Source organism: Halichoerus grypus, chromosome 2, assembly GCF_964656455.1.
Source record: "Halichoerus grypus chromosome 2, mHalGry1.hap1.1, whole genome shotgun sequence".
In the NCBI taxonomy this organism is placed as follows: Eukaryota; Metazoa; Chordata; class Mammalia; order Carnivora; family Phocidae; genus Halichoerus; species Halichoerus grypus.
In genome coordinates this window covers 37,341,207-37,485,385 of record NC_135713.1, presented here as the reverse complement: position 1 = coordinate 37,485,385, position 144,179 = coordinate 37,341,207, and positions in this window count along the sequence as shown.

The window sequence follows — 144,179 nt, the reverse complement described above, 5'->3', positions numbered from 1 at the left end:
TTTTTTTTACTGATAATAGCATCATTTTTCTTTATTCTTCTTGTATGCAATTTGAGATATTACTTAAATTTCAGCTTATAAAATAAAAAATATTAAAAACATATCTATTTAGAAAAAATAAGTATTTGTAAAACAAAAGTCCTTTTTTCCCCCAACCAACTCTAATTTTGACTTATTTTTTACTTTACCATACTATCCACTTACCATTGTTTAACACCATAACTTTATTAAAAAGTATTTTAGAGTATGAAAAACTTTTTCCTCCCCTGGATTTCTGTGATGTTTATTTTTATTACCACCATGATTGGTTGTGTGTACCTGTTTCATTTCTTTATAGATCATTCATGGTGGACTCTGATTTATATATTGTTAAAAATCTCCTCTCCAATGCATTGCCCTCCATAGTTTCTCATCAGTGTTGTCACCTTAATGTCTGCTGAGGTCAGCCATTCCTTCAAGATTTAAAGGAGATTGTCTCAGCCTTCTTTCTCTTAGTTCATGGAGGGCCGGCCCTTCCCAAAATATCTATGAATTCAAATGACTTAGATTCTCTGAGTCACTTCTGGTTCCAGTTAATGTCCCCCCCTGAACTTTTGATCTCTCACATTTCTCTTCCTATTTATTTCTGTTTTGTGTGTGTGTGTGTGTGTGTGTGTGTATTTCCCAGTGAGAGAATTTAGTTTATTTCCCTTGATTCCCTGGCATTCCCTTTCCTCCACTACATATACAGAGCATATTCACTTTTTAAAATTTTTTTGAAGTTTTGGAGCAGCAACAGGTTATTCCACAATTTATAACTCAAAATCCTGTTGCTAAAATCCCTTCTTTCAACTCTAGGGAATTCTTTATTTCCCCCCACCCCTTCACCCTTCTTTATTGGCTCTAGATTTTGAAAGCAAAGGCCCCTCACTTCTTGTTTCAACCTGCTTAACCTCACCCTCCCAAAACATTATAATTTCCTTATTCTCTACTTTTATTCTTAAATGACTCACCTTTCTGCATATAAATAGTAATGTAAACAATAAATTATGCATTATGAGTTTGAGCAAGATTGATAGTGTTTTTTTGGGGGGGTTACTTTTTTTAAGTTCATTTAATTAACAATATAGTGTATTGTTAGTTTCAGAGGTAGAGTTCAGTGATTCATCAGTTGCATACAATACCCAGTGCTCATTCCATCACGTGCCCTCCTTCATGCCCACAACCCAGTTACCCCATCCCCCCCCACCTCTCCTCCAGCAAGCCTCAGTTTCTTTCCTATGCTTAAGAAGTCTCTTATGGTTTGTCTCCCTCTCTGGTTTCATCTTGTTTTATTCTTCCCAGGTTTGTTTGTTTGTTTGTTTGTTTTACTAACCAGAATCATGCTGTACATATTGTTCTTTGATGTGCTTGTTGGAGATGTTCTCAGCCTAGCACACTCCTTTTATCCATTCTGTATTCCACAGAAATAGTTAGATGTTTGGGTTGCTTCATTCTGCTGTTAGAATTATGCCCACTTTTGTGTACAAACTTGAGCACAGGGGCTGGAATTTGAGGGGAAGAGTGTCAATTTAAGCCCTTGGCAATCTGAGGTGAAGGCGTGTTGACTTGGCATTTAGCAGGTGGCAGGCCGTGCATGCTGACTCAGGCAGGAGGGTGGCTGGACTGTGAATTTGGGACCCACAGGCTGATGGCATTGTGTGTGACAGGGACGTGGCTGGTTTTGCTTTTAATTTTTGTTTTTCTGGGAAACTCGATCTCTCCCTCTATTCTAAATGAAAGCCTTGCTGGATAGAGTATTCTTGGCTGTAGATTTTTTTCCTTTTAGCAGTTGGAATTTATCATGCCACTTTCTTCTGGCCTGCAGAGTTTCTGCTGAAAAACCCACTGATAGCCATATGGGGTTTCCCTTGTATGTACCTGCTTTCCTTTCTCTTGCTGCTTTATCTCTTTATCACTACTTTTGGCCATCTTATTTACTTTGTGTCTTGGTGCAGACCTCTTTGGGTTGGTTGTGTTGGGGGCTCTCTGTGCCTCCTGGATCTGGATTTCTCTTTCCTTCCCCAGATTCAGGAATTTTTCAGCTATTATTTCTTCAGACAAATCTTCTGCCCCTTTTCTCACTTTTCTCCTTCTGGGATCCCTATCATGTGACTGTTATGCCTGATAGTGTTGCTGAGTTCCCTGGGTCTATTTTCATTTTGCATATTTTTCCCCCTCTCATCAGCTCAGCTTGATTGCTTTCCATGACTCTGTCCTCCAGGTGGCTGATTCTTTCTTCTACTTCCTCTTGCTTGCTCTTTATTCCAGATGGTCTATTTTTATTTCCATTTAGTGAGTCCAATAGCTCTAATTGTTTCTTTTTTACATCTTCTATCTCTTGGTGGAGGGTCTCATGGAGGTCCGTCACTCCTTCCTCAATTCTAGCGAGTATCTTTATGAGCATTACTTTAAATTTGCTATCAGATATATTACTTATCTCTGTTTTGCTTAGGTCTCCTGCTCTGATTTTGTCCTATTCTTTGATTTGGGACATATTCCTCTGTTTCCTCATTCTGTCTCTTGTGTTGTCTGTTTCTCTGTGTTAGGAAAGTCAGCTACATCTCCTGCACTTGAAAGTAGTGGCTTTATGAAGAAGAAGTCCTGCAGTGCAATGTCTGTTCCCCAGAACCTGGTGCTTCAGGGGGTGTCTCCTACGTGTGTTGCCCCAGGGGTGTCCTACCATTGTGGCTGGGATGTGTTTGCCTTCAGTCCTGTTGTCTGCGATGGTTCTCTGCCTGTTGTGGACAGAGTCTGGTGCCCGTGGTGTTAGTGGGCTGGTCTGGGGCAGCCGTGGGCTTGAGTTGAGTCAGACCAGGTGTTTGCCAGAGATGCAGTAGCACCAAACTGCAGGCGCTCTCCCTGTGTCGTCCCCTGAGAAGCTTTTGTTGGTGGGTGGGATCTGCAGTCAGACCCACTGCCTGCCCCCAGCCCACTGCTGGGGTCACAGTCAGATGGGTGTGTGGTTATCTTCCCCTCTCCCTGGGGCAGGACTCACTTTGAGTGGTGCTGACCCTTGTCTGGGCTGGGCGCACACTGCCAGGCTTGTGCACCGCTTTGATGGGATCTTGCCAAGAGTGATCGGAGGGGGTGGATCTGCTTCTCTGTGGCCTCTTGTCTACACCGGGCTGTGGAGAGTCTGTTCTGCCAGTTTTCGGGCTGCTTTCTGGGTTATTTATGCCGCTGTGGGTGCTCTCTAGGTGGCCACTAGGCAAGAGGTGAGCCCAGGGACGTCCTACTCCACCATCTTCCCAGCAGCCTCTGCTCAAGATTGACAGTGTTTTTAATTGCAATCTTTTTTCTTTTACTGCCCATTTCCATATACAAGAGACTTATTTATGAAATTTATACTATTATAAAAATTCATTTATGCTTTATTGGTAATTATAAATACATAATTCATTGTAAAATATAATTTTATAATTTATTTAAAAATTACATGTTTTTGCACACTCTAAAATGAATTATGCCAACTTTTCTTTGGCAAGCAGAGTATTTTTTTAAATATAGCTTTAAATGAACTACCTTTGTGATATAGATGAAAGTATAGAATTTAATACTTTGATGCATTTTAACATCACCAAGAAAACCTTCTAAAATATGCCTTGAACAGATCCTATACTAATGTTATGTCTGAAAGAGTTAACTGGAGGGTCCTTTATAGGTCCTTGAGATTAAAGTTTGGATCATAAAATTTAAATTTGAAATGGGTTGAAATGATGAATGGTATTTAAATGATATGTGGACTTTGTTTTTTCTTATTTTTATAATTATTATAGCTTTTAAAATTAGTTTCGTGTTGTGTATTATCCAATTATATATCTTCTAAAATATTAAGTGCTATAAGAAATGGTAAACAATAGAACATCTACTTCTCATCATGAAGGTTACAATTTGTTTCAGGTGATGTGACTAATATGCCTGTTATAAAATTGATTCAATATAAAATATATTATGTCTAATGAATCTAATCATGTTCTAAATTGCAGGTAGGGATTTCAAGTAATACAGTCAAAGAAGGCTGCTTTAGTGAAGAAAAAGTAGGCCATCGAAAAATGAAATAGGGTTTGTGGGAGAGCAGTTGAAATGAGTAAATTCATGACTTTGGTATAATCTGGGGACAGTCAGGCTAGCTTGGGAAAGAAAGAAGTGACCTGTCTCTGTTATTCCTGTCAGACACTGAGGCTCTGCTTTTTGAAGACCTAAGGCTTTATATACTCAGAGTGCATTTATTCTGTACTTTCAGTAAGAAAATTTAATACAATTACATTTTTTCTTGTAAGCTTTATTTTAAAATTATACAAAACTTTCATGATTCTTTTATGGAATACACACACATACATACACGTGCATACACACTATACACACTGGTTCCTTGGATTTCTACGACACACTAAAATGCTGATTTTAAAATTATTTTGTTATGATAACTCAAGTGATACATTGACAAATATTTTTGTTTGAGTATTTTTATTCCTTACCAGGAAATGAATTTATTTTCTTCCAGGGACTTTAATCTACATTTTGAAGGAAGTAATAATATACCTGGTTTGGAAAATGTTTTCTCACAAAAGATATTGTGTCAATATGCATATTTATTATTAAAAACTCTGGCCAGTTTTACAGCTGTATCATTACTTTCACATGTAAGACTGTGTATACATTGTACTAAAGAGCAGAGTGGCCAAGTGGTTAGGTACATATCTTTGGAGAAACCCACAACTTATTAACTATAGAACATATTGAACTTAAGATGTCTATTATTGAAATGATTCAAGTAGTCAGTTGGATACATTCTTCTAGAGTTTAGAAGGAAAGTCTGGGCTGGGGATATAAATCTGTGAGTATTTTGCCAATAGATGACAGAATTATGAGCTTGGATCAGATCACTAGAGGAGTAAGTTTAGAATTAAGGACTGAACCTTGATCATTCTAACATTGAAAGGTTGGGAAGAGTAAGAGAAATACTGAGGAGGAATAGAAGGCAAAGAAGACTGAGTGAAGAAGATATATCAAAGAGGAAGGAGATGTCAACCCTCCTAAATATTGTTAATAAGTACACAAGAAGAATGACTAGTGATCATTAGATTTAATATTGGAAGATTATTGGTCACTTTGGCAAAAGCAATTTTGGGAGGATGTTATTGGCAAAAATTTGATTGGATTGAACTCAAGAGTGAGTGGGTGATAGTGAGTATATATAAATACTTCAAGGCAATACAATTCTCTTTATTAAAGCAAACAACAGCAGCAACAACAAAATACTGCAAAAATTACCCTAAGAGCAAATTTCCAAAATATTGCAGTTAAGTATCAGGAATGATATAAGGCTACTGTCTCAGCATTGGTGTCTGATATTGTCTTCTGGTTTTAGGAAAACAATAAAAAAGAAAGGAAATAATTAGAGAAATATTGGGGAAGAAGATATAACTTTATCTCATATGGCTATAATCCTGAAAACCTAAGAGGTTCTAGTGAAAATTTACAAAAATTAACGAGTTAATTAGGTGAGTGACTTTGATACAAGATAAGTATAAAAAATAAATATCTTTTCTATATTCTAGTAATTAACACTCAAAAATGTATATGGAAAAAATTTTGCTCATAGTGAATTTAAAAAATTATAAAGCATATAGGAGTAATTTTAATTAAAAAATTATGGTATCTCTAATAAAGAAAAGTTTAAAAAGACCAAAATACATCTAAAAAATGGAAAGAGAGGCCATGATTTTGGAAGGGAAGACATCATAAAAATGACAGTTCTCCAAATATTTTTCTATAAAGTCAATGCATTCAATTTTTAATTGGGATCTTTTTTTTTCAAGCTCATGTTAAGAAATTTTCTAATAATAGTCAATTAAGAGAAAGCACAGCTATGGTGTGTTTGCTTTACCAGTTAATGCTATGAAACTACTATAATGATTCAATTTGATATTACCATTGCTTCTAGGAATACAGGAGCATGTGGAAACTGCTCCCACTTTAAGTGAAAATGTAACTGGTAGTGAAATAAAGCAAGAAAATTTAGTATTTTCCTTTAAAATCTAAGGGTAAAGGAGCTGTTCAAAACCAAGTCTTGAAGCACTAATGTTATAAAACAACTATCTATCTATCTATATATAGTTGAAACATATGAAATATATAAATGAAGTATATGAAATATATATATATTATAAACTTTTGTAGGATAAAGGATAACATTAACAGATCTCATACAAAGCTAATATATTTGAAAGAAAAGAATTTGTAACATGTTGTGAACTTCTGTAATAAACAAATAGCTCATAAATTAGAAAGAAAAGGCAAAAATTTCATATATAAGCAAAGGGAATAAAGAGGGATTTTACAAAAGAGCAAATCCAAACAGCCAACAAACATGAAAAGCTATTCAAGTACAATAGCAGTCAGGGAAACACATTAAAGAAAGAAGAAGATATCAATTTATAGACAGTTTAGGAGAAATTAGAGTGTCATTGGTACAGATGTGAGGAAACAGTATTCTCATCAATTGCTACAAGATGTGTGAGTTGTTAGTGATTTTTTTTTTTTTTAAGAGCAGTTTGTTGGCATTTATTGCAATTAATCATGTGAATATTTTTTGGCCTGTCAGTCTCACTCCTGGGAATCTATAACTCAAAAATAAAACCTGTTAGAATTCATTCAGAAATATGAAAGGGTATGTATGGTAACCTTGTTTGTAGGAGCAAAAGTAGAACACATGAACACAAACATCAAAAATAAAAATAAAAAGATTTAATAATATCCACAACATTCACACTGTGAAATAAAATATTGCCATTAAAGAGAATGACTTGCAAATATGTCAGCTCATTTGGAGAATTTTCATTACATATTGTTGAATGAGGAAACAACTCAAGAAACATGTACACAATAAGGCCCCATTTTTATAAAACTGACAAGAACGTTGCTGTGTATGTGTGTGTTTGTTATTAAATAAACATAGAGAAAAATTATGAAGATTGTTAAAACAGGATTACAGAGAGGGCTATGGGTAAAGAATGGCTGTGGTTTTTTTTTTGTTTTGTTTTTGTTTTTGTTTTTGTTTTTTGTCTTGGAGGAAAAGAGTGAGAGAGTCAGAAGCGCAACAGTATGTGTAATATGATCATATTAACCCAGTTTTGTAAAATTGTCTGGAGATGAATATATAAGAATTTTTTAAATAAAAAAAATATGCTGTACCAGTTTAATTGATGCAGTTTGAGAAAGCTCAGTTTTAAGGTACATTTTGCTTCTAATCCTTTAAGAATTTTGTAACCCCACCTTTTTTTTTTCCTTATGAATCTGCTTGATTATGAAGGAAAAAAGGTAATATTAAACGTGGTTTTGTGGAATTAATCATGTTGAATTGCTTTGATTTGAGAATATTGTATTTTCTGACCATTTGCTAAATTCAACATTGGGATTCCTTTGGCACTCTCTGAGCATAACAGGTTTCAGAATTCAGACTAACCAGAAGGCTGAAGCTGTTATTACTAAATTAGTATGTTGTTGGTCTTCTATTACAGACAAATGTTTGGGAATAAATAATTTATATAAATAGTTTTATAAATAGTTTTATAAACAGTTTTTTCTTTTACTTTCATCTAGAATACCACTAAAACTTGGGACAGTCGACTAGTTCCAAGATTGTATTATCAGAAAACCTGGATTTTAATCTCCCTTTTACTACTAACCAGCTATGAATCTGATTCTAACTCTCCTTCTACTAACTCTCCTTCTACTACTCCTTCTCCTTCTTCTACTCCTATCTCCTTCTACTATTGCTAATATTTAAGCTACATAATTTCGCAGAGTTTGGGGGTTATGGAATCTTTCAAAAGGAAGAGAAGTCTTGTGTAATTAATTATTACTAGAATAGTCATCAAAATTAGCCACAAAAATAGAAATAGAAAATGCATTTTTATACAATAAAAGAGGGACATTTATTTTCCTTTTTTTTAAAAGAAGGACATTTATTTTCAGCTGTCAATATTATACTAGCAAAGGTGATTTTTATATATTTTAGAGAAAAAGTATAATCTACATCAATATTTTATAATGTATTTTATATAAAGCACAATTTCTGTGGGGTATTAACTAGATATTTATGGCAGAGAAAACGTGGTTTGTAATCAAATATGTTTATAGTAAACCCTAAGTAAATCCAGATTCAATAGGTGTCTTTTTTGTAGGAATTCTTTGAATTTTTCTTATGTTTATATTTTCTGTAACATTCTCAGAGAGGGAATAGAGAATATACTACTTCACAAAAGTGTTTCATGACCAAGTTTTTTTCCTCCAAGAATTCCTAGGTTTTTTGAATGACATATGAGGGAATGTTAAGCAAGATGCCATATTTTCAAAGTAAAATTTAAAGTAAATACAAACAAACTGCCACTATCAACAAAAACAAAATTAAGAAGAAAAGACTGAAATAGAGTCACAGACTGCTTCCTTATTTAAGAATAATTATTTCTGCAAAGCTACCCATTTAAAATAATACCAGCTTCTTTACCAAAAACATCAGCTGAATAGTTTCTTAAACTTCCACACAAAGATAAGTTAAAAACAAATAGTAGTAGTTTAATATTTTTTTTCTAAATCTATGCTGTGAAAGAAAATATTTCATAAATAAATCTAGATATTTAAAATTCATTGATAATTTATACATTTTCTTTGCTATCCAGAGGTGTTTAATTTCACAGATGTCATAATTTATACCTCATTATAATCCAGGGTTTCACATAAAATTATAATAATGGAGAACTAATTATTATAAAGATAATTCAAGATTTAGAAAATAGAATTTTAAAAATGTACATTATGCTTATAATTTCAAAAATATTACTGCTGGGTGCTGTGATTATTTTTTAAGGAAATTAAGATAACATACCCATATTTTAAGTGGAGTTGGGGGGAAAGTAAGGCCAGACTGAGAAATTTGGCTAATTTTCTATACTCAGAAATATTATATGGAGTGGATATTTTTGGCTAGAGGAAAAGGTACATACAAACACTTGGGACCACGACTTTTCCTTTAAAGCACTGCTTTAAAATCATTTTCGAAAAAAAATTCATAGATCAACCCAAAGTCTTTCTTCCTTATTTTGAAAAGTGCCTTTCAAAGATAATAAGGATCATAATATTGAAATATAAAAAGCTAGTGCATACATGCTGGTAAATTTACCTCTTGGAGATGTAATCACCCTCTCATTTGGCATTTTCATTTCTCCCTTTCTGTCTTCAATTGTCAGTGTATCTTTATATCTTGTACTGTTCTAAAGGCACGGCGGGTGCTCACAAAGTCATGAATAGCAGTAATAAGAAAACTAATAACATAGAACAGATTTTTCTATAGGTTAAGCCGTGAAAAGGAATATTGAGATTAATCAGAAATCAAATGTATCAGAATTATGAAGCTTTCAGTTTGGAAAGAGAAGAAATAAAACAAAACTGTAGTACTTGAGTTATCTCATTTAACACCATTGTGTTGAGAGGTTCAAGACTGGAGAAAGCTTCTCAGAGGATGATGGTTGAAGCTGGCTTTTTAATGTAGTCTGTACTTAAGTCAAGACATGGCATTGGGCCCCTTTGATAGTATACCAGGTACTGATGGAAAATCTTGACATATTTTTGCTACATTCTAAAGAGAAAAAACATTATACCATCAAACATACACTGTAGCAGAACTGTGTTCACAGTGGCATTACAGATTAACATTTTCATTTCCAGGTTTGTAAGTATATTGAAAGTAGATGTTTTATAAAGGCTTTATGGAGGCAAAGATTTTTTGTTATGCACTTAACTATTAAATCAAATTTTCAAATATGTCAAATTATATACTCTGAAAGGTAAAGTAACTTACAAAGTATTCTCCTCATAGATAATTCCTTTTAATGCAGCCATTGGTTTAAATTAGGAAAGTTCATGGTTTTTCGTTGTTGTTGTTTTAAAGATTTTATTTATTTATTTATTTGTGAGAGAGAGAGAGAGAGCACAAGCATGGGGAGTGGCAGGCAGAGGGAGAAGCAGGCTCCCTGCCAAGCAAGGGGCCAGATGTGGGACTTGATCCCAGGACCCTGGGATCATGACCTGAGCTGAAGGAAGACGCTTAACCGACTGAGCCACCTAGGCGTCCCAGATCATGGGTTTTGAATGCCTTATAAATTTAGGTATCTTGTGCTATCATATCTAAAATGCCATGCAACAATGTAACTTTAGATGTCTCTTTGATTTTACAGAGTAAATATTATCATGTTGTGTACGCTGTGGGACATTCAGTAAATCCATGAAAAATTAATAGAAGAAAGAAAACAAAGAATAAGGCAAACAACACCAAAAATGATTGCATCAATAAAATCTGAATAGTCCTATAAAAATGTAGGAGACAGTAAGATAGCTTTGAATACGGGATTTAAAATCAATTCAACAATGGAAACTAAATATACAGGAATTAGTACTATCTCTATTTTTATTTCAAATAATAAAATGGATTGTGTAGCAAATCTGTAAGAAGTCATATTTCCATTATAATTTATTCTGGTAAAAAATTCATAGTTGTCAACGTACTCAAGGTCTACTTTTTTAAATATATAAAACTTTTCTTAGTCTCTTCTTTATTATTCAAGTAGGTTACTATGGAATCATAGATTTCTGACACTTTATTATCAAAACACATCTTTTGATACTATAAGGAAAATACATATTTTCAGCAAAAAATAAAGTTTTAAGGTAAAATTAAAATTTTCTAGTAGAAATTATTTAAAACATATTATTTAAACTTTAATTTGGTTTGTTTTTAGAATGAAATGACAACATTATAGTGTTTGACTCTAAAATGCAAAATTCTTGATATGCAAATGTATATAATATTATGATAGATAACATTACCCAGATACACACACACAGCTTTTTTTCTGTACTTAATTACAGAAAAGTTAAGTATACTACTTTAATTAAACATTTATGGCAACTTAAAATAGTTATAAGCAAATGACATTGGTCTTATGTGGATGAAGTAAACCACTCTGTTGAACAAATAAAAATAGTTAAGAAAAATGTTCCATGAGATAAAAACTATAACAAATCAAAGAACTGGATAAATAAAAGGTGTATTTGATTTAGTTAATTACTTCCAAATAGCTAATAGTCATTAAAAAATTTGAACATTGCTTGACTCAAATGAATAATCTATAATTATAGCTGATGACTTCAAAACCCATCTCTCAAAAATTGATAGAACAACTAGACACAAAATTAGCAAGTCTAAAGAAGAACTCAAAAAGCCAATTAGCCATTAGGATTTAATGAGCATTTACAGAACACTCCACTCCAAGACATCAGAATACACTTTTTTTTTCAATTTCCCACAAAACTTATACCAAGGTAAATCATATCATAGGACATAAAAGACACCTAAAGAGTTGAACTTATTGTGTACCCTGACCACATGGAATCAAACTAGAAATCAATAATTTTTTTTTTTAAAGATTTTATTTATTTATTTGAGAGAGAGAGAATGAGAGAGAGCAAGCACATGAGAGGGGGGAGGGTCAGAGGGAGAAGCAGACTCCCCGCCGAGCAGGGAGCCCAATGCGGGACTCGATCCAGGGACTCCAGGATCATGACCTGAGCCGAAGGCAGTCGCTTAACCAACTGAGCCACCCAGGCGCCCTAGAAATCAATAATTTAAAGATAAGAAGATCATCTCCTAATATTTGGAATCTAAACAACACACTTGTAGAGAATCTTTGGGTCAGAGAGGAAGTCTCAAGAGAAAGTAAAAAAAAAAAAAATACATGGAGCTGAAAGAAAATGAAAATATAACATACCAAAATTTGTGGGGGGCACAGTTAAAGCAGAGTTGAGAGGGAAACGTATAGTACCAAATGCTTACATTACAAAAAGAGGAAAAGTATCAGGTCAGTCCTATAAGCTCCTGGCTTAAGAGACTAGAAAGCAAAGAGGAAAATAAAATCAAAGCAGTCAGGAAGAAGGAAATAATACAGGTAAGAGCAGAAATCAATGGAATTGAAAATAGAGAAAATAAATGAAGCAAAAGCTAATTCTCTGAAAGATCAATAACATTGATAAAACTGACAAAGGAAAGAGAGAAGACACAAATGATCGGTAACAGGTAAGAAACAGGGGTTACCACTACAGAAGGCAGAGGGTAAAAAAATAAGAAGAAGAAGAAGAAGAAAATACTATGAATAACCCTACAATCATAAATTTGATAAATTAGAAGAAATGGACCAATTCCTCAACAAACACAAACTACCGTAACTCAAGCAAGAAAGATAAATAATTTGAATAGTCCGATAGCAAGTAAGTATCTCCAGTCCAGGTAGTTCCACTGAAGAATTCTACCAAATGCTTAAAGAATTAAAACCAATTTTGCACAATCTTTTCCAGGAAGTAGAAGGAAAAGGGACACTTTCTAAATCATTTTATAAGGCCAGAATTTACTCTGATTCCAAATTGAGACCAAGACGGTATAAAAAATATAGATTGATATGCCTCATGAATACATGTGCAAAATTCTTAACAAAATGTTAGCAAATGAAACTCAGCAATATATGCAGATGATTATATACTATGGTCAAGTAGACTTTATTCCAAGAATGCAAATGTGGCTCGGTATGCAAAAGTCCATCAATGTAATTGTTTGACAAAATTCAACATCAATTATGATTTAAAAATAAAAAAAATCTTAGAAAAATAGGAATAAGGAAGAACTTCTTCAGGTTGGTTTTTAAAAATTTCCGAAAGCCTACAGCTTGAATGCTTTCTCTCTAATAAACAGGCAAAGAAGTCTTCCACTACTTTTATTTAATAAGTGTTGGAAGTTTTATAAGGCAAAAAAAAAAAAAAAAGAAAAGGAAACGGAAAAGTATGCAGTTTGGAAAGGTGGAATAAAACTGTCTCAATTTGTCAATGAAACAAATTCTAGGTTGAAAAATCCTAAGGAATCTACAAAAACACTCCTAGGACTAATAAGTGAATTCAGCAAGTTTGGGAGATACAAGTTAAATATACAAAAATCAACTGTTCTTCTTTATGCTAGCAGTGAACGCTGACAATAAAAATATCATTTACAATCACTCAAATATATGGAATATTTAGGTGTACATCTAAGCAAGTTTATTCAGGACTTGTATGCTAAAAACTGCAAAATGCTAATGAAAGAAATATAAGATTTGGATGAATGGAGAGACTTGTTGTATCCATGGATTGGAAGACAACATGATAAAGATGTCAGTTCTCACCAAACGGATCTATATACTTAATGCAATTCCTCTCAAAATCCCAGCAAGTTTTTTTTATATATAGACATAGTTAAGATTTTTTTAAATGTACATAGAAATACAAAGGAATTAGAATAGCAAAATTGTTTTAGAAAGAAAAAATAAAGTTAAAGGACTTGGTCTATTAAATTTCAAGACATTATATAGCTACAGTAATCCAGACTGTGGTTTTGACAGAGGAATAGACACATAGATCATTGGAACAGAATAAAGAACCCAGAACTAGAACCACATAAATATTCCCAAAGGACATTTTCCCAAAGCTGCAAAAGCAATTCAATGAATCACTCTGTGCAGTTGGCTAAGATAAAAAATAATGACAACACCAAACCATGACCAAGATGTGGAGATCCTGTGTCACTCAGACATTATTACTGGTGAGATTGTAAAATTGTACAGCCACCCTGGAAAACAGTTTTGTAGTTTCTTTAAAAAACTGAACGTGTAACTACCACATGGCCTACCTGTTGCACTCTTGAGCATTTATCCTAGGGAAATTAAAGCTTATGCTCACATAAAAACCTGTTCGTAAATTATAGCAGCTTTATTCATAAAGCTGGAAAACAACTCAGATGTCCTTAGATAAGTGAGTGGTGCATACATACCACAGAATACTACTTATGAATAAAAAGGAATGAACAACTGATACACATCACAACATAGATGAATCTCCTGAGAATCATGCTGAGTGAAAAGAAACTAATTCCAAAAGCTTACATTCTCACTGATCCTATTTATATAACACTATCGAAATGACCAAAATTATTTAAATGAACATTTCTATAGAGTTTTACAGTGGTTACCAGGTGATAATGAGGGTGTGGGTAAGAGTGAAGTGAGTGTGGCATGGCAACGTAAGAGATTTTTGTGGTGATGAAAATATTGTCTATCTTGACTGTATCATTGCCATTATCCTAAAGTATAAATGAATGAATAAATTAATGAATGATTTAAAAAATGAATAAAGCAATACTAGGATAAGTGGGCAACAAAAAATGAAATTAGAACCCTACTCCAATCTTTGAAAAAAAAATTCATTATGAATAGATCCATGATTCATACATTTTAAAGGTATATATGATCTAGATTAAGAAAATATAGGCCAAATTTTTAATAATCACACAATGAAAATAGCCTTTCCAACTAATACATGATATAAAATCCATAGGGTAATAACTCTTATCAAAAATAATACACAAAGTTGAAATTAGAAAGTGATGAACTGAAAAGAAAACATATTCAATGTAAAATGAAAGGTAAATTCCTTACTTTAAAAATACTCATTCAAAATACCTTTTATTATAAAAAAAAAGTTGCAGAAAAATATGCAGATCCAAGGAACAATGAGATTTTATTCAGATTGAGGTGGCCTTTTAATATGCTCTGGGAATATAAACAGATGCAGTGCTTCTGGAGAAAAATTTATACTGTCCATCAAAGTTCAAAATGTATATATCTATCAACCTCAGTAGTATGAATTTAACTAGAGTATATACCTACAGAAATTCACTGATTTATAACAAGTAATTTGCTGCATCACAGTTTGTAACATCAACATTACAAATAATTGAGAACTAGTTTAATTAAGCACGATACATTCATAAAAAACATGATGCCATTGTATTTAACAGTGATAACTGTTATGTGTAAATAAACAAACAAAAACAAAAAAACATGTAGTATGGCAAAGTGCAGAAAAATATGTATCCTAAATTTCCCTTTGTATAATTCTTTTAAAAAGGAACATATACGTGGGCACATATATGTAATTATATGCATTTTTTACATTAAAAATTACATGAAAGTGATGTTTGGAGTGTTTGGGACAATGGAAGACTTTCATCTATTTAAAATACTTGATTATTCTAATCTTAACATGTACTACATTTATTTATTTAATTTACTTATTCTGAAAAAAAGCCACAGACATATGCAAAATAGAATAATAACCTGTCCTGCAACCCATCACTCAGGTTAAAAAATCAAAAATTTGTCCTTTTTCTCCCATCTGAGCCTCTGGCCACACCTGACACTTCCCCCTTACCCCGACACTCCCCCCCCCACCAAGTACCATTATATTGATTGTATATATATTGATGGTAATAGAACATATTTTAGTTTTCTTCTTTTTATTTTTAATGTATTTTAAAAATATAGTTAAATCTAGGAGGAGCCTGTCTGGTTCAGTAGGTACAGCATCTGACTCTTGATTTTGGGGTCCTGAGTTCAAGCCCCACGTTGGGTGTAGAGATTACTTAAAATAGGTATATGTAATAAATATATAAATATATATATTTATAAATATATATGTACTGTATAGAACCAGATTATTAGTGACATGAAGGATCAATTATAGGGGGCCAATAATGAATGCAAGGGATCAATAGGGAAAACCCTGTAGTGCTCTATCTGAAGGATCATGAACATAGAGGCCACGTCATTGGGCTGCATTTCTTTCTAATCCTATAATAATCCTTTTTATTCCTCCATTCTTTCAACAAATCCCATTCTTATCTCATCAAGTAGTTAAGGAAAAAAAAACCAAAAATATTTTTCAACTTGTTATATTTTATATTTATAGAAATTGTGTTAAGAAAGTCACAGAACTAGAAATTTCCACAGGAAAAATAATATGCTTTATTAAGCTTCCCACTTTTAAACAAAAAAAGAAGTCATGCTTATGTAAGGCTTAGTTTTCTCAATCTAGATCAAAAGCTTATTGCTTTTTAAAGAAGTAAAACAAACCAAAACAAAACAGGGAGCATAGAGAAAGGCAGAATATTCTGTGTTGTGAATGCCCTAAATTTCAAATTCGTGTGTTGAACTATTCAGAGAATTCTCTAGGCTTTTTGCCATCATAGGGCAAAGGTTAAACTGAATATAAATGTAGATACAAATAGCGATACAGATAACAGATAAACATACTGTATAAATTTCCTAGGGCTGCCAAAACAAAGCAACTAAATTCTAAGCCCCATATGATAATGACATGGATATTTATGCTATTGTCAGTGCTTATTCCTTAATAAATCCTGGTTGAATAAATGAATCAATAGCTGACCCACTAAGAGTAACTTAGTGAAGTTATTTTTCTATAATGTGTGGCTTATTTACTAACTTCATTTAGAGATTTAAGATAAATATTTAGGAGCTACTTTCTATCTAAACTAAATAATATCTTAGAGTCTTATGGTGCTTTAATCATTCTAGTTATCATTGGAATCCATACTTGTACACGTAAATCCTATTTTTGTCTTCTCAATTGGAAAGCCGATACACAACCAAAAAAAGGCATAAAGGCTATTATTGATTTACAAAGCCGCATGTTTTTAAATTGCTGGTTTGTAAAAATAATAAAACAAATCTCTGAAGCAGACATTACAAATAAACCACAATCCAAAGTAAGCATTGTATTAAAATATTTATTGGAAAATTGTTATATATAGGTATAGCTAAACAAAATTCTATAGCAACTACTGTAACCTTTTCCTTAATGAAGTATTAGGTTATAGCTGTATTGTAACTCTAAATCAATAATCTTATAAATTAAATATAGAATGACAGTATTAAATTAATAGCACTACCATAGATACACGAATCTCCCAACTTGGTAGAATGGCTTTCCATGTTTTCATTATGTTATATATTAAATATATTAAGTGTTTGTATACATATATATAAAACTGATCCTCAATTTTCTGAGTTTACTAGGCCCATGTTGTAGTGGAGAGCATTTCCTCTCCTTCTATGAATGCTTTCTGGCCAATGGAATCATGACAGCACTTGGACTTGACAAAGTCCATGCGTTGGCCCTATGAAAGAAGGATGAAGCAGACCTGTCAAAATGCCATAAACAAAATCCCACATCAGAGATAAGCTTGCAATTAATTACACTTCAGTAAGTCAGAAAAACAGGGGAATTTAGGCTGATTTTGAAAAAAGCCATTCTTTCTTTGTAAAAAGTAAACAATCTTTCAAATGGGATTTGAAAACAATTGTTTTATATAAAACTATGTCATAAGCACCACCTGTCACCAAAGCTCACTCACGAAATATATGTTTCATCTTTACCGTGTTGATTAACTAAAGCAGTAATACCCACACTTCACACAAATAAAACTGTAAAGTGATGTTTAAGTACTTGGTTTCAAGTCTGTCTCTAAAATGTTTTGTTTTGTATACCATAAAGAAATTTTCAGAAACTTATGCTTGCTATCTTATCTAAGGAAATTTATTTAAATATCCATGTGCAATAATGAAATATGCATATTCAAGTCAATAAAAAAGCACTTTTGCTTCAGCAAATGGGTTTGTACCACCTAGAACTGAAACTGTTCTCTTATAAATCTACTTCATTAATGCAAAAGTAATTATATAATTTATATGTCATATTTTTTATTTCTCTCAGCCAAACATAATTACAGACTATAAAATAACCTGTATGCCATGAGGAAATTATTTCTAACTGCTGGATGTTCTATTCTGCTATGGTGACCAACAAGTCCAATTTGTCTATGACTAAGGGGTTTCCCTGGTTGTGGGACTTTCAGTGCTAAACCCAGGACAGTCCCAGAAATTGAGATGGCTGGTCACCCAGTGTCAACATGTAGGGAATTTTATCTTAAGATAGGAAAACAAACCAAACCAAAACCAAGAACCTCAGTATCAACAATAAAAATCATGTCCTAGAACCAGTACTCCTTCAGTCTTAACTTCATCCTGCTAGAGAAAGCCTGAATTCAGATCAAAGAAAAATATAACATTGTCTCTGGCTAAAATGCTCACTGTTCCCAACAAACATAAGGCTGCTAATGACATTAGTAACATTCACTTTGGTCTCTAAGACCAGTAAATTCTGCCTATTAAGAATCTCTTGAATCTCATGAATCTGTCCTATTCTCCACATTTTCTATTGCCATTGCCTTTATTTATGTCTTCATTATTGCTCATCTAGACCTTTGAAATTGTCCTATGCTTTACTTTTTTACCCTCCAATTTGCATACCAGTTAGAATGGTTCTTAAATTAATTATAAACAAATCTGATAATGGTATTATCACATCATATCAAAGTTATTACCATAAATTATCATATATTGTGTAAATACAACACAATTTATCCATTCATCTATAGCAGGGCATATAGGTTATTCCCTGGTAGTTTGTTTTTTGCTCTTTCAGTAAGTAATATTGTGCATATCTCTTTGAACACACATGGGAAAAATCTCTGGGTTCAGTATTTTTCATTAAATGTTTTCGGCATAATGCAGTTTTAAATGCAGCTGTAAGAAATAATGTAGAAAGACCCTATTTTTCCTATACTCAGTTTCTCCCAATGATAACATTTTGTAAAATTATATTACAGAATTGCATGGGTTAAGCGTGGCATACAAACTTCCTAGGTAGATATTGATGATGAGATAGTACTAAAAAATAAGTAGACAAGTCATTTCTCCTCACTGATCTATGTAAGTGAGGATCAGAGAATAACTGAATACAGAATTAATATTTTGTAATTTAGATAATAGGCATGAATGTAGCAAATGTGTGGACATCAAGTGTAACAGCATTCCCCACACGTAGGGGGAAAGGGGTAAAGACCCCAGTAAAAGAATTGACTGTGAGTATAGATCAGAGGTAAATCAATATCACTGAAGAAGCAATATAAGAGGTGAGTTGGAATGGGAGAAAACACCTGAAATTGTTTCATTAAATCTTGCAAGATGTTTGAGGTTTATTCTGAGAGCAACTGGAACCATTATTATTATTATTATTGTTATTTTTTTTAAGATTTTATTTGACAGAGTGAGACAGCGAGAGAGGGAACACAAGCAGGGGGAGTGGGAGAGGGAGAAGCAGGCTTCCCACTGAGCAGGGAGCCCAATGCGGGGCTTGATCCCCGGATCCTGGGATCATGACCTGAGCTGAAGGCAGACGCTTAACGACTGAGCCACCCAGGCGCCTCGACTGGAACAATTATTGAGTTTTTAAAAAGAGAGTAGCATAATCTAATTTACCTTTAGGAACATTAAATCTGCTTGTCATGTTGAGAATATACTGGGGTGAGGGAAAATACCAGAAGAAAGGAGATTGTTTAGTAGACTACTGCAAAGCTCCATGAAATAGATGATGTTGTTTTGGATTAGAGTAGAGGTCATGGTAGTATTAAGAAGTGATTGGAATCTGGATATATTCTGAAGCCAGAGTGAAGGATTTGTTGATAGTTTTGTTATTGGAAGTGAAAGAAAGAAAGGAATCAAGTATGGCTCAAAAATATTTAGCCGGGGCCCGTTGGAGCCAGAGGTTTCCTTTTATGAAATCAGGAGAGATTGCTGAAGGAGCAGGCTTGCCGGGAACCGTAATCAAAGGTTTGGTTTGGACATGTTTAGTTTGAGATACTTCATAGACATCTAAATTAAAATATAGAACGCTGTAGAGGAGGGCCCGATAAAAATTTGGGAGTGATCAGCCACAAAATTAGAGACATCACCTGGGGGAGTATATAAAGAAAGAACAGGTCTGGTCACATCAGTTAGTAGAGGCGGTGGTAGCAGGGGGAAAAAAGGTGGAAAAACAAAGCGAAATAAAAGCAAAGCTTTCAAGAAGAACTATGTTAGCTTCTGGACTGTAAAAAGCAGAAAATAATAGTCTCTTCAGAAGTTCCTTTAAAGAGTGCATTAGATCAAACCAGTTACTATCTTTGGATTATTGGGCTGTTTTCAGATTTGAGGGAAATTGTATGATTGACAGGAAGAGATTAGGGTACTTTGACTTTTCCCAGATTGCATTCAGTGAGATCTTCCTCAAAGGAATTATCAAGAAAGAATCTATCCCTGGAAAAAGAGGGATGGATGCTTGGGTGGGCAAAAATTTAATATTTGCATTACAGTTTCATATTTTACAATTACTATTATCCAAACACCATTATGTAGTCTACAAGGCCCTCCTAAACCAGACTGTCTTCCTTGACAAGATTTTTCTCATGTAATTCTGGCCCTTCACATGATGGTCTTGCCACCCTAGCCTTTTCAGGTTTCTTCTTTTATGTTTCAAGCATTTTTTTTTTTTTTGTATCCACCTTTTGAATTTCAGGGCTCAACTAAATTACCATCTTTCTCTGTAAATCCTATTTAAAGCAACTAGCCCCCTGCCCACAGTTTCTCTTTTATTATGCTTCTGTTTCTTTTGTAGCATTTAGAAATGATGTGGTTTATTCCTGCCAGTCATCCCTGTCAAAATATGAGCTGCTAGAAGGTATGGATTTTATCTCTCTAGTTCACTGATCTATCTAGAACCTAGACATTATCTGTTACATAAGAGTTGCTTAATAAATTCAGGTCGAGTACATTAAATTGCCACTTCACCTGAACTAAAGACCTAGTTTCTTATCCTGCTTTTCCAACATGTCTCAAACTGTAGCTTCCAAATCATTTGTATCAAAATCTGGGGGTGTTGATTAAAAGTACAGACTCTTTGATCTCATTCTAGATTGACAAACTGAGATTCTAGGATTGGACCATAGCAACATACATTTAAACTAGAGTACAATAATTCTTGGTGAATTTAAAGTTCGTAACTATAGTTATTTAAAATATATTTATTGAATACTTGAGATATTAAGGGTATTACATTAATCCTTTATGAGAATACAAAAATTAGAGGGAATACTCACTATATCAAATAGCTCACAGTTGATTGCCAGTACCAAATGACAAAAATAATGTGAATATAATTGCTGAAAATAGATTTAATGTGCACCTGTTATAGAACTATAAAATTATTTATTTTCAAATTCATATATGATATCATGTGCTCTGGGTTGAACTACATTTTAGACTTCTCAAGAAAGTTAATACATGAAGTAGCCCTGACATATAGTTAGTGCTCAATAATTAGATCTTAAATATAAAGACTATCATTAAAGTAAAATTAAAGAGGTAAAATTAATTTTAAAAATATAGTTTATTTACATAAATATATTTAAAATACTGTCATTTCATTCTATAACTATTACTAAACTATTATTATTAATGAAATATTTTATATCAGTTCTTTTACACTCTATTATTTTTTCCTTTTATGTAAGGCTTTGGAGTCTAATGTGATTTTTCACACTTCCAGCACATCTCAATTTGGATTAACTACATTTCAAGTGCTCAATAGACATATGTAGCTATCACATTAGATAGTACAGCTCTAGAACCTCACCTCTCATTTTACAATATTCTAATGCTAGTCTTTTTCTATCATAAGTTACTTTTGGGTAGCACAGGTTATAAAAAAAAAATCAATAGAACCTAGATTGAACGAAGCATTAAGCTAGAAGTGTTTTTTTATCCAATACCATAACATCCGAAAGTAGGCATTATAAAAGTTTGTAATCCTCTTTTATAAGAAAAATATGGAAATTATCTTGCTTTAATTTTTTTTGGGGGGGATTGTCATTTATTTTTTTCTCTTTGCTTGCTTCTATTTTCTTTTTTTTAATTTAACTTCAATTAATTAACATACAGTATACTATTAATTTCAGAGGTAGAGGTCAGTGATTCATCAGTCTTAAATAATACCCAGTGTTCATTACATCATGTGCCCTCCGTAAAGTCTATCACCCAGGTACACCATCCTCCCACCCCTCTCTCCTCCAACAACCCTCAGTTTGTTTCCTATGGTTAAGAGTCTCTTATGGTCTGTCTCCCTCTCTGATTTCATCTTGTTTTATTTTTCCCTCCCTTTCCCTATGATCCCCTGTTTACTTTTCATATATGATGTCACATTGCTCTTGAGCCATTCTCTCTCATTGACACTGACATCAGAAACACAGATATATGTTTGAATGCAGAAATGCAAATATGCACAACATATAACCGAAACCTGACGTTTAAAAAACCAGTTGAGTATTTTCTCATTCAAAATATTTCCTTTCCAGTTAGCCCAAAGTTAACTCAATTTCTTCAGGATTTATTTTTAGACAGCCTTATTCTTTTCCCCTGAGATCATTCAAGGCTGCTGGTAGCTTTTATGCCCCATGATGAAGAAAGGAAACTGCTCCCTTTGTGCCATTTTTTGGTCTACACTGTATTCACTACTTAAGTGTCTTTAGCTAAGTTATTGGAGTGTGGTGGAGACCCATAATCTCCCCTTGCTTCCTTGTTTCTTGCCTTGCCTTTTGCTGGTACTCAGATATTGTTAGGGCCAGTGTAGCTCCTGTTCGAACATCATCTTAATAGTCAAGCCTCACCCCTCTCCATGGCATTTCTTCTTATGAACTTAGTGGAAATGCCCCATAACTTCCTCAGCACTCTGGGGCATGCAAGAAACTCAGGATTCCACACATGACACCCCAAAGCAAGGAAGGGCTGCTGCACTATTTCAGACCCACCTGCCCAGGAAACTTTATCAGTCACTTCTCTGCTATTTAGATGTCATCTTAAATAATGTTCTAATAAACATGAGCTTTTGCTGTGAAAGAATAAAATGAGGGAAAAATGAGAAGGGAGAATACATAAGACAGCATTTAAAAAATATGATCCCAGTGCAAGATTAACTGGACAATTATAAGAATTGGTAGACACAAGTCCCATGGGCAAAGGGAGAATGTTTTTGCAAGGTCATTAAGAATACATTTTAAAAATTATTTTAAAACAATCATTTCATGTTACTTAATTCTTTTTTCCAAGTGTAATTGTATTTTGGATGATTGAATAACATTTTAAGAAAAAATAACATCAAAAAGAGAGATGGAGAAAGAGAGATGGAGAAAGAGAGAGAAAGGGAGAAATCAAGAGCAAATGTTTTTTTTTTTTGACACATGCTCTTAAAGGTCTTATCAACCTCAAGTCATTTTGGACTTTAGTAATACCCCTAACATTTTTCTTAAAATGAAGATATTCATCCACTTAAAATTATCTTTTAGTGCTGGGGGACAAAAATAAATCAATCCTTAGCTGTAATGATTTAAAGTCTTTGAACTTTTCAAACTGAATCAAATGTCATTTGACTTACCTTCCGTCTTATAGCTATTATTCTAACACAGTTCACTTTAATGACACTCTTTCCACAGAATCATCATCTGTTTTTGACCCTTTTAACTTAGAACTTACTCAGTCTTGCCAGAAAATTATTTCCCCTTTTCCAAACGATCATTTCTAGAACTAGTATTTTTCTCTCTTTGGAAGACTGACTGAAGGTTGTTTCCCTCCAACTCTTAACAGTTTTAACTTTGTTATTACAACCCCAAGCATATCAGGTATATAGACCAGTTTTCTGATATTTTTATATACAGAAAAATCTTTTCAGTGCTTTAAATATTTTTTAATATATGAATGGACAGAATTACCATTATTTTACTACATTTTATTTGTCCTGTTTTATGTATTTAATCCATTTTTACTAGCCATTCTTTTTTTCCAGCTTTAATGAGATAAAATTGACAAATAAAATTATAAGATATTTAAAGTATACAACATGATGATTTTATACACATATATATTGTGGAAGGATTCCCTCCATTGAGTTAATTAACACACCCATCACCTCACATACTTATCTTGTGTGTGTGTGTGTGTGTGTGTGTGTGTGTGTGAATATATTTAAGTTCCACTCTCATAGCAAATTTTACATATTTTTAAATACAGAAAAATATTCATGATCAACTAATCCTAAAATAAGGCAGAGATGTCTCTATAGGCTCCCATTTAGGCTATTTAAATAAATCATTTCACTGTAATGTAGAACATTGCCAAACATAGAGCTGTTTCATAAAGTTCATATAGTTAAATATATTTTGTTTGGTATGAGTTATCACTTGAACCACAAAAACCTCAATTGTAAAGAAGAGTGGTTAAAAAATATACACATACACACCCCATTAGAACTAGTAGAACATTCTGTAAACAAAATGCCGAATAACCTGTTGATAATGCAGTTTCACCATACGAAATTGATTTTAAAAATGAGAGCAGTGTTGTTCTTCTGTTTGCACAAAAGAAAAAAGATGGAGACTATATATATAAGTAAGGCAGATCATTTGCACATATTAGACCTGTGAAGAGCTATCTCATTACTTGGTAACATCTGTTTGAGAAGGGAGAAAAAAACAGGATTTCAAGTGAAATTTTTCCACTTGTTTTATAAAATTGACACATGAAAACATATTGAAATTTATATAGTATTACTTACAAATAATTCCACTTTTCTTCATTAATGAATTTCCATGCCATATCCAAGTTTAGACTTAACTCTGCCTCTAACCTTCTCCAGAAGTTTTTGGCAAGCATATGCAAATTAATTATTCATCTTTAGCTTCATTATCACTTTTTTGGATCTTTGACACCTATTGGACTAAATAATCCAAATTATTTCTTTGCTTAATCATACTTTGACATATAGTTTATTACAGTATCTGTCCAAATTATGTAAGTGTCAGCATGTAGGTACAATTACTGCTTATATTTTTATATGGTTAATTCTAGAACATGAAGAGGATACTATCTCAGACACTTAATAGTTGAAGGTGAAACATTGACAGAAAATGTACTCCTAATTTTAAGACTGTTCCAGCTCATCAGATTCTAAATGAGGTATTTACTGTCTAAGATTACTATAACATCCTTATCATTCTTAAAAGCGTGGAAATTTTAGTGGTGTGAAGTTAAAGATTAATTTTTAAATTAAAATTATGAGGTGATTAATATCAATATGTATGATTTTAAAGGTATTATATATTAATGTATGATCTTACAAAGTTTTTATTCTCATCATCTTTAAGCCCTGATTCATCATCTACTCTTTTCTCTACACTTGAATCTCCTGCAAAAATCCTTTGACCATTTTCAATAAAGAGATCAATCTGATGAGCGTAGAGCTCCTATGACCCCTGAGTAAATAATTGCTTTTATCTTTCTTTATAATTTTTCCTTTTTTAAATAATTTTTCTAATAAATGTTTTGTCACTCTTCTTAGCCTCCTTAACCTTCATACAGACTTGAACGACATTAAAGTTAGTCATTTTGGTGGTAATGTCCCCTGTCTATAATTCTATGGTCTCAGAGACATTGACATATTTGAGAATGAAATATTTTTTTAATTTCAGTGTTCTCACACTGTTACTATAAAATATTATGTATTTTCAACTACGTTTTCCAAATGAGTGTACATTAATTACTTTTTTAACTATAGTGGTCTCTTTCCCTTTGCTTAAACATATGTGATTATTTTTTGAATATTCCTCTGTCATTTCCCTATTTTAGTTAGATTCCCCACATGCTGATACAATGAACAGGTGAGGATTTTTTTTTTAAACACTTTCTTTTAACAATGTAAAATTCCCTCTTGATGTAATCTCACACTATTATCTCAACTCAAATTGATAGTTTTAATTGTTCTTGATATTTTGATGATTAGAGATCACAGTGCACAAATATAGCATTAACCATGTTGTTGAGATAATTCTCATTACATACACAAAGAAAAGATATATGGATTTAATTTGATCTTTGCTTTTAAACATTTGATTTAAGCATTTTGTGAGTGCATGCAGAATTGCTGCCCAATTCCCCTTCAATGTGCTATGAAAGCCTTGAGAAAAGTGGTCATCTGTTGCTTCGATCTTAAAGGTGGAGAGCTGTTTTGCCTACAGTCACATCCCTTCCACATAATATGCATTCAGTAACTCCATCAACAAGTGGAATAAAGTTTCAGTTTTCTTGGTCCAACACAGCATAACTCTGAAGGACCATTTGATTTCCAGATCTTCTTATAGGGTTGGCCAATTCTTTCATTGGGTCTGTATTTCACTTTGACTTCTTTCTTTGTCCATTACTGTGTTTCTTCCCTGGCACAGCTGCAACACAACTGTAAAGCCCAATTTCATGGTTTTGGTACACAAAGTGCCAGAGTATGTTTCACTGGAACAGCATAAAAAGGAGTGAAGACCACGTTCATATTAACTTTTCTGCATGTTTCTCTTCTTGGAACAATCTCAACTTTAGGCTTATTAGACACAGATCTGTATTGAAGAGGCTACCCAGACAGATGGTGTATTTGAGTGGCATATCTAAATACCAGAAGAGTGAGACAGTAGAATCTAATACATAATCTTTGCAAAGCCACCTTACAAATACAAAAAGTTGGTTCTTCAGAGTGACCTAATTCAACTTCAGTTACTACCAGCCACCACCAGATCTATAGTATTTTACAGTCTTATAATGAAAAATTAGCATTCAAGGGCTTTTCCTTTCCAGGTTTCTATGGCAACCTCTGTGCCACATACTCATTAGAAAGAAGTTCTGTTTAATTGATCTACTAATGTATTGCTTAATAGTAACTGTTAAGCAGTCTTTTGTTTCCAGGTCATATTTAGGGTTCACATATTTGCATAAAAGCATTTCGTTAGCTGAAACCAATCATTACTAGTAATTTTCTTTCTTTAGTTTAAAATAACTAAACCCTCATTGAGATTTTCTGAATAGCAAATATTTATATCTTGGAGAATAGGCTTTCTGTATGAGCTTAGCTTGCTTTGTTTCTGTGTGCAGCAAGAAAATTACAGAGCTTGAAAATGTTAATCAGTGAAGACAAAAAGAAGGTGTCTTTTTCTCCAGTTGAAATGCAAATTTACAGTGACGCTAACTATAGGCCATATCCAATATTTGATGACAAAGTTGTAATGGATAAATATAATTTAGAATGCACAGTAGTTATCCACTGCATAACTTCCACTAATTAGAATTTTCATATGTTTCAATCAACTCAATTGAGACCCTCTTTTCTGAGCTTTTCTCGTATTTCAAGCCCATCCAAAGGACCAAGCTCAAGAATGTACTTATCATAGGCTTTAAGTTAGCCTAGAATAAACACTAATACATATAACTTAGTCCCTAAATTAATCAGGGGTTTGGGGCAGGATAGGGAGCTAACATCTATTCAAATAGAGCCTGAAGTATATTTATTAGAATATAGCACCAAGTATATTCTAGACTAGGAATTTGAAATATGTTAAGCCACTCAGTTATCAGAAATATTATTTCCATTGTAGAGATAAAGAAGGTAAGTTTTTAAAAAATTCTGAATCATCTAATTGGTTTGTTCAATAAATATCAATTGGACACATACAATGTGCCAATAGGCATTAAAATTAAACTACTAAAGAAGACAAGCAAGGATTTATACTCATGAAATGTACATACTAGCTCACATTACATTACAAAAAAAATCCTTAAGCAAATACCTGAATGCTGTCATGTGCTAGGTAGGTACTGGGCAATGTGACACCATATCATAATGTGATGTCCAACATCATTATGCTAATTAATTGTGGAGCCCAGTTTTATACTCAAGTCTTTGATTCCAAATCCTATTCTCTTTACATTGTGATCTCTGGGGTAGAATGTTTATTTTATCTAAAAAAAAAGAGACATTGCCAACTCTGATCCATCTCAACTACTATTTTATATTTTTAAGATTTTTAAATTTATTTTAGAGAGAGAGTGGGAGGGGCAGAGGAAGAGGGAGAGAGAGAGTCCTCAGCAAACTCTGCTCTGAGCATGGATCTCACCACCCTGAGATCATGACCTGAGCTGAAACCAAGAGTCAGACCCTTAACCAACTGGACCTTCCAGGTACTCCTCAGCTACTATTGATGTTAGTAGTAGTTCCTGTTCTTCCAGAGTTCTCACTTGCCATAGTCATATTCCCACCATCCTTTAGGAGGAGAATTATTTCCCACACCATCAATTCTATTGTGCAGAGTTACCTGAGATAGTAATTACAATATTAAACAAATAGTTACCCAGAGGAAAGAAAGAGTGGATGAAGGGAGAAGTAGTTTAGAACATGAACATTTGGGATTCATTACCTCTGAGACCAAATGCTTGTTCTTTAGTTGTGCAAACTAGGACAAGTTGCTCTATTTCTCTGATCTGTAAAATGGCAGTAATCAATACTATTTATTACAGTGCCTGGAATATAATGAGCATTGCACAATTAAATTTGTTGGTTTTTTCTTTTATTATTTTTGCCATTATACTTAAGATACTGATGAGCAGTAGAGTAGATATAGAAGGGGATTCTATATCTCCAATTTTTCTTGGGAAAATATCAAATACAAAGAAATATCAAATCATGTATTTATAAGGACACAAATTACGGAATAAGTTTTAACACGTGAGTAATATAGTTATGTATCACATTAAGTTTGGGTAACAAAGGAGAAGAGAGCAAAATTGGATGGGTTAGACAGGAACAAGGGTATCGGAATGACTCAAGGGGAGCTGAAGAGTGACAGTTGTTATTAACTTGCTTCTTTTAAATTTTGAGTCTGGCAAGAGGAGTGAAATTTTTGTTCTATCAGTTGAGGTAATGACAGAAGAGAACATAAAATATCTTATAGGTATCATGGGAGCTATTTTAAGAGTAGTAGACCACTCTGCATGATGGAATCATTGAAGAGGTGAATACAGGAAATACCTGTGGTAAAAAATTCTGGATCACTGTGTAGGTAGTGTTCTAAACACTGCCCAAACAAAAAACCATGTCCAATATGCTGTCAGTTTTGTTTCTACAGTCTTGTATCTGGAGTCTGTGTCCAATTATTCATAGAACTGAAATAGAAAAAGTACCGTTACTTCTCTATTTCAGGCTCATAATATCAATACCCTGGTCTATGGTAACTGCCTCTTTCTTGGAAGTTCTGACTTTACTTGATCTCCATTTCAAAACATCTGTGAGGGATTTCAAAATTGTGTTTTTTTTCTTTTTGAGAATTGTGATTGGGGAAAATTCTATTTTTCATTAAAAGTTCAATTCTATTACCAACAAGGTATTTTTTTCCAAAATAAATTTTGATTTTCTAATTTTTTAAAGATTTTATTTATTTATTTGACAGAGAAAGACAGCGAGAGAGGGAACACAAGCAGAGGGAGTGGGAGAGGGAGAAGCAGGCTTCCTGCGGAGCAGGGAGCCCGATGCGGGGCTTGATTCCAGGACCCTGGGATCATGACCTGAGCTGAAGGCAGATGCTTAACGACTGAGCCACCCAGGTGCCCCTGATTTTCTAATTTTTAAATGTAATGCATGTTAATAATATATTCAGCAGGTATAAAGAAACAAAAAAATACACTGGGTGTTATACGCAACTAATGAATCGAACACTACATCAAAAACTAATGATGTACTATATGTTGGCTAACTGAACATAATAATAAAAAATAAAAATAAAAAATAAATGAGTAATAAAAAATAAGTACACCACATCTAATTCTATCCTTCAGATATAAATAAAATTAATAGCTTAAAATATATTCTTTAGACTAGCATATGCTGATACACATCTTGAATACAATTATATGTTCAATAGAACTATTTTTAAATGGAATGAGATATAAATGCATGATGTTTCATAATCTGCTTTTTCTCTTAACTATACACAAGGGACATATTTGCAAGTCAATAAATATACATCATTATTTAATAGTTGCATATTCATTCAATGGATATTCAATGATTATGACCTCTGTGCTATGCTCCAGTGAGCAAATAGTGAGCAAATTAAACAGTGTTCTTGTCTTCATATAAATTTGCCATGCATATAAATTGGCATCCTTATTTCCTACATGAAACACACACTATTGGATTTGTTCAAATTACTTCAATTCTGCCCTCATGGAGTTTATAGAGTCTGGGAGAGGCAGGCATAATTACACAAGCATTAATTACAGTTCTCTTAGATTCTATAGAGAAAAAAATATAGGGTACTCTGAGAATATGAAACTGAGGGGTTTGAGCTCCCCTGGTGTGGGTTTACTCTGAAAGCTGAAGAATGAATAGCAGTTAGGTACAGAGTTGGTGATGATGGTCTGCAGGTGGAGGACAGAGAAAGTGTGAGAACAGTACTAGCACAGTCATCTCATGATTTTTCCAGAATTTTTACTTAAGATTTGTGAAATCAGAGAGAGGAGAGGCACCACCATTGAACTCATACGTTAGTCACAGACTCCCTGGTGTTTAATTTGCTCCCCACTCTTCTTTCCTCCAGATTCTTTCTGTTCCAACTTTGCCTTTCTTCACAAAGACCTGATTTTATTATATAACTTTCCCAAGAATGTTCACCATCCTGGAACATTTAGGATAGTCTCTAACTCTGATTTTCTCATGGGGAAAGTGGTAAATTCAATTAATTAAAGAGACTATGTCTTGACTTTGATAATTAGGTTGGTGTTATTAAAGAATCATTTTTGAACCCTTAAAGAATATTACTCATTTGTTTTAAAATTATACTGAAGAAAATAAAAACTAAAAAAAGAAAAAACAAATTGAAAAAAATTAATTAAAAAAACGTGCTAAACAAATAAAAGAATAACACCAAAGAAACCTTTTTGTAAAAGTGTATTTAATTATCCTGTTAAGAGATAATGAATCTTAGATTAGCTCAAAAAGATGATATCAAAGTTTATGGTATTTACAAACAAAGTGATGCAAAATAATAAAAAAAATTTAAAAGGAATGATACCTGAAGATGTCTGGGGCAAAAAGGGAGGAATCGCCATATTTGTATTGAATGGAAACAGAGTCATTCCACATCAATAGAGAAAATGCATAATGAAAAGTATAACTGTCTCTCTCTCTCTATGTGTGTGTATATATATATATATATATATATATATATATTTTTTTTTTTTTTTAACAGGAAAGGAGAAAGAGAGAGAGAGAGGGGAGGGGAGGGGCAAAAGGAAAAGGAGAGAGAGAATCTCCTTCCCTTCCAAATCATAAATTTAAAAAAGAAAGAGAAACCCTAATAGTAAATACTGGCTGTGTAACTATATTAAGTCACAAATACTGTTAAAATTTGAAACCAGATAAAAATGAAAACATAATATATATGATGATATGTATATAAGGATTTCACATTAAATTCCTTAATATAAAGTACTATCTTTAAAATTGATATTTAAAAACCAATAGTCTAATGTAAAAGTGGACTATATGTGCATACTTGCTTCTAGGTAAGACAGTTTATTTGAAATACATCTGTTTACCTTCTAGCCTTTCTAAATATTTCTCTGTGCTCATAGAGGTATGAGCTCATACAGATATGTTTCTGATATTGAATTGAGACTATATGTCTTTCTCCACTAGACCATTACTTTCTCTAGTTTGGGGTCTGCACTTTAATCATCATTTAATTTTTTTTTTTTTAAGATCTTATTTATTTATTTGAGAGAGAGAGAGAATGAGAGACAGAGAGCACGAGCGGGAAGAGGGTCAGAGGGAGAAGCAGACCCCCCGCTGAGCAGGGAGCCCGATGTGGGACTCGATCCCGGGACTCCAGGATCATGACCTGAGCTGAAGGCAGTCGCTTAACCAACTGAGCCACCCAGGCGCCCGAATCATCATTTAATTTGAATGGCCTAGCCTGGTATTTGCTCTGTTACTGTAAAGAAAAGAGAGAGATGAAAAAGATGTGAGGAAAAGAGAGAAATGGAAAAGATGAGATTGTGATGGGAAGTTATTGATCATCATTCTTTTTAACTTTAAATGGCTTTTTGAATAGAACACAAGGGAGCTCAAAATAAAAATTAAGTATGCAGAAGTGATTTCAGATGTGCTCCTGTCTTCTCTTTTTCTTCTCACTAATATATTTTTCTTCTCTATATTTCTTCTCACTATATGTTTTTAGGCCCAATGCCTAATTTACCATACATATCAATTAGCTTCCTTTTTCACTGGTAGAAATGTACTCTTGGTTTTGGTCAAATTACATCAATTTCTGGAAATAAATGTATTTTTACATTTAAATTCAAATTATTATTGACTTGGTGATGCTTGCTTCAAAAAGAAATTGAAGTAGACCTTTTAAATGTCTATCTTCCAATTTGTCCCTAATAGAATGATCTTTATTCCTTGAGTTGAATCATATAGCCACTCAAAACTCCCAGATACTTATCTACCACATTTAAAAAACATTATTTTTGTAACTTCCCTATTCTAAAAAAAAGGAAATATCCTTTACATATAGTTCAACATACTTTCCAGTAAAAGTATGCTAAAAAATAAAGTGTGTAACATGTTTCAATCTGATTGAATATATAAAAGCTTTTCCAAAAATAAGTTTTTAAAAAAATCCTTCGGAAAATTATTAGACCTTCACATAAGCTTACTATTTTAATTTTTGCTTTTAGTTTTTTTTTGTTTGTTTATCAAAGCTTTATTTTAAGACTGCCCTTTAAAATATTCTTTAAAATTTTAACTAGTTCCCTAGAGTGGCCTTGGAACATGAATTATTTTATAAAAGTATATAGTTGGTTCCATTTCAAATTATTAAAATTAGATATTCTATATTTAATATTAGATATCACATACACATATACAATATATACATATACATATACAGATATACAATATACGTCTAAATACTGCATAGCAATTATTTGCTGTACTTTTTTCTTTTGAAAGAACATCTAGCATATATACTTAGGATGTCAATATATTTATATATATGTTTATCCCTCCCTAAAAGTACAATGGATCTTTTTTTTATGTTTTACATTTTTAAGCATTCATTGTTCCTAGGAAATATTTATCTGGCTTGATTTATTTAAATGCAATTTATAACATATGGAAAAGGAGTGCAAACAAGAAGTTTAATTTAGATTATTTTTTTCATATTCAAAGAGTGAAATTCCTACTATTATATGGTAATATGAGTATTGCAATAAATTATCCTATTTAACAGTTGGAAAAAATCTACATAACCTCTGATTTTTCTACTTTTACTTTATGTTTGAAGACCTCACTATTCAGAGAAGACCAGGTAAAAACTCAAGTTCTTACAGGAGAATTTAATATAACTCTAACACATGCTAGTTGTAAAAATTTATAGCAATGGAAAAGAGTATCAACCAAAAGCAAACTTCCTCTTCTCTGTGTCCCTCCATTCTATTCTTCCCATTTAACCACTTTGAATAATGATTTTTGTATTTTTCTTAAGGCATATCCGGTTTAAAACTGAGCCTTCTCTGTTCCTTAAGCTATAGATAAGAATTCTTAGAATTCTTAATGTTATAGCCTGGTTAAAGACAGACTTTAAAATGTGGTTAATGGAAAATGCCAGAATTTATGATCTAATGATGTCCTCTTTCTCTGGGCTTCTGTGCCTCTACCTCTCTGAGCCTGATTTTTCACATCACAAGTTGTATTATTGTCTATATAGAACCCATTGGAAGGTCTGAACTAATGAGAAATAGGTTTTGACTAATGATTTAGAAGGATTATTCTGGCTGGTAGATGAAGAGATTGAAGGAACAAAGGCAGAAACAAGGAGATCGGTTAGGAGGCTCTCCCAACAATCCAGTTGAGATATAATGGAGAGTGTCAGCAGGGAGGTGCTAAGACACTGAATTTCTTCTGAAGTTAATCCCAAAAGATGCTACTGGTGAATTGGTTGTGGAGTGTGTGAGAAAGACAAGAGTCAGGGATGATTTCAAGGAATTCGACCTAAGCTACTAAAGGATAGGAATGCCAGTTACTAGGGTGGGGAAGACTATAGAGGAAACAGATTTGGGGTGAAATTAGGAATATGTGAAATTTGGTTTGGGACAAATGAGATCTCAAATGTTTGTTAAATATTTATCTTAATTTTCTCTTGCTAAGATGCCAAATAAATATTTGTATTAGTTTCCTACTGCTGTCATAACAAATGACCATAGGGTTTTTTTTGGCTGAAAACAGCACACCTTTATCTCACAGTTTTCATGGTGCCAAAGTCTAGGCACAATGTGACTCAGCTGGCTCTTCTTTCCTGGGTCTCACTAAACCAAAAACAGAGTCAGCAGGCAGCGCTGTTTTGGAAGGTCTGAGGAGTCATTCACTTCTAAGCTTATTTCAAGTTGTTGGCAAAATTCAGTTCCCTGTGGTTGTGGGATTGAGGTCTCTATTTCTCTGCTGGCAGTGAGCTGAGGACCACTCTTTGCTCCTAAAGCCCTCTCTGATGTTTGCATTTGGCCCACTACATCAGAACCAGAAATGACATGTTATATCCTTCTCATGCTTGCAAGTTCTCAGACTGCTCCTTCTGCTGCGTAGCTCTGCACCTAGCCAGGAAAAAGTTCTCTGCTGTTAAGGGTCCATGTGAGTAGATTTGACCTATGTGGATAATCCAGGACTTATCTTAGGATCTGCAATTTTAATTACATCTTTAGAATCCCTTTTGTCATGTAATGTAACATATTTATAGAGTTGGAAGATGAAGATATTGACATATTTCAGGAAGAGGTCATTCTGCCCACCATAACATCCAAATGGATACTTTTAGTAAGCAATCAGACATATCATGTATGATATCCCTGGGAAAGAAAGATCCAGAGCAAGCATAAAAAAATAGAGAGGAGAATCATCAGCCTATAGATGGTACATCAAGTCATTAAAAGTGTGGGGGGGGCGGGCGTGAGTAGGAAAGAGAAGAGGTCTAAAGAATGAACACAGGATTACTCCACTGCTGAGGAAGTTGAGAACCAGCAAGAAACTGCAAATGAGAAAATGTAGAATATATGGGCAGAGAGGCAGGTAAGAGAGTGCATGAAAAATGTCCCTCTTCTGATTGTTTCTGTATTATCATTGAATTAGCAAAACACAAGCTGAAAGGAAGGATAAGAAAGGAGGTGTTAGAGATTAAAAAAGAGAGGAGAAGGAATACAGTAGACAATTATATAGAGTAGAAGTATAAATGGATTCAGAAAAAGTGGTTTAATTGCTTAAAATTATTGAATCAGTTGAAGATATTTAACCAGAGTTAATGTTTTATATTCCTTGAAATTTTTTATATTTTCAAGAGGGTGTTTGCATAAATGCCTTGCTTTCCCCCCTCTACATTTTAGCTTATTTATACTTGGATAGTGCTCCCAGGGCTCCTCTGAATGATGATACAAAGTATGTCCCTTCCAACTACTTCCTTCCTTCCTTCAAATTTTGCTCAAACATCAACTCCTACCTACAACAACCATCCTCCCCATCCCTCTTGATTTCTGCTGTAGTGTCCCTTATTTTCGTAGCACTTGCTCTCTGACGTACCGATTTAATTATTTATTTAATTTATTATTCATTGCCTACCCACCCACCTCCATAATATAAACTGTACAAGGGCAGAGATCTTTGGTCACTAATGTATCCAAAATTCCTTGAATAATGCTGGACACTTGGAAGACAGTGGATACACACATGTTGAAGGAAGAAGTAAATTTTGAGTTGCCTGTGAATCTTTTAAGATAAGCTTGGATTATGGAACTTGGAGATATATTTAGATATGTAACACTGAAGTGCATGAAAGTAATTTTGATTTTTCTGGACTTTTACAAGTCATCAATGTTGTTACTGAAACCATTTGGATTGATGCAAAAATATTCAATGTAGAAAATAAGAGTCTGAGCATAAATGTGGAAAATAAGATAAAGTCTAAGAATGATTTCAGAATTCTGGAGACTACCAGTATTCATGTATGGGAAGTGGAAGAGAAACCTAGTGACATCACATCAGAGTTGTGGTTAAGCCAGTATGTTATATTTCAAAAGGATATTGACGTAGCAGAAAAGTTCCAACAGAGGGTAAGCAGGACAATGAGAGTCTAGAAACAAGTTCAATAAAATGGAGATGTTAAGCCTGAATGAAATAAACTTATTTCAAGAAGACAATACACCAGTTTAAAATTTTATTGAATGGAGCACTGGGTGTTATACACAAACAATGAATCGTGGAACACTACATCAAAAACTAATGATGTAATGTATGGTGATTAACATAATATAATAAAATTAAATTAAAAAAATAAAATTATAGGTAGAATTCCCATTAAAACTAATTGGTGCTGATTCATAGGATTCAGATATGGAGTTAAAAAAGACTTTGTAGCAATTGAAGAATGCCCAACTAAGGAAGTAGTTTCCAAATTTCAGTGTCCACTATAACTAGCTGATAATAATTAGTGACAAATTATGGGCCAAGTCAGGGTATTTTTTGATTGGGTTAGAGTTTGCACTAAATAACCCCTAAGATCCTTGGCACATTATAGTTTGACACCTCTGTAACACAAAATTTAGCTTTATGAAATCAGTCAACATATCCTAATTTTAAATCAAAACAAAAACAATGCCTTAAGATAGAGCAATATACATTTCTTCATAAGTAAACTTTATTTTCTTATTTTTTATGCTTCTTTATGCATGTTTATTTTTACATTTGAATTTTTTTCGTGAGATATTTTCAGCCATAACATAAAAAACTGCATAATCATGAGAAGTGGAATTATATAAATACAAACTGAGTGTTGCTTTCCCTCCATGAATTTGTAAAGTTAGAAATGTGAATAAAATTCACTTTAGCAAATTTATTTATTTATTTATTTTTTTAAAGATTTTATTTATTTATTTGACAGAGAGAGACACAGCGAGAGAGGGAACACAAGCAGGGGGAGTGGGAGAGGGAGAAGCAGGCTTCCCGCGGAGCAGGGAGCCCGATGCGGGGCTCCATCCCAGGACCCTGAGATCATGACCTGAGCTGAAGGCAGACGCTTAACGACTGAGCCACCCAGATGCCCCTCACTTTAGCAAATTTATTAAGTTGGGAAAATATTTCACTCTTCAGTCATGCATGCAATTTTCATAAAAATTCACCTCTTTGAAACAGCACCCATATGATTGTTATTAGCCGCGTTAACCATGATATTTACCCCCTACTATCATTTTCTGATAGCCTTGCAGAAGTGGCCCATGTGATTCAAATTCTGGGTTTTGAACCTCTATTTTGGTAAGAATCTCTTGTAGAATTACTAATGCTCCTAAAATCCAGACAAAATAAGATGTCACTAAACCCCCTGCAGTTTGGCTGTGGTAACTTTGTTTTACCCTGCATTCTTATACCAGTTAGCCAAGAAGTTAAAACTTGATCATTAACCTTCCTTATGAAATTGTTAGAAAGAATTATTAGAATCTGGTCCTGGAAAAGTGTCAAATGTGAACATTTAATTCTAATGATTTTAAGATCTAATCTTTGCCCATAAAGTAAATTCATCACTTGAAACATTAAGTTCTCCTAAGCACTGCAGAAGGTAAAGCTTTGTAAAAATCTGGGTGACTTTCCCTTTAATAAAATGCATGTTTCTGTTATATCTCTTACAAAAGCTATACTAGGTGTATTTTGTTTCTTTTTTAAAGAAGATTTTATTTATTTGAGAGAGAGAGAGAGAGAAGGAGAGCACAAAGGGAGAGTGGGAGGGAGAAGCAGACTACCCACTGAGCAGGGAGCCCCACCGCAGGGCTGGATCCCAGGACCCTGAGATCATGAACTGAGCGGAAGGCAGACGTTTAACCGACTGAGCCACCCAGGCACCCTTTTTTTTTTCTTTCTTTTCTTAAAAACATCAGCCATAGGCAACTGAGTGATGAGGAATATCTGGGCATTTTCCCTTCTTATCTCATTGAGGAAAAACTTTTGAGTCTTCCTGTACGGGGCATTGTGGTGAGCACTGGGGATTCAAAGATGATTGCATGAGGAATTGAACTTCTGTAATAACCTTAGTTATTGAGTCCCACATCCTCCCTCTACATCATTCCACCTGCCTTTACTAAATGACAAACAAGCAGAAGATAAATCTACCTGCCTCAATCATGCTTAGTGTTCCAAAATAGTTAAAATGCAAATTTTAGGGAAAAAAAAAGAATTTTTGTAAAAGAAAAAGTGGGTGGGGGGTAGAGTGGCATGATGGGAGATACCAGGGATATAGACATCAGCAAAGCCCTAGTCCTAGGTCTATAAGTGCAGAGTAAAAACCCTCTGCTGACTTCAAGATAAACTGCAAAGAGAAGATTGCTGGCACCTTTATCTTTCTGTTACAAACTGCCTTAAATCATTTTGGAAACAGGTAGAACACAAATAATGGCAATATGATATTGATATTTTGTAAATGTATATACAGTATGTGTATATATATATGTGGTGTTAAGTAGTAATATTTCATTTTTAGTATTGCACTTAAAACATCAAATTCTGCTTGTCACTCATTCCAGAAGTATCATTTTTATGTGGCTCAAACTATCTGTGGCTACTGAGTTCACCTGAGCATTCAATATTGGTTATTAAATTAATACATCTTACTTCATCTGGAATAATTTTTTTAATTCACTTTTAAAAAATTTTTTTTATTATGTTATGTTAATCACCATACATTACATCATTAGTTTTTGATGTAGTGTTCCATGATTTATTGTTTGTGTATAACACCCAGTGCTCCATGCAGAACGTGCCCTCTTTAATACCCATCACCGGGCTAACCCATCCCCCACCCTCCTCCCCTCCAGAACCCTCAGTTTGTTTCTCAGAGTCCATAGTCTCTCATGGTTCATCTCCCCCTCCGATTTTCCCCCCTTCATTTTTCCTTTTAATTCACTTCTTAAAGCACATGGTGCAATAACAAGGATTGAAATAAAAGATTTTTCATTTTATTGTCACATGAGATGATCTGTTTAAAATTTGGAGGCGTTTAGTCTATTACAACGTCTGTTACAGTGAAGCAATATATTATGGTAAGAATCATCACTTGTAACCTTGCTTTTTAAACTAACCTAGGAAATATTGTTTAAGGTACAAAATAAGGTACATTAAACAGTGCCATTCCATTCATTACAGGTTGGATATAAATTGGGTGGCAGTCATTTGAAATACTTCTGATATAGCTTTAGCTCCTTTCCGTTTTCCTTTCTAATATTGTGCATGTCTGGAGAGCTGGCAGAAGCCAATTGTGTAGCCTGAGCGAGCTTAATGATGCCCTGGTTTGCTTTCCCTATCTCCCAGCTTTTGCAGAGCTTCAGCCCCCTTTAGAAGCACAATTCAATAAGCGCTGCTGTTTTGAAACAGTGCCATTTAATGAACTACTTAGAAACCCTTTCCTATTGCTTGTTTTTATCTGTTCTTTTCTTAACCATCGCACTCCCATTGTGAGATAAAAGTGAAATATATTCAATAGCTACAGCTGGAAGAAAAGCTCTGCCAAGTGGGTTCTGGATGTGCTTGCTGGTACTTTTAGAATGTTTGGACAGAGAGGCTGTAACCTGATCAACAGTAAGCACTACCTCGGTCACAGTTTCGCCGCCGCTGCTGGCACTAAGATATTGATTCTCTGCTTCCATGTCTCTTTGATGTCACCTTAGAGCATCGATGTGGAAGAAAATATATATCGACAGATTTTGCCAGACATATAATGCAAGGTGTTGCTCTTGGTGGCAAGTGTAGAAATCGGGTTTTCTTTTTTTTCTTTCCACAATATTCTTCAGTTATAGGTTTATGTCAATTATATTTTTTGTTTTCAAGTTTTATTTAAATTCCAGTTAATTAACCTAGAATGTAATACTAGTTTCAGGTGTACAATATAGTGATTCAGTACTTCCATACGCCTTCATTTTAGTGTTGGAAAGTAACCTGTCCTCTGATGCTCTATGGTTGTTTTTAATGTTCTTCAAGTTCTATGGAGAATTTATATAGATTCTGTAATCTGCATAGGATTAACCCTTTCCTAGTAAGAAGTTTAATGCCTCAAAATCCCCAGGACTCTAAGGTTGGATGTTTTTTCACTCTTTACTAAGAAATCAAGGAGAAATTTTACTGCCATGAATGTTTCCATGTTCTTTTTTTTTTTCATTGCATGCATTTTATTTTTTGTTTCCATGTTCTTTAAGAGAAATCATAATGTATTTGACCAAAGCTCCTGAAAAGTTTGAGCTCATTCTCTAGTTCATCTCACATGGGAGCCCATTTCTGTTGAAATGCATTAGAATTTTGGGCATTTTATGTTAATGGAATTATTTTTACTGCCTCCTTCATGCATTTTATGGCCAAACACACAACTATAATTTGATATTTCTCACAAAAGTATGTTGTCAGGAGATCCTGAGGATTTATTTATGAGCTACTTTCCACAGATGGGTTAAATCTTACTGCTACACTCTAACTTTCAGGATGCATTCATTCAGGACATGTCACAACCTTTGTTAATCAAAATTGCATTAGATATCTTTTTGCAAAACAGAAGAGTGAATGTTATCCTTTTATTAGAACAAGCTACGTTCTTATGAGATTTATATTTTCTTTGGTCAACATTTAAAGTCGTGTTGAAGACCAAGAAATCTATAGAGAAGATCAGGCAATATAAACAAACTTGATTATTTTTATAAAACTAATTGGCTTCCATCTTGTCCTGACTGGAACTTGCACCCTGATAAATACTGAGTTGCTAATCTAGTGAGCATGTGCTTTAAAAGATCCCTCTGAAGCAGCATGGCTTTTCACTTCTTTTTTGTCTATGACGTATTTAGTTCAATTAAATTTTTGGCTTCTAAGGACATGCTCGAAAGAGACTGCATGACTTTCAGCTCTATCTCACAACTGTTTGTCCAACATTCAATCATAGGCAAGCTTTCTAAATTATTTGTTTGACTATGTATTCCATAGTTGTGGCATTTTCTGCTAAAGTGATTCAGTATTTACCAATGTCTTCCTCTTTAAATAGAGATACCGTGTTTGAAGCAGCTGAATTAGATTTGAGTTGTCTCATGAAAGGGAAAAATTAAATGATCTGTCGACAAAAGTAACTTGTGACATAGCATTATAATAGAAATATGTGAGTTGTAAACACTGGAGAGAAAATAAATCTCACAATGAACTGCATTCCTTGAATCCCCAAGAGGGGATTATATCATAATACCTTAGGTTTTTAGTTTCCTATCTGAGGACTCATATTAAGAAATTGAATAATTTGCTGGAGAGTAAAATTTTAGAGAATTATGTTAGGCCTTATGGTCCTAGATACCAATAGACAAAGTATTGGAAATACTGTTTCTAACTGTGCTTCTTACTTGTTTTTAATTAAGATTATATTACCACCACCTGATTAGTTTTTGAAAACTAATGTGCTGAGGAAATTCGCTGACTTTGTAAAGTCTTCACTTTCTTTCCAGCAAGGAAAATATGCTTATGAGCAGTTTAACTGAAATTTATAATTCATGATTGAGTAGACCTTGGGGGTAGATTTTTTGAGATGTTCAACAATAGTAATGAATAAATTAATGATAATTAATCCTATAGATTTTCTAAGTACAGAATGAATTTGAATTTGGTGGTCAAAAAGTTAACAGCGACTCCTGGGAGAAAATTTTGTTTTCTTATTTGAAAAAAAAAAAAAAGCTATGTATTTTATTTTTTTATTTTTATTTTTTTTAAAGATTTTTTATTTATTTATCTGAGAGAGAGAATGGGAGACAGAGAGCATGAGAGGGGGAGGATCAGAGGGAGAAGCAGACTCCCCGCTGAGCAGGGAGTCCGATGTGGGACTCGATCCCGGGACTCGATCCCGGGACTCCAGGATCATGACCTGAGCCGAAGGCAGTTGCTTAACCAACTGAGCCACCCAGGCGCCCCTGTATTTTATTTTTCATTGAAACAGAATACTAGGTACATGTAGATGATGAAATAAAGATATGGTTGATCTGATTTTATAAACCATAATTATGTAATCATAGCTACAAAAAAATGTAATCATAGCTACAAAAAAAATGAAAGCAAAGAGTGAGCTTTGATTATCCTTGGGCAAAATAATTCTTCTCCAACATCCTTATTTTCAAGGACATAAAGAGCACCCTGGTGCGAGCTCAACAGAATTATATTCCATACTCTAAGAAATGTGTCAATAGATGTTTCCTGGAGAGCTTCATTAGTTGTCTTTCATGAGGTTGTTTATATGTATGTGTCTTGTGAACTATTTGACGATATCGTAACATATAACAAGGACTTATTTTTATTCGTTTGGGTGATCTTGATCCTTAGCTTTTACAGTGACTGGACACTGGACACTTGTCACACAATTAAAATTATAGTGTTTTTAGTTGTTTACATTATTTGATAAGAAACGGGGTGCCTGGGTGGCTCAGTCGTTAAGCGCCTGCCTTCGGCTCAGGTCATGATCCCAGGGCCTGGGATCGAGTCCCACATCGGGCTCCCTGCTCCACTGGAAGCCTCCTTCTCCCTCTCCCACACCTTCTTCTTGTGTTCCCTCTCTCGCTTGTCTGTCAAAAAATAAATAAAACCTTTAAAAAAAATAAAGAAAAATTAAAATAACTAATAAAGAAAAAATCTAAAATTACTGTAGAATTATGGAATATAAAGTTGAGCTATAAGATGAAGAAATACAGTTTAATACGCATGCAACATGTTAAATATCTTATAAATTAATATAAAATGATCAAGATAAAAGGGAAGAAAGAAGTTTAAATTCTGAAGTGACTATGAGATTTTCCAAACCATAGGTTGTAGACATATATCTGTTTATTACAAAGTAGAATTCAGTGTAAGAAAAAAAAAGTTTCTTGCACACTGACATATAACAGATTATTTCTTCTGCAAAAGGTTGAAAAGAAGTGAACAATAGCTGGCCAAGAATCATGAATATTACTTTTGATTTTGTCATAGGTCAACTTAATCAAATAGGTAAATTTATGAAATTCAGTGATGTAAAAGTGAATATACATCAATATCAAAGGAGAAATTCTAATCTAAAAGAAGCTAATAACTTAATGTCTACTTCATACATAGACTTTATAAGTAAAGTTTAGATGTATAATTGAAGGGTTTCATTTTGATCTGGGTAAAAATATATATCAGAAAATAATATAAGACAAGTAACTTAAGGTTACATATGTTTTTAGGAAAAAAGTTCAAACTGATTGGACAAGCCAATTACGAAAGAGTGACTTTTCTCCTTGTCTTCTTATTTAAATAGGCCAATACCCAGATTTGTGACCAAAAAAAAAAAAAAAATGGTTGATATCATATTATTCCAGATGTTAATTGTTTCAAAACAATCTGATAAAAGGTTTTGGGAACCTCAGGAAGACTAAATTTTAATGCTAATTTTCATTTAAACATTTTAAATCTTCTGTCTATTAAGGAAGAAACATTTTGTAGCCAATTAAAAACAAGCCCAAGAAATTAGAAATTCTAAGCTTTTAACCCTCTGTATTTGGTCTTCTCTGTGACCTTTGAGTGGTAAGGAAAAGCATAAGCCTTATACTTGTGATATTGAAGACATACTGTGAATTTTTGTAATTGTTTAATTGGATGTACTGGAATACTTGAAAATTGAAACTTTCTGAAATATATATTTTTTAAAAGTCAGCTCTATTAAAGTATAATTTATATGCCATATTTTGCCCTGTTTAGGTACATCATTCTATGAGTTTTTGCAAATGCATGCAGTCATATGCCCATATTTCTATCACCTCAAGTAATTAGCTCATGCCCTTACCCTTAGATCCCAGGCACAATTAATCTATTTTCTGAACTTATAAATTTGCCTTTTCCAGAATGTCATGTAAATGGAAACATGTAATACGTAACCATTTGGGTCTGGACTTTTTCACTTAGTTCAGTATATTTGAGATATATCCAACTTGTTGCACTTCCAATAGTTGGTTTGCCTTTATTACTGAGTAGTATCATATCATATGGATGTTCAACATATGTGGTTTTAGTAAACATGTGTGTTTTATTCCCAAAGAGACTTTAATATAAAATACTGCTGTTTAGGAAAATAGCATGATACTAGAAAGTTTTTATTTTTTTCACATTGTATGTTTTAAGGCCTTTAGAAATAAAAAAAATTACATATATTCACCCTTTAAAAACATGAACATCAGTACTTTTGTAGAAAAGCTGTATAGTAAATAGAAAGTGTACAAGCTTTCTAATCAACATCAAAATTCTCTTTGAGTATGCTTAACTTTGAGTCCATCAGAAATGACTTTGGCTTGGCCACTGCCAGTGAAATAAGTAATCTAATTAGGGAGAAGCTGATTCAGCACAGATAACTCCAGAAAAGACTGTCCAAGACCTTTATGTACCCTTGAAGGCATCATAAGTAAAATTTCTTGGCTCCGGCCTCTATGTTTGTTTCCAGTACCAGTGCTCTTGAGTCTTCTCTTTGGCATCTCTCCATTTTGCAGACTTGTTAAAGTCTCTGGCTCAAAATATTTTTTCCAGCTTCTTACTGTGTTTACACTTGAACTCCTAAACACAGCTACCACTTAAATATTGTTAAAAGAACAGTGATCTATCATGGCCTTTTTATACATGAAAGCTTTGAAAAATACTCCTGAGCTTGATTTTCCCTGTGTAGTCTATTGTGGGAATACCAAGCTGAAGACTGCAGATTCAAAATTAAATTCTCCAGCTACGTTTTTCATAGCTAAAGGGACTCTGCTTACTTAGTTCAGCTCTCTGCCAGCGTCCCTTATGTGTAAACATACAGTACAAACATAAGTCCTCCTCCTATGACAACCTTACAGTTTAAAAGAAGGATTTCCTGCCTACTTACATTATTATTACTATTTATTCGAATTTTATGTGGCATCGACCTTAATCTGCTAAGAGTGTTTCTTTCTTTTTTTTTTTTACATTGTATTAATTACTGTAAATGCTTGTTTATGTCATGGATAATAGAGGATATCTATCACCCAATTTGTTGTGCCCCACTCCATCAAAGATAACAACATTGTTCAATTTCCAATTAATCCTGAAAGGCAAGTTACCTTTAGACAGAATCATTGAAGTTATGGAGTTAATGACACAATGGGTTTAGAATGAGCAGGGGAGAAAAAAGAAGAATTTTTAGAATTTCTCAGTGGTTCATAACCTATAGCAATTGATAAATCATGTAATCCCCTGAAGCCCAAGAAATAAACCACTAGGAGGATAATGATTTTAATAGACTTTTCCATGCTCTAATTTCTTTTAAATATAGTATCTAACCTTCTTATCTATATGGAGATTGACCAGTTATATAGTAAAGTTACTGGAATCAGTGAACAACTTGCTAAATTTTAATTTAAAAAAAAGTACTTACTCCAAAGAAGACATATAGATGGCCAACAGACACATGAAAAGATGCTCAACAGTCTCATCTACAGGGAAATACAAATCAAAACTACAGTGTGATATCACTTCAAACCTGTCAGAATGGCTAAAATCAACAATACAAGAAACAACATGTTTTGGTGAGGATGTGGAGAAAGGGCAACCCTCTTGCACTATTGGTGGGTGCAGCCACTCTGGAAAACAGTATGGAGGTTCGTCAAAAGATTAAAAACAGAACTACCCTATGATCCAACAATTGCACTACTAGGTATCTACCCAAAGAATACAAAAATACCAATTCAAAGGGATACATGCACCCTGATGTTTATAGCAGCATTATCTACAATAGCCAAATTATGGAAACAGCCCAAATGTCCATTGACTGAAGAATGGATAAGAAGACGTGGTTCATATATATAATGAATATTAGTCAGCCATAAAAGAATGAAATCTTGTGATTGGCAATAACATGGATGGAGCTAGAGAGTATTATGCTAAGCTAAATAAGTCAGTCAGAGAAAGACGAATACCATATGATTTCACTCATATGTGGAATTTAAGAAACAAAACAATTGAGCAAAGGGAAAGAAAAAAGAGAAAGGCAAACCAAGAAACAGACTCTTAACTATAGAGGACAAACTGATGGTTAACCAGAGGAGAGGTGGGTGATGAGTTAAACAGGTGACGGGGATTGAGGAGTGCACTTGTTGTGATGAGCACTAGGTGGTGTTTAGAAGTATTGAATCACTATATTGTACACCTGAAACTAATATTACTCTGTGTGTTAACTAACTGGAATTTAAATAAAAACTTTAAAAAAGTACTTGCATCTCATTTCCACCATAAGAGCAGGAGGTTTTCTTGATGTTTGGAAAATTTCCTAATTATACCACTGTGGTTTATTGCAACTCCTACTTCCATGGATGACATTCTGATTAAGTCAATATTTATTCTAGCTGAATTAGTAGTAACTTCTTTTAATTCCAAGACTGGTGGGCATAATGAAAGGTAAGGGTGCCTCTAGAAGAGAAGCAATAGAGGACAGTTGATTGCATTCATGGCAGTCTACTTAGAGTGTTACAAACTGTCCATCAAAATGGGACAATGGCAATATGTAATCTGGTTTTTGTTCATGGCTTAGCCTTGGCTCAGTAAGGTATTTCTAAAGTATTTCTGTGCATTTCTTAAGTGAAGCAAAATACACAGGTATGTGTGTTATGTTAAATACTTTAGTGAATTTAGGGAATAAAATAACACCACATTTCCAAATATTCCTTAAAAAGAGAAGAGAGAAAGATAACAATAATTTCAAGGGAAGTAGTTAATTTTGTGTTTTTTTCATACATTAGAAAAAAACTCAACAAAAACTATATATTTACATATAATTTAACACCTTTATATAGCCACAAAATTAAATAGCCTTTTAAAGAATATTTTGCAAATTTAAAATAAAACTCAATGGTTTAAAAACAACATGTGAGTATTTTTATCTAAAATATTCAGGTTGATAATTGATATTGGTGAGTTCATTATGACATTGTTCAGTCTGTCAAGAAGATTGGATATTTTATTTACACATTAACTATAGAGACGCTTATATACACGTACATAACTAGAGAAATTTTCCAAGAGGAGATGAAGAAAGTCATTTTGTAAATAAGCTGATTCAGCATATTTGCATAAAGTGTTTGACAAATTGCTGGCAGAATAAAGAGCAGAGGAATGTAAATTTAGATCTAAATAAGGCTTCCATAAATACACCAAGAGAGAAATCAAATGAGAAAACATAGTTGATATGCACAGGGCTATGCATATGCTAATAAAACTTTAGGAACTACTTGGATAATACACAGAGCACATCAACAGTGTTGGTATGTCATGCAGAATGCTTTAACTATAATAGCAACACTTTATGTGTACAAAAATTGTGCATAGGTATTTTGGTCATATTCTTAATTATTTATATAAACATTCACTGCATTATTTTTTAAAGTAAGATTATTACATGGCTTATTTTATTTTTTCTCTGTAAAGTCTATTAATTTAAAGTAAATTTATAGTTACTTTAAACAAGAAAATTACTTTAACATTAAGTACTTTGTTACTTATTCTCTTCATTTCATATAGTTAAAAAATAATAGATGGCATTTATTAGGGAAAAAGTCATAATTAATGAAATATTAACATTATTGATTATTTAACTTTACTACTTAAAATTAGGTATTGTAGCTCAAAGTAAGGCAATAACATGATCTGGTTTATTGTTATTCAAGCTGTGTTCTTTAAAACATTAACAGGTGTTTCTTTAATTAATTTCAGCATTTTTCTCCCAACACTTATTTTTAATCCATAGTAAACATTATATTGCATCCAGATCTTGGTTTCTAATAGTATTATCCAAATAAAGGAACAAGAGTTCCTTGGAGAAATGGCCAATTCTGAGACTGAGATAATACATTCCAAAAATGAACCTAGATTGTCTTGTGGTGACAAAAAGAAAATTGCTAAACACACACACACACACACACACACACACACAAATAATATCAGAGGAAGAGAGCTCCTGATAGCCAAAGGTAGAAAAATTTGAGAACAAAATAAAGTAATATTGGTTTACAATCTTAAATATAAAATAAATATTCATGATTCCATATTAATATAAAGAAAAGAGTGAATAGACAGTTTAGAAATCCCAATTCTTTGTCGTAGGTAAAAAAATAAATTCCACTGGAAGAAGTTAAAAGCAAAAATAATAAAACTGTTACAAGGAAATTTAAGTAATACTAGGGTGGGAACTATCTTCCAAAACACAAACACATCTTAAAAATGATAAAGAAAAATATTTATTTCTTCATATAAAAATAAAGAAAAACTAACAACAGATGAAAAATGCAATACTCTAAGCAAAGAGATAAGCAACAAAGGGAGGTAATAAAAAGAGATAATTTTTGTGACATATTCAGTATGCAAATAATTAAGAGCTCAAAATAGAAAACTGACAACTTAATATAGAAGTACACAAAGTGTATGCCAAGTCCGTGTTCAGCCTCACTATGATTTTAAATAAATGAATTTTACAATACAATGTAAAATCATTTTGCACCATCAGATTAACACACACACAAACCGACAAATTATGAGAATAGAGTGCAGAGCAATAGCGACTTATATAATATTACAGCAATCGTAAGCTGATTTAGGCTTTTAAAAGTACAATTTGGCAGTATTCTTCGTGATTTTAAATAAACACATGTTTCTGAGGCAAATAAACCCCTTCTAGGAATTTACCTTAAGAAATATTATATTTGGTGAGTGTGGGGTACCTGGGTGGCTCAGTCAGTTAAACATCTGCCTTCAGCTCAGGTCATGATCCCAGGGTTCTGGGACTGAGCCCCAGGTCCAGCTCCCTGCTCAGTGGGGAACCTGCTTCTCCCTCTTCCTCTATCCCTCTCCCTGCTCGTTCTCTCTCTCTCTCTCTTAAATAAATAAAATCTTTTTAAAAAAGAAATATAGTTGAACTCGATACATCTTCAAGAATAGTCAGTGCCTCATTCTTACAACCAAAATAAATAAATAAATAAAACATTACTTTGTTCATCAACGGGAATAAAATAGAGCACATAATGGGAGACCCACCCCCTTTAGAGAATACTTTGTAGCTCATAAAGTATGGTGTATATTATATGATATGGAAAGAACTCTTTTATTAGGTAAAAAAAAGTTGCAGAAAAATTATTTTAAGTGCAAGAAACAAAATTGTTAAGAATGGTTACCTTTGTGGAGGGGCATGGAATTGTGCAGGTGAACAGTTTACAAAAATCTCTATTGAATTTCCTATTTCTTTAGATCTGGAATTTGTTCTGTGTTGCATATGTAATTGATAAGGCAATGACATAAGACATAAATTATTATATATTTTTTCATACCTGGTTCTCTTATTTTTATCTGTATAACAGTATTATAAGGTTAAATAATTATGTAGTGGATATTCAATTTTTGTTTTTAATGATCCTATTTAGATGAGCATAAGAAAGATAACAGCTTACATGGTATTTCTCTTCCTGGTAAAGAAAAGCATAGACTGTATCTGTCAACTGAATTCAGAAGATGAAAATAGTTTTACTTTAAAATAAATAATAGTACTATACCAATTTTATATTAATCATGATTTATTCGGAACAATATTTTCATTTCTAAAAATGATACTGTAGTTTCTAAAAGCTTATCAAAATTACTTGAATATTTTTGTGCATTTTAAATAAACTGCTTCTATTACAATCCCATATTAATCTATATCACTCTTAATAAGAATCACACATCCAAACAAATAAAATTTGCATACATATTAAAGTAATTTTGCCACTCAAGGCCTAGATAATTATTTAAGTTTCTTATCTCAAGATGTCATGAAAAAATAGGAATTTTTAAAGCCAATGACCCTCTGTTATTCTAAGTGTATAAACTGATATTATGAAAAGTTTACAGTAAAGGGGCACCTGGGTGGCTCAGTGGGTTAAACTCTTGATTTCAGCTCAGGTCATGATCTCAGGGTCATGGAATCAAGTCCCACATTGGGCTCTGCATTCAACAGAGAGCCTGCTTGAGATTTTCCCCTCCTTCTCCCTTTGCCCCGCCCCCACTCATTTTCTCTCTCTCTCTCTCTCTCTCTCTCACTCTCTCTCTCTCTCCCTCTCTCTCAAATAAATAAATAAATCTTAAACAAAAATAAAGAAAGAAAAACTTATGGTAAAGAACTTTGGAATGGGTAAAAAGTATCAAGTCCCCAGACACTCCCTTAACTCTTTTACATAGCTCACTGTGTATTTTATCTTTAACTGTTATGAAAATCCAAGGAAATAACCTTACATTAAAGATTAAATTGTAATGAATCAGAAAAACAAACATATTTATCAAACTAGTGAACACCAAAATAACATGGGTATAGAGCTCCCCTAAATAGACTCTGACAGAAGAACAGAAACATCTATAAGTTGCACTGGGTATTATATGCAAACAATGAATCATGGAACACTACATCAAAAACTAATGATGTAATGTATGGTGATTAACATAACATAATAAAATTTAAAAAAAAAGAAACATCTATAAGTTAATCACCTGCCATTAATGTCTGTGCCTTTCTACATTTAGAGGTCTTGTTAATGTTTTTAAATAAAATATGAATGTATATGTATGATATGGATTATCCATCATTACTGTAGAGTCTTGTTAATATATAGCAAGGAAGAAAGCAAATAATAAACACACATAAAGAAAAGAGACTTATAAAAGACATAAGTTACACCTTTCATGTTTATATTTTGATTTATTGACACCTCTGAAGAATTGGCAGTGACCACTGCATTAAAAACACCCCTTGAAATTAAAAGCATAATGACAAAGACTAATAGATTTCATTCCTGTTTGATCTCTGCACTGACATCATATTTAGCTTGGTAATTTTAGCAAGGGACATTGAATCAATAACTCAATGATCTCAGCTTTGTTGATGTATAATCTTATCTTAACATTATCTATAAAGCATTTATCAGGAACAATTTATAATATGGATGTTTGAATATGATGGGTTTGGGTACAATATCTATTGAAATGATAAACAGCAATTAGTTCATGTATCTCTGTTAAGTAATGTTAAAAGTAAACTCCTAAATGGATACTGCAGAATCATTCAACACCATACGCAGAGCACAACACTTCATCATATTTTTGGCAGTCACAACATCAGGGTGACTCAAATTGAGGGGAAGTCAGCCACACATCTTTCCAAACTTTTGTTTGTTTGTTTTTTACTAAAATGTAGTATTGAGTTTTTCTTAAAAAGAAAAAAAAAGAATGAAAAGAATAATAATAAGCAGAAGCACTGTATTCTTGTAATACTCTTAAACAAATTATGTTCTAATTCTAGTTTAGACAACTTACATTACAGATATATACGTGACTTCCAAATTCTAAATACATAACATTTTCCCATTAGTTTATACCATCATTATAAAGATATGTTTTAACCTTTGATTTTTCAAATATCAATGCTTTTTATGCTTTTTAACACTCTTTCTATAGACTTATTATCCCTCAAACCAGTCATAAATGCTGCACACTTTATATACTTTTTCTAAATGTTTACTTTTTACATATTTATCTTTGTGTTGTAGCTTACAATATTTTTTCTGCTTAAAGAGTAAAAAAGCAGAATTGGACATTTTAAAATTATAAATGTAAATTGTAAATGTATTTATATTGTGAATTTCCTTCAAAGGTAAATGTGTTTGATAATTTGTTGGGTAAAATTAATATTTTTACTCTTGGTACATAAACAAGGTAAAAACAGACAAACTTTTATTTCCTATTTGCTATTTCTAGAAAATGAGTAAATTAGGTGGCAACTTAAAAAAGTCTTTATAATAAGAAGAGGGTTTGAAAAGGTTGCTAGAAAACTGGATAAAATAAGAAAAACAGAGGGCTGGGTCCATGATAGAAGTAGAGTCCTTAATATTATATGATAAATGGAGAACTGATCCAAAGCCATATAAGGATGGGACACACTTTCCAAAGAGATAGAATTAACTCATGTACTGTGTATTTAATACAAGTTAAAGAGTGAGAATTTGAGTCATCACTGTAGTCTGACAAAGACTTTACACCTATCCATTTGTGTCTTCTGCCCCAGCCTACTCCTGTACCCACTAGGGTTCAGATGATCATATCAGTAGTGGGAAAACAGTGTCAGACAGAGCAGAGATAGATGCAGAAAGTCACCTACACTGTATCTGAGCAAACAGGAAAACAACTGCAATGTTATTCTACAAATTACCTTCAATAATTAAAAATGAAAAGAAGAATCATTACATAAACTATCAAAAAGAGCTCAACCCAGAATATAATATACCTTAGAAAAGAAATTTCCCACAACTCTTTCAGCTATAGAACAACGATATAAGAACATGTTCTTTTTTTAAGGCAAAACAAAGATGAAAAACATAGAAAAAGAATATAGAACCTAAAAATAACAAATGCTGGAATTAAAAAAACATGGGAAGCACAAAGAAAAGGAGAGAACTTGACAGAATATAGCACAGAAATACAAGGAGATAGACAGTATGAAATAGAGCAAAGAAGGATAGAGAACAAAGAAAAGATTGCAGAACTATGTGGTTTATATATGCTATACTGAACATTGCTTATGTAAGCTAAACTACTACTACCAATAAAAACAATAAAAGCAATAATTATAGTGATAATAATAATAATAGCCTTAGTGAATTTTAGGATAAAAAGGGTAGAAATAAAATGCTGGACAAATAGAGCACATAAGATGGTTAATGACAGTTAAAGGGTCCCAGATTCCTTATTTTGACTGGAAGACCTATTAAGAATATAAATGTATACTTTAAAAAAATTAAGTGTGTATAATCTAATGTCAATGATACAAATGAAAAAAGTGAGCTATTATGTGTATAATTTCTTTTTTTTTAAGATTTTTTATTTATTTATTTGACAGAGAGAGACACAGTGAGAGAGGGAACACAAGCAGGGGGAGCAAGAGAGGGAGAAGCAGGCTTCCCACTGAGCAGGGAGCCCTATGTGGGGCTCGATTCCAGGACCGTGGGATCATGACCCCCGCCGAAGGCAGACGCTTAACGACTGAGCCACCCAGGTGCCCCTGTATATAAGTTCTAAAACAGTGGAGGTGTGTGGGGAGGAAGGATGAATTACTAATTTAAATTTTAAGGAAAAAAAAACCCTCCAACATAATCAAAATAAGGAAAGAAATAAGAAGACAGAAAATAAAAGCATAAACAAGTTAGATAAATACAGTACAAAAGATACGTTAGTAAAAAAAAAAGCTCAAGTCTATCAGTGATCATTGTAAATATAATTGGAGCAAACTTGCAGTTAAAATATGGAGAGTGTGACATGAGATTTTTTAAAAACATCAACAAAATCCAACTCTATTTCATTTACATGAGATATGTGCAAAACCTGAGAATTAGGAAAAATGGAAAGTAAACTGATGAAAACAGTATACCAAGTAAACACCAAAGGAAACCTGTAATATAGGTAATGGGACACAGTGCATCATTGTGATTAGAGAGAGTCATGGAAACAGATGGAAAGGAGCTCTTTGAAATTCTAATTTACATGCACCTAATAAGATTGTTTCAAAATATATAAAGCAAAAATTTGTAGATCTACAAGGAGAAATTGAAAAGTGATTGAAAATCAGAGTGTGAGATTTCAACATACTTAAAAATGTCAAAAATTTAATAACATAATTAAAAAGCCAATAACTAAAGGATGCACATTTATCCTGACAACATTTATAAAATGGAATATTTATAAAATTATTTAGGTATTTTTTTTAAAGATTTTATTTATTTGACAGAGAGAGAGATAGCGAGAGCAGAAACACAAGCAGGGGGCGTGGGAGACGGAGAAGCAGGCTTCCCAATGCGGGGCTCAATCCGAGGACCCTGGGACCATGACCCCAGCCGAAGGCAGACGCTTAACGACTGAGCCACCCAGGCACCCCTATAATTATTTATGTATTAAGCCAAAAATGAAGCTTCAGTAATCCCAAAGAAGTCATAAAATACAGTCTATGTATTCTAACACAGAACTTTTTGTCCTCAGTAACAACTTTTTATGTCCACATTCAAAAATTATGGAATATTCTTCTAAATAAATTCATGCATCAAAGAGGAAATCATAATGAAAATTGCAAATACTTATTAATATAGATAATAGTTAAAATACCACATATCATGACTGCAAGGTTAACATAAATATTATTAAAGGGCGATATTTTTACATTAAGAAATGAACAAGAATGAAAATAGTGAACGAAGCATTCATCTCATGAAATTAGTAAAAACACAACAGAATATTTCTCATGAAAATAAACAGGGGAAGTCAGTAAGGATAAAAGAAATTAAGAAAAAAAACTGCAGAAGAATTTTTTTGTGAAAATGCAAATGAAATAGGTAAATTTGCAGAGAGATTATTAATGAAAAAATAGAACATGAGTAATAACATTAGGGAAAATGTAAGCTAAGTGCTCATATGACAGAACTTAACACATGAATAGGAAGCTACCATGAGACTATTTATGCCAATGGACTCAGAAACAGACTAAATGGTCAAATTTCAATAAAAACTTAACTAATGCAAACTAACGTAAGAAAAAAATCTAAATATTTCTATAAATTAAAGAAAGAGAACTAGATGTTAAAATGTATGCCACAAATAAAGCAACATAAAAGTGAGGATTTTACAAAAAATTATGACTCCATAATTTTAAGATTCTAATTTCAGAGAAAAGAAAAGTAAGGAATAAACCCGGATTCATTTATAGGGCCACTGTAAAATTGATCTAAAATCAAACCAATGTAAAAAAATAAAATTATAAGCCAACCTCACTCATGAAAATAGGTGCAAACATTTTAAACACTATATTAGCAAAGCTATTCCAGCAATGTATACTAAATACATATTAGGGCATATTGTGATTATTAGAGGAATGGAAAATTTTAGAATATCAATTATTATAATTAAAATATGAGATATTGAAAGAGAAAAAATATATAAATATCTTGAAAGTTGCAGGAAAAAAGCATGCAGTGGAATTCAACTTTATTTATGTTAAAAAAATCTGGTAAAATAAGAATAAAATGATAATTTCTCAAACAGATAAAATGATTCAAGGCATTTTATTTGAGTTTCTGATCAAGACTAAGAAACATGCTTATTTGTTGTCAATAACAATTTCTAATTCTATACATTTGGAAATTATAGAACTTAGTCCTAAATAATCTTGTTACATCAAAGAGAAACTCATAATGAAAATTGTAGATGGTTATTAGTATAGACAGTACTGAAAACCACATGCTTCTTGATGTCTGAGTCAGTATAGGAAGACAAGGAAAAAATGTTCTGTTTGTAAAAGAGTAATTCAAACTGATTATGAAGATGATATAATTGACTGCGTAGAGAATACTAAAAACCTCACGAACATCTTTTTACAAACATTAAGAAAATTTAGCAGGATGACAGGATTTAAGAAAACTGATAAAAATCAATTCCCTTTTGTACATTATCTCTAAACAATTAAGAAAAATTAAGAGCAACAGGGAGTAAAATATCAATTACCTAGAAATAAATTTCACAAACTTTAAAAGAACTCTAGGTAAAAAAAAAAAAAAAGAGAGAGCGAAAACTTTATTAATACACATTAAGGGAAACCCACATAAACAGGAAAACTTACCATGAACATAAAGAGGAACTCTATAGAGTAAATGTGATAATTCTGTAAAAATTAAACTTAAGCTTCAGAATAATTGCAATACAAATCCCAATAGGGCTTTTGAGTGGAACTCAATGAGCTGATTCAAAACTTATGTGGAAACCAAAGATCCAATAGTTAAGATTTCCTTGGGTGGAGGAAGATAAGGTGAGGAAAATGTCCAACCAGATATCAACTTCTTATAAACAGTTATTAAAACAAAGTATGTATTGGCACAGGAGGAGATAAATTAACAAGTAGACAATAACAGAAAACTCAGAAACAAGGTTAGAGACGATGGACTCTGAAAAACAAACTGAGGGTTCTAGAGGGGAGGGGGGTGGGAGGATGGGTTAGCCTGGTGATGGGTATTAAAGAGGGCACACTCTGCATGGAGCACTGGGTGTTATGCACAAACAATGAATCATGGAACACTACATCAAAAACTAATGATGTAATGTATGGTGATTAACATAACAATAAAAACTTTAAAAAAAGAAAATATTTTTTTCAAAAAGTTGACAACTACTTATTTAGAGAAAAAATAGTTGTCTATTTTATACCCCAGAACAATAAATTGACTTCAAATTTATCTATGACTTAAAGAAAAAAATTTTTAAAAATGGGAAATAAAAGTAGCAGAAATTTTGAAAAACTATTTAAAGGTTTCTTCAAACCAAAATGTATAACCTTGAAATAAAGTGCAGGTTGTACCATATTAAAAGAATGATTTTATTTATCTTAAAAAACAACATAAAAATTTTAATAAGCTGCACATTGCAAATACTTCAATTCCTTATACACTTTCTTTGCTTTGTATTTCTTTAAAAAAACAATTACTGTCTTCTTAGTGTGTATATGTGTGTGTTTTAAGTTTTTGTTTAAATTATAGTTAACATATCATGTAATATTGGTTTCAGGGGTAGAATTTAGTGATTCATCACTTACATATACCACCGAGTGCTCATCACAACAAGTGCCCTCCTTAATACCCATCACCCGTTTAACCCAATCCCTGGCCACCTCCCTTCCATCAACCCTCAGTTTTTTCTCTATTGTTAAGATTCTTCTATGGTTTGCCTCCCTCTCTTTCCCCCGCTTCCCCTATACTCTTCTGTTTGGTTTCTTAAATTACACATATGAGTGAAATCATATGGTATTTGTCTTTCTCTGACTGACTTGTTTAGCTTAGTATAATACACTGTAGCTCCATCCACATCATTGCAAATGGCAATATTTTATTCCTTTTGATGGCTGAGTAATATTCCATTGTATATATATACCACAACTTCTTTATCCATTCATCAATCAATGGACATTTGAGCTCTTTCCATAATTTGGCTATTGTAGATAATGCTGCTATAAACATCGGGTGCATGTGTCCCTTTGATCAGTACTTTTGTATCCTTTGGTTAAATACCTAGTAGTGCAATTGCTATGTCATAGGGTAGTTCTATTTTTAACTTTTTGAGGAACCTCCATATTGCGTTCTAGAGAGGCTGCACCAGTTTGCATTCCCACCAACAGTGTAAGATGGTTCCCCTTTCTCCACATCTTCACCAACATCTGTTGTTTCCTGTATTTTTAATTTTAACCATTCTTACATTGTAGTTTTTATTTGTATTTCCCTGATGATGAGTGATGTTGAGCATCTTTTCATTTGTCTATTAGCCATTTGTATGTCTTCTTTGGAAAAATGTCTATTCATGTCTTGTGCCCATTTTTTTAACTGGATTATTTGTCTTTTGGGTGTTGAGTTTGATAAATTCTTTGTATTTTTTGGATACTAACCCTTTACCGTATATGTCATTTGCAAGTATCTTCTCTCATTCCATAGGCTGCCTTTCAGTTTTGTTGATTGTTTCCTTCACTGTGCAGAAGGTTTTTATCTTGATGAAGTCCCAATAGTTCACTTTTGCTTTTGTTTCCCTTGCTTCTGGAAACGTGTCTAGTAAGAAGTTGATATGGCTGAGGTCAAAGAGGTTACTGCCTGTGTTCTCTAGGATTTTGATGTTTTCCTGTCTTATTAGGTCTTTCATTCATTTTTAGTTTATTTTTGTGAATGGTGTAAGAAGGTGGAACAGTTTCATTCTTCTGCATGTGGCTGTCCAGTTTTCCCAGCACCACTTATCAAAGAGACTTTTTTCCATTGGTTATTCTTTCCTGCTTTGTCAAAGATTAGTTGACCATAGAGTTGTGGGTCCATTTCTGGGTTTTCTGTTCTGTTCCATGGATTTATGTGTCTGTTTTTGTGCCAGTACCATACTGTCTTGAGGACTACAGCTTTCAATTACTATCTAATTACTCTTAGTTCATGCATTTATTTTGTCTATTGTCTATATTTCTCCACTAAATCTAAGATCTATGAAGGAAGTGTTTTTGCCTGTTTAGTTTTATACTGTTCTAATAATGAGAAGAGTGGCAAGTAGTACAAGATCAATAAATATTTGTTGGATGATTACATTAATGATCAACACAAGGAATAAAAAGACAAACAACAGAAAAAATTACCAAAAAAAAAATAGTATTTTATAGAAGATGAAAAGTACAAGGTATATAAGTCAAATAGAAAAATGTTCAAATTTATTAACAATCAGAGAAATGTGAATTAGGCTTACAATGATATAACACTTTATACCTCATATATTTGTTAAATTTACATATAATTTAGTGTATTATTACAAATATTGATGAGGAGGTGTGTCAAAGGGAATCCTATAAGTAAGTATAACCTTTTGAAAAATAATTGGGCACATTCCTGAAAAGTTGAACAGACAGCCATACACTTTACTAATGAGCAATTCCATTTCAAGGCATGTGCCATAGACAATGTCTTGCAAAAGTGTAATAAACAAAGTGCTAATAGTCATAATAACATTGTTCATAATAAAACAACAATGGAAAAAAAGTCAAGTGTCCATTGAAAAGAGAATTCATACATTAGTTTTGTTGTATTCACAGAGTGTCATACTAGACAACTGTTAGAATAATTATGGAGTAGCAGCTATATACAACATTAATCATATAAACAAAATATTGAAAGAAAAAAACAAATTTCAGAAGCCAGTTGCATTAGGATTCTCCAGAGAAACAGAACCAATAGGATGGATATATATATTTTTGCAAGAGAAATATCCTTTTTTGTAACATTTTAAATATGTTATATATTAACAATGTCATATTTAAAGGAAGATTAATTATGAGGAATCGGCTCACACAATTATGGAGGCTGGCAAGTCCAAAACCGCAGAGCCCATGTCCCTGTTTGGGTCTGAAGGCCCAGAGCTACTGTAGAACCAGGGAGAGCCGATGTGCCACTTGGAGGCTATCAGGCAGGAGAATTCTGTCTTACTCAGGGAAAGTCTTTTTTCTTTCAGTCTTTTTTTCTATTCAGACCTTCAGTTGACTGCATGAGGCCCATTCAAATTAGGGAAGGCAATCTCCTTCATTCAGTCTACAGATTTAAGTGTTAATCTCATCCAAAAACACTCTCACAGAAACAACCAGAATAATGTTTGACTAATATCTGTGTATCTTGTGGCCCCCAGGCAAGTTGACACATCAAATTATCCATCACACCGGTATCTGGTAAAACTCCTTTTTTATAAAACTCAAAAAATATTAACCATTAAATTCATTAGAAAAACTTTTATATGTCCTAAAAGTAAAAATGTAAAATCACAGCAGTAGTCAGCATCAACAGTAAGGGGATTGATGCTCAGACGGATATGAAAGAAACACATTGTGATCCATATATGGGGAGTGGGAAGGAGGGGAGTTACAAGCAGGGAAAATAGCACTGTGCAAAATCAACAAATTTTACATTAATTTTTAAAGTATGACATTGGTACAAAGATAGATAAGGAGACTAATAGAGAAAAATGAGAAAGAATTTCATAACCTTCAAATTACAGACATTTTATATATATGTATGTTTATAAAAATGTATATACATATATATGAAATATATAAACTCTCATGAATTTTATACTTATTAAATATTCCCGGAGAGGGCGCCTGGGTGGCTCAGTTGGTTAAGCGACTGCCTTCGGCTCAGGTCATGATCCTGGAGTCCCTGGATCGAGTCCCGCATCGGGCTCCCTGCTCAGCAAGGAGCCTGCTTCTCCCTCTGACCCTCCCCCCTCTCATGTGCTCTCTCTCTCTCATTCTCTCTGTCTCAAATAAATAAATAAAATCTTTAAAAAAAAAAAAAAAAAAAATATTCCCGGAGAAATAGAGTAAAATAAGACAACATTTGTTCCTTTTATGATGTTTATAATCTATCAGAACTGCAAACAAATAAACATGATTTAATCAATATTAGGAGGGAAATAAATTGTTACATGTAATCATATTCAGGAGTAATTAAGTAATGGCATCACACAGTTTGGGAGGCATTTATAGTTAATACTGAAAATTAAGTACAAAAAGCTAGGTGTAGTCACTTAGGTAATTAAATATAAAAGGGTATAACGCCAAAAAAAGGATATTTCTTTTGAAAAAATTATTTCACTTGTTTTTTTTTCTAGAGATCATGATAAAGAATATATTATTTACAATGTAACCATCTTTGGACTAATATGAGGTCCCATTCCAGTATTAATGTTGGAATAACAAGCATGAAGCCCAAACCGTACAGTTTTGTTTCCCAAAAGTCACAATTGTAACTATGTAGGGACAAAACTGTTTTATCATTGATTACTTAATGGCTTTGATGTCAGACTGTATTCGGTACAAAACAACTATAATCTCTATCAATTTGCTATCTGCTGTTAAAATACTGTTGTGCAGGACATGGATTCAATATTTAAACTGTGTAAGAAAACATATTCCAAGAAATAATGAGACACAGAAAGTTATAGAAATAGCAAAAATATTTAAGGGGGTGTAAATTAAAGACAAAAGAAAATATTTCCCTATGTATAAGCCATCTTGTAGTTATACATGCATAAAAAGTGACTCTAGACCCTGCTAATTTAAAGTATTGGAGTTGTTTGGTGATTTATTGCCACTTAAAATCTGGCTCCTCATTGATTCAGTAAGGTATTTTTTGATCTGCTCTTTTGTTATATTCACTTAAAATGCATAGTATTAATACAAGTGTTCCATGACTTATTTACCATTTGAAATACATAAAAATGGACTTGGCCTCAGGGTACCTTGTGCAAAAGTCATATCCATTTTTATGTAAAATAAAATGGCAAGCACAGATCAAAGAGTGCTCTAATTCAATGAGCGTATGTATGTGAAGGTACAGATGCACACAGACATGTTCAAGTGTCAGTCAGCTTTTGCTTAGTGCGTACATATGACAATGCGTATTGTGGAGAGTTTATTGCACACAGACATGTTCAAGTGTCAGTCAGCTTTTGCTTAGTGCGTACATATGACAATGCGTATTGTGGAGAGTTTATTACAGACAGCAGTTGTGAACCAAAAGAAAGCTGGTATTTATGTATCTATTTGCTGTTAATTATTTTCAAAAAACTGTGTAGTCCTTAATATATTCCAGGTGCTATTATCTTGTATGAACTTTAGGTTGGTACTTACTATCTGTATCTTCATTTGAAAGAGGAAACAGACACAGAGAGATTAAGTAACTTTCCCAGTGTTGGACAGTGTCAGGAGTGAAATTTGAATCAAATCCTTCTGACTTGGAACTTGCACTGTGAACCATGGTATGCATTGTTACAGGTATTATTGTTATAATAATGGTTATTGGTAAGTTATGCTATAATAATACATATTATTCCTCTTTATTAAAATAACTCTTGAAAACAAGAAAAAAGCATGCACAATTCCAGCACTGCAGGTAAATACTATTAGCGTTTTACTTTGTGGCTTCCAAATTTTTATATGTAATAAAATCTAATTATATTAATTTATAACTTTAAAGTTGGCATTATAATCTATCCAGATTTTGTTACCTGTCTTTCTCAGTAAATATTTACCATCACATCAAATCCAGACCCACATCATCCTTTTAATAACTGTCAAGTATAATAGTATGGATACATATTATAATATTTTCTAACCCACATTGTTAGACATTGGGTTGATTCTTATTTTTAACTATTATAAACAATGTTTTCAAAGCTGCAGTAGTAAAATCATATTTTGAAAACTTATTCCCTGCTCATCTTTTTGTGCATAGAGCCCAAATTACTAATTTTACAAATGGTCAGACACATATAAGGGCATGTGCTTCTTCTAACAGCCTAAGCCTAGACCTAATTTGTTGCATGACTACATTTCCAGTCTTCTTTACTTAGTTATTTTAACATTCTTATCATATCTAAACTGCAGGGATCAACATCTACAAAGAAAATACTGTGTGTTTCAGTGCTGAGGGCCTTAGAGAATGCTAACACATATTAGATAAGTCCCTACATTAAATGAGATATTTAAAAAAATAACTACATGGAAAGATAATTAATGATATAGTATATTGAATTATAAGTCACTATTGGTAAAGACTATACCCCTTCCAGTAAAACACAGTGTAGTTCTTTGCCTGTAGCAGTTATCCATTAAATGCTTTGATCTAGATAATAAATTAAAACATACATTGCCACAAATACATTTAAAATAAGTAGTATTAAACATTACTGGTGTTTACACAAAAAGAAAAATCACAGTTTTTGTTAAATGTCTCAAATGTCAAGCCAAGAAACTCAACTGAACTATTTTGAGCAGATGAAACCAGCCATAATATTCAGGATAAGTCCACTAAATGATTGCCTAGACACAGGGTTTATTATAATTGTGAAATGTCTGACTGTACCAGATCCAACCAAAACTTTTAAAGGAATCAAACAAACAGCACATGGAAAGGCACAGAGCAGAAACAATCAACAAGAAAGACACATGGATTCCAGAGTCAAGACGGTTGTCTGGGAGGATGGCAGTCCTTCAGGTAGTACGTGAGGAAACAAGTTACACCCAAAGAGTAAGTGAAGGCTCCTCCTCTCTTTATCAGAGCATGTACTGGTTCAATAGGTCACCCTAATGGCTTTAAATATAGGGGTTCTTCATTGCTGTAACATTTATTACCCAAGTCCTTGCCATTTTGATGAATAGAAGCAAACTATTTATTAATGAACCAAACCCTTCAGAAAATTAATTCCCATGGAAACATGTCTCCTAGCTAATAATAGCATTTATGCAGACGCATAATGTTCATTTTTTGTTCATTCTTTTGATGATTATTATTATAAACATGCAACAATATATCCAATGATATCCAAAATTGCCATGTATACTCTAACCACTCATAGATTTTTGTTTAAGTTTTTATTTAAATTCTACCTAGTTAACATATAGTGTATTATTGGTTCAGAAGTAGAATGTAGTGATTCATCACTTAAATATAACATCCAGTGCTCACCACTCATACATTTTTTTTCCACAGTTCTATACCGCTCTTCTGAATCCCAGATTCTGGTATCTAATGCCTCTTTTGCATCTCTTCTTAGATTTATCACAGAAATTCCAAACTCATGATTTTTTTTCTCCCAAATCAACGCTTCCTCTATTTTTGCCAATCAATCTTAGTGATTAAACCATAATCAACACAATGGCTTATGTCAGAAATCTAGGGGTCCTATTTGGTACTCTCCTCTTTCAGGCCCCACATCCTATCCATCAGAAAGCATTGCCTAATTCCTAAAATGCTTCAAATTTATATACATATTTCCATTACCACCACCATGCTACTCCGTGTTACTATGATCTCTCCCCAGAAATCTGCACTAGGCTTGTAATGGATGTCCTCACAGCCACTCTAAATACCTCTACCCAAAACTTTCTGAGCACAGAGTGACACACTGACAACACAAGTCTGATTGTATGAACCCTAGCCTCTCACCACTAGGTTTTCAAAAGCTACAATTGCGCTGGGATAACGTATCAACACCTAATGTGAACAACAAAACTCCTCATCTGTCAAACTTACTCTTTTCCCTATTCTTCATCTTCTTGATGTTGCAGTACATGGGCCTTCTTGCACTTCTTACTAATAACCATGCTGTTTACTGCTTCAGAGCCTTCCCCACAAAATATCCACCCAATATATTCAGCACATACATAGTTCCTCTTCCAGCCTAACCTTTAATTTACCTTTTCAGAGAAGAATTTTCTGATTTTTTTTAGTATTCGTTAAGTCCCTCCTTTATGGGTAATCTCTTACTTCCCCATTTATTTTTTACTGATAAAACTTACTATACCTTATAGTCATATAATTTTTGTATAATGCATTAGTTAGAAATGTTTTGCCTGCTTAGAATATATTCTAAAAGTAAATTAAAACATAAGAACATTTAGAGTTTGCTAACAAGAGTCTGGAAGTGGTTGATCCTAAGTGTAATTTGGTAACTCAGTGATATCAAGGCTCTGGATCAGCATTTCTGCATCCCCTTAGTCCTCTGAATTTCCAAGATGGAAGCCACAATTGAAAACACTACGGCTACACATCAGTTAACCCTACGATAAGAAAGAAAATGACATTCTTCTGACAAGGCTTTCTCCTTACCAGGGAAGAAAATAGCTCCCAGAACGTTTTCCCCTATATCTCCTTGGTAGGAACTGGTCTCCTATCCATCCCTAGGCTAATCAAACGCAAAGAGGAATGAGAACACTATGATTGGCTTAATTCCAAACATGGAATTAAGAATTTAGGGAGTTCTAAAATTGTCTATTTGGGCTTAGACAACTCTCTTGTCATTCTACAACTGCACAATTTCCCCATGAAAACTTGCATAGGAGGAGGGGGAGGAATTGACATATGAAGAGACAATGAGAGATAATTACTTAGCATATTAAATCTGAGAAAATGGCCATGAATTAAATAAGTGAAAATTGTAGAAAGGAACTTGGAATTATTTGATCAACTCCTAGTTCAGTAATCATTCTGTAGCATTCATGGCAATTGTGTATTCTCTGCTTGAAGATTTTCGGAGATGAAATCTTGTTATTCTCCATATCACTTGTCTTTGTACTGAACTGTTTTAAAATTATTACCTTATATTTTTCCACAAGATGTAATGGAATTTGCCTTAACTACTTCTTTTGTGATAAAATTTCTAGAGCACTTCTTCTTGATACCTCAGGGTTTTTGTTTTTCTCTTTGTTTTTGGTGTTTTCTAGTCAATTAATGCCTATCTTAGAAAAACGTGATTTCTGTAATGCACACAAAAAGGAATCACCTCTTCTTTTTTTTTTTTTTTTTAAAGATCCCATTTATTTATTTGACAGAGAGAGACACAACGAGAGAGGGAACACAAGCAGGGGGAGTGGGAGAGGGAGAAGCAGGCCTCCCGCGGAGCAGGGAGCCCGATGCGGGGCTCGATCCCAGGACCCTGAGATCATGACCTGAGCTGAAGGCAGACGCTTAACAACTGAGCCACCCAGGCGCCCCAGGAATCACCTCTTCTATTCTGAAACTTTTGTATATGAAGCTTCACTCTTAAATCTACATTAGTTGCACTTTTTTTATTTCAGTAGGCATTTTACACTATTAACTTATATTTAACTTGTATTCAACCAATTACTTAGCCATCTTTTATATAAACTACTTGTAAGCCAGGTTTGGGGACTATATTTTTGTTGTTGGTTTTGTTTTGTTTATTTTTAGTAAATGTTCTTATATTTATATAGTTAATGTATGTTGAAATGATAGTTTATTAACCTCTTACCTTTCTTTTACAATACTTAAGACAATTTTCTCACAATTAACATTTGGCTGTTTCTGAGATTTGTAAGACTCTCAAGATCTTTTTAGACACAAAATCTATCATCAAGGATGATTGCAATCCAGTTTTGAGTAAAATCTGATAAACAGTACCTTTTTAAACACTATAGAAATCACTGGTTAGATTGTTAACAAGGTAAGGGCAGTGTTTTGTGGTAAGTCACCTGAAACCACTCTTCCGGGTGAGAGTGACTCATCAGTACCTAATGGGCACTGCTTTTTAATAAGCGTCGAATCCACAAGTCTATACTATTAGTCACCTAACATTTTCTCCATTTTTCCATAAGTAAAAGCAATATCATGAAATACTGGATCACTTGCCTTGCTGAGATGAAAATCATGCATTTTAAATCATTCCTTGGATGTGGAAGATTAGTAAAATTACTATAAATAAAAATAGGATGAGATTTGGCTGGACTTGATGTTTATGAATTCCTCTGAGACACACTTTATTAATTCTTCCAGAGATTAGTGGCAGATAACCTTAGCAATTTATAGAATTTACCTTTTTAACAATGAGAGAGAGAGATTCTATCTCAGTTCTCCTGCTATAGTTCCAAGATATTACCATTCTCAAAAGTTATGATAATGGCTTCACAGTCACATATTCAAATTCTTTCAGAAGTCTAGAGTTTGAGTGCCTGACTATGGCAATGCCATCCCAGCAGAAATTTATTTAAGGTACTTGCTTCATCTCTTGTAAAAGAAACCAAAACATGTTGACAAAATCTCCCCCCTTTTAACAAGAGTGGAAATGTTTCTCTCTGCAAAAAAACCTTTCAATTGTAACTAAAAGTAACATCTAGGGGTGCCTGGGTGGTGCAGTCGGTTAAGCCTCAGACTCTTGGTTTCAGCTCAGGGCATGATCTCAGGATTCTGAGATGAGCCCCTCATGGAGCTCTGTGCTCAGCGTGGAGTCCACTTAAGACTCTCCCTTTCTCATCTGCCCCTTCACCCTCACCCCTTAAAATAAATAAATAAATAAATAAATAAATAAATAAATAATAAATAAATAAATAAATAAATAAATAAATAAATCATCTTTAAAAAAAACAAAAATAACATCTATTTCTTTCTACCCCACACCCAGGAAATATATGCAAATCTAGATTGTCAGACTTTTTTAAATGAAACATTCAAAAAAACATTGGCCCATCACATTAAAGTGCAAAGACATTGTTAAACTATGAACCTATTAATACTTCTTTGTCCTTGATTTAGGGAAATATAGAAAAGACCTGGAAATAAGGTAGAAACATAATAACATATTTTGAAAAACAGATAATAAAAAATGTAGTGAATCTTTAGTTCCTCATTATGATTATTTTGGGGTGATAATTAAGCTCCAAATAGATGGGTGAAAAGGAAAACTAGGATCAAAGGATGTATTCCTAACTCTACTACTCAAGCATAAAGCCAAACGCGTCACTCCAAGACCTTATTCACTTATCTTCAAAATGAGAGGTCTATTAAAAAAAAAAAATCTGAGCTCCCTCTCATCTCTGAAATTTGATAATTCTAAATTTCAGCTCTCCACATTTATTTTCCTGATCTGTTTTTTGGATTGTATTGACCATCTGTATTTAAAAAAATAAAAAGTAGCTGGTTAAATATCATGTATAAAAACATCAATACATCCTGTTCCTGACTTCTTTTTTTTTCCTCTGTGTTTGACCACTACATATCTGAACTGATAAACTGAATTTAATCTGTGGTGCCTAACACATTCTTGCAATGACTAATCTTTATCAATCACCAAAGTTTGTTGTGCTAACTTTGAAATAGCTGTTGATAATGTAGTTATTTCATCCAATTGTAACAAGAAGAATTTAATGAGTGTTTGAAGTGTGTGTGATTATGCTATTTGAAAATTATACATTTTCCAAGATAAGGATTAAACACAAATCAAAGGAAGTCAATATTTCATTATGAATGGAAGTGATTATATGTAATCGGCAAACTTTGAAGCTTTCTACACTAGCGTACTGAATAATCAACACTGTTGTTTTGTTATTATCAGTAGGATTGCACTTTTGTAGCTTTTGAAATGCCTGCTGTTTGCATAGTTGAAGGTAAAGAGGAAAGTTTGTTTTCCCACTAACAGTTCATTGATTGTTTGCTTTTCATTGAGAGTTTGTGACACTTTATCTCCCTGGCAGCTGGACTTTTTACCTGTCTTATATGGAGTGGTTTCATTAGAACCTAATTGATTTTGCAGTTGATGAACTCAGTGCTAGTATGTGTTGTCTCTTATAAACTATTTTCTACATGGACCTTCTTTCTTCTAGTGATACAAGAATAATTGACCCAGTATTTAAATAACAATGTACTAAAATAGTAAAAAATTACTTCGATCCAGTTCCAATGTGGTATTTATTTCTTATCTAAAGCAAAGATATTTCCTTTATCATTCCTTGCCTTGTTTTATCTCACAAAGGTTGATTATTAAAAAGTGATGAAAGTTTATGTAATTCATTTTAGATGTCAAACAATGGCTTTGCAAAATGGGAGACAATCATAGCATGAAATCTAAAAATAGTCTTATGAACATTGATGAGTTGTCATGTTTTTCATAGGTAAAGCACAATGTTCATTTCTATGTTATCTCTTACCTCTAAATATTTTGTGTGTGTGTGTGTGTGTCTGTGTGTGTCTGTGTGTGTTTGTTTTTTATGTCTGGACTTTTCCATGGTGAGTTTTCAGCATTTAGACAATATTTTTGGCTCTTTTCCTTATAAAAAATGTTTTTAAAGTCAAAATTACAATTTGATATACGTGGTAGCTCTTTTATCAAACTCAGTATACCCACTGCCCTATTGTATGAAAAATACAGCGTGTTTGACTTTCCATAAGAAAACTCCAAGACTTAATGAGCTAAAGAAAGCCCTAAGTGAAATCCACTGGCCTATTATTTTGTTGTCCATGGGATTTAATAACCATGTGGAAAGCATTGTTCAGCGTATTAGAGGGTGGCCCCTTCAGGTAAAATCTTAAATGTACCAGCAAAGCAAAATGGGGACCTCCTCTCTCTATTCAGTTTTAATCTCTTTCTTTCAGGGGCACGAAATTCATAACCTCAAGTTGATTAAATTAAAAATTCAATTAAATACATATTTTTAAGTGGACACACTTGCTTTGAACAGAATAGCATCTTCTGAATTATAAACAGTTTTCAGAAGAAATATACACCAGATATAGCCATTGCCATTTTCTGAGAAGTTATTTAGCATGTTTTAAATCAGAAAATTTAATATGCACTCCAAAGATCAAAGGACCAATAGTTAAAAGCTAAATAAGAATATCTTTGTGTAATTTTCTATTATTCTGTTATATTGAGGATAAAAGACTATCCAGAATATTGTGTCCAAAAGTATCCTTTTATCATTTCTATATTTTTAAACTTTTCCTGTGCACTAATAATTCTCTAACATTTGACCCTTATTTATTTTAAATCAAATATTCTTTCATAAAATTCTGCATTATAGGAAAACATGTTGCGCTTCTAACATCAAGAATTATGTTAAAACTAGCTGAGCATTGTTTTTATCTTGGCATCTGAAGTAAATATATATCTAGAAGAAAAAAAGTACAAAAACTTTAAGAGGTCCTAAAGCTATATTTTAGCATTTTAGAGATGAAGCAGCCTTTAGTAAGATATTATATTAAATTTGAAACTGCTTGTGGAGGTTGTGTTTTTTAAAGATGTAAATTGAATGTGGTATTTCCATAATTAAGTATAAAACAAATTAACAAATAAAAAGTGTTAACATTGAACTTGTCTTAGGGATATGTTCCCAGAGCTAATAACATAAATTAAACTAAGGCTTTCAGGTATTTGGATAAGCAGACAGCATTCTGAAATATATCCTCAATCACTTCCATCTGGGAGATGGGAAGCTCCAGCTTTCATCATATCCTGTCAAATGGTTTGGTTTATTGAAAAGTCTAAATTAGATACTACAAAACCAACACCCAGAAATGCAGAGAATTTGTCATGAGATGATAAAAATTTACAGTTGGTGTTTGAATTTTTTAAGGACAAGAGTTATCTCCTGTATTTGATGTTTGAATTTTTTTTTTAAACATTGTATTTATTTATTTGACAGAGAGAGACACAGCGAGAAAGGGAACACAAGCAGGGGGAGTGGGAGAGGGAGAAGCAGGCCTCCTGCCGAGCAGGAAGCCCGATGCGGGGCTCGATCCCAGGACCCTGAGATCATGACCTGAGCCGAAGGCAAATGCTTAACGACTGAGCCACCCAGGCTCCCCGATGTTTGAATTTTTTTAAGAACAAGAGTTATCTCCTATATTTGAATTCTTAGCGCTTAGTATATTACTTAGCACTTGCTCTGTGGTCAGTAGTCAGTATGTACTTATCGTGTTTTTATTGAATTAGTAGCTGATTCCCATAAAGCAATACTAAGCAGGCTAGAAAGAAGAGATGGAGTCCATTACATTTCTTTGAACTTGTGGCTGATTTATTAAGTACACTTTGTTATACGTTAAGATTTGGCTAAGTCACCAATGCATATTTCTGTATTTATTCTACACGCTGAGAGCCATAAATGGTTATTACATATCTGAATAATAACAAGGAAGTATTTCTTTTTTTTAAATTTTATTATGTTATGTTAGTCACCATACAACACATCATTAGTTTTTGATGTGGTGATCCACGATCCATTATTTTCGTGTAACACCCAGTGCTCCATGCAGTACATGCCCTCCTTAATACCCACCACCGGGCTAACCCATCCACCCCCCAAAACCCTGTTTGTTTCTCAGAGTCCATAGTCTCTCATGGTTCATCTCTCCCTCTGATTCCCCCACCCCTTCATTTTTCCCTTCCTTCTCCTAATGTCCTCCATGCTATTCCTTATGTTCCACAAATAAGTGAAAATTAAGGAAGTATTTCTGCTAAATTTTTAGTTACAGAGAGATCTATATTATCTTGTGGGCTGGTTCTCAGTGACATCAAGTGCACTCATACACCTGTCTTATAAAAAGGAGCTGGGGTGCCTGGGTGGCACAGTGGGTTAAGCATCAGACTCTCGGTTTTGGCTCAGGTCATGATTTCAGGGTGGTGAGATCAAACCCCACATCAAGCCCCACATCAGGCTCCATACTCTGTATGGAGTCTGCTTGAGATTCTCTCTGTCTCCCTCTCCTTCTGCACACCCTGATCATGCTCTCTCTCCCTAAAATAAATAAATAAATCTTTAAAAAAAAAAGAAAAAAAAAAGGAACTGACAGTCAAAGAGTGTGCCACTCACTTAATATTTTGGTTCATGATCATCTGGACATCCTAAAAAGAGATGATCTATGACATTTTCTCACTTCATGCACAGGCAATAAACATGTCTTTTTGCCTAGGAAGAAAGGAGCACTATAAAGGTTGCTCACACACAGGTTATTTGAAAGAGATTGAAGAACAGTTTTATAATTAATATTTATGGTTTTTAATTCTTATGCTTATAATAGATAAAATAATCACCTTAGCAACTAGCAAACTGAAAAATAAGTGAAAAATGTAATTTGTTACCATAACTTTTAAATGTCCTCTTTCAACATTATTTCTACCAACAATGCCTGCTGGGATCATAAATTCAACATAGAATTTCTTTTTTATTCTCTTGTCATTTCTTTTCACATATTCTCAAAGCAGATGATTTTTTTAATTCCTTTTAAAGAAATATTTTAACAGGGTCTTCTCTATCTTAAAGACATTTTTACCAAAATTTCTTGGTTATTTAATAAGCAGAAAATACGATGTATTATTTTTAGCTTTGTTAAATATTATTGGTATTAAAGAATTTTGGTTATTAATTCACATCTCCAAAATATGGGTTTATTTATTTATTTATTTTATTTTATTTTATTTTTTTAAGATTATTTATTTATTTATTTGACAGAGAGACACAGCGAGAGAGGGAACACAAGCAGGGGGAGTGGGAGAGGGAGAAGCAGGCTCCCGGCTGAGCAGGAAGCCCGATGCAGGGCTCGATCCCAGGACCCTGGGATCATGACCTGAGCCGAAGGCAGACGCTTAACGACTGAGCCACCCAGGCGCCAAAATATGGGTTTATTTAAACAAAAGTTAAGTAATCATGCATTATACTTTACTTATGAAAATCAATGTAGGGGCACCTGGTGGTTCAGTTGGTTAAATATGGGACTCTTGATTTCAGCTCAGGTCATGATCTCAAGGTCCTGGGATTGAGCCCCATGTTGGGCTCTGCACTCAGCAGGGAGTCTGCTTGAGGATTCTCTCCTTCTCCCTCAGCCTCTCCCAGCACTCACACATGTGCTGTCTTTCTCTCTCTCTCTCCTTTTCTCTCTCTCTCTCTCAAATAAATAAATAAATCTTAAAAAAAAGAAAATGAATGCATGTGTTCCATGCATATAATAAAAGCTAATTAAAAACTTACATGTATGCAAAGAACATATTTTCTCTCTCCTCTCTTTTTCTGTCTTTCTCTTTCTCCTATAAAGACTTCATTTCATCCTGGGATGCAAACTAAGAATTATTACACCCAGAAACTTACGGAATTTATCTCAATATTTTAGATATAGTGAGTACTAACTCAAAATGTTTGTTGATTAGAACTATACAGAATATGTCTAAGTCTTTCTTGTGCTTATATTTTCAGTGAACAATAAATAAACTATGTAGAGAATATTATATATATTTTGTATACATTGGAATACCTTGGATATACATGTGTAGTAAAAAGTACACCCACAATGAGAACTTGTGTGCATATGAACTAATCCACACATTGGAGGGATAGAGACAATCAACAGATTTCAGGTTGCACAAGAGAATATACATATACATATATATATATATATATATATATATATATATATATATATAAAGATTTCTTTATTCATTTGAGAGAGAGAGAGAGAGACCATGAGCAGGGGAGGGGCAGATGGAGAGGGAGAGGGAGAGAATCTAAAGCAGACTCCCAGCTGAGCATGGAGCCTAAAGCAAGGCTTGATCTCATGATGCTGAGATCATGGCTGAGATAAAATCAAAGAGTCGGTGCTTAACCAACTGAGCCACCCAGGCACCCCAGCACAGGAGAATATTTTTAATGAACACTTCTATAACACTTTCCATACTCTAAATCATAGTTATATAAGGATAAAATTTAATTAGTGCTAGATAATTCTTTGGACCCTCACAAATGCAGTATGATAAAAATGTCACCTTCAACTTTCTCTATATTTATGTGTGAGAAATACCTAAAAAAACAGAAATAAGAAATATATATTTAAATGAGAAATTTCTTCTATGAATTGTCTCTCTAAAACAAAAAATAAGATATAGCGACTGGGATAGTAACAATGGAAGCATTGTGATCAACGTGTAGAATCCGAGTACTCTTGCTTGGTCTTTAATAAGATCTGAAATACTGATGCCAGAGCTTCACCATTACATGTGGCAGGACAGCACAGTAATCAAGAGGAGAAAATTCTTCAGGAGACACATATGAGTTCAAACGAGATTTATTTTAAATAGTGTGACACTTGGATTCCATTTCTTTTAACATTTTTGCTACAAAATTGTGGGGGATTTTTGAAGAAAGTAAAGTCAATATCAGATTCCCGAACTCTCAACTTTTATTTTTTCAAAAATTTTTTCATATTCTCTTAGAGGTTTACTCTCTGGAGGGATTTTTTTCCCCCTGAAAGAATGCACACTCATCTGGAAGAGATTTTAGTAAACACATTGACTCACCCCTTCAGTTATCAGAGAAGGATAGAGTTTAGAAAGATTGGTGAATTTTAAGAATGATGCAGCAAGGTAGTCAAATACCTCAAAATAGAATAATTACCTACATCTTACCTTCATTTTTTCCCATAATTCTAAACATATATCCTAAGAGTTATTAGACATTCAAATTTTTATGAAAAGTTAAAATAAAGGTTTTATTTAAACTAATTACCTCTTTGCCTTTTCATCTTACTTTTAACTTTTCCTTCTTGTTTAACTACTTATCAAACTCTGTCAACTGAGGCATCAGTGTCTAGAGGCTCTCTTTCTAAAGTTAGAACAGTTTTGACATCAGAATTTACATAAACTTCTGTGGAACATTTCTTAAATGTATTAGTTTTGTTCAGAATTTAGGTGAGATTTTTAAGTACCAATTAAATTTTTTGAAAATTAAAACAACGTTTCATAATAGGATTGAGTGACATTTTTTAATCATTTGACTTTATTTCATAGAGCAGTTTAAAATTTACAGAAATATTGAGTAGGAAGTACAAAGATCATATACTCATTCTCCAATCCTCCCTACCAAAGTTTCCTCTATTATGAACCTCTCGAATTGCTACATTTATTATTACTGATGAATCCAGTCTGATACACTATTATTAACTTAAAGTCCAGTGCTTACATTAGAGTTCACTATGTTGTACAGTTCTATGGATTTCTCCAAATGCATAATATCATACATCCACCATTATAATGCTATATATGATCTCATGAAAAATAATTTCACTGCCCTAATACCCCTCTGTGTCCCACAACCCTCTCTCCAACCACTGATCTTTTTACTGTCTCCATAGTTTGTCTTTTCCAAGATGTTATATAGTTGGGATCATAAGATGTCTAGTCCTTTCAGACTAGCTTCTTTCAATTAGCAATAAGCATAGAGTTTAAGGCTCTTCCATGTCTTTTTGTGGCTTGCTAGTTCATTTATTTTTATTGCCCAATGATTTGCCATTTTATGGATATACCACAGTTGTTTTTTTTTTTTTTTTTAATATCTGTTCACCCATTGAAGGCCATCCTATTTACTTCCAATTTTGTTCTGAATAAGGCTGTTATAAACATTTGCATGAAGGTTTCTGTAGAGAAACAAGTTTTCAAGCCCTTTGGGTAAATACTTAGGAAAGTAAATTGCTGGATATGACTATGGTTAGCTTTGCTAATAAACTGCCAAACTGCTTTTCATAGTGTCTGTACCATTTTGCATTCCTACAAGCAATGAATGAGGCCTTCTGTTGCTCTCCATCCTCCCCAGCATTTGTTGTTGTCAGTGTTTTGGATTTCAGTGATTCTAATAGGTATGTAGTGATATCTCTTGTTGTTTTACTTTGCAATTCCCTAATGACATATTATGTTAAGTATCTTTCCTTAGATTTATTTGTCATCTGTACATCTTCTTTAGTGAGATATTTGTTCAGACACCAAAAAAAGAATGCTCCATGAAAGAAAAATTTGCTAAGTTGGATTTCATTAAAATTAAAAACTTTTGCTCTGTGAAAGGCATTATTAGAGAATGAAAATATATGCTCCAGATTGGGGAAAAAATTTGGAAAACACTTATCTGATAAAGGAATTCTATAAAATTAGACAAAGAACTCTTAAAGCTCACAATGAGAAAACATACAACCAAATCAAAAAGGGAGCAAAACATCTGAACAATTTTTAAAAATAACAATAAATGTTACACACTCATATGTATAAAATTAATTATAACATTCTCTTAAACTGCAAACCTACTTAGTTTTGTACAGTATTTTTTTATGTTAATCAGTGCTTATTTTTAAAAAGACTATTTTCAAGCTTACAGAGAATTAAATGGATTATTTAAAGTTCATTAACTGGAAAAGAAAAACTCTAACAGCATTAATTTAAAAAATGAGAAAAATGTTTTTGTATATATTAATGTGAATATAGATTAAAACCAAAAGAATATTATTGATTTATTATTATTTTTAAATAACAGCTTTTTTGAGATATAATTTACCTACTTAAAATTTACCCTTTTAAAGTGTCAATTCAATGTCTTCTGTATGGTCACAGAGTTATGTAACCATCACCATCTAATTTTAGAATATTTTAATCACTTCCAAAATAAACGTGTACCCATTAGTAATCACTCTCCATCCACTTTCCCCCAGTCTCTGACAATCACCAATATAATTTCTGTCACTATAGATTTGGTTATTCTGGAAATTTCATATAAATGGAATCATATACTACATGGATTTTTTGTGAGTGGCCTTTTTCACTTATCATAATATTTTTGATACCCATCCATGTATGAAGTACATGTATGTTGAAGCATGTATGAGTACTTCATTCCTTTTATTGCCAAATGATTTGCTATTGTGATGATTTATCATTGATGTAAAGAATATTTCATGCTGTCTCATGCAAGATATGTATTAAGTACTGACTATGCCTTTAGAAGATTTTCTTCAGACAATTGGTGATTCATTAGAAGGAATGGCAATTGATTTTAGAAATGGAAATATTGTTATCAAGGCCAGAGAAAACTGCTTCTCAATTTTTTAGTACATATTCAAAGATGCAGCAGATACAATGCAGGGTTCCAATTAACCTTCTTTAATACAATTTAAACAAAGATACTCACCCCCTGAAAACACCCACAAAGTGTGTAAATATATATGGTTATGTATATGGCTGAGTGAAAATAAAGCTAATTATTGCAAAAGAGTTAGAATTATTTAAAAAAAAATGTGTTAAATAGTAATGGTGAGAGTGGACATCCCTGTCTTATTACTGACCGTAGAGAAAAAGCTCTCAGTTTTTCTCCATTAAGGATGATATTAGTTGTGGGTCTTTTGTGTATGGCCTTTATGGTGTTGAGGTATGTTCCCTACTTTGTTGAGGGTTTTTATCAAGAATGGATGCTGTACTTTGTTTAATGCTTTTTCTGCATCTATTGAGAGGATCATATCATTCTTATCTTTTCTTTTATTAATGTGGTGTATCAAATTGATTGATTTGTGAATATTGAACCCACCCTTGCAGCCCAGCAATAAATCCCAAATGATTGTGGTGAATGATTCTTTTAATGCACTGTTGGGTTCAATTTGCTAGTATCTTGTCGAGAATTTTTGCATCGATGTTCATCAATTGGTCTGTAATTCTCTGTTTTAGTGGTGTCTTTGTCTGGTTTCAGAATCAAGGTAATGCGGGCCTCATAGAAGCAATTTGGAAATTTTCAATCCATTTCTATTTCTTGGAACTATTTGAGAAGAATAGGTACTAAGTCTTCTTTCAATTCTGGTAGAAATCCCCTGGGAAGCCAGCTAGCCCTGGACCTTTGTTTGTTGGGAGATTTTTGATTACTAATTCAGTTTTTTTGCTGGTTATGAGTCTGTTCAAATTTTCTATTTCTTTGTGCTTCATCTTTGGTAATTTATGTGTTCCTAGGAGTTTGTCCATTTCTTCCAGATTGCCCAGTTTGTTGGCATATAATTTTTCATAACATTCTCTTAAAATTTCTGTGTGTTTCTGCAATGTTGGTTGTGATACCTCCTTCATTAGTGATTATATTTATTTAGGTCCTTTAGTACTGGAGTACTTAGTACTAGTACTTAGTACTTAGCCTCAGTAGTCAGACAACAAAAAGAAATAAAGGGCATTCAGACTGGCAAGGAAGAAGTCAAACTTCATTATTTGCAGATGACATGACACTCTATGTAGAAAACCCAGAAGACTCCACCAAAAACTTACTAGAACTAATATATGAATTCAGCAAAATCACAGGATATAAAATCAACATACAGAAATCTGTTGTATTTCTAAATCAATAATGAAGCAGCAGAAAAAGAAATCAAGGAATCGATCCCATTTACAATTGCACCAAAACCAATAAGATAGCTAGGAATAAACCTAACCAAAGAGATAAAAGATCTGCACTCTGAAAACTATAGAACAATTATGAAAGAAATTGAAGAGGACACAAGGAAATAGAAAAACATTCCAGGCTCATGGACTGGAAGAATAAACATTGTTAAAATTTCTATACTACTGAAAGCAATCTATACATGTAATACAATCCCTATCAAAATACCAGCAACATTTTTCACAGAGCTATAACAAATCCTAAAATTTGTTTGGAACCACAAAAGACCCTGAATAGCCAAAGCAATCCTGAAAAAGAAAAGAAAAGCTGGAGGCATCACGATTCTGGACTTTAAGGTATATTACAAAGCTGGAGTCATCAAGACAGTATGGTGCCGGCACGAAAAGAGACACATAAATCAATGGAACAGAATGCAAAGCCCAGAAATGGACCCAAAACCATATGGCCGACTAACCTTCGACAAAGCAGGAAAGAACATCTAATGGAAAAAAAGACAGCCTCTTCAACAAATGGTGTTGGGAAAACTGGACAGCAACATGCAGAAGAATGAAACTGGACCATTTCCTTACACCATACACAAAAATAATCTCAAAATGGATGAAAGACCTAACTGTGAGACAGGAAACCATCAAAATCCCAGAGGAAAACACAAGCAGCAACCTCTTCGACCTTAGCCATAGCAACTTCTTATTTACTTTATGTCACCAGAGGCAAGGGAAACAAAAGCAAAAATGAACTATTGGGACTTCATCAAGATAAAAGGCTTCTGCACAGAGGAAGAAACAATCAACAAAACTAAAAGACAACCTACAGAATGGGAGAAGATATTTGTAAATGACATATCTGAGAAAGAGTTAGTACCCAAAATCTATAAAGAACTTAATCAAACTCAACACCCCAAAACCAAATAATCTAGGTAAGAAATGGGCAGAAGACATGAATAGACACTTTTCCAAAGAAGACGTTCAGATGGCTAACAGACACATGAAAAGATGTTCAACATCACTCATCGTCAGGGAAATGAAAGTGAAAATCATGATGAGATACCATCTCACACCTGTCAGAATTGCTAAAATCAACAAAACAAGAAACACCATGTGTTGACGAGGATGTGGAGAAAGGAGAACCCTCTTGCACTGTTGGTGGGAATGCACACTGGTGCAGCTACTCTGGAAAACAGTATGGAGGTTCCTCAAAAAGTTAAAAATAGAACTACCCTATGACCCAGCAATTGTACTACTAGGTACTTACCCAAAGGTTACAAAAATACTGATTCGAAGGGGTACATGCACCCCAATGTTTATAGCAGCATTATCAATAATAGCTAAATTATGGATAGAGCCCAAATGTCCATTGCCTGATGAATGGATAAAAATGGTGTGTATATGTATATATACAATGGAATATTACTCAGTCATCAGAAGGAATGAAATCTTGCCATTTGCCACGACATGGATGGAGCTAGAGTGTATTATGCTAAGCAAAATAAATCAATCAGAGAAAGACAAATACCATATGATTTCACTCATATGTGGAATTTAAGAAACAAAACAGGTGAACATATGGGAGAAAAAAAAAATGAGATAGAGAAACAAACCATATAAGACTCTTAACTATAGAGAACAAACTGAGGGTTGATGGAGGTGAGGTAAGCAGGGGATGGGCTTAAACTGGTGATGGGTATTAAGGAGGGCACTTGTTTTGATGAGCACTGAGTGTTGTATGTAAGTGACAAACCACTGAATTCTACTCCTGAATCAATATTGCTCTGTATGTTAACTAACTAGAATTTAAATACAAATTTGAAAAAGAAAAAAAAAAAAAGAAACATGCAATCTGAAAATAATCATTTAAAAAATAAAATAAAAGTAATAAAAATGTGGTGAGAGCATACAATTAGAAATAAATAAATAATCTAAAATGTTTTCATAGTTAAAGCATGGAATTATTTTTATAAATAATAAATCTTAAATAACATAAGGTTATACATATATTTGAATATATATACAATTTTAAATTTTCTTTAATATTTAGAGAAATCCTGTTAGGAAATCTTACTCCCTTGATAACTTGCCTGGGTAATTTCAGTGCTGTCATTCTGAATTACTAACATGATTTCAACATGATATATATATAATTATTTTACAGATTAAAGACTCATTGATTCTTATTAAAATAATTTATTTAATATATTTAATGTATGAGGTCTGCATATTTAACATGAGGGAAATATACAGTTTCTATACATTAATAAATATAAATTCCAAGAAGAATCAGGTTGATGTGAAATCTACACTAAAGTCTCTTTGGAATTCATAAGAAAATTGCTAAAATGTATAGAAATGGGCTAAAACTAATTGAAAACTGTGCTAATTCTTTCCCTAGTGGACTTTGTCTTGGCTCACTTGAACATTATGTTGATTTGATACCTTTAACTGTTTTCATAGATTGTTATTTGGTCATAGTATTGACTGATGATTCTGGCTTACTTTAGGGAATGTAACATTAAGAAGTCTTATTGCCACTGTGTTATGTAGCTCCCTTCGTATGACCTTAATATGCCCACATTATGTAAATGGGTCATCCTAAATCAAGAGATAGTAGCGTAACCATTAGCACTTACACTGATACAGTTTAAAACTTATTTTAGCAATTATTTCATTTTTTCTAATGATCCAAGGGTTGAATATTCATCTTATTTTATATTTATCTATAATTTATCATCAGAAAAAAGAAACCACAATAGTACAATCGTTAGTGCATTGCACCATTGAAACTATGATTAGGGAGTACAAGAAGCCTTTTAATACCTACAGCTCTGTATAAATGAAGTGGAGAATAAGGATTATCAGGATCTTATAATATAATATCTGTAAAGTCATGCATTTTCTATGACACTTATAATGCTGATTTGTTCCTCTCAAATAAAAGTAATTTAATTAACTGATCTAGTATTGTTTGATTAGGAAAACAGGTAGGGAAAGAGTTCTGAACTAAATAAAGAACTAAATTCTTTATAAAAAACATTGTGAATAACTTATTGAAATCAATTATTATTACTATAATAATATTCTACACAAATCAAAATAGTTGTGAAACCAATAGCAGAAAGTAACCATTGATGATGAAGTTTAAGAATAAAAAGTTTTATGGGGGTGCGGAGGAAATACACTTAGTTTATATCAGAATAGTCCTTGATAGATCCATAGACTTTTAGCTCAGTCAGCAATGACTCCTAGGCAATGTACTGTTGTAAAGCAAAGATCTGACAATACAATGAAAGTCAAAGGTCTACAATAGATTTTGGATTCTATGTCTGGATATTTCTTTGTATGTCTATAGATTTTTAAATTACATTCATATTTTTGCAGCACCAAGTGTTAACTTGAAATCATTTTATAGATCTTTCTTTGCATTATAATTGTATCAATGATCTTTAACGGAATATATATACAGGTTCAAGTAGTCAATTAAATGCTGGCCATGATTGACTTTCACACAGGAAACTCCCTTTGGATAATAATTGCCAATCAAGTATCTTTCTCCCAGGCTGAATCCCCCCCAAACCAAAATTATGTTATTTGGACAAGGGTTGAAGATTATTCATCGGATTATTTGAATGCACATAGAATTACTCTATAAATTGAGGGGGTTGCTTTGTAATTTACTTGCATTATGTCTCCCTTTAGGCACAAACCAAACAGTCATGGATTTTTTTTTTTTTCATTTGCCAGTTCTGCTAATTCTGAAAATATGTACAGATTATATCTGCAGGCCTGACCTGTGTACTGAATCCCAAATTATGTAGCCAAAACAAACTTGACATTTTAACTAATCCTGATCTTGACTGAGATTCTCTAATATTTAGGTCTCACCTAAAGCATCATCATCAGATGAAGGATTTTGCTTAATCCCCCATTCTAAATTAATCCTTCCCACATGGTCACTCTATCACATCAACCTGTTTGCATTTTATTCATATCTTTTATAATGATCTGATATTCTTTGTTTATTTATTCATCTCCTTTATTGTCTGTGTCTTCCAATAGAAGACATCTCTTCTGTCTTGTTCAACATTTTATCCACAGAACCTAGAACAAAGTCTGGCACATACAAGGTGCTCATCATTATTTGTGGCATGAATAATTCTCTCCTGTCTCATGCCTATCCACCACACTATTCAACTCATTTATTTTCATAGAGATGCTTCCAAACTAATTTGTATTCTAGATTTATGAACTACCTCTGTGATACAACCTCTGTGTTATTGACATTTGAAACATAAAATTGTTGTGGGGGCTGTCCCATGCATTTTCAAGTATTTAGTGGCTTTCTTGGCCTTTATCTACTATATGTCAGGCCCACAGATTTCTCCATGTACTCTCATACTCCTACATTGAAACCACTGCCAAATTATGTTCATGCTCCTTCCATAATATCTTTCCATTCCCATTTACAGTTTATGTGCTCAAGCAATTTTCAACATTTCTCTGGGTTAATGTATTTCCTTGGCATGTTTGGTTGATTTGCTGAATAAAAACCCAGTACCCAGATTCTTTCCTAAACCTTGTTCCATCAAGCTTAGGTAGCATAATTATCAGAAGAGTCTGAGACATAAAATATGTTGATGTAAACTGTTCTTTTGGATGGAATTTCCTACTCTCTTTTCTAACATGAGGCTGATAATTTGTCTTCATGACTCTTGACTGTGCTGAACATCAACAAATGTTCTTGTATGAAGGTTAATATTCTTTTTTATTATGAATGACTCTCACATCACCCACTGAGTCGTAAAATTCTTGGTCTTCCATCAGTAATTTTAGTTTCTATGCTTGCTACTATTTTACATATATTCTGAAGCCAGAAAGTCAATATAATTGGCCTTATTTTATCTAAACAAGTCATTTCAATTTAACTCTTTAAATTCCATCTTGTAGCAGCAGATTTTAGCCAATTCATTGTTAATCACATATAGAGTGATGCCCTGAGATTGTGTAAGTGAAAGCATATTGAATGTCTCATACTGACTTTCTGCCTTGGCATATGAAAAAAATCAAAGTCTGTGTTTACTTCTGTATGCAGCTTTCAGAATATTTTTAATTGCACAAAGAAATACGGCATTTTCAAAGCCTTGATAACTACTCATGCTCCAATGGGTACACAGATACACACGCACATAAAACTACTTTTTCTATATATGGAAAGAGTTGAAATATATACTTAAATGGTGATTTTTGTCAACTCTAAGTCAAAAAAAAAAGTTGCACCAACTTGTTTCATGCTAATCAGTAACAAAATTAGGTGGTTCTATTATTCTATAATGATGGATATATTTAGCTGTTGTTTCTTTAACTTCATTATTGTTGTTGTCTTGCTATATATACAATTTTATAGTCATCATATAGTAGAAAGCATATTCATAAAATCCTTATATTGTATGTATATATTACATAACAAAATTTAATTTATTAATTTACCACAAAGAAAAATAAGTCAAATTATATTTTCTATTTTCAAGACATTTCTCTAGGTAGAAAGTAAAATCTTTAAAAAAATTTTACAAACAAGTTTATAATGAAATGACCTACAGAAAGCATCAGTTCATAGTACATTTAAGGTTAGGATTATATTATTTATTTTTATATCTTATATCAATTAAATGTTTAATCATTTGATTAAAATAAGACTGGGAAGTGAGTTTCTCCAGCTTTTGTAGAGATCACTTACATCATATGCTCAAAAGTCATTGATTATGTTCTTTTTAACTGTTAGATTTAATATAGTCTTAGATTTTTTGGCTCATTTCAAAATTTAGATTTAATTACAGTGTTCTAAGTTAAAGGAAAAAAATTAGTTGTTAAGTTGCTATTTCAATAAAGATGAGAAAATGCACTGTTTTTGAATGCAAATAATAACATGTTTAATTTTTTAAAAAGATTTTATTGATTTTTTTGAGAGAGAGAGAGAGCATGAGCAAGGGGAGGGGCAGAAAGGGAGGGAGAAGGAGAAGCAGGCTCCCCACGAGTGCAGAGCCCGATGCGCAGCTGATCCCAGGACCCTGAGATCATGACCTGAGTTGAAGTCAGACATTTTAACTGAGCCACCTAGGTGACCCACATGTTTAATTTAGTAAGATAATTGAAATATATAAAAATTATACAAATGTAGATATTTTAGAGCATAATTTAGATTTTGCCTCTTATATATTTGTTTTGTATAATTTATTTTCCAATTGCATAAACCGTATTTGCTTTGGATAGCATTTCATATCATTAACAAATGGACTGATGTACAGTTCTTATTTTTTTTCACATATTTGTTTACAGATTAAAATTTTACTCCAAAGACTGGAGTTCCATCAAATAAATATTTTTTGATAATATATAATAAAATAGATTAATTACAAATCAAAATCAAATTAGACCCATCCCATTCAAGCCCACTATTATAACTTGATCAGAAAGTTTATCAAGTAGGGAAATGTTTTATTTATAATATGGGAGATAATCCAATAAAATGCACTGATAGCTAAATTTTAGGTTGAAGAACTCTCCAATTTCTGAATGTCCAACTTATTTTTCCTCTTTTCGGTTTGTCCTTTCAGGGGTCCTAACAATTAATATCTTCTGATTTAACATTAACGTAGAAACTGAGTTGAAAGAAAGAATTTATAAGGTAGCAATTATATAACTAGAAAGATAAATTGTTTTCCTTTCCTCAGTTCTAAAAGATTATAAATAGGATCTACAAAACAATATTTGTTCTGATTAAATTTCTCATTTCAGCTTATTCAAATTTTGCAAAATCAGTTCTGGTCATTTTCTATCAGCAATTTTTTATCCTATTTTTATTTATAATTTAGTCTACAGAATTTCTTTAGTACACAAACATGAGTGTAATTAATTAAGTAAAGTTCTTTGAAAGTACTTTTTTGGCAGGTACAAGGAGACCTTAAATTTGAAAAACACACTTGAACAATTATAAATAACGGTTTAGTGTCCCAGAGGGTCTTGTCAGTGCAATCATTTATCTGTGTAAGGGTCTGTCATAAATTTTTAATGAAAACCAGGGCACTAAATGTCTAGCTTAAATGCTGGCTTCTCTGAAGCAAAAAAAGCCATGTCTACTGATTTTAGTTGTTTTTCTTTTATTAGATATCCATACACTGTTTCTCCTTAATGTGACTATGTAAGGCAGACAAAGAAAAGTAGGTGCTACACTTTCAGAGAGCACAAGTGACAGGCATTAGGACCTCTTGACTGTGAGTCTTGCAATCAGGGGCATCCATATACTGCAGGTGAGGATTACACAAAGCTGAGGAGCATCTGCTTTGCCATGATGAGAGTGGATGACCACCACGCTCTGTGTTACCCTGTAACAAGCCTACCGGTTTTAAAAACAAAAATGCTTGGGGTAATTTCTTTTACAAATACAGCTGGTGCCAGGAGGTGAGGGTTTAGCCCGTCTGTATATGAAGAGCTACCTAAATGAATAAAATCATATTTTTCTTTCAATGTAATCCATGGAGATGAAGGGCAAAGGTCATTTTGGATAAGACTACCAAAAGGATGGAAATAAAACAAACCTGATACATCCTAAGTAGCACTACTCTATCACTTTTCAGAATGTGTATTAAATACCTCATTTCAGCTCGGCACTGACTAAGCTATCACTAAAGAGCTGCTGTAAACTATAAATATTATGCTTAACAAATTGATTAATGGTAGAAACTGATCTCAGAAATTTAAACTAATATGTTGGTTTTCGGAATATTGTCACCTCCTGGCATATGAATCATCTGTCTTTATTTGCTGTGACCATGCAGATTTCCCTTTCTGGATATAATATGGCACCTTTGAGGCTGGGAAGGTGTTTTAGAAAGCTCTAGTCACTAACATTTATGACTGACAATAAGTATTTGTTAAATGATTCCAATCATGTTGTTCATCAAAAAGCCAATAGAGGTAACCTAAAATATGAACCTGAAAAGATTTTGTTTCACTTTATTTTACTGAAAAACTGAAGGGAAAACCTAGTAAAGATTTAATTTTATTCAAATATGGCTCTCTTTGTAGTGTACTTGTTACTCCTAATCTGGGTTTCTGTGAGGAGGTATAGGGCATGATATTCTGAGAGAGTGCACGAACCAGAACCATCAGTTTGTAGCTTCCAATATGAAAACTGTTATTGTCAAAACTGACTTTGTAAAAGTGGTTCTGGGAGTTTTTAAGAAGCATATGGAATTCCAGTGAACATCAAATCCTATTTCAGCTGTCTTTCACACTGATAAAAAACCTAAAATGAAATCCGAAGTATTTTCTTTAGATTGCTAAAAACATGTAAAACTGCATTATACAGTTTAAAACCATATTGATATGTTAATCCCAAAACAGGATAATTAAGGATTTAAAATTAGGGTAGCATTGCAGCATCTGAATTTCTACACTAACAACATAATTTCTCTCATATTAAAGCTTCATAAAGAGATTGTATTCTTCCGACAATAACATTGAATTATTTTGTTCACCTGATATTTTTATACATGATAGATTTTAAGAACTGTTTTAAGTTATAAACACTTTTTGCTTTTATATTTTAATCACTCAATTTAATGTTTTAAAAATCGATGTTCCAAAAAACATCTTTATTTTTTGTTGGGGGTGGGATGCTGATCCGGAGTGTTTCTGTAAGGCTTTGCACGTATTACAACTGCACCCCTACTGAAATGCCCTTTCTGAGTTTTTTAAGCCAATTATGAATCAGGGAAATGCGGCTCTGCTTCCTGACCAAGAAGAAGCCACCCAAGCACAATATTCTAACTCCTTAGAGAGTAATTTTTCCTTAATGGGTTTTACTTCAGTGACTCATACTGATTATGTAAGATGCAACACAATTAAATAGGCTTCTGTGTGCTTTGCACACATGTACACGTGTATCTGGAACAATGCAGCGACATTTGCAGTTGCTTCTTTAAATAGCTTTAAAAAAGGAACAAGCAACAGCATAGAGATTACCAAGAGCCACTTGAGTGGAGAAGAGCAGGAAAGGCTGGATAGGACAAGAAGAACTTCAGCAGAAGGAAAGGGCCAGGCTCCCAGAGAAGAGGTTGATTGTTTCTGTGAGGTTAGGAGTCATAAGGCGGACCGGAGCGATGGGGGCTAGAGATGCCATTTGAAAAGAGTCAATTAAGTCCAGAGAGGCAGGGAAGTGGTTCCAGATGGCAGGTAAAACATAGGAGACAGAGAAAGTGGTGGAGTGGCTAGAGGTGAAGAGGGTGAGGGGTACCTAGAGAAGGAGCCTCAGGGAGGCTTTTCAATCTGAATTTAATGATAGAATAAAATACATACAAAGAAGCGAATGTTCTGAAACAATTTTCAATAACAATCTAATGTAATTCAGGATCTGAGTTTTAAGTACATTTGCAGCTATTGAGGGCTCCAGTGGCATAAGCCTGAACAGAACTTTTTCCTTTCTGCCCAGCATCACTCCATCCCCACTGAAGCCTGTGACCTAGGTACAAAGAAACACACAGTTTATGGTCTACATCATAAAATAGCCCAATATATTTTTCAAAATTGCTTAACTCTACAATCATTAATCATTAATCATATATTGACAGGAAACAGAAGACTAAGTTATAAACCCAGATATACTTTTTTTTAATAGTTAAACCAAATTTCCCATGCTAGCCTAATAATTTTCCTTATGGCATTTGAGACATAAGAGAAGAGGAACCTTCATATAAAAATGCCCTTGATTTCTATCTTCTGTTCAGATAATGGTGATGGCACCCCTTAGAATGGTAAACATTCTCCCAATATAAACATTCAATCTGTTTTTCCAAAATGGCAGCCCCCTTCAGGCCAAAGCTCATCAGTGGAGGGGAGGAAAGATCTCTTTGTTCCTTCTCTTGTGTGAGGGGCTATCTCAGCAGCACTGAGTACAACTAGTTCTCACTGAAAGTGTATGTATTTATTAAAAACTAATTTGGTTTAAATATTTTAAGCACCTCTTAGGCACTGTGCTGCCTACTAAGAATGTGATGAAAAATTGGGCAAAGTCTCAACTCCAGAAATACATGCACAAGTGAGGGCATAGAACTGAGAACAGAGCTACAAAACCTAATAGGAAAAATCATCAGAGAAATACAGGATGACATATAAAACCACCATCTCATTGATTGTTGAGACATCAAGGATGGCTTCTTGGTAGGCAGATCCCAGAGCTGTAAGTAGCTGTAACATTCCAACAGCACTGTCTTATGATTTCCCCCACAGGAAGAAGCAAAAGCTCAAAGAGGTCTGAGTAGCTGCTAAAGTTGTCTGGTCTCAGTACAGTGTATTGTAGCTTCTTAAAAAGGTTTGTAAGACCTAGGCAGCTTGTCAGTGTATCTTATTAAACCACTCGCAGAACCACTCAGTATTATAGCTAGAGGGCAGGATGCTGGAATTTGGCTGAGAAGCCCTTGAGTAACAAATATATATAGTATGACAATCAAGGTAATGAAGCTTTCCTAAAAGAAACAATCCTGTGTAAATCAGGGCAATATCATAGTTTAAAAATATCCATCAATTCTCTCTCTTACATGTTCTAGGTCAGTGGTTCCCAAACTTGGCTTATAGTAGAATTGTCTGGAGAAACTTTTGTAAGAAGACAGACTCTTGCACACACATCCCAACCATCCCTTGGAGACCTTGTCCATAGCAACACTCAGTGGTGAAACAATTTGTGTGCATATGCATATATATGTTCAATTCTGTATACATTAAGCTCCCCAGATGACTTTTTATGCAAAGGTCGATTTGCAATTTGGGAGGCACTAGTTTAGGGAAAACAATGGGCATTTGGAGCTAGCTATAAGTTCTCAATCTACTTCTAAGTAGCTATATTCCCTTCCCTGTGACTTGGATCCAGCTTTCAGCCCACGCACAGTATAGCCCTACTCAGAACCATTCAACATGGCTAAGGTTCCACGGCTTCTCCACATCTCTTGCCGGAAGCACTCAATACAGAAGGCAACCGCTCCAGATGTCTTCCACACAGGGCTGTGAGTTTTGCTGCTGCCAACATCAGAGGTGGATAATGTTTCAGATCGCAGGGGGCCTAGAAGAGCAGAAGAACTTGGGTGGGAGAACAGACAAGTTAATTAACGTGTGAGATCATTCCTTTCGGAGAGCATAAAATCAATAGAAACGTGCATAATGAGATATTTCCATTTGCTTGCATCTTTTTATGTTCTGATTCATTGTTGATGAGGTACCTACAGATTAGTATGGTTTTTTCAAAAATCACATATAATGTCTGAGGAATTTTACAATTTAAAATAATTCATATCAAAACAATTCACCTATGTGCTAGGTCAAGTGTGCAACGTAATTCTGATTCTTTACATTGGCAACAAGATTGATATTGAATATCAGAACTCACTAGTGAACATATATGAAAAAATAAAAAATTGTTTATATTTACTAAATTATTCTTGAGATTGCATAAAAACTTGTAATTTTTTTCTTTCCTTCTGAAGATTTTATTTATGTGACAGAGAGAGAGAGCACAAGAAGGGGAAGCAGCAGGGAGAGGGAGAGAGAGAAGCAGGCTGAGCAGGGAGCCCGACGCAGGGCTCCATCCCAGGACCCTGGGATCATGACCCAAGCCAAAGGCAGATGCTTAACTGACTGAACCACCCAGGTGCCCCAAAACTTGTAAATTTTTAATATAATCACATATTCAGTTTTTAATACCTTAGTCAGAGTTTGGCAAACTATAGCTTGCTGCCTGTTTGGGTAAATAAAGTTTTATTGGAACATAGCTTCTTTCTTGGTTTACTTATTGTTGACGGCTGCTTTTGTGTTACAACAGCAAAGTTGAGTCACTGTGAATGTATACCCTTCAAAACCTAAAGTATATTCTCTCTGGCACTTTATAGAAGAATTTTGCTGACTCTGCTTCAAGTCATTATTTCAAAAGAATGTAAAGTATGTGAAAATTTTGGGGCACCTGGGTGGCTCAGTCCTTAAGCGTCTGCCTTCAACTCAGGTCGTGATCCCAGGGTCCTGGGATCGAGCCCCACATCGGACTCCCTGCTCATGAAGAGCCTGCTTCTCCCTCTCCCACTCCCCTTGCTTGTGTTCCCTCTCTCACTGTCTCTTCCCTGTCAAATTAATTAATTAGTTAATTTTAAAAAAGTATATGAAAATTTTAATGAACATGTTTACTTTGAAATTAATGAAATACAATGCATTTTATGGAAAATACAATAATTAATGAATTATGGTGACTTGATTTTAATTCTCATCCAAACACTGCCAGAAATAAAAAGTTTACCTACACATGGACAAGAATAATTAAATCAAACCCTTTTTAATAATTTCCTGAATCATATCAAAAGATGGTTTTACACATATTGGGGGCTATCTTCTAACTTTGACAAATTACGATGATGAGCTGCATGTATTTAACAATTGTTATTTTATATAACCTTAAATATTTAAAAATATGCTATATGGCCCCATTTGTATTCTTATCTGGGCTCCACAGAGTTATCACTTGGCCTCTGGGCCTTATTTCATTGCTCGCTCACACCAGAAAGTACATCACTGTGCCTGAGACAGACCCAGAAAGAGACAGTTGTCAACTTCTGTAAAGCCCAGAGAGCAAGGTTTCTAGATTGCTGTGGCATTCCCAACCAAGTATGAGCAGCCCTCATCTCCTGCTCCAATTCTATATCGACCTTGAAATCAGTGTCATCAAACTGGGAACACAAGGTCAGGGAAGAAGAAAATGGTTGGCCATGTCCCACCACCTGCCACACACAGAGCTGACAGCTAGCCTGTAATAGGCCTGGCTGGGTGGAGGGAAGAAGCCTCAGATCAAATTTTGAGTTCTAATTTTTACCTGAGATTGGGCATTTTAACTCCCGAACTGAGTATTACGCAACATGAAATAAAGGAACATTTTTTGTTATTCACGGGGAGTGACTAGAAAAGTAATGGGGCCCCTCTGAATGAAATTCATGGGAGGCTGAGAGACACAAATAGAAGTGCTTTGTGATTAAATCATGCTCAGGACACCTGCAGTTACATGTACATTTGCCCGTTTATAACTAACAGTTACTTCCTATATAGTAGGCTCCGGGGTAGGGCTTATGATTCCAGACCCAGGCAGGCTTGCCTGGGTTTGAGCTCTAGGTTCACCACTTCACTGTGTAGACTTGGGCAAGTGTTCTCTTATGTGTTCTCCCTGTGCCTCAAAGAGGCAAAAAACAGGGAGGAGCATACGTGTAAAAGAGAATTGATGTGATGATTGAATGAGTTAATAAGTATACAGTGCTTAGAATGACTCTGGTACAGAGAAGTGAGCTTTGAGTGTTGCTATTTTTATTTCTTTGTTTTTTACTATTTATTGCAGTATAACGTATAACTTTTATACAGTACAGTACAGTGCACCAATCTCAAGATCACAGCCTGATGAGTTTTTACAGATGTATATACCCACTGAAATACTGAAATCAACATATGAAATATTTCTTGTATCCCATAAACTTCCTTATTCTCCCCTTCCCAGTCCATACTCTTCCCCAGAAAAGAAACCACTATTTTGATCTACCATCACTATGATTGAGTCTTGCCTGTTTTTGAATCTTAATATAAATTAAATCTCACAGTATTCACTTCTTGGAGATTGCCTGCTTTTGCTCAATTTTTCTTCTGTGAGATTCATCCTTTCTATTGCAAGGAGAGTAGTCATTCATCTCATGATTTCATAGCTTTTCACATCATGGATTACCCCTCTTTTTTTTCTTCACTCATTCTAATGTTGATGGGCCTTTATGTTGTTTCTAGTTTTCAGCTATTATGAACAAAGTTGCTATAAATACACTTTTACATATAGTTTGCAGCAAAAGCATTAGATTTTACCCAACATATACCCATTGTCATAATTCAGATGACCATATTCGTGCGACTCTCCTTCAGGGCTCCCTATTCTGTATCATTTATTTGGTTTTTGCCATCTAATCATCCCACCCTGTCTTTACTTAGAGTAGTTTTACAGCAAACTTGATTACTGATAATTTAGGACTTCTAGTTTATTCTTCTTTAAAATTGCCTTGAATTTCCATACATACACATATATGTATGCACATACACGTGCACATTTTGATTAGTATGGGATTTAATTCATACATCAATTTTGATTTGGGGTGAATTGATATGTTGAAAATATTAACTCTTGCTAAAGGATATGTTTCCACTGATTATGACTTCTTTAATTGCCCTTCTCTGTCTTGCTAAGTGTTTAGCATAATGTATTGTACATATTTCCTCGGAATTAGTATAAGGAATTTACTTTTTTATAGTCTTATAAACCGTATGATTTTTTAATATGTTTTCTGTTGATTGCTAACATATAAAAATACAATATGCAGAAATCCCCAGAAACTTTGCTTTTTCTTTTATTTCTAGTTTTCAGAGTTGTTTCAAACTTTAAATTTTATTGATTTTTAGAAAATCTTTTAGGATAATCATATATATTTATCCTCTATATTGCTTGTATTAAATTATAGGTTCACATATATCTATAAGTTTCCCTGTGATCACTATGAATGATACATTGCACAAGTTTTGGGATTTAGTGCTTGCTATTTTTATCTGCTACAATTTACATATTAGGAAATTGACATAAAGAAATGTTTAACAACTTTCTTGGACTGTAACACAGTGAAAATCTGATCTGATTCCAGAGCTCTTGCTTATAATTACCATTGTGTCTGTGTGTGTATGTGTGTGCGTGTCATGAATAATTTTGTACTTTATATTATAATTATTTTTTTTTTTTAAAGATTTTATTTATTTATTTGACAGAGAGAGCGAAAGAGCACAAGCGGGGGGAGCAGCAGAGGGAGAGGAAGAAGCAGGCCCCCTTCCGAGCAGGGAGCCTGATGCGGGACTCGATCCCGGAACTCTGGGATCATGACCTGAGCCGAAGGCAGAGGCTTAACCATCTGAGCCACCCAGGCGCCCCTTATATTATAATTACAAGTGAAGAAGAAGTACCCAAAATAAAATAAATCACTCATATCTCAACACATACCACACTTTTCTTTTTTATCAAAGAGAATATAATATAGGAAATGGCTTAACCAGATTTTACAATACAAAAGGCAAAAATAAAACGTGTAGGTATCAGAGAGAATAACTGCAACAAGCATCTACCAGCTGCAGGCCTGGGGGAAGAGGGAAGAGGTTAGAGTTATCAGAATTTAGAAGCTTTGAGAAAAGAAGCTATAGAGTTGAGCTCTAAAGAGCACATAGCTAAATTGGTGTTAGTATCTCAAGGAGGTCAGAGATGGGGCCAGAGGAACTAGACTTTAGACTCTAAGGAAGGAGTGCTGTCCATTGTTGCTAATATATCCGAGGGTCAGATATATTAGCAACAGATAAATTAGCACTAATATATCTGTGAGTGAGAACCTGTAAATATTACCTTATGTGGAAAAAGTATCATTGCACATGTGATTAAATTAAAGATCTTGAGATGGGGACATTTTCCTGGGTTACCTGGATGGGTCCTCAATGGAATCAGAAGTATCCTTGCAAGGTAGAGGCAAAGAGAGATTACACACAGGCAGAAGATGAAGAAGGCTATGTGAGGATGAAAGCAGAAAGAGATGTAAAGATGTCATACTGCTGGCTTTGAAAATTGAGGAAGGGGCCATGAGCCAAAGAATGTAAGGAATACAGCTCTAAGACTGGGAAAAGCCAAGAAAACCAATTCCCCTCGAGATACTCTGGATAGAGTGCAGCCATGCCAACACCTTGGTTTCCGCCCAGTGATACCATTTTGGGCTTCTGACTTCTAGAACAGTAAGAGAATAAATGTGTAGTATTTAAAGCCACTAAGTGCATGGTATTTGTTAACAGCAGCTTGTAGGAAACTAATACATAATTTGTTTTAAATAATCATAATGCATATAGAAATCACAACAGATTAATGAATTCAACAGATTAATGAATTGCTCTTTCTAAAAATTATATAATGTAAAAGTGATGCCATTAAAATTAAAAACATACTGAGAATATACATTGGTGCAGCCACTATGGAAACCAATATGGAGGTTCCTCAAAAAATAGAATCACGATCCAGTGGCCCCATTTCTGTGTATATATTGGAAGGAAATGAAAATAAGATCTTAAAGAGACATCTGCACTCCCATGTTCATTGCAGCATTATTCAGAAGAGCTAAGACATGGAGACAACATGAATATCCATTAGTGGATGAGTGGATAAAGATGTGATATATGTAATATTATTCTATTAATAATAATACTATCCAATTATATGTAATAATACATGATAATATTATCATGGAATATTATTTAGCCATGAGAAAGAAGGAAATCCTGCCATTTCCAACAACATGGATGGACCTTGAGGGTATTATGCTAACTAAAATAACCCAGACAAAGACAAATACTACATGTTATCACCTATATAAGGAATATATATATATTTTTTTAAAAGGCACACTCTGGGGCACCTGAGTGGTGCAGTGGGTTAAGTATCCGACTCTTGGTTTCGGCTCAGGTTGTGATCTCAGGGTGGTGAGATCAGCCCCACGTCTGGGTCCACACTCAGCATGGAATCTGCTTAAGACTCTCTCTTCCTCTTCCTCTACCCCTCCCACCTCAAATAAATTTTAAAAACTTAAAAAAAAGGCAAACTCATAGAAACAGAGAGTAGAAAAATGGTTTCCATGGGCGCAGGGTGGGAGAAATAGGGAGAGGTCGATAAAAGGGTACACTTTCAGCTATAAGATGAATAAGGCCTGAGAATCTAATGTAAAACATGGTGACTATAGTTAACACTGTATTGGATAATTGAAATTTACTAAGAGAGTAGAACTTAAATTTTCTCCCACACACAAAGATAAATATGTCAGGTGATGGATGTGTTAATTAACCAGATGTGGGAAATCCTTTCACAATGTATATGTGCATCAAATAATCACTATGTACACTTTAAATATTCTACACTTTCATATGTCAATTATACCTCAATAAAGATGAAATTTTTAAAAGCCCAAATAGGAAATTGGGACTTCAGTTGGTAAAACATATCAGTGACCTAGGAAGGATCCAGCAGCTGCATTAATAGTCTGGCATGTGGGTTATCAGGTTGATGGTTTAAGATGGGTTTCACTTTTCTTTTCTGATGCTTGGTTAGAGATTGCAGGCTCTGGGCAGGGAGCCTGATTTTACCTCACTCCAACTGAGGATGTTTAGCATCCTTCATAACAGTTCAGTCAGAGGGCTCCCTCTCCCTCCACTTCCATCTGTCCTCTCTTTGGCTCCTGCATAAACTCTCAGTGGAAATGGTGATGGTAAAGCAGCAGGCCCTGGGTAGAGGACTGGGCTTGGAAGAACTGTCCACCTCCCACCTCACTTAGGGGCCCCCAGTCCTCAACATCCTCTCCTTGTTACCCCACTGCCCTGCAAGGAGCCCTCCTGGGCATCACCTGGTTTCTATGATCCATCTTGGACTTCTCTGCCTGCGCCTGTAAGACTGACTTAGAGATTGCTGAGCAAGACATGCCCATAAAGTTTTTAAAACAAATCCAGCTTTAACTTTATGCCAACAACATCATTTATTATTGGTTTTTAAAATGTTTTTTTTTTAAAAGTAAGTGCTTGAGCAATTTAAACCAGCTTGTGAACATCAAAGTCTTACTAATCATATGTCTTTAAATTTACTCCAATTCTCATCTGTTGTCATGACTCTAATCAGGGTGTACAATCAAGCTTTTGGGTTCTGTTCTTTTTCCCCTTGGTCTGTACTTCCCTCAGTATCCAGTTGCCAACCACTGCATTTAGAAGATCATCTTCTATTTTAAAAATAACTTTTTAGGGTCATCTGGGTGGGTCAGTCAGTTAAGCGTCTGCCTTCAGCCCAGGTCCTGATCCCAGGGTCCTGGGATCGAGCCCCGCATCGGGCTCCCTGCTCAGCGGGAAGCCTGCTTCTCCCTCTCCCACTCCCCCTGCTTGTGTTCCCTCTCTCGCTGTGTCTCTCTCTGCCAAATAAATAAATAAAATCTTAAAAAAAAAAAAAAAAAGGCAGTGGAGGTAAAAGCATCAACAAAGAAAAGCTGGCTCATGAGAACAGTGTACCCCATTCGGTTGACCTGCATGACACAGCTACTGCTGAGGAGTCCGTATTTCCTTCTATCCCCATATATCCTTCCACTGCTATCCCATAGTAAGCTGACTATCCATCTTTTTCTCGAAATCTGGAAGAGCCCTGCTAAATATTGGACATATAATTACAATGTTTTACTCTGAAAGCATCTACAACACTGAGCAGTTGAAATAATTGAAGTGAATACGTACATAACCTTCGCTCTGTCCATCAGCTAATCTTTTTACAATTCTTTGTTGATCCCTAAGAGACTTTTGAAAAAACAATCTCAGCTTTATAAATGGCCAAACTCAATTTTAGTATATTTTAAATTAGCATTGAAAGAGGCATTAAACTTTCAAAATAAGGAAGTTTCAGACAGATCTGATTAACTACATTTCATTGATCCCTTTAAATGTTGATGAAGGCACAACAAGATAGTTGCTAGGACTATAATAAATGGTGTGTTTTTATTATGTTCATTCTTAGGAATCATAGTGTCAAATCTAATCTTATAATAACAATTATAATGCTATTAGGAATAGAGAGAGACTCTTGAAAGAATCAGGCTGCCACTAAATTGGTTAGTGTTCTATGTATAGTAATTTTGTAGCTCTAAGCTTAGAATTTCTTTGTTATCATATTTGTGTCTTGACCTTAAGGACATAGATTTGGTCTGAACACCAAATGACATAAAAAGATGTTAAAGGATTTTATTCTTAACATGTTAAAAAGGCACCATATTTCTTGAATTAAGGTCTCATTTTCAATCTCAGGGGATTTTCCTTGTGAAACATGTACTAGTAGGAATAATGTTAATTGAATCTTCTCATTTACACCTTCCATCTGTTTTCATTCCAGCTGTGTATCCTTAGATACTTGAGAAGCCAGCCAGGTTTGCACTTAATGGTTTTAACTGATTGCAGTTGTAATTTAATCGAACTGTTACAAATCAAAGGAAAAACTGTGAATAAATATTATACACTTTATATTAAATGTATAAAATAATGATTCTATCTTCCTTGGTCTAATTCTGTATGAAAAAATCCAGTGCAGCATATCCACTTTTTCTTCCTTAGGTTATTTGAAGAGCCATGGAACATAGACCATTCACATTAACCATGCAAGTCAAGGTTTCCCAACTTTGGCACTATTGATATTTGGGACTCAATATGTCTTTTGTTGTTGTATGCCTTGCAAGATATTTAACGGTATCCGTGGCCCTCGCTTCACTAGAAACCAGTAGTATCCACCCAAGTCATGATAATTGAAAACTGTCTCCAGACTTTGCCAAATGCCCTTTGGGAGGCAAAGTCATTCTCGTTGAGAATTACTAATAATGGTAAATAATGAAAAGTATTATAGAAGGTTGTTTTAGATACTCCAATGATCCCAAATGATTTAATAATATTTGATGAAACAGGCCACGAGAAATTCACCAATTTTAGTATTTTGTTTTCTAGAATGCCTAGCATTGCTAAAAGGGAGTAAATTTATCCTGGTCTTTTTACAGCCTTAATTTCACTAAACTATAAACATTTCACTATCCTTATAAAAATATTCAGATTTATTTACCACCTAGGGTACATAAAAGAGGAAATATAAATATTCTATCAAGATAGTATGAAACACTGTTTGGTCTAATACCTTCCATAAGGAGGGCATTCCATAAGTATTTGTTGACTATGACTGAATGATCATAATTCTTACTATTCAATTCTCGAAATACCCAAAACCAATTGAATGTAATGGAAAAAATTAAAGAGGGAGCAGCTTATTAAAAAGTATGCAGAAAATTTACAGATCAAAAGGTTAGCAAGGAAACAAGATTGAACAAGAAACTTTCACCCCAGAGATGCTCAAACATGAAAAAATATGACAATTTCCTCTTTGGACAAAATACAAAATTTACATTGGGATTCCCAGAAGAATCCCATTAACCACTTCTCAGTTGATGTGAATTTACTTTTTAAAATTACTTGCTGTTACAAAATGAGCTTAAGTGAACACTCTGTTACATACATTTGGCATGTTGTAAGATAAATTCTTAAAGTTGAAAAGCTGGGTTAAGGGCACACACAGTTTTGATATTCCCAAATTGCCAGTCCTAAAAATAGTGTCTGTTTCTCCACACATTCACAACACTGAATAACAATATCATGTTCTTGAATCTCTTAGGAACAAATGATAGCTTATTACACACACACACAGTGTCAGGTGTCAGATTTTATATTACGACTAGAGATATAATGGTAAAGCAAAAACACAAATTCCTCCCCACATAGAGCTTATAGTATTGTGTTTTGAAATTTGTTTTTTTCTTTAAAAAAATTAGTGTCTTTTTATATTGTAATTTTGAATATTCTTTGAATTTCATAGTCAAATGATTTGCCAGATTTTGCTCTGAAATGTTTGCTCATTAATGAATTAGATTTATATGCATTATGGGTATTAACTATGTGACACACACATACATATATAGATACATATATTTTTTTTCTCCTTCAGTAAGAAAGCTTTTCCTACCTCTCTGCATTGTCTATATTGTCTACTCTAGGCCACTTCACACTCAGGTTACACACTTGTCCCTTAAGGCTTATACTTCTGAAACAGCTAATTGAAGAAAGTTGTTTTGGGGAAAGCTCAGCTTTGAGGAGATGGCATTAGATCTGAGAACTGAGGGATGAGCTAGGAAAAGGCCATTCCAGAAGGAGGAGAACAAATGCAGGAGGTCTCTGCCTTCCTATTTCTTTATAAGGATGGAAGCAGATGGTAAAATGATGAATAAAGAAGTGAAAAAAGGAAAAAAAAAACATAGACACATGGATTGTATTAGGAAAGAATCAGGAAGCTTCTCTAGGGAGGTACGGCAATGGTGAATAATTGCATATCCCAAATAACAGGATTTTTAGGAGGTCTTCTTTGAAAAGATGGCATTTAAACTTGGTCCTAAAAAAATGAAAACTAGTCAGACACAGAAGTGGGTAAAAACTGAAAAGATAAAATAACTGGAGCAATTATCACTGAGGTGATCAAGTGCCTGGCACTTTCCAAGAACTAGGGCACAGGGACAATCAGGGGGAAGAGATACTGGGTCTACGAACCACATCTTGAAGGGCTTTTAGAATATTGTATAAAATTTATTTACAAGCTATTCTTGAGAAATGGAAAGTCCCTGAATTTACTTAAACATAACAGCTACAAGGTGGAGGGTATCGGCACCTACTTTTCTCTGTGCCCAGAACTCTCTCCCTCCAGCTTTCATAACTCACCCTTGAACTTTGTCAAATATTTAGCCAAATATCAAATTCCCAGTAAGGCCATCTCCCTCTTCTCTATTAAAAGTTGCATACCACAATTTCTCATTCCCTTCCATACTTTCTTTTCCTTCTTAGCACTTGTAACTGTCCAAACTATACATATTTACTAACATTTCTTATTTATTGTGTGTTTGTCCCATGACATAGCTCCATGAAGGCAGGGATCTTTGTCTATTCTGCTCAATACTGTTTCTCCTATACCTAGAAAAATGACAGGCACATAATAAAGGTCCCTCCTATGGACTATATATCTGGGTCCCCCCAAAAATCATGTTGAAACTCCATCCTGCAGTATTATGGTATTAGGAGGCAGAGCCTTAGGGGAGGTAATTAGGACTAGATGAGGTTATGAGGGTGAAGCCCCTATGAATGGGATTAGCGCCTCTGTAAGAGTCAGGAGAGCTTGCTTCCTCTCTGCCCTCTGCATAAGTTGGCAGTCTGCAACCTGGAAGAGTGCTCTCACCAGAACTTAACCATGCTGGCTCCCGGATCGCAGATTTCCAGCCTCCAGGATCATAAGAAGTGAATTGTATAAGCCACTTAGGTTATGGTATTTTGTTAGAGCAGTTTGAACTAAGACAGTCCCCATAACTATTTCTTTAATTAATGAAGGATGTGCAAAATTCAAATCAGGAAAAACAGAATTTGCATCAGTCCATGAGAAGAATCTGAATGAATGGGACTATAAAGTATCTAAGGATTTAGTAACGGATTCAAAATAAGGAAAGAAGAAATAGTGCTATAAAGGATAATTGCCTGATTTTGGCTAGTGGTGCTTTTCATTAGACAGACAGACAGACAGACAGACAGACTAGGGAAGGCTGCTGTGTTAGTCAGGCATTGTTCAGCCAGAGCATGGTAAATGGTCACCACACCGCACAAGTGCACTGTATTAACTTATACCTTGAAAGCATTTCCGACTGTTTAGAGAAGTTGTAATCCAGGCATACATTTTATTTAAGGTAGCCTTTCATATATGAAAATCCTAGGTCCGTGTCTTAAATATCCATTGTTCATTTTGATTATAATCAGAACTCTCAACACTGGCAAAGTGTTACCTTTCCATCTCTTAAATCCCAATGAAGAATGCTTATTTTCAAGGTGTTGTAGTACTGAGTGTTTCATGTATCATTTCTCACAATCAGACCCGGTGAAGGGATTTGCCACAAAGGAAAAAGCAATTGCGCACAAAAGGAACTGTTTTCTTTCAAGTTAAAATTCATTGTGAAAATGGGGAATTTTGCCTCGGGAAAATATGTGGGCTTCTGTTTTCAGTCCTATTTTAGACAGCAAATGTTGTCTTTGTGGACTAATTACAGGCATTTACCATAATAAGTTTGCTTTCTGTTTTATGCAAGTTCTAAGTCATCAATTTAAAAAGTGCATTTTTTGTAAAGTGAAGTAAGGGTGTGTCTGTGGCTTACAAGAAATAACTAGTTATTATGTTTACAAAATAACCAAGCATTTCCACTTTCCTGAGCCCATTCTTACCTGTTCTTCTCATATTTCTGTCATAAGACAAGTGCCGCACTTGAATAAGGACATGAGCTCTCTCTTACTAAGAGAACAACCTCCTACACAGGTTGATTAGAGATACTACTCAAGCTATGATTATTCTCATTTAAATACCATAAACCTCATAATAGGGCACGGTATTCAGAAAGCTCCTAGGGCATGGTCTCTACCTGATCCTACTTCCCGTGTTCCTTTCAAGCTTGTTGACGCATTCCAATAATATCTATACTTTTGCACATTCCCCAACATTAGTTTCTCCTTTTACTCACTTTTTCTTTTTTTAATTTAAACTCTATCAATATCTTAGAAGGCCTTAACACTAAACACACCTTTTCTTCCCCCACCTTTTTTTTTCCTTTCGACTATTTTATTTCAATCTTGTTTTTAACTTCTCTGTCACTCTAACATAGCCATACATTTCAATAAATATTTCTTTGGATTTACCAATATATCTGCCACTCTGTTTGATCTCCATTATTTGTTGCAACTACCCCCACTCCTACATTTGGGCTCTAATTTCATTTTCGCCTAAATGGATCCTTTGTCATGAAGTAGCAAACTTTCACAGTCTTTGCATGTTTGAGAATGTATTTATTTTACTCTCATATATTAAATGATACTGTTACTGGGTTTATAAGCTTAGTTTTAAAGTTATTTCTATGCTCTATTTGAAAGGTATTATACAATTACCTCTGATATCGTTAATAAGAAGTCTGCTATCAATCTGATTATTACTCTTGTGTAAATCATGTATTTAAATTATTAATTACATAATTAAAATTATTAAGAATTTCATATTTAGGGGGCACCTGGGTGGCTCAGTCTGTTAAGGGTCCAACTCTTGATTTCAGATCAGATCATGGTCTTGGGGTCCTGGGATCAAGCCCCACATCGGGCTCCATGCTCAGCAGGGAGTCTTCTGGAGGATTGTCTCTCCCTCTCCGTCTGCTCCTCCCCCCTGCTCTCTCACTCTCTAAAAAAAAAAAGTTCATATTTTGCTTTAAGTTTTTATCATTTCTCTGTCCAGTGTCTTAAGTCTAAATGTGTTTTATTTTGCCATACTGGACATGATATGTTTCTCCAAAACGTCTCCATTTAGTATTCATTCTTCTCTGTTCTTTCTATTCTCTTCTTTTAGAATTCATGTTCTTCAAGAGCATGTTGAGAAGTATTTTGCAGTTCACTAATTCTCTCTCCTTGACCAGATCTGTGAGCAGTTAAATTTTAGGTCTGTCTGCTCTTTTCATTTCAGAAACTTCTGTGTGTTTTTGTAATCAAATCTACTCATTTGTTTATGTTTTCGAATCTACCTGTTACTCTCTTTACAGTCCATTATTCTTTTTCTACTGTTTGAATATTTTCAAATGATTTTTTGGAAATTTTCTTTCAAATAATTTCACCTATTTTGTTCTTTATGCATGTATGATCATATTTGTTCCTCCCATTACCTCTCTTCCACTGCTATTTATATCTTTTGATTTTTAAAAAAATGTTATTTTATTGTGAGTTCATTTCATCAAAAGTTGTTTTCCTTGAGGGACCCCCTTGCCACAGATAATTGAATCCTACTACTCTAAAGAGTCTTTCATCTTTAATATCATTCTCCATTATTTGTCTGAGACCAGATTTTTCTTGATTTACTTTAAAATTTAAACCTCATTCATTTACTTATTTATTTTATCACCGTTTTCCTACCAAGAGATATTTTGTTTGTTTCTGCTGGGGCTTCATAGATGTGTCTGATTCAGGGAGAGTTTTGTAATTTTCTCTTTTGCTTCATAATTAGTATGAATCTGAAAGTTATACTGCTGGAAGATACGAGCTTAGGTTTCTGATTTCTATCCACTGCTCCAGATGCACATTCTAGAGCTTCCCTAAACTGGTCAGTAGAGATTGTCTAATCCTTGTTTTTTGGTTGGACAAACAACCCTTGTAACTGCTGGCTTTATGCATATAGCAAGTTTCCAGCTTGTCTCTCGAAGACATAGTCCTCATCTCAATTTTTACTGGGGCTTCAAAATTCTCTTAAGCCCAATATATTGTTCCAACGCACTATGAAGTGTTTGGCTTCAGTTTCAGTTCCTGTTATCAAATTCAATTTCGGTCTGGTTTTTTTTTGGGGGAGGGTGTTCGTTTTGTTTTGTTTTGTTTTGTTTGTTCCTAGGGTGTTCCATTTTTGTTCTTGAATTCAGATATACATTCAACTTTGTCATTATATTGCATCTAGTGTTTGTGTGCACTTAACTGTCAGAAAACCTAGGAGACCTATACTATCTCACTCTGACCGACTTACCAGAAGTTCCCACTTGTTTTCTACTAGTTCCTTCTCTATTTACTAGAATGTGTTACCCAGCATTATTACTAATAATATTACTAATATTCTTGAGAATACCTTGTCTGACTCATATCATCATTATGAGTTCTGTCTGTTTAATACTGTTCTTTCTCATTAATCTATTTTAAGACTTTTCTAGATCTACAAACACCTTAAACTTCATTGTTTTAACACCATTTCAATATGACAAAGCAGAGCTAAAATTTAATCCAAATCTCCTCATTCTCCCCGTTTCTACATGTATTGTCACAGTGCCAAATCCATGCATAATTTTGATTATTTTGGATATTTGCTAACTATAACCATCAGCACAGTGTTTCTATCAGGCTGAATCCTCTCTCACACGGTCTATTTGTAACTCCACTTTTTTTCTCAACAGCAAATATTTAAATATTTATCTGCTGTATGAAGCTCTCATTCTCACACATTTGAACCCACTCTTTAGCTCATTTTCTACCAAGTTCAGCATTCTTGGCACTTACTTTATTTGCATTTCCTACTTTTTCTTTTATTTTTTTTTAAAGATCTTATTTATTTATTTGAGAGAGAAAGAGAGAGAGAGCATGTGCACAAGAGTGGAGTGAGGGGCAGAGGGAGAAGCTGACTCCCTACTGAGCTGGGCTCAATGTGGGGCTTGATGCGGGGCTTGATCCTCGGACTCCAGAATCATGACCTGACCCGAAGGCAAACAGAGACTTAACTGACTGAGGCACCCAGGCACCCCTGCATTTCCTACTTTTTACTATCTACTTCCTTCTTTTCTGTAACATTAGTGCTGCCTGTATCTTTCCTGTGAAGTACAGTAACTCTGTTCTCTGTACATTAGAAGATGCACAGTGATGGAGTTGGGTTTATCTGTCCCAAATATGTATCTACAGCATTTTGGAGAGAGGGTTTCTTGAATCTCGATGAAAAATTTGGTGATAGATCATGATCTACAATGAGAAATCCAAATATGAATAGAAGTATTGATTTTAGAATTCCTTTTCAGAGAAATTGTGAGGAGGCACGAGTCCTTAGGCAGTAAAAGCAGGAAATGGGAATGTACAGAATCGGAAGAGATCCTGATTTATTCCTGTGAAGGTAATCTTGTCTCATTACACTTTCCATTTGGATAGAACCTTCCTAAAATTAGAGACTTCACACTCTGTATTAAATTGTTTAAAAAATTCTTTATATAAATAGCCAGTCTTGCAGTGGACATGATTTGCCTCCACCAATATCTCTAAAACGCTGGCTGCTTACTTTGTTAACTCAGGGATAACTTTTTAGTTCTGTCCACTCTGAGCACTCAATGTATATATGTCCTACTTTCTGACAAAGTATGAAAATTAGAAAGTCACTACACTTATTTTATTGGAAATTACATCCCCTAATTTTGATAAGGATAAAAATAAATAACCTTTTGGGAAGTGACATGGTTGTCCCCAGAAGTGCAACGGATAACACTATCAACTAATCTACTCCCAAAATCAGCTGCTCAGAGGATGTAGCCTTTTAGTCATGTTACATTTGATATATTTCATGGCATGCTTTCATATAATTTGTTTCAGAATACATTGCCAGTTTACCGGCACTGGAACATGAGCACAAATAATTATCATTTAGCAATAGTTGTTATTTCCTGTAAGTTTTACTACTTCCCTTCTTTCCAGGATTTATGTAAATAATTAAGGTACATTGATAGTAGACTTAGATGAATTCTTCGTTTGAATAAGTATCTATACTTGTTTTACTTCTCCATTCCAAGAAGCACTTAATTATAGCTATTTTGCACAAGCCACCGAGAGAGGCTGGTGGAAGATGGTAGAAGCAGTAAACAATGACAAAACAAGGTTGTTTCTTTCAAGAAGTTCACTGTTAAGAGTGTAGTATATATTTTTAAGCAATTACATTCAGATGACTCATGCTAGGAGGAATATAGCTGATACTTTGTGGTGGAAACTATTAATCATATGTTTAATAATGCACAACAACATTGCAATACATAGAGGATTTTACTATTTGGGAAGTACTGTGCCAGATGTTTTCATTTGGTTGTATCATTTAATTTCCATGCTGTGCTCATGTGTAGATGGAGAAATTAAGGCATGAAGTCGGCTCATTGACCCACCTAGCAAGTGGCAAAGTATTTTATCATTCACTGTGAGTCTCCATCCTAATACCTGATCAGATTAGTTATCGGGGCTTCAATGCCTGTCAGGTTTGTTGGCCAGTCCAACACTTACTTAATGTATAACTTAGGCAAGTCACTTGATTGCTATTGGCCCCAGCTTTACCATCTATATAAAAAATGGAGATCATCTACCCCTTAGGGTTCTCACAAGAATCAACTGAATCATGCATATTAAACATTTGTCTCTTACCCAGGGCACCTGGGTGGCTCAGTCGGTTAAGCCTCTGACTCTGGATTTCAGCTCAGGTCATGATCTCAGGGTCATGAGATCAAGCCCCACTGCAGGCTCCACACTCAGTGTGGAGTCTGTTTCTCTCTCTCCCTCTCCCTTGGCACCTCCCCCTGCTCATGTGTGGTCTCTTTCTCTCTCTCTAAAATAAATGGATAAATCTTAAAACACACACACACACACACACACAAACATTTGTCACTTACCTATGGTAAATGTCTAATAATTTTTAGTTATATTGTTAATTTTTACTACTACCACTATTAATGTATACCAAGATAGATTTGAGGTATAGTAGCTTTAACTTCAGAGTCACTTTCTGATAACAAGAGTTCTACATTGATAAGATTAGCTGCTTCAAAATGCCCTATCCTTCTTATCACTAGACACTTGTATTTCTAATTTTGCATAAGACTGTTACCTCATTGTGTGGGTGGGGAAACATGGAGATTATTCATTTATTTATGACATTTAATGAATTCCCGTATGTGCTAGTTACTGAGATTAATGCTGTGAGAAAAAATCACAAATGAGACACAGCCTATGTTTTCAAGAAGATTATTATCTACAGGGGAGAGATTATAATATGGGCGATTAGAACCAGGGCAATTAGAATATGATGGGGATAAGTATCATGTTAAGGGTATATTCATGACTTTATTACAGAGTGTAAGAATCACAAGGGCAAGGGTGTTGTCTTGTTCACTGTTGAGCCCCCAGCACTTAGGACAGTCCCTTACACATAGCGGGCACTCAGTAAGAACAGGACAAAGAATGAGTGCTATTTAAGAGATGCTAAGCTACATGAAGGGGTAAGAGGAGGCTTGTTGAATGGGGTGACCAATAGGAATTAGCTCATGAGGAGGATGAAAGTTATTCCAGGAAGTATTTATCAATTGCAGAAAATCCTGGAATAGAACAGTTCTAAATAGTTTTAAGAAAGTGTAAGTAGTTCAACATGGCTGGAGCTTAGCTCTAGAGGGGGAGAATAAAAAGGAGAGGAGAAAGATCTCGAGGAGCTCAGCACACCCTGATAAGGAGTCTATGGCTCAATGGGGGAAATATGCAAGCTTCTCAGCAGCAAAGTGATAACATCAGGCTTGTCTGTGAGACAAAACAGTATAGCTGCGATGTGGAGAGTGGATGAGGTGGACAAAAGGAGAAACGGGAAGGAAATGATAAATTAAATACAAATTTTTCTACAGCCTTCATATAGATTGAGCATAATTTGGGGGTTAAATCTAAATATCTTTTACTAGGAAGCCCCTCATGACATGTTCATACTTAGTTTTTGCAACACTTAGCTGAGCATAATTTTATTTATTTTTTATTTTTATTTTTTTTTTAAAGATTTTATTTATTTATTTGACAGACAGAGACACAGCGAGAGAGGGAACACAAGCAGGGGGAGTGGGAGAGGGAGAAGCAGGCTTCCCGCGGAGCAGGGAGCCCGATGTGGGGCTCGATCCCAGGACCCTGGGATCATGACCTGAGCCGAAGGCAGACGCTTAACGACTGAGCCACCCAGGCGCCCCTGAGTATAATTTTAGAATCAGGCATGTAGAAACAGAAGGTAAAAAATAAGATATTGAGGCTTTATTCTGTTGATACATGATAGAGAATTCAGTTATGAGATTTCATAGTCTGATGAGAGCACTAAATATTTAATTAGGGAGAAGCAATGTATACTTGTTATTGAAAACCAACACTGTGAAATAAACTGCACCCTTCAAGAATTCACTAGAAAAACTCTCCTGATTATTACTCATTACAGAAATTGAACTGAACTGAAAATTTGGGATATACATTTCTGAAAACAGAACTTTTTTTTATTTTAGTGGCAAACAGCAGAATTTCACAAGGATTTTGCCTCTTCAAACAATTTCAGCTTTAATGACTAAGAATTGTTCACAATTTCAAAATTAAATCTCTACTTTGAATGTCAACATTGGAAACCTTGGTCCCTCTTGAGTCAATTTTAAAATAGAAAGCTTTGTGGGATAGGTTTTACACTACCACTCAATATATAGCATATACTCTCTTTCATATTTTGATTTAATTTTTGACATCTAAAGGTTTTAGCTGATTGAAGTGTTTCCAATCTGTTAAGTGAAAAAGACATTTTGATGCTTCTATTAACATCCTGGTTCCTAAAATTCTATTTCCTAAATTGGGGGGTTTCCAAATATTATTAAAAAGAATTGAGAGTGCAGCAATTTTCATCTGACTGGAGTGGGTTCACACAGTATCTTTCTCAGAGGAACAATTTTCTCAGTAATATATCTGCTTATTGTTTTCTTTTTTTTTCTTTCTTTTTTTTCCTTTTTTGAGAGAGAGAGAGAGCGAGAGCAGGAACACAAGCAGGGGGAGTGGGAGAGGGAGAAGCAGGCTTCCTGCTGAGCAGGGAGCCCGATGCGGGGCTCGATCCCAGGACCCTGGGATCCTTACCCGAGCCAAAGGCAGACACTTAACGACTGAGCCAACCAGGTGCCCCGATATAGCTGCTTATTTTTGTCACTCCAAATCTGAAAGAAGGAATTTGGGACATGTGTGTACTGTATACCATTTTCTTTTTTTAAGATATTTTTAATTTATTTATTTGAGAGAGAGAGCACAAGGGCAGGATGAGAGGAAGAAGGAGAAGCAGACTCCCCACTGAGCAGGGAGCCCAATGTGGGGCTCGATCCCAGGAGGCTGGGACCATGACCCCAGCCGAAGGCAGACACAACCTATTATTGAGCCACCCAGGCACCCCTGTATACCATTTTCTGTATTATGATGTCCTACCAGCAACATGCATATCTGAAGAAATGTAACTGTTTCCTCTGGGGTAATATATTTTTAAATAATACAAATCCAGTAATTTACTCTTGTCTCAACTAGCAGGATTACATAATGACCACAGAACATACAGGAACATAAAAATATGCATTATCAAATCACACATAGGTGATGAGTACTCCAGTTAAAGGGTCTTTCATTCTAGGATTTATGGGATTTTAAAGGAGTATTAAATTCTAGAAAACTTTATAATGTTGCAGTCCAACTTTGTATATACAATCTCCATTCATGTGCTTTGTGAATTAACTAGAAGGGAAAACTCCAGGTATTAATTCCATATTTCATATCTTCACTACCTTGCATTCTTGGCATAAATTATTTGGTCACAGTGTGACTCCTTTTTACATGTTGATAATTTTGGTTTGTTAATATTTTGTTGAGGATTTTTGGATCTATATCCTTAAGAGATATTGATCTGAAGTTTTCTTGTGATATCTTTATCTGATTACAGAATCAAGGTAACATTGGCCTCACAGAATGAGTTGGGAAGTATTCCCTCCTCTACTATTATGATAGATTTGAGAAGGATTGGATTGGGATTAATTATTCTTTAAACATTTTATAGGATATATCAGTGAAGGCATGTAGGTCTGGGCTTTTCTACTGCCAAGTTTTAAATTAGTAATTCAATACTCTCTCTCTCTCTCTCTCTCTGGTTATAGGTCTTTTCATATTCCTTTTTTTTTTTTTTTTTTTTTAGTAAACTACAGTGATGTGTGTCTTTCTAGGTTTCTGTTTGTTTGTTTTCTTTTTGTTTTTTTTTTTTTCCATTTCATCTAAGTTATTTAATTAATTTGTTGGCAAGCAGCTGTCCAAAGTGTTCTCTTACAATCTTTTTATTTAGGTACTGTCAATAATGATGGTTCCTCTTTCACTCCTGATTTGAGTAATTTGAGCCTTTTCTCTTTTTTCTTGATCAGTCCAGCTAGAAGATTTTCAATTATGTTGATCTTTTCAAAGAACCATCTTTGGGTTTCTTTGATTTTTCTCTATTGTCTTTCTATCGTCTAGTTCACTTAGTGCTACTCTAACCTTTTGGTTGCCATGGATTGTTTGGTCTCCTGTATCTAGCTCCTTAAGATGGAAGCTTATGTTATTAATTTGAGATCTTTCTTTTTTAACATAGATGTTTATAACTATAAACTTCCCTCTGAGTACTGCTTGAGCTGCATCCCATAAGTTTTGGTACATTTTGTTTTCATTTTCATTCATCACATAGAATTTTCTAACTCCCTTAATGATATCTTATTGGATCCATTAGTTACTTAGGAGTATGCTCTTTAATTTCCACATATTTGTGATTTACCAATTTCACTTCTGCTATTGATCACTAATTTAATTCCATTGAGGTTAGAAATGTGCTTTACATAATTTTAATCCTTTCAAATGTATTGAGAGTTGTTTTGTATTGTAGCTTAAAGTTTCGTCTGTTCTCAGGAACTGTTAATGTGTGCTGGAGAGTAATATGTATTATGATATTGTTGGTAAAATATTTTATGGACATCTGTTAGGTCTAATTGTTTTATAGTGTTGTTCAAACCTTTTATATTCTTGTGGATATCTGCCTAGTTATTCAATCTGTTATTGAAATAGGAGTATTGAGTCTCCAATCTATTACTGGTAAATTGTCTATCTCTTCAATCTTTCATTTCTTGTTTCTGTATTTTGAAGCTCCATTGTTAGGTACATATATAATTGTTTTATCTTCTTAATGTATTGGCCCTTTATCATAACAGAATGTATCTTTTTGTCTCTGGTGACAGTTTTTTCTTTAAAGATTTATTTTGTCTGATACTGTTACAATGATTCCAGCTCCCTCATCCCTCTTGGTTTTCAGTTATTTTTCTATGATGTGCGTAAATATGAATTTTTTTATTTACCTCATGTCAGACTCATTTAATTTACTGGTTTTATGGGTTGCTGTTTTTGAATAAATTCAGAAAAAAAATAATTTTTCTTGAGTTTTTTTTTTTCTGCTTCATTCTCTCTCTTCATTCTGTCTAGAACTCTTATGTTCTATTATTTCAGATAATGATGCTCTGTAAAGTTTTAACATTTTTTTTTCATTTTGCTTTACTTTGAATAACTTTTTCATGTCTTCAAGTTCACCTGTCCTTTTTTGAGAGTCCTATGGGCTGCTAATTTTATTCAATAATTTAAAAAATTTTAGATATGATTTTTTAATCTCAGATTTTCCTTTTTTTTACAGTTATTATATCTGGTTCTGCATCTATCAATGAGTATTTTTCCTGATTATTGCTAATTGTTTTGTTTTGTTTTTTCATGCCTAGTAATTTTTATTAGATATGGGACATTGTGATTGACACATTTAAAGATTCTGGATTATGCCATCTTTCCCAAAGACCTCTAAGTTTTTTTCTAGCAGTCAGGTACATTACTGAGGGAATATTTTTAAAGTGTGGAGACTTGGTTTTATATTTTTTTGCGGGGACAGATTTATTTTTGTTTTGTCTTTCGATACAGGCATATTTCTTAATCCTAGTTTGTAGTTAGTACTACTAAGGCATGGTCCTTCTGAAGTTTCAAAGGAAGCCTAAGGTACTTAGGAGACCTTAGAATTTTGTATAACCAAAACTCCAATTTTGTGTTCCTTCAGTTAAGTAGAAGCTTACAGTCCTACTCAGCTCTTCCAGTGTTCTAGTTGTTTCCTCTTGGCTCCTTGACATTTCACTTGTTCATGCACTATTTAAGGGTCAGCCAAGGATTTAATGAGTCATGTGCACATTTTGGAATATCTTCTTTATATAAGTCCTTTTATTTTTTTTAAGATTTTATTTATTTATTTGAGAGAGAGAGAGAGAGCACAAGAGAGTACAAGTGGTGGAGAGGGAGAAGTAGACTCCCCACTGAACAGGGAGCATGATGCGGGGCTCTATCCCAGGACCCCAAGATCATGACCTGAGCCGAAGGCAGACACTTAACCTACTGAGCCACCCCTGTGCCCCTAAATGTATCTCGATAGAGGTATATATAACTATGGATATGGACGTGTGGTATAATGCTCACCCAAACCCTAATAGTGTTAGGATTTAGAGCTATTTTCTAATTCTTTTCAGCTGTTTTGTTTTAAATATTTGCATTGTATAGATGTCAAAATTCATATTCTGAAGGTCAAAAGAATCCGTGGTATTTTTAAGGGTACCACCAATATCATTATTTTAATAATTTGAGATTTATTTTTGTTATTTTTTTAATAAGGGCAGGAATTATCCCTATTTGCCATTGCATTTCTGTCAATAAGTAAAGTGCCTGGCAACAAGTAGGTGATCAATGATGATGTACTGAATAAATGAGTGAGTATATAGCAAGAATATACTTCAAATTAACATAAATTTCTCACTCCTACCCTACTTTACTATCTTTGAGGAGGATTACCTAGAAGCTCAATCTGTTACTAATGGTAAAAATTAATTTACTTTTTCTAACATGTTTTTTATCTGTTTTTTTCTTTACCAATGAATATAGTCCTCAGATTTTGATTCTCATGGAGTCCTTTCTGATTAGTCTTGAAACTCCCCGTTGCTAGTTGGAATATGGAAGAAACTAGGGCCAACCAACAATCTGTCTGAAAATAAGAGAAGCCACCCACCTGGGGTCAATAACCCACTCTATTTCATGAAGCCATTCTTATTTCAACACTGAAGTGCTTTGGATAGGTTAAAATGACAATGCTGATTGGTTCAGGTACCAAGGTCACAGAAGGGATTCACTTTACAATTATATCCACTCAGAGAAGTCAGTAATGCATCCTGCTGAGGAAACTTAAGGCTCCAGCTTGCTCATGATCCATCTGAGTGAACTGATTGATAATCTATGCTACCGTATCCTGCATCTCTGCCTCCAGAAGAGCTCAACCTATCAGAACCAACTATGCTTCTTAGATAGCTTTAAAAAAGTGAAGAGCACAAAAACAAATATAATCAGAATCAATTACCCAGACTTTTTCTAAATTAATTTGAACTTCTGGATAATAGAACAGTCATTCCTGAAAGAATTGTTTTGAACCTATAAGTGATATGCTTTTTCAAAATGATATACCTTTATACTTGAGATATATAAACCCAGTTTTGAATAATTTTATTACTTTTGGTTAAATATCAATGTGGTAAGTTTTAGTCTATTCGGTTGCTAACAGTTCACTCATTCATGATGTAGTCACCTTTAATATTGAACAAAGGGGACACACACTCACATACACAGACATCCACATGCACACACACCTACAAAGAAAAGTCTGCAAGTATTTAATTGATTAAAAAGTAACATAAAGCTTGACAGTGGCATTGACATAAGTGCCCAGTCTGACGTGAGAGAGCTGAGCTAAAACAGAACTCAAAACCTTCTCAGTTCATTATCAGTTCTAAAAAATGGGATGAAACATTTATCTCCTAAACTTGGACACAATTGAATCTGCAAAAGGATTCACAACCAAGAATGGAGAGACTTTCTGGGAGAAGTCAGGATTTCAACATAGAAGAAAATTGAGGGTCAAGAAAGAAATTAGCCAATGAGGTGGGTGCTAAATCCTACAGCATTTTAGATGGTTTTTAATATTTACCTTTTCCTGACTGGCACATAAAAACATATTGTAAGTAGCACATGGCTGCAACAATCATCCTCAGGTCCCTTTCCATACACTCTCACCCTGCCTCACAAACTATTACCTCCAGTTTTAGAATGCCCATCTCCATAGTGAAGTGTAGCTACCTTGCTGTAGTATACTTCTGAACCATCCCACTGACTTTTCCTTTGGACTTCATATATGGCCCTGGACTTCTGTTATTTTGATTTTGGATACATCTTGTCTCTGCTTACATTTCATTTTAGTCTTACAGACCCGTATCAGGTGAAGAGGCCCAAGATGCAGCAAATGAGGTTGGGTTTCAGACAGTAGGTCTTTGTACATGGAGCTCGCCCTGTGAGCCTGGGTGCTAGAAAGAATTCATTCAGCCTTTGACACCAAGCAAAATTTAGCCCCAAATTTTAAAGCATTAAGGGTGAAAATTTCTCTCTTTAAATGATAAAGTACATCCAACATAGTTGAAGTAGACTGTGAGCTCCTTAAGGTCAGAAACTGCCCTCCTTAAGGTCAGAAACTGCCTTATCATTTATCGACAATGCTCAATACACTGCAGGAGGTCAATGACTGCCAAATGAGAGAATCAAAGAATGAAGAAAAACCAAACAAATATATCTTCTTAAATAAATTTATTCATTTAGATACTATACAGATGGAATGTTTAGTCAAATTTTATACAACTTTTAAAAATCCAGCTATTACCAAGTCTTTTGTATTATTTTCCCCTAGACTCATAGAGCAGCACAAGAAAATCACAAGTTGAAATTATTTTTAAAATTTAAGTCTAAGTTTCCGGTATTCCAGATTTTTCCAAGGTTATTTTAAAAATAAAACCTTAGTTTATTTTTATTTTTATGAAAATATATCAACGCAACATTTTTATCAGAGGGTTAATTTTTCTTACTTACAGGTTTTCTTTCTCTTAAGAAATCATAAATGCCAAAGCTTTCCAGATCTATTTCAAACCAGTCCCTGATGTCACTCTAATATTATCCCCATCTACTTGACTTTCTCTTACATTTTTTGTGTAGATTTTCCCCCTTATTTGATGTCTCATCAACAATAATCTTGAAAGAAAACAAAAATACTAAAATCTTTTTCTCTATTTTTAATACCATGATAACTGCTCTTCTTTATTGTGGCATTTAATTAATTGTATATGTCCAAGTAAATCCATTTCCTTAAAACTTTATCTTCTAGTTTGCTTTCCAGTCTGACAACTGACAGGTAATAAAATGTTTAGGTCAGCACTTTTCTACAAACTCACAAAAAGTCAGAGACTCCGTGTCAAGCTCTCTCAGACTTATTTAATCACTATGAGTGGAAAGGATGACAAATTTTAATTAAGACCAGCTAAACCAATCAATAAAGGCCTTGAACTTACATAAGTTACTACTGGCTATTCATAATAATGGTGACAGCCTAAAAGTAAACCCTCAAACCATTAACACAAAATGAACAACAGATAACTTGACAAAATAATTTTTTCTCCTAAAGTGTTGTTTCAAGTTTGCATACTTATATCAGTATTCTAGAAATTTAAATTATGCCATTCTTGGCTGTTGTCCCTGTGTTTTTTTTTTTTTCTTTTGAAAATATTTTCTCCAGCTTATCATTTAGATGACTTTATTCCCAAAACTCCATTAAAAGCACAAATCAGGGAAATCACAGAAGGGTTAGCGGCAGGGTACTGTTGCTGCCTACCATTTTTGTGGATCCCAATTTTGATGTAGTAGTTGAAGTTCAAAAGGCAGAGAAGGTCAAGGTGAAGGTGTACTACTTCAAAAGCCTCAAGATCCATCGGATATAAAACTTAAACAAACAAGAAATTACTTTCATTGATTAAATGTAGATTGAATTAGGAGGAAAAAATGACAGGCACTGCTAAGGTTATATCCCCCACACATTGTTTAACTCAGCATGACTGATTCAATCTGCTGAGCCCCAAGGAAGGCCAAAGATGTCACTCATGGACTCCACACAATGCAGAATCCTTAGAAGAGCAAAATCGAAAAGTTGCACTTTATCCACTCACAGCCTGGAGCCACTGTTCTCATTCGGTCTTGTGTTAGCAGAACAATGAACTACAGCAGGCATTGGGTTGTTCCGCATAATAATTATAGGTATCCCACAGGCAAAGCTGTTGTTGCTTTTAAGACTTGACAGAATGTGTCTTGTAGGCATGACCTAGCAGATGGGGACTTTTTTCTTTCATCTTTCCCCAAAAGCCACCTAGGTGAAATATATAAAGCATCTTGATAAGGGATGTATTTTCTCCTATAGGGGTAGTTTGATTACTATAAGCTGCTCTTCTTGTTCATTCACCTGAAAAATAATTGCCACTCTGTGGTGGAAGAAGTCAAGTATAGCCACAGAGGCAGGGATAGACCTTTTGCTCCATCCTGCTAATTTGTGTCACCTACTGCACTGGCTTATGTATTGATGGTAGAAAAAAAAAAAAATGAAGCAGAAAATTAAGTCTGAAAGGATTTTTTGTCCTGCTGTCACTTTGTACAACATTTAGTTCAGTTGACATGACACTGTGCCTTTTGTTACATAAAACTGTCACATTGTCCCCTTCTGGTTAGCTGCAGTTGCTGCCCAAATCAATAATATCTGTCAAAACTGTCAACTAACGAAAGGATCCTATGATATGTTGGCTGCAGTGAATGATATTTTTGACTATCTCTTTAAATGTTACCAAATTCAGTTCAAACACATAGTAGAAATGAAGAAATGACATAAGCTTTGTAAATTATATAACACGTGAAATGAGGGCATCACTTACATACCTCAGGTATATATTATTTGGTACACTTCTTGTAATTTTAAAGGAAATTTTTAGAAGTCAATTTGGCTGGAGGTGGGTGGGGGGATGGGATGATTGGGTGATGGGCATTAAGGAGGGCAGGTGATGTGATGAGCACTGGGTGTTATACGCAACTGATAAATTACTGAACACTACATCTGAAACTAATGATGTACTGTATGTTGGCTAATTGAATTTAAATTAAAAAAAAAGTCAATTTCAGATGGATTACTTTTATATAACAAAAACTTTGACTCCTAAGCAAAGAGGCAGCTCAAAAATGCTGAGCTTCTATTCATTTTCTCCTCTATGTAATGATTACATTTAGTTATCAGAGATCATTTATTCTAGATTTAGTGACCCAGGGAAGAACTGTAGGTGTGGTTAGATCATGAGAGGAAGTTGTCACTTGTTTTCTCTCCAAGATGCTCGCTGGTTGCCCTCTTGCATGTTTGTAGGCAGGAAACCACATCAGAGAGCTATAGCCAGAGCCGATGGTCTTAAACAGTCCTCATCAGTCACTGTAATTGGAAACTACTGGGGAAAGCTCCAAAGTGACTTTTCTGGTGCTTCATGTGAACTAAAAAATATATTTTGTGGTTTAGTTAAACATCTTATTACACTTTGCTCTACTCAGGGATAACATCTTTATGTCTTCATATTTTCAGTCTCTAACCAAGCAGAGAACACATATAGAAATCCTGCTACTACTCATAGTTCCCTGAACCACCTATTCTGTGCTTTTTAAAAATTTGTATTTTAACATTTGAGTTTCACATGCTTTCAGTGAAACCTCTCTCCTGACCCGTCTAACTACCTCCTCACACCCCACATTTTCCCACTTGTCAGAAGTAGTTAAAATTAATTTCTCTCTTTTGTACCTGATGTGACTTAGGGTATTTAGGTTCATGATACCTATATAGGTTTACCTTGAATCACCAATACCATGGCCTATAGAAATCTAAAGATCATCTGCCTCCATGCAGAGCACCCTGAATTCCCACACATGCTACCTCTGCTTGATACTCAGTTGGCCCAAATGTAAAAGACAACACCTCTGAGTTCTTCAAAGAATTATCAATGTAGAGGTATTAAGGTACTGAGTAGACTTTATCAGATATATTGTGGGTTAAAGGTGATGATTTTACATAATAAACATTTTCCAATGTCTTTTAACAAACCTTCTTTCATATTAAATCAGTGCCATAGATTCCTGCACACAAAGGTAATGAGAATGCATTTTAATAAGGTACTATTTAGTCCTTAGTGTGCCTAAACTGTGCCATTCTCTAGGAATTTAATAAAAATTACTTAAAACTTAAAAAGAGATCTGATAGAAAGCTGACCACTATCTTTCATACATGGATGTCAGTAATGGGCTTAGAGAGAACATGTAACTCTCAGTGTGCACTAAATCAATACCTGTTCTGTGAAATTCTGGAAGCCTTTGTAAAAGCTAACCAAAACAAACAAACAGAAACAAAAAAACAAAACAAACAACCAAAACAAAGGTCTTGGGTACAAGAACAAATAGATAGTCACATTTACCAAAAATGTTTAAAATAAGTTAAGCTTTACAATATCCATATACTTTAGAACAGAGAAAGTGCAGTCACTTACATTGGTTAAAATAATAATGTACAATAAAATTAAAGATTTATTTAATTTATTATAAAATAATATTCTCACAAAATCCCTAAACTTTCTAAATTTATCAAAGTGTCAATATTCTAATCCATCTAAATTTGTTTCCACAGGAATATTCAGTGGTAGAACTCTTAGCTTGAATTTAGAATTTAGGCATTTGTAAATCAGCCTGCAGGATGCTGAGTTATGCTCACTAAAGCTCTATTTTATGATTGATTGAAGACATTTCTGTATAATAACATAAAAGTGGAGCTAAAGTTGGACTCAGGGACAATGGATCACTATCTAAGAGGTTATGTGGTTCAGAGATTAAAACTGTATCTGTTACTGATTTCTTTCTGGCCCAATTTTACTGAAATTTTGTCTAAGCCTTAGGATCAGGAGCTGGCGAAAAAGTGGCATGGGAAAACTAAGAATTGTTTAGTACATGAACAAAGCAGTGGTAACGTAGATGTCACCAGCTACAGCAGGGTTTGAACAAAATGATACCAAAAAAGAACATATCTGAATTTGTGGGAAACAGATAAAGCAGCATTTAGAGGGGGATTTGTAGTCTTGTTTTTTTTAAAAGTTAGTGAAATTAATAAACCTACAGCTGTGCTCACCAAGGGACAAAATAAGTGAAGGATGGCACATTTATCAGTTATTAAGGGGAAGGCACCACTGTAGAACCAGAAGACATTAAAAGAAATTAGGAAAATATTATAATCCACTTTATGCCAGGACATTCAACAATTTCAATGAAAAAGATAAGTTCCTTAAAAACACAAGTTATCAAATCTAACTCAAGAAGAAACTGAAGATATATATGAACAGCACTACATCCATTAAGTAAATTAAATTTGTAACTAAAAGCTTTCAGCAAAGAAAATTAAAGACCCCAGTAGCTTCACTGGTGAAATCTATCAGATGTTTAATGCAGAAATAATACACAAATTATACACAAGTTTTTTTTTAAAAAGTGGGAACATTTCTCAAATATTTTATGAGCTGGAATTATGCCAACACCAAAACCAAACAAAGATACAATGAGAAAAAAGAAATTACAGACCAGTATCCTTACATGGATTAAAACAACATATACTGTTTATCAGAAGTATATATAAGAAGATAGTTACTCCACGACCAAGTGGGATATATCCCAGCAATGTTACATTGATATTCAAAAGTAACCAGTGTAATTCAATGGATTAACAGAATAAGGGGGAAAACATGTGATCATATTTATAGATACAGCAAAAGCACTTGAAAAGATTCAACATCTATTTATAAAACTTTCAAGCCAATGGAAATGGAAGAGAACTCCTTGAACCTGATAAAGAAATTTATGAAAACGTATAATAGCATATTTAACAGCAAAATAGAGAATATTCTGCCCTAATATAGGGAACGAGGCAAAGATTTTTACTCTCTGCACTTCTATTCAAGGTTTTATCAAAGGTCCTGGCCAGTCTAAAAAGGCAAGCAAGAGAAACAAAAGGCATACAAATTTGAAAGAAAGAAGTAAAATTGAATTCACAGATGACATGATTGTGTATGTGGAAAATCCTTAAGTCGTCTAATAAAATGACCTACGAGAACTAATAACTGGATACCTTCCTTTATTTGGGAGAAAATGGCTATGTTTTTGTTTGTTTGCACAGCAGTTGATTTATGTTTTGTGGAAACATTTTTGTTGTTGTTGTTCAACTTTTTTCTTGGTATTAAAGAATAGGAAAAAAAAAGGTTTTGTTGATGTTGGCAATGAAGGTAGAGACTTTGGGTGCTCATCATTTGTATCTACCCTGATATTTGGAACATCTTTCAACATCTGAAAAAAATGTCTTTGTATAGCAAATCTCTCATTATTTATACAGGGCAAAAAAAGTCACTGTATTTACAGCCTTCCTTGTCATTTGATCCAGGTTTCATCTATCAGATGGATCAAAACAAGACTTTGATACAAAACTATTCAGCAATCAAGTTGGACTCAGGGACAATGGATCTGTCCCCAGGACTATGGGCACTGGCTATCCACCTTGTTGACACTGGGGACAGCTGACACTGGATGGGTCTATGGGTTAAGACAGTGGTGGAAGCTTCCAGAAGCTAGTAAAAGCAGAATAGTTTTGGTTCTGGAGACAGTGCCAGATTCTGGTCCCATCAGATGCTACATGCTTTTTTTTTTTTTTTTTAATTTTTTTATTGTTATGTTAATCCCCATACATTACATCATTAGTTTTAGATGTAGTGTTCCATGATTCATTGTTTGTGCATAACACCCAGTGCTCCATGCAGAACGTGCCCTCCTCAATACCCATCACCAGGCTAACCCATCCTCCCACCCCCCTCCCCTCTAGAACCCTCAGTTTGTTTTTCAGAGTCCGATGCTACATGCTTTTGTGATTAATGGGAAAGTCATCTGAATTAACAGATAAAGTCTGAAGTATCATGAAAATTGCCCCTAAATCTTAATAAAGTCCTTCGTCGGCTTCAGTTTGCTTAGAGAGGATTCAGTGGTAGAAATTTGAAAATCCTGATGGATGTAATATGATCCTGTGCCAGAATCCCTTAAATAAAGCAAATTTGTGGCTTTTAGTCACTGACTTTTTTACTTACCTAAACCATGCATCTTGCTGTGTAGTCTTTAGCCCCATCCCATCAGCCACACCTCTATGAGACCACCAGATTTCTTTTTACTCTGCAAACTAAGATCAGATGCATGAAAACTCAAAGGCGGGATTTTGTTGCTTTCTTCCTTCCTTTTGCTGTACACCCCTGCCAAGAAGGAGTAAGTATATAACCCTTTGCTATTGCCCAACTGATGAGCACAGAGCTAATGTAAACAAATTGGAAGGAGAAAAATTGGTTTAAATATCAAAACTTTCCCTTATTTGCATATTTATACATTTACTCCATGTAAGCAAAATAATAAACTTTTTTCCCAGCATCCATAAAATACAAATATTTATTTAAAAGTACACCCCAAAACTAATAATAAATTATAAAGAAATAAATTACACAGACCATATTTTCTACCTACAAAAAAAATAATACAGAAAATTAATTTTTCTAAGTCTCAACTGCTTAGTAATTTAAAACCATCAAATAACGCTTGGATCACAGCCAAAAATAAACTGATTACAGACTCTTAAAAAATCACTAACAATGAGACTCTGTTTCTAAACTGTAGCCAAAATGATATCCATTATAATAGAAAATTTCTCCCATTTTGGTGAGCATTCCAAATCTCAGTTGGACTTCGTTTTTTTTTTTTTTTTGCAAGCTTTTAATCACTTGCTTTATTCTTTAAAGGATATTAATCTTCATCTATATTTGTATAAATCCTAATTCTAAATTGCCTCCTGTATTCATGAAGGACTGAAATTAGGATATAAGTTGGCTTTTCTGCATTATTGTATCAAAGTTGGCCATGAGTATGCTGTCATTCTGCTGCTCCCAGCTACAATTAGATTATATTGAAAGGCAAGTTTCCATAATCCTGAATTTCCCTAAAGTAATCAAATTCTATATTTTTATCAGATACATGAACAATCTCTCAATAGCTTCCTCATGTTTTTAGTCTTTCTCCTGAAGAATATTTTCCCCCATAGTTTATCAAGACACAGACCATAGGAGCCCTGACAAACCATCTCTCTGGGGTCTGATGATAGCTCTTGAGTAGGCTTTGTGAACGAGCAACTTGTGTTTAAACATGTATGTTTTCCAACCTTTTTCACTCCTTGAATATTCCGTATCCATCAGAAACTGAGATGCTTTTCTGTAAAATTGTTTCAGACACTGACCTAAGTTAATGGCAGATCTTAGAATGTCCTTTCTGCCAGTAGTCAGCGTGCATCAAAAACCAACTTGAAGTTCTCCAGCTATTCCTCCCTGCCTCAATCAGGATGGGTTCTTGGCCATTTCGGCATAATTCCTTATGAAGGTGTTACCAATTTTGGGTCCCAGACTTAGTAGCCTTCTCTTGTCTACCACTGCCTGTGAGAGAGAACACCAGTTTGATTTCTGGAAACAGGAAACGTGGCTTCCTTATGCTGTGTGACCTCAGAGCACAGGCAACACGGGATAAGGCATGGCCACTTTCAAGGAGCACAGTTTCAGTTTTAGAGGTCATTCTATCAGAAATTTTACCTTTCCTACCAGAAGCTTGGAGACCAGTATCCTGTGTAGAGACACTAGAAAAGCAAATGAATTCATGTGCGTTTGAGCATTGAGCACAGCCTCCAGGCTTCTACCCTCCATCTATCATCAGAAAGCATGACAAAAAACAATGCTACATAAATTCTACATAGCAAATAGGAGAAAGAGCATTGCTCTATTAATTCAAAAGTGTTTAAATAAAAAGAAATGCTGGCTATCGTAATGATGCCCCATCTAAACAGAAATAAATATAAAACAGTAGAGAATTTAAAATAGGAAACAATGACAAGTATGTGAACTAGAATTGGAAGCTACTCTTATATTAATGTAATTTTGAGGATATTTTTACACTATTATTACTATATTAATAAAATAAAATAAAGTCAATTCATGTTACCTTCAAGCTACTATTTAGTTTTGAAAATATAAAATATATGCATTGTTAAGAAATCCCTCATTATTTATAGTAATTGTTTTTTGTAGGCTGTCTTAATTATACTTACCATTACTAATACTTTTCCTGTTTTCATACAAATGATGTTTACCCTTTTCTGTTTCTGATGTTTTTGTTTTTGTTTTTGGTGGATAAAAAAAAAAATAAGAGGATTGAATGGACAATAATCTGTTCCATGCTTCTAGAAGCTAAAAATCTCTGCATTTACAGGTATAAGCTGCCTATGCATACTCTTCCTACTTAACATTTTATTGCTTGACATATTTGTTTACCAATCAGTGTTTTGTGTGTAATTTCTCCATGTGATCAATTGTTCTTGATTCTCAGAGTTGTGAAAATATGCCATATTTCTGTTTCTGCATGTGTGCTAGGATTCCTTCGGACCACATTGCTTTACATTAACCAGTTATAATGTTATGACGAGAAATCCCTGTAATAATTCATTGTCATCTGTCAGTTTACCCATGACAAAGAGTCAACATTCTCAGAATATACTTCCTGGAATGCTCAATTACATAGGATATTTTTTGTTGTTATATATTTGATCAGGCATTTTTTAAAAGATTTTATTTATTTGTCAGAGAGAGAGAGAGCACAAGCAGGGGGGAGCGGCAGGCAGAGGGAGAAGCAGGCTCCCCTCTGAGCAAGGAGCCTGACACGGGACTCGATCCCAGGACCCTGGGATCACGACCTGAGCTAAGGGCAGATGCTTAACCAACTGAGGCATCCCTTGGTCAGGCATTTTTGAAGAAAATTGCTTAAAAATGCACATTCTGTGATTTTGCCTACTTCTGGAAGTTTTATAGGTTTATATATTGCAACTGTTTGGCTAGATGCATAAAAGTATAAATATATTTATACATATATATATGTATACACACACACACACACACACATAATTGTTCTGGAATCAGGCCACCTGGGACTGAATCAAATCTAATCAAGTCTGTACTACTTAACAGCTGTGTGATCGGACAAGTCAGTTAAATGCTTTGTGCTTCAGTTTCTTCATCTGAAAAATGTGAATGAAGGTAATGACAGTCTTTACCTCATAGCTTTGTTATGAATGCTGAAAGAGTTAATACAACATTATCAGGACTTCTGAGCACTCAGGCAATACTTGCCACATTAGTACAGGTTACTCCTCTCTGTCAATTTTAGGGTTTTGTACCTACAATTCTATTTTTGACATCGATTCCACCAACTTTATATATAACTGGGTACGGCTGCCTATATTCAAAATTATTTTTCTTCTGAAATTTGCATACATCTCTCCAGTATCTTGAAGTAGCCAATGATGCTGTGAGAAGTTTGAAGCTAATGTAATCCTCATTACTTTGTAAATAATGTAGTTTATTCTCTAGTTTTTGTTTTTATCATAATGCCCAGAAATTTCATTATGGGCTGTGTAAGTATTGAACACTTCTGCCTCTCACTTTTAGATGGTTTCCATTACATTAACCCCCTGATACCACTCTTGTGATTATTTTCAGGTAAAAGAGATTTTTGCACCTGTAACTAAGGTTATTAATCAGTAGATCCTAAGATAGGGAGATTATTTGGGCAGGTGGAAAGTCTCAGCTGGTAACAGAAGTAGAAGTTGAAGATTTGAGGCATGAGAGGGATTGACTGATCTCTATTGCTGAGTTAGAGGTGACTATGGGGCAAGGACCTGAGAGTGACCTCTAGGAGTAAGAACAGTCTACAGTCAAGATAATCCTGGAGCACCTGGGTGGCTCAGTTGTTGGGCATCTGCCTTCGGCTCAGGTCATGATCCCAGGGTCCTGGGATCGAGTCCCGCATCGGGCTCCCTGCTCTGCTGGAAGCCTGCTTCTCCCTCTCCCACTCCCCCTGCTTGTTTTCCTGCTCTCACTGTGTCTCTCTTTGTCAAATAAATAAATAAAATCTTTAAAAAAAAAGATAATCCTACAGCCACAATAAACGGAATTCTACCAACAACTTGAATGAGCTTGGAAGCAGATTTTTCTCAGAGCCTGTGGATAAGAGCCTAGCGAGTCTGGCAGTTTGATTTTGATATTTTAAGACCCTAAGCAGAGAACTCAGTCAAGCCCAAATGGACTTCTCATCTACAAAACTATGAGATAATAAATGAGTATTGTTTTAATTAATTACATTTATAGCTACATACGTGATTTACTACATGATTTACATTAAAGTTCAGTTTCTATGTTATATATTCTTTGCGTTTTGACAAATGTATGGCATATATCTGCCTATATAGTATCATGCAGAACAGTTTCATTTTGTTAAAAATCCTGTACCTTTCCTATTCATCTCTCTTTTCCCTGTTCCCCCAAAACCCTGGCAACTATTGATCCTTTTACTGTCTCCAAAGTTTTCCCTTTTCCAGAATGTCACATAGTTGGGGTCATACCTTGTGTAGCCTTTTCAGACTTAGCAATATGAATTTAAGGTTCTTCCATGTCTTTTTCATGGCTTGAGGACTCATCCCTTTTTAGCAATGAAAATATTCTATTCTCTGTGCTCACTTATTTGTTCACTGAGCTAATACAGGACATTGGTAGCTTCTGAGTATGGGCAATTGTAATACAGTTAGTATAAACATCCGTGTGCAGGTACTCCTATGGACATTATTTTCAATCCATTTGGGTAAATATCAAGGAGTGTGATTCCTGGATCAAAGGATCAGGATATATGTACTTTCGTAAAGAAACTTCCAAATTGTCTTCCAAAATATCGGAACCATTTTGCATTCCCAGCAGCAAAGAATGGAAAGTTCCTGTTACTTCACGTCCTCACCAGTATTTGATTTATCAATGTTTTTGATTTTAGCCATTCTAATAGGTATAGTGGTATCTCATTTAATTCACTATTAAGTACTCACATCTGTTGTTGAGCATCTTTTCATATGCTTATTTGTTATTTATATATCTTCTTTGGTAGTGTGTGTTCAGATTTTTTACCCAATTTTTAATTAGGTTGTTTGTTTTTCCATTGTTGAGTTGTATATTTTGGATATCAATCTTTTATCAAATTTATCAGAGTTTTCCCCTGGTCCATAGCTTGTCTCTTCTTTTATTCAACAGTGTCTTTTGAAGAGCATGAGTTTTCATTTTAATGAAGTCCAACTAAACAAAATCCAACTTTTTCTTTAACAGATCATGTTTTTAATGTTGTATACAAACACTAATTGCCAAACCCAACGTCACTTAAGTGTTTCCTATGTTATCTTCTAGGAGTTTTATAGTTTTGCATTTCACATTTAGGTCTATATACATTTTGTGCTAATTTTTGTGAAAGGTGTAAGGTCTGTGTCTAGATTTTTTTTTTTTTTTTTTGCATGTGGATGTCCAGTTGTTTCAACACTATTTGTTGAAAAGACTATCCTTCCTCTTTGAATTGCTTTTGTTCATTTTTCAAAGTTCAGTTGCCTCTATTTGTTTGAGTTCATATCTGGGCTCTCTATTCTGTTCTTTAACCTTACTTATCTATTCATTTGCCAGTACCACCCTGTCTTAATTCCTACAGATCTACAGAAAACCTTGAAGTTGGGTAGAATCAGTCATTCAACTTTGTTCCTCTCTCTCAATTCTGTGTTGGCTATTCTGGGTGTTTTGTCTTTCTATGCATACTTTAAGATCAGTTTGTGGACGGGTGCTAGAATTTTGTTGGAGATTATGGTTGAATCTATAGACCAAGTTCAGAAGAACTGATATCATGTTGAGTTTTCCTATTTATTAACACGGAATATCTCTCCATTTATTGAGGACATTGCTTTTAAAGTAGGTTTTTTGATACTCTTGCAGCCCTTCCTTTGTGGGCAATGGAGAATTTGTGCAAAGTGCAAGAATCTGTCACTTCTGGTTCCCTGACTTGGAATATACACTGAAATCTTATTTTGATTTCGTTCTTACAGGTACCAGTGATATAACAGAGTCAGAGCTGATTGTATCAACCCCTTCTACTGTACCCTCTAGTTCCAAGACCATACTGCCTCTGAATTCTTCACCTAACTGCCTTTTGTGATTCATTAGGTCATTGCTCTTGTTAGAATTCTTCACATTCATAGTTTTCCTTACAGTCTGATGGGTTCCCTCACTCCTCACATTAGCAGGCTGTGCTACAGCGAATAAGAGGACGAAAGTGAGGGAGTGTGAAAGGGAAAGCTTGAGGGTGAAAGATCTCCAGCACCTGCATGTGGGTGGTTATTTATACTGAGTCTGCTTCAGCAAGCTTAGTAATGTTCACTGTCCTACAGTTTGTCATAAAGTTAGCTATTGAGGCAATGTTTTGTGGATATCCTAGTCAAGAGATTCAGAGACTTAAAGGGAAGAAAAAATCCTACTAGACAACAAGGGCAATAATCCCTAAGTACATAAAATAAAACAGAAGCTATATGAAGGTTGAGAATCATTTCACTCTTAAACAAGAATAAACTTTCTTTCTCAAATCAGTGCTAAGAAACTAAAAAAAGACAATTTCCATTGTATTTTTGTGAGTTGGATAAGAATTCCATTTTATGTCAACTCTGCCTGTGAATGTCATTTATTGCAAAACATTTCTAAGACATTATTACATTGACAAAGAAAATGGGTCATATATAAATTGTTTCCCTTGATATCAGTAATCATGTTTGAAATGCATTAAAAATTGGCCCAGCTTGAGATTTTATTTAGGATTGCTTTTCTTTCCATGAACCAAATGGGATATAAATCTTCTGGAGAACAATGCATACGTATCCATATAAACACCTGGATCTCCTGTGTTTGCTCCATGTGCTGCAGAAAAATAAGAACTCTGACAAACTATAGAAAGACAGATACCAATTCTGATATCCAGCTTCACTTCCCTACTGAACCAGTCAAATTATCCTGGTTACCAACTCTGAACAAGACCAGCCCAGACAGAATTTTGCTTAGTAAGCCTTGTCTGAAACCACCCTATGACCTAATCCTCCAGGACAAAACTTTCTAAAACTTGAATGCTGTGTTTCTTTCTCCCCTCCCCACCACCCCACTTTTTTTTTTTTTTTTTTTTGCATGGTCTTAGCACACATAGGACTCCTTGTATTCTGCCTGGACATGTGTTTTTACCTTTAAAGTGTTTTCTATTGACTGTATTAATCATCTTAATTTCTTACCCAGATGGACAATCTCTGCCTCATAACTGAGGTGTTTAGATCAAGTGTTGGCAAATTATGGTCTATGAGCCAAAGCTGGCCCCACTGATTTTTTATTGGAATACAGCCATGATCATTTGCTTACATACTGTCAATGGCTGCTTCCATACTACAACAGTAGAGTTGAGTAGTTCTGTTGGAGACCTGGGGTATAGATGGTTGCTCACTGGGATGGTAAAATCATGTCAATTTGGTTAGGTTATGGTGCCCAGCATAACATGCTCTAAATCAGCATCCAATACATGGTGCTATTTCTCTCAGCCAGAATTCATTAGTCTGGGAATCAAAAAATAGAAACAGAAGTAGCACCACTCACTATTATTCCCAGTAATCCACTAGCAAAATTTTTGCTTACTGTTCTCACGACCTTATGATCTGCTTATCTAGATATCTTGGTCCCAAAGAGAGGGATTCATCCAACAGAAGACACAATAATGATTTCATTGAACTGGAAGTTGGACTACCAACCAAGCCTCCTTATGTTATGAATAAACAGGCAAAGGAGGGAGTTACTGTATTGACTAGGATGATTGATCGTGATTACCAAGGAGAAATTAGAGTGCTAAAATGGAGGTAAGGAAGAGTATATCTAGCATATAGGCAAACCTTTAGGACGTCTTTTAGTACTAAGATGCCCTGTGACTAAAGTTATTAGAAAAGTGCAGTTACCCAATTCAAGGTCCCAGACCTTTCACAAATGAAGTTTTGGCTCACCCCACCCGGTAAAAACCCATGACCAGCTGAGGTGTTTACTGAGGACAAAAGAAACACAGAATGGGTATTTCAAGAAGGTAGTTACAAATATCAGCCACAACCATGTGACCAGGTATAGAAACAAGGACTATAGCTGTTATGAATATTAATTCTTTATTTTGTTATAAATGTTTCTTTGTATCTGTGTGTGTGTAGCAAATATCTTTGTTTTCTTTCTTTCTTTTTTTTTTTAAGAGCAAGGTAGGCTTCTTTATTTTTTTTTTAAATTTTATTTATTTATTTGACAGAGAGAGAGAGTGTGTGAGCATAAGCAGGGGGAGCGGCGGGCAGAGGGAGAGGGAGAAGCAGGCTCTCCACAGAGCAGGGAGCCCAATGTGGGGCTCGATCCCAGGACCCTGGGATCATGACCTGAGCCGAAGGCAGACGCTTAACCAACCTAGCCACCCAGGCGCCCCCTTTGTTTTCTTTTTATCCCTTTATCATATAACCTAAAATGTATAATGTTACATATTAGTATTTAATTATTGTTAACTTTACATCACAGTATTTAAATTACAAGATGTCAAGGAGAAGGATGAACATTACCCAAGAACTTTGCCTCCTTTTGTAGGGAGTTAGTGCATCTTCAGGTGTATGCAGGATAGTTGTATCATGAGAGATGGAAGTGTGACCTTATCATTAATCTTACTTGGATTTTAAGTATGGTTTTAGGGGATTTATATGGCTACCAAGTTGATGAGGGTTAGACTGTGATGGTTAAATTCATGTGTTAATCTGGCTAGGCTATGGTGCTCAATTGTTTTATCAAACGCTAGTCTAGATGTTTCTGTGATGGTATTTTAAAAATGATTAACATTTAAATCAGTAGACTTTAAGTGCTCAGGCCTCTAACTGCCTGGTCCCTTTTTATCCTGCTAGCTCCAGGCTATTTCTTTATGCCGTCTATCTTCAGAAAAATTTCCAATAGAAGCAAGTAGCATCATCTCTGTTCACTTTTACCCCCTGTCATGAGCACGCTAAGAAGGCGCACACTAGTTGTCCTTCCACAATGTCAGCTTTATTCAATCATAAAGCAAAGTTAAATCACAATTATAAAGCAGGTTCAGAAATCCAAAGTCAATGACATTTCACCATGTGATTAAACTTGGCTTCTTACACAGCACACAGAGCAGGACGGAAGACAAACCAAACAACAAACAAGGTAACAGAAGGGTGTAGAAAGTGAATGAACCAAACAAACAAAACGTGAAGTCAGTTTGTGGGTGTGCAGTTGAGATAAGGCCTAGGTCTGGTCCGGGTCAGCTCTCGGCACTTACCGCCTCTGATGTTCAAGCAGCAGAGGATCCCAGTTCTCTACAGACATCAATCGGGCAGAGCCTCCAGCAGTAATTGCCTTTTTTAAGTGGCGAGACATAGAGGGGTCAGGTCTGAAGAGTCTGACAGTTTGCTGCCAGAATCCTTCCCTTTTTAAAGGGTTTAATCAGTTTCGGGTCCCCGCAGACCTCCTCTGGTTCTGCCCATTATCAGTTCTGGGGTGTCAGCTGATGCTGGTCCCCGTGATGTCCCGTAGCTGCAGTACCTTAACTGCTTGTGTCATTGCTTGACACACGCTCCCGCTTGACATGAGAGACTCCATTTTGCTCTCTATAGCCCCAAATTAGGAAGATCTGTGAAAGCTGTCAACACATTTGAATAGAGTGAAACCATCTGATGGGATTGTAGATTGAGCAGTTCAGAAAACACCCAGCGAGGAAACAAGAACCCAGTCTCCCATTGTTGTAGTCAGACAGCTTCTCTGATTTGTTGTGGGTCTCTCTGACCTCTTTCTTGACTTAGTGGTCGTGAAAGCCTCGTACAGAAGGCATTCCCACAAGGCCTATTGCTCTCAGTTCTCTTCTGTTATGGTGTTTGTATTAAATGTAAACTTGAGAGTAAATGTTTGAGTGGTAGCTGATAGCACTAAGTCTGATGGTAAACCACAGCTGGAAATATTTTTCTCAGTTACAACTACATTTGTAATGTGGGAAACAGTGCCTCCTACTTTCAGCCCTAAGGTTTATCCTAATTCAAGGACAAAGAGAACAGTTTCATTCAACATCCCTGTACATCCTATGGAGTATGTTGTAAATGATTAGTATGGGATGATTTTGAAAGTCTTCAGAAGCTTCTGTAAGCATGTGCTTTCATTTAGTTTTATATTTACTTTAGTTTTCATTATAGCCTTGTGAAGCCTGCCTTCCAGCTAGAATTAACTACTTGCTATTGTCATAATTACTCCATGATTTTGTTTTTTACATACAATTCCTTTGACCTAAAATGTATGTTTCCAACCTTTTTGTATCCCTTTCATGTATTACTCAGCCTCTAATGCTGCTCCACCTTGAGCATCTACAATGTACTTAAAGAAAGTGTACACTTGAACAAGTGATCCTTTAACAACATGGGTCCACTTACACTTGAATTTTTTTTTTTATAAATACAGTACAGTACGTAAATGTTTTTTCTTCTCTTTCTGATTTTCTTAATAACATTTTCTTTTCTCTAGTTTACTTTATTGTAAGAATACAGTATATAATACATATAACATACAAAATATGTGTCAATCGACTGTTACTGGTTAGGCTTCCAGTCAACAGTAGGCTATTAATAGTTAAGTTTTTGGAGAGTCAAAAGTGATAAATGGATTTTTTTATTCCTCAGGGGTGGCCACCCCTAATCCTTACATTGTTCAGGGGTCAACTGTACTCTTACAGTATATGGCAACAGAACCTCATTTGATCTAAATGCGATGTCAACTTAGTGTATAAAACTCTAAATTAAATAAAAGAGATAAAAATCAGCATATATTTTCTGAATTTGGGGGGAGCTCTCGACAAAATTCAATTTCCAAATGGTTTGAGAATTTGTCCATAAAATTCAAGTGTTATCTCCAATAAAAAGGTTTTTCCTCCTGCAGGAAGGGAACATAATTGAGCTTGACTTATTTTAAAAAAATTTTATTGTTTACATGTGTATCTACATGTATACATGTATATGGACTTTGAAGAAAAATTAGAAATGATAAATGAGCAAATTAAAATGAAATAAACCATAATTTCATTACTCTACTAGTATGCCCTGTTAATGGAGATTAATGTGTAAAGTGATATAAATATTTACATACTTTATTCAAAAAAGGACCATACCAGACATACTTTTCATTAAATCCTTTTTATTTTACATTTAAATAATATATTTGGGATATAATTTTAATTCAGTTAATCAAGGAGTTCTGAGATTATTTAGATAAAGGAAAATATGATAAATCATATTAATTATTTTGAATAAGTGTTTGATATAGGATTAAGTGGAATTTTCACTTAACCAATTTTGGGTGGTGTAGCTGATTAAATTTTGCTTCATAATTTTATATTTCTCCAATGATAAGCTATCTAAAATACTGCTAATTGACTAATTTATTAAATTATCGATGGATTTAATAATAAGGCACTATTGAACAAACTTAAGTATTATTAAATTGTAAAATTTTTTGAGTTTATATAAAATAAATTTGAATGTTTTGGTAAGTGAGTCATAAAGAAGAGAAAGGTAGTAAAAAAACAAGTCTAATAAACAAATTAATAGTGTAGATTAAGAAAAAAATTAGCTGGATTGTTTGATCTTTTGTCGTATTTACTAGATGTTTCCCAAACAGATTCTATATTCTTTGTTGGCAGAACCTCTACATGCCTTAAAATTTATCGTTCTTTCTCAAAGATCTTTTTAGAGATCTAAACAATGAACAATTGAAAAGAAATGATTTCAGAAAAAGAAAATGTACTAGTACTAGAAACTTCACTACTACTGTTGCTTGGGCCACTAAAACTCCCTCATTTGCCATTGTTGTTTTTCATATGAGAGAAAAGAATAAAAATGAAGCAAATAAAATCCAAATCTGCCTAGAGGCATTTGAAAAGATATCTCCATATCTGTGAATTTACATTAACTTCGTTCTCCTGACCTCATCATTTTAATTTATTTATTTTAAAGCTTTTATTTTGATCCCAGTTAGTTAACATACAGTGTAATACTAGTTTCGGGTATACAATTTAGTGACATTTTAATTTATTTTTCAACAAAAATAGTTTTAGAAATGATATTTAATTTTTTTAATTATATGGAATCAGGCAAGTAGATACTTATATTGTCACTTTTCTTAAGTGACAATATAATATATATTTCCAATATTATTCCACAACTCAAAGCATTAAAAAATAACATTTTGAGGGTAACTTATCCTAATTTTGAGAATCAAATTTTTAAAAATTACTTGCACTAACATGGTTATTCACCTTAAATTTTACCCAGTGATCAAGATCCTATGTCACTATAAAGGGAGGTGAGAACACAAGGAAACTTTGAAGTGACATGCTTAGAGCTTAGCTATAAAGTTTGATGAGACTCAGCATTTAGCCTGTCAGCCTGTTGGTCTGGAAGCACATTGCTTATAAAATTAACAACAAAAGAACAGAATGTCTAACATTCTTAAAATGAGGAAAATGGGATTCTTTCAAACTTGTGTTTTATTTTCCATATCTGCAAAATGGTTTTAAACTCAGATCTATATACATAATCTTGCAGTTCTTTGTTCTACAATGCAGCCATTTGTTATATCAAGGAAAAAGTAATGCTTATAGCATGAGTCTCAATTTTGAAAATATTGGAAATTCTATAAAGACCAAGGTAAAGATATTTTAATGGAAATTCTGTTTCTACAATAAAACTCTTACTAATTATAGACAATGTGTTGATAAATTCCCTTGCCCACTGACTTTTCTCATGCCCTTCAGTTAATGTGATAAGGAAAAAAATTAACGCAATGATTTCCTGGAACCTGTACTTCTGGACTCTCATACAAGGCCCATGGAGAGCCTGAGGAAAGATCCCAACTTCAAAAGGAATTATGGTATTCCCAAGGCAATATTTAACTTTCCATTGTCTTACTTATAAAGGAATTAATGTCTATAATTACTTGGAATGTATCTCTGGTGTCCAGCACATGTACACGTCCAATGATGACTAAGAAATGAAAGCAAAGGTCACACATCTAAGCCAAGGTTTCTCAACAGAAGCATTAATGATATTTTGGCCTGGATATTTCTTTGCTGTGGACATGTGAAACTGTTAGATATGTAGCAGCCTTTTAGCCTCTACTGCTAGATTCCAGGAGCCCCCTGTCCCTTAATTTTGATGACCAAAATGTCTCCAGCTGCTGCTAAATGTCTCCTGTGGTCAAAAATCATCCCCTGTTGAGAACCCCTGATTGAGCTAATACCTCTTTAAGTCAAAATAGCAGGTGCTGAGGAAAGTACCATTCCCAAAGAGAGCATGCGTATTTAAATTTCTTATGGTAACCATTCTAAGCGTCCTTATCTATTGATCTGGAACTCTTTGTCATATCATTTTTGTAATGGAAACATATTTTTACATTAGTCATGTGATTTGCATACCATGAGGTAGATAAAAGTTGAGAGATTTGCCTCCATTTGCCCAAATTATTCTATAATCAAACCAGAATTAGAACAATCTCATCAACTCCAGTTCAAGAAGTTTTTCACTAGGTGAAATTTACATTAACCTATAAATTCTGTTTCATTTCAAAAAGTATGTCAATTTAGAGCATTCAAATTGCAGTCATTCTTTGCACATCTAAAACACACACAGACCTACACACACATGGGGTGGGGGAAGGGCATTTGCATAAATTTATCTTTTTTTTTCTGCTTTAAAATATATATTATTTTATGCCACTTGGATAAAGGAATAAAAACAAAGTGATTCCAAAAGTTAAAGTTCTTCCAATTTTAAGTGGCTATACCGTTACTTCTAATCAGTTTATAAACCCTTTTTCACAGATTGTACTTGTAGAGAACTATAATTTAATGAAAAGTCACAGTCTAATTCAAATGATATGAAAACTTCAAAGTGGGATTTTAAAATGAGATTTTAAAAAATAATTTTCAAATGTCCTTAGGGGAAATGTTTTAGTATACTACTAATAAAATAATATAAATATAATCATAATAATAAAAGCAGTGACAATAGCACATTTTTTCGATCACATTCCTTTAAATTCTTTGCTTATTATTTATTGAATCTGCACAACAATCTTAAGAAAGAAATTAACCATTTCCCCCATTTCACAGTTAAGAAACTGGGGCATGGGAGAATGGGTGGGCAGGGCGGTTAAGTAATTTCCCTAGAATTGCCCGGTTATGAAGTAGGGAAGCCAGAGTTTGATAAAGCCATACAATCCCCACCAGAAATCTTTTTAGCTAATTCATTTCCTCTCACTCATTCATAAACCATTTTTTAAGTATTTGAAGATACAACTTGATCTTGTTGCTAAGCTAGCTTTAAAGTGAAGTTTTTATTTTTGCAGACTTAGAAAAATGAGGGAAGATATCTGAGTGAAGGACTCTTCTATTGCATGTTGGACAGCTAAATGTTACTTCGATATCTGTAATAGAGGTGTGTCACAAAGCTCATTCCCGGATGTTTAAATATGCACTTTCGATCCTCTCCTTTTAATAGATTCTTATCCTTTATAACCTAGGTTTTATTTATCCTGTACATACAGATAGGTAGATAGATAGATAGATAGATAGATAGATAGATGATAGATAGATAGACCTTTCACTTGTGCTAATCCAACAGTGAAAGAGCGATCTTAAACCTTCAGGGTCAAAACACAGTTCAGAACACATACATCCAAGATACTTAAGAAACATGACATTTTATCCCAGATACCTATGAGAATAGATAAGAATAAAGTTGTATTCTTATACACTTAACAGTAAAACATGCCTTTGAGAATAAATGACCTACATACAATACTTTGCAACTGAAAAAGAAGTGAAAGCAAATAGACATTTTGGTATGATGTTCTAAGATCTGGATAAATTATATTTTTCATATTTAAATGAGATAAATATTTTTATATCCTGAAATTTTGATTCTCAAAGTATTATTACTGTGATTTATCTAGAAACATTGCATTTCAAATTTGTATGGATTATAGTCCTTCTGCTGATCAATAATGTGTTGACTGTTATACCAGTGTTACAATGTTACAAACAGAAATATGTCCTTACTTGTGACACTGTCTCTAATAGTGTTTATAATATTAACATTATTATGTGTAAAGCATGATTGTAATAAAGCACATATTTACTCACTTTTGATTGTGATCTTAAATTCTAAAATCTAATTCTTTGTCCAAATCAATAAAGTTATTTTACAAATGTGTAATTCCTAAGGAATGATGTGCCCTTTAAGGAACACATTTTAAGCATCCGTGTTAATGATTAGAAGAATGCATGCATATTGAATTCATATGGCTTTAAACAACAACAAAAAAACACCATCAACAAAATAGATTCCTTACAATGCTGATTTATGCTATCTAAATACACATGGGGAATTAGCAGAATATATTCTTCTGTTTCTAAATAGAAATTTAAGTAATTAAGTAATGGCTCACAGAATAGGACACTCATATTCTGGAAATATTTTAGAGAAAGCTTTTGACATGCTGGAGTAAGATATATAAACTATATCGCTGCTCAGGAATATTTAGAATATTTCAGATACTAGAAATGGCATAGCCTTTGTGTATGGTATGCCTTTAGTACAATTTAGACCACCATTTGTCCTCAAGTAGGTCTATTTAAAGTATAATTGACTGCCCTAGCAATTATTGTGAATAGCAGCTGTCTGCTGGTAAAAAGGCATATATATAATGAGGGAGAAAGGATCAAATACATGCAATAGAAAAGAAAAGCATAAAGAAAATATCTATATGAGGTATTTTAGGCCAGATTTTATACTTGAAAGGGACAAGGCCTATTAGCCATTTTCAATTAGGGACTATAAAAAAAATGAATGAAAGTACTCATCTATTTATGAAAAGCAGCTGGGACTCCCATACCCAAAACTAGGAAAAGTTTATTTGTTCTAAAATTATTACAGCTTACAGCATTTCATTTATTTTCATTAGCTATGTTAGGTTTTGTGAAAACTTTCTTGTATCATGTACCTTCGGCAACACACAAAACACCTTGCTTTGTTTTTCTCCTAAATAGCTACATAATTAGATGGATTATTTCATGTGTCTGTGCCTATGTTTGCTGAAGAGAACAAGCCAGATAAATTAGCACTTAGCAGAACTCACAATAGCACATAATATGCCCTTGTGTTTCATATAAAGCTTTATTTGTCATTCACGGCTGGTTGGCAAAACTGACTTTGCTTTTGAAAATGACAGGTGGTACTCTGGTGAGCTCTGTATGGAAAAAGAAACAACCTTCACCAAGAGAGTTTTGTCAATAGCTTCCATGATTTAGTATTCAATCTGGGCTTCTGTTTCTTCTAAAGTTCTGTTTCATTTGCATCTCTTAGGTCTGGCATCACCAAGGCTCTTTAATAATTGGGATTCTATACCACAAGTCTAGAAAGGCAGGCTTCCTCTCATCTCTGCAGGCCTGATTAAAAGACAGGTGAAGTTCAGTATATTTCAATAAGCCTCAACATTCCATGTCAGGAATCAATAGCCCTCCTTCTTTTTTTAGGGGTTATTAAATTGCAGCTGTAACATTAGCCTTCTTTATCTAATTGATTGTCTTTTCACAGGGCTAAGAAAATCAATAGCAGTCAATGGGACTGCCCTGTTTTTACCTAATAGATGTTTTCTCCTAATTGGCTGCCTGGGTGGCTTCACCGAGCTCAGTATGTTTTCAGAAGTCCACAGTATGTTGCAACCCTTGTAAACTATTTTACCCTGTACAACAGTTATTGATTTTATAATGAAATCTAGAAAAATCAATAGCAATCAGGAATATAGATCAGGATTCCTAGGTACCTTATGACAAAGGGCAAACTCACTTTGCTACCACTTCAAACTGTGATCCAATTAAACGTGTCCTTAAAACATTACATTTTCCAAAGACTTTGATCAAAGTCACTTGATTTGTTGCCCAAGACCTGGCTTAAAATCCAAGAATCAAAATATGTAAATAAAAAATATAATTAAAAATAACAACAATTTTTAATTGACTATTTCCTTATAAAATGAGGTAAATCAAAATCATTAAGGGTAAATGATGAATTTGCTGGGAAAAGACCTATCAAAATCATTATGTACAATATATACTCAACTATAGTAACTTCTGGAGAATTAATAATAAAATGTATAATTTCAAGTGCAAAAATATATTTGGTAGACTTCCCTAATTCTTTACATTTATCTTATCCTAGTGAGCAAATTGCCCCAATATGTGAAAAGCACAAGTATCTTGCAGCTGGTCTTGCATTACTGAATCTGGGTTCAAACTCCATCTCTGCATGGTATTAGATTTTTGCCTCTGAATCTATTTTGAATACTTACGTGTATAAATAAGGCAATGTTATAAATCTGTGCTATAACCAGGCTAAGAAGTTCTCAGGAACAACTGTGTCCTCTTTTTCAAAAGTCACAATTTAAAAGATGTGGGTATTAAATATGGCTTTTAAATTTTTTAATTTATTTCCTGAGAGAAAGAAATGGTCTTTATTTCTAAAGGACAAGGAGAATAAGAATCTCCTTATATGTTTTTCCCCTGCATTTGTTTTGTTAGTGCTGACTTCTACTGTTTATTGCTCATTATTATAGAGCTTGATTTTGGAATCTTTCCATTTTTCTTGATATCTTGAATTCTAGACTGAATATGTCTCCTCAGATATATTCTGAACACCCATTTTTATTTCAGCTCTGGATAAGATTTGCATGCCTGTATTCTTAAATTCCACTTGTTTTGATTCCCACCTAATAATACAACAAAGAGCACAAAGTCAGAAATCTCCATCTAGGGTTTGCAATTTTATAAACAATGCTCCTTTTCCCCTTGTTATGACAACAAACTGGACATTGTCATTTCTCAAATTAGAATCATAGGCTCGAAAGCAGTTTGCTAACGCTTTCCGGATTAGCACGCATGTAGCTTACTCTTTATCATTCTTCACTGAACTGACATGCCCTGCTAAAGTGTCGTGCCATTTAATATGCCTAAGCATGATGGGGATGACAGTTCCGTAGTCAATGACACTCAACCTATGTCTGTGGAGCTGTCTCCAGCTCTAAAATCACAGATCTTATGTATATGTTGATTTGACCTCAGCTCCATCAGTTCTTCCCCTATTATCTGGCAAATGAATAAATAAATAAAACACATCATAAACCGAATCGCATTTACAAGAATTGGACCTTCACTCAAACGGCACTATTCTTAAGGAATCCAGAGTCAAGAAAAGATCCAGTAAAGATTCTTTTAGTTCACCAGGCTTTGTAGAATGGGGTAGGGACTGAGGGTGGGGAAGAACATTGAAGATAATGATACCTTTCTCAAGCTTAACAGAGACAAATGTCAGAGAAAGTCACTAATGTGTCAACCAGACGTTGTCAATAATGTCCACGTGCCTCAGTACATAATGCTGGTTTGTCTAGTTTAAAGAGTAAATCAGTGTCCTTTCTTGCTTTGCAGCACAGACTAAATAACAGTGAAATAAACAAAGTTTGTTTTCTGTTCCCTCTCCCCTCCCCTCTGGTGCCTTCTCTCCATTCTCAGGCACTCAACACTATGCAGCACTTCTGTTCTCCTACCTCTATTTATAGATCCTCAGGACAGAGCACGGGGAACTGATTCATACTGAGTGCGAATGACTGATAAATATATCATCTCTCCTAAGCACAGCAGCTTTTCATATGGGTCAAAATCTAATGTCAAGAGTGTGAATCTTTAGCATTGAAACTTTAGATCACAGTTATGGGGCTTGACATTTTTTTTGAGACTCATTTTACACAAAGTACTAAATTCTCATAGCATTTTTGAGAAGTAAGTAAGAACATGGCATGTCTATATTCAGAAGGTTACAGTCATAATAAAAAATGCATAAGAATACAGAAAACGAAAACATGCAAAATTTTTCAGTTATGTATTACCAAGGATGTCATTTTATTGACGTAGGTATCTCAGTCACTTACAAATGTGCAAAGTGCTTTCTGTCTAGAAAAATTTCTGATTGGGTTATTGTGCAAGGTAGGGCCTTACATGTCATCAAACGCATTAAAATTTATGAGCCAGTAAATTAACTTTAATTACCCCAATATTCGTCCTCATTTTCATAAATAATCAACAATGTGAATTCTTGAAGCAAGAAAATTTTACATGACCAAAGTATCAATTATAGTCATCAAAAGTTTTTGACTGTGTTTTGGTGTTTCTTTGATTTGTGCATGAGGTAGTATTCAATGGTCATGTCCCTTTTATTCCCAAATACATCTTAGCCATTTTTAAACAAAAACACTGCTATTTTAAAGCCTAAGCCTAAATGGATTCAATATGTATAGGCATATATCGTATATATATGTATGTAATGCACCTATATGCATATATACATTGATACCCAAATATATGTGCATGCATATGCATCTGTTCACACAGTAGTTTCTGTGACTATTCAAACAAAACAAATTTCAATGAAAATTTTGTTCTTTCTACATTTGCACTGAAGAACTCATTTAAAAAATGACATTATCAAGTTATAAAATAATGTTCACAGTGCAGCTGCTTCTTCTCCATCTCCCCCTTCTCCTCCTTCATTAACATCGCCACTGTCATAATTATTGTTATAAATACAGTGCAATTATAGTTCTAATGATAAGGATGATGATTTTGTGGCTTTTTTCATTTGAAGGGCTGTAGTTATCTTTTTATACACTTTGCTCACATCTCAATTAACTTAACTCAAGAGATCTCTTTAGATCCCCAAACATAAAATATTTCTATCAGAGACCAGGGACAAATGAAGGGAAACACTCATCTTTTTTCTTTCTTCTCTGAGTGCCCTTCTCAGGATTGGGAACAAATATACTCCATTTGAGTCCCAATAATCTAAACACTTTTTTGACTCTTTTCTTTTTAACTTTCCTACATGCACAAAATGGACCATTGCTCTTAAACTTTTATGGCATTTCATTTTTAAATTGGAGAAAAGGAATGCAGTTTAAACAAAGCAGTTTTACCTAGAAGTTGAATTTACAAACTTATATTTAAATTCTTGCATGACAGATCAGAAATAATAATCATTCAGTCATCTTATTAGTGTTTCTAAAACAGGATATATGTTATGCTTTTATCAGAAGCATATGATTTGGTGATTGTCATGCCAATATTTATCCCTACCTGCTCGATCACAGTCTAGGAGATGAGCAGTTCCCAGAGTAACCCTGCAGAAATATGAGATGGCCAGAAAAGGACAGGTACTCAGCCAGGAGATGAATGAAATATTTTAAATGAAAGACCTTTTGCTTCCTCCATCGAAGTTAAGTTAAAAGCAGTGTATTCCATTTGGATTGCCTTCTCCCTTCCCTTCATTTACTGTGCTAGATGAAAGCCATAAGTAATATGAAGAATATAATCACTAGAAAATCATGTTTACTATACTGAGAACTGAGAAGAACTCTTCAAGAATGAACAAGAACAAGGAATTTATCTGTGATCTTTGCAAAAAAGCTGGATGATTTAGGAACCGAGACAAAATGATGACAGTGTAGTGGCTCAGTTCTAACCTCTGCAGGCTGGATTGTCACAGGTTATTGAAAAGTCTGTTGGCAACAACAGAGTCTGTCTTGAGTTGGAAATAGTTACTGAATACAGGTCTCTCTTTGACAGCATAATGAGCCATAATTGTTACAACACTTGGACTTCACATGAAAATTAGAGTAACCTTATGCAGTATCAATCCTGAAGTGGGTGTTCACGATTTTTAAATATTGCTTAGATTTTTTGCATCCGAAAGAATTACAGATCATCTATCTAGCTGGTTTGCCAAATGAGAGCATGTTTGATCATGGCCTTTATCATGAAAATAGGTAACATATTAAAAATCATGAAAATAATTTCTTCCAACACATTTATTTATGTTCTGCTTATGTCACAAAAGGAACATGATTTCAAAAGAAATTAATAGCTCCACTGGGGTACCGCTGTGACAAAGACACTCTTTGACACTGTGGTGATGCACTGTGTACGTGTTGAAAATTGAACGAATGCCTCTTGGAAAACTGACATTGAGAGATGTAAGAGAGTAACTGAAGATTAAAAAACCTTCCCACATTCTATGAAGAGTCATTTAAATTTTTAGAGGTTTATTTCTATGTACACTAAAAGATTAGTCTGACACATAAAGACAGAATTTCTCATAAAATAGGGAGTAAAAGTGAATGATCCATAGAAATGAAAAAGAAAAGTCAACTCTGCATCCAACTGGGAAAGTGATTGCTATCTAGCCTTAAATCCTTACTAGGTCTATTCTTCCTTGTTCTTCTGGGGATTAGGATAAAGGGGAGAAGTGGAGATTGCAGGAATAGTGAGAGGGGTCAGAGCAAGACAGTATGATACTAGGGTAAAATGAAATTCCCTATATGCTCTTATTTCTTGAGGGCAATCATTCTGCCTTAACTCAACAACTGATATTTTCCAGTATATTCTGTATCATTTATTATTGTTTAAATATAATTATACTGTTTAATATGTGTGGCATTTTGGTGAGAGAGTTCACTCTAGTTGATGTACTCATTCATTTAATATATATTTAGAGCATGCCTAAGTTTCTGGTATTCTTCTGGTACTGGATAAATAAGACAAAGTCCCTGCCCTCATGAATCTTACATTGTAGAAAGTAATTATGAAAAAAAAGATTAACTCTATTAATCTAAACTCACTGCTTAATGATCATAAGCAATTCAGTACATCCATTAGTCTCAATTTTAGAGTCTATGATAGGAGAACTCTTTTCTACTCAATTTCAGCATACATTATTTGAATAAATATCTATTAATATATGCTAATACAGTCATATACACTGATATAATTACATATGTTAATATAATTTTCAGTCTGATAGCCAATAGGCACAAGCCATCCACCCAGCCTTAAATTCAGATGACTTTTCCTAATGTCAATAATGACATTATTATGATAATCATCTGGTAATCCATATTTGCAAATCCCAAATTATTTTAAATTGTTCTCCAACTTTAATATTCAGAAGTTAATTGGTCATCGAGAACTGCTATTTATTTCTGTGAATTTACTTTTACATTCTCTTACCTGTCTAATTTTGTAGTAAACATCCTTTTCAAACTTAATAAATTACTTCAATAAGCTCCAAGCAAAACCTGAATTAGTGTCTTCAGAAATTTCAAATGATTTTCCAAGCATATCTTCCTTCATACTGCAATGCAAAGTATATCAAGGAATTGAAATTTGCCTTCACTCTATACTTGGCTAAATTTTTGAAATATATTATTTTAAAATATATTATGATGTCCTGTCAATGTATCAATAAGTTATTGTTATTGATAATAACTCATATATAGATTTAATGGAGAAAATCTTTAAAAATCCCCTAAAAAGGTGGCAAAATAAAAAAAATTATCCAAAATACCACTATAAATTATAATCTGTTAAAATTTTTTTAAGATTTTATTTATTTATTTTACAGAGATAGACACAGCGAGAGAGGGAACACAAGCAGGGGGAGTGGGAGAGGGAGAAGCAGGCTTCCGGGAGCAAGGAGCCCCATGCGAGGCTCGATGCCAGGACTCTGGGATCATGACCTGAGCCGAAGGCAGACGCTTAAGGACTGAGCCACCCAGGCGCCCCTAATCTGTTAATTTTTTAATGAATGAATTCTCAGTTTATTTTAAACTTACAAAAACAGGAATTGTGATATGCAGGCTTTAAAAAAAATTTTTAAGGTGGCATTTACACAAAATGAAATGCACCCATTTTAAGTAAAGCAGTTTAAGAATTCTGCACCAGTTACAATGGGGGGGAGGAGGGTTCCGCAGACCACTGCGCAACGCTCTGTGACACAGCGGGATGTCTACAATTTAAGTCAATTCTGACACGCTCTGCCTTGAGATAGTGTCAAGCTCCACAAAATAAGGGCTCCATTCTACAAGACTGCTCCCACATGATCTTCAGATGCCAGTCACAGGTCCAGATTATCACCTGTGCTTCTGACTAACTAGTTAAAGATCAGAGACTCCAACGACCCGTTTCTTGTGTTCGATTAATTTGTCAAAGCCGCTGACTGAACTCAGAGAAACCTTTTATTTAGTAGATGACCAGTTAATGATGAAAGGATGTTAACTCAAGAACAGCTAGGTGGAAGAGAGGCCCAGGGCAAGGGATGGGGAAAGGGCTCAGAGCCCCGGAGATCTTGCCGGGATTTGATTTTAGACTTTGTGAGAGAAGGAGTAGAATAGCCTTGCTTTAGGCCATGGTCCTTACTGTTATTTCATAGCCTCCGTGGTTTCTCAGCTGGATATTCTGATTTGTCAGTGTGGAATATGCTAACAAGGTCTCTGCTCTGCAAGCGCCGACCTCCCATCTCCCAGCACTATTTAATCGGTCCCACCTCTGCGCTGTTCTGGGCTCAAGTCCGTGAAAGCCGCTTTCTGTTCAGCCTCATGTAGTTTTGCCCTGCTCTTGGCCACCGATTCGACAAAGAAAAGCCTCACACAACTTCCTGGTAACTCTCTGCACAGATCTCTACCATCAAGAGGCCTGTCCAAGGCTTCAGCTAATCTTAAATTTGTAGGGCTCTCCTTGGACCCCAGTTTTTTGTGCCACGTTCAGGAAATTGGTCCCTGGATGGGCCTGGGGAATCATAAGATCAAATTAGAAGTTTCTCTTTATTTGGGCATCATGGTGTTGCTCCTCTGTTGTCCAGTGTCTGAAAACAGATATTTCTTTTTTTTTTTTTTTTTTTAAAGATTTTATTTATTTCTTTGACATAGAGAGACACAGCGAGAGAGGGAACACAAGCAGGGGGAGTGGGAGAGGGAGAAGCAGGCTTCCCGCTGAGCAGGGAGCCCGATGTGGGGCTCGATCTCAGAACCCTGGGATCATGACCTGAGCCGAAGGCAGACGCTTAACGACTGAGCCACCCAGGTGCCCCTGAAAACAGATATTTCATGTACTTTTCCTACGTAGTTTTCAGTGGGAGACCTAGTCCAATACTAGCTGCAGTCCTAGCTCCAAACAAAAGTTCATATTTAGTGTTTGAATATTTTTTCACTTGTCAACAAATGATAAACATTTTATTCATGCCAATATGATATTTAAACATTTACCTAATATTCTATTACAAAAGTGAATTCGTTTATATAACATGTCCTGTGTTTGGGCATTTAGGCTAAATCTATTACATTTAATGTTTTCTGTGTGCCAAGAATTGGGCCAAGTGTTTTACAGAAACAAACTCACTTAATCCTCACAATAAATGTATAAAGTAAGGCTACAACACATAATTTTTCAGATGAAGAAACAAAAGCATGGAGAATTCAAATAATCTACTGAAAATCATCAAAGTAATAAAGTAAATAACTAATATTTAAGCCTAACTATAATATATGGTTTAACTCTTACATGTTTAACTCAAAATCAGACATATCTTTTTTTTTTTTAGTATTTATTTTAATTCCAGTTAGTTACCATACAGTGTAATATTAGTTTCAGGGGTACAATATAGTGAGTCAACACTTCCATACCTTACCTAGTGCTCATCACAAGTGTACTCCTTCATCCCCATCACTTATTTTGTCCATCTACCCCTACCTCCCTCCCATCTGGTAACCATTAGATTGTTCTTATAATTAAGAATCTGTTTCTTGGTTTGTCTTTCTCTTATTGTTTTCCCTTTGCTGGTTTGTTTGGTTTCTTAAATTCCACATATGAGTGAAATCATATGATACTTGTCTTTCTCTGACTGGCTTATTTTGCTCAGCACTATACTCTCTAGCTCCATCCATGTCCTTGCAAATGACAAGATTTCATTCTTTTTGTGGCTGAATAATATTCCATTGTGTATATATATCTTTATTTATCAATCAGTGGACACTTGAGCTGCTTCCATATCTTGGCTATTGTAAATAATGCTGCTATATAAACATAGGGGTGCATATATCCCTTTGAATTAGGGTTTTTGTATTCTTTGGGTAAATTCCAGTGTGATCACTGGATCATAAGAT